This window comes from Meleagris gallopavo, chromosome 14 (assembly GCF_905368555.1).
Source record: "Meleagris gallopavo chromosome 14, MGAL_WU_HG_1.1, whole genome shotgun sequence".
Taxonomy (NCBI): Eukaryota; Metazoa; Chordata; class Aves; order Galliformes; family Phasianidae; genus Meleagris; species Meleagris gallopavo.
In genome coordinates this window covers 14,305,184-14,448,664 of record NC_139417.1, presented here as the reverse complement: position 1 = coordinate 14,448,664, position 143,481 = coordinate 14,305,184, and the positions used below count along the sequence as shown (strand labels likewise).

The following is a 143,481-nucleotide window of genomic DNA, read 5'->3' as shown; positions in this document are numbered from 1 at the left end:
ATGAAATTACACAGCTGTTGGCATTTCTGAGTCCTTAGCACATCTGTGCAACACACCGTGGAAGCATTTCAAAGAAACAATCTGCCATTTTGGGGCTGTGACTCTGCCTCAATGCCTCATTGTGCCATGGAAAGGCGACAACCAACGCATTGTACGGGCAAGCATTTCTCAGTGCACTGGGATCCCGGGTAAGCTGGGCCCCCACTAAAGAGCTGTTGTCTTTTGCCTGCCACCACACCAGTGTTACACATCTCACACATCTGCAGCAGCCTACTCGCTTCCCATTCACAAATTCCTCCGCTGAATAACACCAAAGAGTTAAGGCTCTGTCAAAAGGTTGCCTTATGGGAAGGGAAACTGGAGAAAAAATGGCTTTCAATGCAATGCGAATATAGACAATACTGTTTTGTAACTGCGCCGTTTGATGTACAATGACAGGAATTAATCATTTTGCTTAACAGAATTACTCTTTGTTATGTAAACTTCGTAAAGTCAGTCTCATATGACCTCTTTCAATTAGGAACAAATTGTTTAAAACTGTCGTAGTTCTGAAGGCGCGGGATTCGTAACAGCAATCTTAGGGATTGGTTGTCGTTCCACCCTGGAGTACTCACAGCTGTGGAGTTCGACACCAAATGGAGACCGAAATGTGCAGAATTGCTTTTTTTTTTTTTTTTTTCCAACTGAGCGAGCAATTCCTCTGCACTCATTCTGATCTGGGGCGAACATTTGTTTCCCATTTCATTTCCTTCAGCTCTGAGCAAGCGGGATTTGTTTTTATAGGTTTCTCATCACCTCGGGCTGCAAGCACCTCAGTGGTGAGAACTGATGTGTTACCCAAAGCCCCTTAGAGACAAGGAACCATTTTCCATCTACCCAGAGAGAACCAAGTCCAAAAGACATTCAGAGGGAAAACTTTGGTGGTTTAAAATCACTGCTTCACCAAAAATATAACATCTAATGATTGATAGTGAGTGGAGATCCCTTGTATACCAAACTGCCATGCAAGGTGCTCAGGCTTTGCTGTATTGGCTGAATTCACCTTCTGCAGCTCAGTAGCTGCCCAAGTTCTTCTCCTCAAGGAGGAAAACTCATTGCACACCTCTGAACCACACCAACAGGACCACTTTTTGTCCTCTCAGTGCTGCATTAGGCTAATGGCCAGCCCCGATCATTCTTGCTGATAAAAGTGCTGGCTGTCGGTTTTTCCCATACATAATGGAACATTTACACTCAGGTCTTTGCATTTTCAAAGGGTGGCTGCACAGCTTTTAGTTAAGAGGCCCAATCAGAAGATACGTAGCTTGGCTTTGAAGCCATCGGGCAAACTTTGATCTCATTTCCCACCCTGCCCTGCCCAGCAGCACTGGCCACAATAAGTAAAATGAATCTGCCTTGGCCAAATGAGAAAGCGAACGGTCTCACATGCACCAGCTTTCAAGCTGAGCTGAGCCATTAAGTCCATCTCTCCCTGACATCAAACATGGTCAAAGCTTGCCAAAGGACACTGCTGCAGCGTCCGCCACCTGGGCTTGTCCTCATAGGCACTGCTCTGAGATGCAGGTCACCATCAGGATTCCAGTATGGCTGTAGGGCTCATTGTTTATTATCACCACTTTATAAAATGAAGAAGCTACCAGGTCTGCAAAGGCTGGAGCAACATCCTTCCTAAGCAGTATCCCAGAGCTGATCGTGGAATTAAACTCCATACTAGGTTTCTCTCTACACCTTCCAAGGGGCAGCAGAACATAATCCCCACACTCAAACTCCTGTGTTCTGTGAGGAAAGATGGAGCCAAAGCAGCTGGAGTAGGTGCATAGAGTTGTCCATGGAGCCTGTGGCATAGCTCATAGCTGGCATTCCCCATCCTCCCTTCCCATGTAGAATGGCTTCACAGGATGGAGACCACACCAACCTCGTGCTCTGTGATAAACCACACTGGAAAACAGATCCACAAACAGTGTATTGAGCAAGGCAAGCTGCAAGTGTCTGCTGGAGCTAATAATAGTGCCTTCCTCCAATAAGCTCATCAGCTTCTGGGGCAGTGAAATAATCTCTGGCATATTCCTCTTGATTGCTGTGGCTGTATCTGGTGTTTCTATCAAGGCATTTCTAATAGCTAATATTCATTGTGATATTTCAAAATGGGATTTCCTCCCACTCTGTGCAAAATAGCCCTAATTCAGCCCCAGGAAATAAAAACTATGGCAGCTATCTGCACTGTTAAGCAGGAGATAATTTTTCTCATCTGGTTGTGCCAGTCTTTTCCATCATTTCATCAATTCTTTGTTCCCAAGGACTGGGGATGTGTCTGCCTGTGATAGCCCCTGCAGTACCATGGGTGCATCCTTGCAAGCAAAGGGCTTCGATTTTGATCTCCTCAGTCCAAGGGAATCAGCCTCACAGTAGGTAAACCAGGAGCAATCTCATGGGAGAACGAGTCTTCAACCCATAAGACCAAGCTACCTTGAAAGGTAAGTAGCATTGAAAGGTAGACAAAAAGATTCACACTCTACAAACACATTCCTCGATCTCCAGTGTCTTTTCTCAATCCTCTTCTGGTCTATTTATTTGACACTGTATTTATGTAACCAACTATACTTTTTTTGTCAAGTATCAGCTCAACATAGAAAGTACCATGCTAACTTCTGCTCAGCATCAGTGTCCTACCACCATCAGTAGGTGACAGCAGCTGCAATCCAACACAGTCTTCATAAGAAGCAGTTGAAGAAGGTAATCATAGTATCACTGAGGTTGGAAAACATCACTAAGACCATCTTATCCAACCATCAACCCATCGGCACCATGCTCAGATGGTAACACCCAAAACCTTATATGTTTAAAAGAAGGATATTTTCTGTGATCAGCCTTTGTTTTCCTAGAGTTTCACTTGATTCCACTACCTCCTCAAACAACAGCAATAAAGCTCAAAGAAAGGACATCAAACTCTGTTAGCAGTGTTTGCAGTTACTAACCTAAAGGACAGAACAGGTCCATTGTGACGTATGGCAGTATTGTGAATTTCCTTCACCTGCAGCATGTTTCGATGCCAGTAGCAGAAACTGTGGGTGCTCCCCATCCCCAGAAGGCTTCCAGTGGATGGACGGATGTTTATGGGTAGAGGCTGCGGCGGCTGCAGGCCTGTTTCAGTAACGAGCTCCATTCCTATGGGGATTTATTTTCACTAAGAATTCTTCATAACTCGTATTTATTTGCTCAGGGTCAGTCAGATGTCTGCCTTTCAGCTTGAACTATCTTTAGCTTCCAAAATATTTTGCATTTCAGGGAAGTGTTTGAGCCGCTTTGCTGAGAAGAAATAACGCAGAGCGCCGGGGTGCAGACGCGGCGCCGTGGCTGTGTGCAGGCACCCTGGGCAGCTCCTGGGTGGTGCATTCATGCTGGAAACTGTCCTGTTTTCTTCTCTTCTTATCTGTGTAAGGAGATCTACAACCTGTCCTGAAGGGGCTGCATGAGGCTGATGGAAATGGGAGGATGCACCCTGCAGTGCGCGGTCACAGTGCACGGTGCCCAGCTTGGCTCAGCTCAGTGCTGCTGCTGCACTGGGGGCTTGGGAGCAATTTTAATTAAAGAAGCATTTCCGTCCCACACACCAGAAAGGAATGTGAGTAAATGAACTCTTGGAAAACCTGGAGAATTGCCTCGTTTTTTACTGCTGTCACCAAGAGAGCTGTAGCCTACTGTAGGGAACCTGCATTAGCAGAGAGGTTGGACTGAGATCTCCAGAGGTCCCTTCCAACCCCTGCAGTTCTGTGGTTCTGTGGTCCAGTTACCTGTAACACCTGTCACGTAATTTGGATCCTGGTCCTTCCCAGGTTTTTCCAGTAAGAATCAATGCATGCACTATTAGTATGATCACTAACATGTTAATCTCACTTTGAAAATGCAAGTGAGATTGATTTGCCTTCTAACAGGAAGGAAAATAGGTAAAAACTATGGGATATTTTGGAAAATGTTCTGCATAGAGGTGCAGGCATGCCAGATGGCATTACTGGTAGGAAGAGCCCTTCGAAACGAGTGAGATGGAGAGATTTAGTGGAGACAGGGATCTATACAGAGAAAGGTTGACCTTGGAGAAGAGAAGGCTCCAGGGAGACCTGAGCATGGTCTTTTAGTATCTAAGAGGGGCTATAGGAAAGAAGGAGACAGACTTTTTAGCAGGGTCTGCTCTGACAGAACAAGGGGAAATGGTTCCAAACCCAAAGAGGGGAGATTTAGATTGGATATAAGGAAAAAGTTTTTTAGAGTAAGGGCATTGAGGCACTCAGAGAGGCGGTGGATGCCCCATCCCTGGAGACATCCAAGGTCAGCCTGGATGGGCTCTGAGCACCTAATAGAGCTGTGGGTGTCCCTGTGTATTGCAGGGGGGTTGGACCAAACGGCCTTTAATGGACCCTTCCAACTCCAACAATTGTCTGATTCTATGATAAGTATGCCTCAGGATGGGGGTTAATCAGTGAGCGGTCCTTCGGAGACCACCGCATATGGGGACAAACCAGGGCACACCTGCACAGCTCCACACAGTACTTAGCAGAGCTGGCAGGATTGACATCCATGCAATAAGCCTTTAATCAAAGCCCCACTTTGCTGTGCATCCCCAGAACAGTGAGGGTGCAAAGTGGGTTGCAGGATGAGCTGGTGTGGCATATAGTGACTAATGAGATTGTGCTCCCCTAATCTCACAGCAAATCAGATTTCCATGCTGAGTGCATTTATGGAGGGCCAGGAGTGAGGGTGGCAGCTCCTCGTGACCCATTGGTGGGCACCATCCCTGCATCGCACGGCTGTAACTGTATGGCCAAGTTGCATGGCTTTGCAACTGCATTTGGAGAGTCTGAGCCCAACTCCTCATTTAAGACAAAGCTACAAGTACCAGAGAGGCTTTTGAACTTGGGAACAATAGGAGCTATTTTCAATGGGTGAATAATGTTGAAAATCTGTCCCTTAACGTCAGCTCGTAGAATCATCATTTTTCCCAGTAAGTAATATAAAAGTTTAATTTTTTTCTCAATGGATTTCAATGCAACATTTACTTGGAGACTGTTTATTCCTCATCCAAGAATAGCAGGGAAACAAGCTGGAAGAGAACAAGATGATCTTTATCATTTCAAATAGAAGGATTCCAATATTTCTTCTCACCGTCTCACTGTAGTTCTGTACGTTTATATGCATCCCATGAAAACAGCTTTAGGAAATCACTTATTTCCATTTTTCACATCACATTCCTTAAATGAGAAGAAAGAAAAAGAAACACACAAAGATACTGCTGCTGTTGGCATATGAAAATAAATAGAAGCTGTTTTCTGTGTAAAAATTAAGCATGCCTCAAGTAATGCACTCCAGGAGTGTGTATGGATTCTTAAAGGAGAAGAAATATTCACATGGATTCTTTTCCATGACAGTGATTTCTAAATGTTCATCTGTGGCATCTTGCAGCAGATCTGTATTTTGACTTGCATTATGTTTTGACACTACTGAAAAAAAACTTTCTGAATAGACACATTTTAGAAATCCAGTTTGGAATGGAAACTAATTCTGAAATATTGGAAATTCTCAGATTTCAAAGTAGGTCTCTCTGTTACCCAGTGGAAGTATCTCTTCTTAATCAAAAGAATACATAGCATCATTCTTCATAGCCTGGCAGCAGTGTGCTGGGCAAATAATTAATCCTGTATTGTGTTTCTGGCAGCAGAGCCCTCTCCTGCAACACTTCTTGTGCAGTAGTTTATCCCTGCATGAACCAGGAGTGCAGAATGCTAAAATAAGGTTCTGATTCAGGCTTATTACAAGGACTGTGATTTTATTGCCATGAAAGCAGCTGTGCACAACAATTAAAAAATAGCAGTTTATCTAGTCCTGTGTTTCATTGTGTGTTTTTTATTGCTATAATCCGGAGATACCCTCCTTGTCATGACAGGCTTTGTGCTTGTGGTATTTGCTTTTTTGCTGTAGACTTTTAAGCATCTGTTCTCCATTATTGACCCTCTGAAACACGGCTTGCCACTGTAGCACAGGCGAAAGCATTGAGGATGGCCACAAAATCCCTGCTTTTGTTTAGAGCAAAGTTGCCAGATAAGATTGTTTAAGCTGAGACAAAAAAAAAAAAAAAAAGCCAACAGCAAAAAATAACAGTCTCTGGGTCACTGGTGTTGGTGTTTTGGCCCACTTCCCCTTATTAGATAGTTTTGGCCACAGGGCTTCGTCTGATCTTACAGCTGTAGCCCAGCAATGACTTCATCCTCCTCTTGCAGCCGTTCTTCTGTGGTTAGAGATGATCTTCTGACAGCACGTCTGACCCCAAGGGGTGGGCACAGCTAAATTAATGGTCATCTGCAAGGTTTGTTTCTACACCAACATCCGTTGACATTCTATAGGTACAGCAGGAGCACCGTTGTGCTGCAGCGTGCCACCGTGCTCATGAAAAAAGGTAAGAGCTGGTAAGGGGAACAGCAGTGAGGAAGCCAGCAATGTCCTTCTGCATGTTGAGGAGGCTGGAAATCCTACTGAGTTAAAGCAAAAGCCGACACGCTGGCAAGCAGAGAGAAGTTCCCTCAAGTTTCAAACTTGAGCAAAGCTGAGCAAATGAGGCTGACTCTCACTGCAAGTTCAAGAACATGGAAATTTGTAATGTGTGTTTTGATATGTCCTGGGAAAATCCATGACCTTTCGAGTCCCTTTTTATCCAAATCAAACTTCAGAGCACAGTCCTGGCAGATTTCTCGGAACTGTGATGTTTAGTGTTTCTACAGATATCCCAAGTGATGCTCTGAGAGGAATGAAAATATCTTCAGATTACCTCCTACTTACAGAGGGATGGAAGTGAGCAGTAACCACGGGTGTTCATTGCATGGAAAGCTGTCAGAGCAATCAGTTTGTATGTCTATACTGTCTAAGTCCCAAAGAAATATTTCTGTGATATTCCAGTGATGCTCATTTCTTGGAAAACAAAATGTTTCACGGTCATTTGTAGTCTTTTCACAGCATTTTGGGGGTAGGAAATTCAGCTATTTCTCAGAGCTGACCGTAGCCCTGCTCCAGCAGCAGGCAGCACGCTGGGTGCTGGGCACTCCACAGCAGACTCCATCCCTGCCCAGGTTTCTTCCCAGGGCCAAGCACTGCCCAGATCACGTTCTTCCTGTAGAGCAAGCCAGGCTGCCCGGCAGATAAGATGAGATTTGCAGTGCAGACAGCTGTGGATGAGTTTTTCTCAAGGACACCAGGACAGCAAGTTATACTTCAGCAGCTGAGTTCCTCATGGTACGTGCAGAGCACAATGAACTTCTCATTTCTCTCTCTTTGTAAAAATTCAGCATTGTTTTCCCTCCCAAGCTAGGGCCTGTTTAAACTCCCTGAGAAATACTTCCTGCAACATTTACTGCGAAACAGAGCAGATTTGGTTAAAAGACTCCAAAAAAGGCATTTTTAACATGGGCAATCCTTTCTGCACTGCATCAGGAACAGTTTATTTCACCCCTAAATGGGCAAGCATTATGTTTTGGATGCACCTAATTCCACCTATGACCAAGATAAGGTCATTTCAGCTTGCTCTAATACAATGTAGGCATTTAAAGTATTCCATTGTCAACACATAGTCTTTAACAGCTTTGCAAACACCCTGCAAACAGGTCACCACTGAAATTTCTGTCTTACAGAGGTTAAGCAGAAATGCACATATATATATATGTAAGCATGGCTCAGCATCTTTCTTATTGGTGGAAATCATTCCTGGTGGTTTCTGGAGTGTTCAAAGGATGAAGATGAGCCTATACTACACATTTCCTCTACTTTGTGTTGGATGAGACTTTGCTTAGCTTCTCAATTCATCATCAGCAAGGGTAGTTAGTATGAGTTTTTTCACAAAGCAGGGAAAGAGAGAACCATGATTTAAAGAAGGCATTGAGATGAAACACACTCATAAGGAGCTGTCTTGGGAAAGGCAGCACCTGTGTGTTTCCTTCAGAATCACATTGGTTGGCTGACAAGAGGACATCATAGGAGGAGCTTCCTTTCAAGACAACACATGCTATCAGCTCTTTCTCTTTCCTATCCCAGGTGAACTTTTTGCATACAATTTCTAAATAGAATGACTGGTTGGACCTCTCTAACTTGTTCACTTTCCCATAGTAGAAAGCACATGGTCTTACTTCTGGAGTGGTCAGCAGCCTGTGTGAAAGTCCATTCTTTTCATCAAAGCACTTAAGCTCATGCTTAAAACTGAGAAAACACTTAAGTGCTTTGATCAAAAGGGAAGATCCACCAAAGTGGGACCAGAGGGAGGCTACAGTTAATTGATTTCCTTTGAGAACATCCTATATTCTCCTCAAAGGGCTAATTCTGTAGTTTTTGTATTCATCTCAAAAGCTGTTCCAAAACTGCAGCAAGCTTGATAGGGTTGGCATTTCTTAGAAGCTATTTATTCACCCATGACCAAAGTATTAAGACTCACTCTCTGCAGTAAATATGCACAAGTGGACATACACTGGGAAACTCTTTGTCTTGTCCTCTGTTCTGCTGCTGAAGGAAGACACATGGTTTCAATGATGTCTTTGTTATCTGATCAAGCATCCAGTCCAATTTGCAATTTTAATGAAAATCAGACACCTGCACTGCAACTGATCTCCACTCCCAGGATTAACAACAACGAGGAAAAGAAGCATTCCCCTTATTGGAAGAACTGAAGCCACCTGTATCCCATTACCAAAGCCCAGGCTGTGATTTCAGATGTTACTCAGAAGAAAGGAACCCTTTATCCCTCTCTGGACAGTGATCTCCTCAGATGGAGAACCAAGCTGAAACAACGAGCTGGTGGTAACATTAGCTCAGATGCAGAAGCACAAGCTCTTGCTGCACCAGATCTCTGCAGGCTTCAGAGACAGCCCAAAAGTACTGCATGGCCACACAGCCTTCCCTTTCATAAACAGCATTTATTCAAAATGTTACCAGAGCATGAAATTTTGGTGTTGATTCAAGTTTTTTTTTCTTTTTTTTTATAAATTTGCATAGAGTCATTTTCAATCTGCTCAAACCTCATCCAGTGATGGGCTGAGTGCCTGGCTGCAGGCTGAGTGGTGCCTGGCAGGGAATGGGACTGGGCACTGCGCATGGGGCCTTCCAGCTGTCAGTGGAAAAGAGCCTCAATACACACATGGCACCCATTTGCAAAGCAAAGTTCTGACTGAAATGGGGGAAAAGTAGGAAAAATTGGAAATAATTTACCAGAGTGTATGAGAGAGGCATTTTCTACTCCAAAATGCAAAGAAACACACTTCTTCAGTGTTTTAGCCAGTGTTTACTGAAATACTTTCTAAAATGTTTCCTGATTTCTCCTCTTGCCTGAAGCCCTTTTTCCCTGTCAGCTGGGCTGGTGTTTGCTGATGTTCTTCATGGACAGGGAAGGAGGAGAAGGATAAGAGAAGGCAGGGAAGAAATAACCATACTAACGAGCATCTTCAATGCACTGATAACTTTCAAAGACTTAACCCAAATCAAGAACTTCTCATTAAATTGGCAATTTCTTTACAGTTTTCCAATATTGAAATAAACTTGTATCGGTGGAAACTCCTCATTAGTGGACATGCTCAGGGAGCTCTCAGCACACCAAGAAAAGCTTCAGGTGCCAGAGATCTTGGGGTCCTCCTCTACTCAGTAGAGTCTTATCTCTTGCATCATTTCTCCTGTCGTTGTAGCAGGAGCTCCCCCTTTTGCCATGCACAAAGTAAGTCAGGCAGCTCTGCTGACAGATCACCAAAGCATTGCATGTGCTACTGATTTGAGCTGTTTATGTGCATGGGCTGGTGTACCAGAGACAGGCAAGGATTCATTTTATAGCAAGACCATTTTCTATTCAAACAAATTGGGCTCTGCTTTTCTAAACAGGATTTTTCATCCCCTTTTGCAAAGAAAAATGTATATTTCAAATGACATGTAGCCAGCCCAAATGTTCTTGAGCACACTATGTGCCCATACAATAAAGCTTTCTCCCTGGGATGTTTCTCTTTCTGTACAGTGTAGGGACAGCTTCCTCACCGCTGTCCATGGGATCACCTCCTGCCATGAGACCCCTGAGCTGCTGCTGGGCAGAGGGCGTGCACACTCATTTCTAACATAGTTCAGGGCTTATGTGAATGGAAGGAAAAATCTCCTTTTGGTTCCAGCAGGCTTGAGCTGGACAATTCTGTCACACACCTGCAGGGCATTTGGTTGCATTCAGTTGCATTTATCTTGCTGGGAGAAGTTCTGCAACAAAAACAATTCCTTGAGGGCCTGTTTGATACACCTTCCATGTTACATCCTCGGTGCTTATCTCTCTCACTGTTTATCCTCCTGTCTTACAAACACCAAGTCTGGCAAAGTCATAAAACAGCCAAGACAAATCTTTAAGCTCCATGCTTGGGTTCACGTTCAGTCTCAGATCTCTTCTCCAAGTCTGTGTCTTGTGATCTAGGAGCACTTGAAGAAGGGTGATCAGAAACATGCAACATTACTGCTGTCCCAGTCACGGGGATAACATTACCGGGCAACTAAGAGACCATATTTGCAAAAGCAAAGAATCACAGAATATCCCAAGTTGGTTGGGTTCTATTCCTTATGCTAAATGAGCTGTCTCCTAAAGCTCAGAGCTGTGAGCACCCATGGGCACATCTGCACTGCACAGTGGCCCTAAGGGGGTCCCAAAGGGTGCAGCTGCTTTGCCAGCAAGGAGCCAGTCTGGTGCAGCTGTGCTTCCCAGCCCTGAAGGCTCAGTGCTGGGAGCCCCCTAAGGACTGTTGCCCACAGTGCGCCACCCAATTCAGTCACCCACTCCTCACTGATTTTTGTGCCCAAAGAGTAACTACATTCACAGCAGACCACCACAGTCCAAAACCCAACAACAGCTCTGCCTCCATCCAAGCTTAATAATAGCTGTGGTAGAACAGTCGTGAGGAAAAATTTAAAGCTTTGTTTTCATCTCCCTCTCTTGATTTTCTCTCTCTCTCTCTCTTTTTTTTTTTTTCCAAGCAGGCAAACATCTGCAGCACACTTTCAGATAACCATAGCAATGACATGAGGACATTGGCAGGCACGCTCTGTGCTCATCAGATGCTCTCTGTGATTCAGCAGTCCCGCGCTCAGGGCCCAAGCAGGAGGGACCCTTCAATGGAGACCCTGCCCCAGGGTCAGGGGTAGAGCTTTCACTGGAGCAGAACGGGGAGAACGGGGCTCTCAGTGGAGTTTCGATGGAAATCACAGGTGTTTCTTCCCTGCCTCCTCCCTGCAAGAGGCCCCTCTGTGTTCTGCTATGGTTTGTTTTTCTGGCAACCAGTGTGCTCTATTTTTCTTGCCTGTGTTTTTATGAGTGATGTTTGGTTTCTGCTAGAACAACAGAAAACAGCACATGGCTGGGGGAACTTTTTTTTTTCTTTTCTTCCTTTAAGAACGATGTAAAGAGTGATTTGAAAGCCTTGATTGCAACGAAACTGTTCGGAAGGATTGATGGAGGCTTCGGACCAGCTGGGGGTCACAGGTCAAATGGTTTAACCCCCAGAAGGGCGAGAAATGAGATTAGCAGCCCTAGAAAAGCCATGAAAGGGAATGTGGTGTGTGCCCTCCGTGGTACAGGAGGGCAGCAGAGATGTGTGGTGGCAATGGGCTGAGCCCTCAGAGCAGCTGTGAGAGAAGGGCTGGCAACGCCTCCCAGCTTTGCTTGTGCCCAAGTGGGGCCCGGATGTGTCTGAAGACAAAGAAGGGAACCACAGCTGGCCGAAGTGAGAGAATGGAAAGAAACATCCACATGCTCAGACCAGCGGGAGAATAAATATCCCAGCTTTTAAGAGGAAAAGGATTTTTCATTTGGTGTGGACTAAGGTGTTTTAAGATACCAGATATTGTGTTCAAAAGCAGAATTGATTGCTGTTCAGAGCAGGCTGTAGGCAAACATCAAGCGTGAAGTAACAGCAGGTGTTTCATAAATCTTTAGAGCAGTAGCTTTAAAAGAGATCTGTCTTTTACTCTGAAGATGAGATATTGATATTGCTAATATGCATTATCCACACACCTCTGTCCAACCAGTGAAGGATTTTGGCTGTGTGCTGGTAGAAAAAATCAGTGGCATATGTTGTGCATAAAGCACAAGCATGACTTGTTCTCAATGAATCACCCAGGGGTTGGAAGGGACCTCTGGAGATCATCTCAAGGCTACTCTTGACACGGGGAGGTCTGAAATCATCATTCAGAAAGCTCAGTTAGACCAAGGCAGAGCCTCTCCTCCTGTTTTACTCTTCTCCCTACCGAGGACATTGCAGGCATGCAATGCTCACAGCAGCAATTGCTCTGAGAACCCTATGAGCCCTGCAAGGACGGGAGGCAATGGGAACTCTCAGCTTTCATGGGTAACCCTACCTGTGAGACAGCATGCAGGGGAGGAGGGCAATGGAAAGTCTGGAAACAGAATATGGAAAGGAAAAATGCAAGGCCTCCATGTTACATGAGATCATTGCTGCGAAGTGCATAACACTGTAAGCAAAACCAGTGCTTATTTGCAGCAACAAGCAATCTTTCTTTGCCTGTACATACAGTTTGTAAAGGATTAATAGACTGGCTACTTCAAATCATGCAGAATGGGCAAACCCTGTTCCTGTGGTCTGTGAGAATGAAGAAAATATGTCAGACACCTCCCGACCTGAGAAATGTGTTTGCATGGTGACCACAGCATTGACACAGTTGAGAGGCATTGCATTGGGTTCCTCAAAGGAAGTAAAACAGTCTAAGCTGCTTTAAAAAAAAAAATAATCTCTATACAAATGTGATTTATTTAAAGCTAGAGGTGAGAAGATTATCTTCTGAGCCTGCCAAACTGGCTGCAAACGTCCTGAAAAGCAGACTGCATTATTATCATTTTGTGTTACACTACTTTTAAAAGAACGAAGAAGGGCTTTGGAAGCAAAAGGATGAAAACAAGTTTTCTCTTTAAATTTATTTCTCAGATTATGTGTAATTCTATTCTATCTACACACAGTGTAGATAATAGAGGTGTCAGCTATGGGATATTGCAACATCCAGGATGTAATTTATATCTCTGCCCACATCTTCACTCTCAAACATGCAGTACCTCCTATTCTTTGCTATTGCTGGACTTCGGCAGGGCTCCAGCACTTCAGAGGTCACTGAGCCCTTGAGTGGCCAATTTGTCAATAGCTGCTTTTGCCCTATTTACTCAGGTATTATTCAGTTTCGTGCCAATAAAACAAGCTGGTACATGCTGGTTCTGTTCCACGTATTGTTTATTCTCTGGTAGTTTGACCTTACAGTTCATCTTTGAAACATATTCAACCAGTGCTCCTAGAAGCTGCTGTGATGCTGAATAGAGGAGAGCAGGGATAGAGTGGGGTGGAGTGGGATGGGATGGGATGGGATGGGATGGGATGGGATGGGATGGGATGGGATGGGGTGGGGTGGGATGGGATGGGATGGGGTGGGGTGGGAATAGGATAGGATAGGATAGGATAGGATAGGATAGGATAGGATAGGATAGGATAGGATAGGATAGGATAGGAAAGGAAAGGAACTAATGCTTTTGCTTTTCTAGTTGGAGGAAGACAAATTTAATATTTCTCTTAAACTTGAAAGTACTCATTTTTTCCCTCACTTAACATTTAAAGATCACAGGTCTTATCCCACAGAGAACACCTGCCCTTTGCTCATGCCAGTCATGTCCAAGTCCATGAAAACAATAGAAGCCCAACCCAGCAGATCACAGCTGCAGCTTGACCCTTCTGCCTTCATGGCAGCATGACTCTATGGAAGTCCATCCTAAGATGTTCCATCAACTCCAACCTGCTGGTTTGAAAATGTCTGCACCACGGAGGCCTCCAAGGACCAATCACTTTCCAACAGACATTTTACAAGCCTAATTTTCAGAGGACGGCTGTTCAAAGCTTTCTGAAAACCAAGACCTTTAGAAGTTTCTTTAGCTGGACATTCAATAGCTAAGGCATCCAAATCCCTAGCTATTTCTGAACATCTTGGCACACACTGCTGAGCATAGGAAATGGGTGAGATTAACGACTTCAGCACACACATCAAGCAGGATATGAAGGGCTTCTCGTGCTATGTGCATAATATGTCCCTTTTGCCAGTGTCAATCAGATTTTAAAGCACAAAAAGACACTGTGCCCGCTGGGAGAGCAAACATTTCACTTCTGCGGATCAAAACTTAAAGGAAATATCCTCTTTCTTCCTGTCTACCTACCTTTACGTGAGCTGGAGAATACAATTACCCGACGTGAAAAATAAAACAGTAAATTTACAAGCTAAAAATCAGAGGGGATTGCTTCCTCTAATTGCCCTTATGTGGAGGTTTGGGCTTTTTTGGTTGTATTTTATGCCCAAGAGAAGATCAAGGTTTTCTGAAGTGCATTCTACTGCACAGGACATTTCTTATCAGCCTTGAACTGTGAGAGCTGTGATAGGAAATGTGCCATTCATTCAGTGCTGCTGCTGGGGATTTTAGGCATATCTTGAGCATGTTATCACACGTTTTGTATTGTCTACTCTGCCTTGAGAAAGAAATGCTCTAATCAGGGCCAACATTTTCTCTTTTTGGAAACCACCTGTTTGTTTCCCTGACTTTTGCCTTGCACTGATTAAACACTTTCCTGTTGAAACAGTAACTACAGGGCCACAATAGCAGAAAAAAAAAAAAAGAAGAAAAGGAAAAAAAGAGACTTTGAAACTCCGTATCAGCTTCCCAGTTTCCTGCTTTCTTTCACAGAGAACAGCATTATTTTGAATGGGCAAGGATCACACGAGGCAGGACTGGGAGAAGAAATTTTGTCACTTGGTTCAATAAAGGCCATTTCTTAGTCCTGTCCTGCGTGCAGATACAAGAGGCATCAAGTTCTTTGGAACTAAAATAGAATCATTAAGGTTGGAAAAAAACCACTAAGATCACCGAGTCCAACCATTACCCCAACACCACCATGCCCAGTAACCACATCCCTCAGTGCCACAGTCCTCCCACAGCACCCCTGGGAAAGGTTCCCTTATGGAAGAGCTGAAGGAGGCTTCTTCTGTGACCAAAGCCATTCACGTTGGAAGGACTGAGGCCAAAAAATTTAAATTTGATACCACCCAGGAACTGCAGGGAATTTACAGATCACTAACTGAAACGAAAATATGTCTGAAATTTTTTCCATCTCTGCGTGGGAGAGGTTTCCCTCACGCCATCCACACAGCCCGTTTCGATCTGTTCATTCTGATAAACTCCAACTTTCCAAATACTTTGAAGTTTGTTTCCCAGGAATGGGATATTTTTTACTGTATGATAACTAAAAGGCAAAGGGATATTTTTAATAGGAAGGAGAACCCAGTCGTTAGAAATGTACACACACAATCCACGGCAGCGGTACGCATGTAAAAGTAGCATTTATCTAATCACACTGATATCAGCTTAGTGTGACATTGCCGCTCAGAAAGGGAGAAAAATCACACTAGTGTTAATATTGCAATAAGATAAAGAGGTTTTGTCCATGTAATTGTGTCAATTCAATTAACTTCTAACACTTATACTTCTAAGCTACCCTGCTTTATAATTGTCCTCACCCTAAAAGCATTTTTTTTTAAACTTTTTGCTTCAATAAAATCTAGTGGAGGTAAATCAGAACTGCTCTTCTTTTCGTCTAAACTGAAAAACACATGGATCTCAAGCTGTTTCTGTGAATACCCAAGAAGAAAGAATGCCATTCTTAGCATTCTATCCATATGGGAAATTAGATATTCTGTGCACGCCAAAATATTCCCTGCTTATCAGGAAACAACAACAACAACAATAATAATAATAATAATAATAAAATAGTCTAGAAGTTATTTCAATTTCAGAAAACTCATAGAAAATCTCAAACTGCAGAAGGCAAATGCTTAAATCTCTTGGTCAAGTATGAATTAATAACCAAGTTGAGCACCTAAGGAAGCAGTGCATTGCATTTGAGGATGCTGCATGATTCTCCTCTCAGCTGCAGTGCTCTGATAAAAGAGCCTGCTGTGTAGGGCTGCATGAACCTTATGAGCATTTGAGGCAGTGGTACACAGAGAAAAGTCTGGATATAGAAAATCACCCTAGAAAGAAAATGACAGTGCCAGCAGTCTTCCCCAGGTTGTCATTCAACTCAGTGAGGAAGTCCAGTGGACATGGTGAGGTGCACTCCCAAAACTGGAGGTCCTCCTGGACCCCAGCACTGCTGCAGTTTGGATCTTCTCTTTCATCAGTGTTCTTTAAAAGACAGTTTAGAATGAGAACATTTTGAGTGTGACCAAACATTAAGTATATTGAAAGGAACAATTTAAATGATCCATTATTCCTCTTTCTGCTTCAGACAGTGTTGAAAAATAACTAAAAACAAAGCAAAATGTACTGGCTAAAAACTTATTAGCTGGCAGTTTCACCTCATACAATAACTCGCCTGAAACTATTTGTCAAATTCCACTTAAATCTGCTGAAATAGTTCCCTAAACTTTGCCTAGAACAATGACCAGGTGGATGCCAAGCAGGAAGACATGGCTGATTGATAGATGCAAACATACAGGTGGCCATCCAGGGAAGATTTAAGATCTGTCCTCTGGTGCAGCTGTTTTCATAGCTTAGACACAACTCTCGTTCGTTGCATATTGTCTTATCCGTCAGACAGAATTAAAGGCGTGAGGAGGACCCAAAGATTGGCTCAAACCTAAGCCTCCCTCATCCATCTTAGTCATCTTACAGGCTTATAGCAAGAGGTTGTTCTTACAAGCATACATTTAAGTCTTTCCTCTGTCACACCAGAGCTTTAACTTACTGCGATCCAGTCTCTTTGGACAAGACGACAATGTGATGACAAGCAAGCCTCTACCATCAGTCTTTGTGAAAGCAGCATGAAGATAACTTCTGTGGTGTTTTGTGAAACTCAACACTCCTGAAGGGCACATTTGAGTAGCACTAAAAAAGGGGATGAAAGTTCAGTTCAGTGAGAGTGACACAACCTGTTAAACTTGTGGGACATTTTCATCTCATTGGCTCCTACCATACCAGGCCTGTCTCCAGGCCTCCAGGAGGAAGATGTAGTATTGGATATTTTGCCTGTAGACTGACAGCAAATCGGCCATTAAAAATCAAACATGTAATGCTTGCATATTCTATATTTACCTAATCTAATGTTTTGCATATTCTATATTTACCTTGTAGAAATTCTATATGTATGTATGCAGAAAAAAAATATTGACAACATTTCCGAAATTCTTACCAAAGTTTGTGAGATATTCAAGAGACAGTTCTATTCATAGCAAGTAAAAAAGAAAAGGCATGCATGTCCTATGGCAAAGCATAAGCGGCTTTTTTGTGACTTCTTACATTCCTAACCAAAAGAGACACGTGCTTTGTAGTGACTCAATCACCAAATTATCAACAGTTTCTGAACGTACCGCACCCAAGTGATGAGTAGAGGCTGTTGTTGGGTGGGTAACTGCTGCGAAGTCTAAGCTCACCAGCAATGAATGTCACAGTAAAACAATCCCTTTGATCCAATGTTCAAGCTCGACCCCTAGTATCATTGCTATGATTAGTTTTGAAGGGGACAAAACAAACAATATTGCAACAAGAGATGGAGAACTTCGTAGAAAAAGAGAGCCTTAGAAAGAGAGGTTCAAATATCCTCAGTCTAACCCACCTAGTTAAAAATTACTGGAGTTTTCTGGGAATTCCTGGCCTTTGAAACAGCAAGAAAAGAATCAGTTCCTTCTTCCATTTCTACACTCAGTTCATTCCAATGGATCTGTCTCCATACACCATGACTTCTTTTAACTGTGGCTTCCAGGTGTAACCTTTGGTGCTTAATGTTTTTTCTATCTGTGTGCATTAGAAACAGTTTTAGAACATCTGCACTCTTTTGCAAATATATGGAGTATAATTCAGGACAAATCACCAGTGATTAGGGATGAGTCATTGCAGAGAGTTTGGTTTGGTGGAGCTACCCAGTTTTCTCTGTCAAAGACTACAATGTGGCTATAGCTGAGTATATGCATCATAAATCTAAACCTGAACTGGATATCCCATTTCTTTTTAAAATTGTGTATAGGTTACTTTAGGCAAAAAGGTTACTTTATTGCTGCACATTCCAATTTCTTCTGCAATTCTTGGTGCTATTGGTCCAATTAGTCAATGTGTCCAAGATATGTGCAGGAGGTATCGATTCATTCTAGCACCTGCCCTGCCTTTTGCATAAGGAAATAGTGTTTAAATGCCAAAGTCACATGGCTGGATTTCCAAAAGCACTTGACTATGTGGATAACTTTGTTCCTACTGATATGCTGATGCTATCAGAACACAAACCTGCAGGTCTAGCAGGGGTGATTCCTCAAGAAGGATTTTGCTTTTAACGTTACAAAACTCACAGGTTCTGAAAAATACAGAAGGGCCATGTTCAGTCCTGCCATCCCCTCAGGTGGATCCAACCCTCCACCCTTTTCCTCTGACTGCAGAGGGAGTGGAGAGGACCAGGTCCCTAATTTTATGTGGGAGCTCAGGCTGACCGTGTGTTCAAGGGGAGCGTGGCATGTTATGGACTTGCAAGATGTGTATACCATTCTGCCAAGAAAAATCCTCATCAACGACAGTATCACATCCTGCTGTTTTTACAGCTGACAATTTTTTTCTTCCTAAAATGGAAGCAAACCTTTGCAAATTCATCCCGAGTGTAACTATACTGAAGCCAAGTTCAGTATCAATAAATCAGTGCCTTCATCAGGAAAGCAATTGCGTGGCTGTTTTTATCTGCTATTATCTGTAAGTTTAATTGGAGTACAAAAAGAAAGTAAATTTTTAATGACAGCTGCATTCCCCATCCCAGCCTGTTGTATGACCTTCAGATATTGAAAGCAAATGAATAATTGAAAACAAAGCTTCGATCATGCAACTTGTAGGTGTCTTTGAAGCTTGCCTAAGAGACCTCAAAGGACTCCTTGCTGCCACCAGAAAGCAAATACTTCAACCAATTCTGATTTTAACCATTTCTCCTTTGAAATTAATTTTTTTTCTGCACTTCTCTGGCATGGCAAAATATTCTGAACAGGAGCTCAATTTTGCTTTTTCTTTCTCTGAGGGTTAACAAATTGTTGCAGATTTATACTGCACTAAGAATGAATTGCCTTTATGTATGTGGGAACTTCATAGAATCATAGAATGGTTAAGGTTGGGAAAAAACACAAAGGACATCTAGTTTGACCCCGACCCACCCCCACCATGCCCATTGACCACATCCTCCAGTGCCACATCTCCACAGCCCTTGAACATCTCCAGGGACAGTGACTCCACCTCCTCCCTGGGGTAACCTATGTCGATTTTGATACCGCTAGAATCAATCCTAATTCCATGTAGAAATACTGAATTTTGTTCCAGAAGAAGGAGAATTGGGGTTTCTCTTCTCATGAAGAAATGAAAGGGACAGTGTCAGAAGTTCTGAATTACCCCAGCTGGTTTAGCTGATGTTCTCTGTATTTCCCCCCATCCATTTCATGCTATCCAGAGGGCAAAGATGTGGTGACAACCAGAAAACTGATAACTGCACATACAAACCAAGCTCACTGAAGCCTTGATGCAGTGCAAGGTCAACGACGTGGCCATACTGTTGCTCAAAGCTCTCTTCCCTTGCTTTGCCTCAGCCTCGTGCCCCATGCAGAGGGCACGCAGCTGCTCCTCAGCTGCTGCTGCCACATCACTGCCAGTGGTGGGGCCAAGCAGGGGCAAAATGCTGCACACAGCAGGGGTTGTAGAAACCCCCGAGATTTCCTCAGCTGGAATTAAAAACATTCCCTGAACTCCCTTTTGCTTTTGTTTTGTCTTACAAGAGCAGAGAGCAACTTTTAGCAAAGTCTGCATATTCTACTTTATGTCTGCTGTCAAATAGGATTTCAGTGTCAGAGAGAAAGTCAGTCTTCTGAAAAAACAAATGCTAATTACTCATTTCCCAGTGTGGCACAAGACAAGCTAACATACCCATATTTGCAGCAGATTGGTGCACATTCAGTGGTGATAATCACATGTAACTCTTTGCTCTCACTTTAACAAAAGCAAAAGCATTATGGAATTCATCATTGTCCTTGGCAAAGCAGTATGGGAAGCATACGAAGCAAATAGGTGTTTTCTTCTTTAAAGTTTAGTATTTATTTAAAATGAATACTAAATGAAGCAAACTACTGATATTCCAGTTATCAGAGTGCAGAAAATTCTCCTTTTTATCCACCTGGATCTCTTTATGGAAGAAAACAATCTTTGCATCACTCGCAACCTCGAGCAGCATTTATCCAAAGAAGAAAATGCCACTGGTGAGATGTGGCTGACCAACAGCCTTGAAATGAGTGGAGCTGAGTGCTGCAGCCCTAAAGCATCTCTGAAAACCTCAAACTGGAGCCATAACCAGATGCCTCCACCCCAGCCAGGGGGAAGCATCCAGCACACATTTCTCCCCTTAACCTGGTTTTCATTTTGTATGTGCAGTTTACCTTCAAGAAATTAATCTTTTATATATGAATTGGTTTCCTTAGAAGCCTGGCTATCATAAAAGGCTCCAGACACTGCCAGGAATGAGATTACAATGAATATTGATATTTGTCATGATTTGTCTGTCTCTGCTGTTTTATTTTATGTTTTAAGCTCGAATAATGCAGGCCGTGCATATTAAGCACCTGTGGCTCATACACGCACAGGCACACCAGGAGAAAAAAGGGCAAGCGCTGTTTTAGAAGTGCCCCTTGCACATGTGCATGCATACCAGAGCCATGGGAGCAGTCCTTCCCATCTGTTCAGCGGGAAATGACTCTCTCCTCTGTCAGATTCTGCAGAAATTTGGAATTCCTGATTTCGAGTGCAACCAGAAAGCACCCTCCCTGTTTCAAGACAAGAGCCTGGCTTGGATAAAACACTGCAAAACCACACATTGTGGTTAAAGCTGGAGCAGGGGGCAGCCAGCAGTGCTGCAGGAATGGGGGGCTGCCCACACCCCATCCCTGAGGAGCATCCCATTGCAATGGGGCACAGCTCGCACAGCTCTTTCTGCTCACCAGCTGTGCCCTCTATCCTCCAACACTTCCATAATGGGGCAAAACACAGCAAGACAACACTTTTGCCCTCACTAAGAGTCAATCATGCCTCCGTGACAAAGGTAAAAGGGTTATTTTTGAAGAGCAGGTGTGTGCAATGCTACCACATACACCTCCTCCCAGCTCCTAACCCTCACCCTCCACTGTGCCTTGTGTGTGTTGGGCACTCATGGTTGCTCTGCTGTAATTTCTCTTGATTTTCTAAAGCATTAATGAAGTAATCAAAACAAATGCCCCTCCTTGGCTGTCCTTTCAGCATGTCTGGAGCTATGTAAATAGTTTGATGTGGCTGCTGGAGAATGGGAATGGTGTAAAACTGTAAACACCGTGCCATGTGGCTTAAACACAGTTTCACGATCAATCACCATCAAATTAAAAGCAGGAATTACTATTAACATTGAAGCGAAGTACAGATAACAAATGTGAGTACTTACGACTTCTAGGTCATGCCTGAGCAAGGAAATGATGCTAAGAGCTATAACTGGTTCTCTTTCAAAGGATTCCTGACCTTAAAATATTTTTGGAAGGAAAGATTCCTATAGCTTATCCCCAAAGAGTGACAGAAGACAGAGAGCTGAAAGCACACACGCTGGGAGCTGTCTTTCCCCGTTCTCTCCGATGCATTGAGGCTGGATCAAAGCAAGGACAAGGAAGGCATTGGGGGGGCACAGCTGAAGGCAGCAAAGCACAATCCTTTGAGTACTGAAAGCTGTCTTGCAGTGTGCTGAGCATAACCCCAGCTGCATACCTGCTCTTGGTGCCTCGGTGAGGCCAAGGGAGGACTCTGCAGCTGACCCCACCCCAACGAAGGGTGTTGGTGTTCTGTGTTGTATCGGCACAGTGATTGCATTAGGGATTTTCTGGGAAATCTCCTTCCCAGCAATTAGCAGGTCCCTCACCCACCCTCCCCCATTTAGGAGGGGCTTTGGGGTGGGAGGGCTGCAGGATGAAAGCTGGTACTAATTTAATCCTCTTTTGCCTCTGACTCACATCTCAATACCCTGAGGGCAGTGGCACCACCGGACCCTGACTTATTTTATTAAAATACAAGATTTTTTTTTCTTCTCGAATAAAAATACCAGTTAGTGTCTTTGGACATCCACCTTGGCAAACCAGGCCTCTTCTGGAAGGAAGTGAAGCAGACAGAGCTGTGGGGCTCAATGGATGTTTTGCAAGCACTGAGGGTTTGAGTTTTGTTTTTCAGTTGTTTCAATGAATCCGGACAAAATGAGGATCAAAATTCACGGAAAAAGATGGCTTTTCATATAGTTCTTCTAAAGGGAGAGGTTTGCCCACAGATTGCTCAGGTGCTTTTGCCACCAAAAACCTCCTAGAAACAGAACAAAAAGGATTGCAGTGCTAATGGTTGGTGTGAAAAGCTGCTGCCTGTTTGACTATGGAAATGCATATATAATATATATAATAAATGAGATATGACAAGAAAGAGCTCATGAGTGCCTTGTATGTCCTCGTATCTCCACCCCTCATATGTCACAGAGGCATATTCTCAGAATGGTCGCAGGCTCCTTGAAACCCTTGCACCCTCTTCTTGTCCACAATTACCTCAGCAGAATGGCTCCTTTTATGTCTACTACATTCATAGATCATAGGATCATAGAATCATTAAGGTTGGAAAAGATCTCTAAGATCATCAAGTCCAACTGTCCACCTACCACCAGTATTGCCCACTATTCATTGTCCAGTACTGCCCAATACTCATTATAATCTCATGAAGTTAACTCCATGTCCCTACATTCAGCCATGCTTTGACAAGAGCACTACAGACCCATTGCATGTCAAGAAATTACACATCTGACTTTCACAGTCCCATTTCAACAAGGTCTTTGATTGCTCCATCAAACTTGAAAAAATTACATATGTAAAAGAAACAACATCACTTTTGTCTCATCTTTAAAAGAAAAACGCACCCCATATGCGTTGCTCCAGGCAAAGGGCCGGTGTGAGGAGCTCATGGGTTAGTTTATCTGAGCAGAGCTTTACAGCTCTTCCTCCTGGCTGTGCTGAGGAGCCCCAGAGAGGGCTCTGGGCACAACGTGGGGCTCAGGCAGATGCCCCCAGGGCTTTCAAGCGTGAATGTGGTTTGAGCTTGAAACCAGGAAAAACAGCCCTCCGTGCCCTGGATCCCAGGCTGATGAAACTTGGTGTTTCCTTTCATTTACACAAGGATAGCAAATAGCTCCAGGGTGAGAGCACAACAGGGCAAGAATGCCTGCGTGGTGCCCCTGTGTGGGGACAGGGCCACCTCTGGCTGCCCACCAGCATTGATATGTGGCTCAGGACCTGCAGGGAGGGTGGGTTTTAAGTAATAAATGAATAAATAAGGAGTAAAACCAACATTGCCATGGGCCACAAGGTAAAAAAAACCTCAACGCCGAAGCATTATGAAATCCAGGCAGAATATGGGAACGCTTCCTTCTGTGTGTTTGCATTACAAACAGCACCCAAAAAAAGTTCACACCTGTGCTGGGAACCCTGCCTAAAAAAAGCCCGGCCAAGTATTTGAAACAAACACATTTCAGACTTTTCTAACCCCGAGGCATTTTCACAGGGGTTGCCAAGGCTCTGAGCTGGAGCACGGAAAGCAGAGCAAACAGAGCAGCCCTCGACCGAGCCTCTGCCTGCTGCACCCCCCGTCCATTGGGATGCTGCTCCCAAATCCACAGAGAGAACTCAGCATCCCCTGGACGAAGGGGAGAGCTCTGCATTCAGCATCGCAAAGAGGGAACGGAGCAACACTACACGGCAGTGCCATAAAACATAAAATCACACTTGAAACGGAGAGTGCGAGTGAAGCGAGCAGGCTGTGTGCGGGGAGAGAATCTGCTCCCTTTCTCGGCGGGGTTTGACAGCATCTTAGTAACTCCATGTCACCAAAATATTGATAGGGTTTCCAACCTCGCTGGGCCCGCGCGCTGCATGGAGACCATTTGTATCAACAAACAAACCAACCCCTCTCTCACTTGCTGTTTCACTAAGCGCATCTTCCCGAAAGGTAATCCCTCAGTTATTTATAGGGCAATTTACAGCACTACAGCCCGCGTGCCCTTGCTGCGTCCCGTGGGTTGGATGCTGGCAGCCCACCTTGCAGGAGCGCAGGCTCAGCGGGTGACAGCTGCTCAGCAGGAGCCAGACAAGGGCAGCGAGCGGCCCCAGGCCGAGGGCTGGGCTCTCTGTGTGGTCCTAAGCACGCTGGCTCAACCCAGATCCATGCCGTGTGCAGGAAGCCCTCCGAGGTGGCTTGCTGAGAAGACAAACCTCCCCGCTGCCGGCCTGCGAGGAACTGGAGCGCGCTGAAAGCTGCTCTGTGCACTGCAGGATGCCCTGCCTGCCAGATGTGGGGTCTGGAATCTGAGTCCTGCTGTTCCTTCCTCAGATGTGCCTGGTGTGCAAGGCGGCGTCTTCAGCAGAGAAATCTTGGTTGCTCAGAGAGGTGGTGGGTGCCTCACCCTTGGAGACACCCAAGGTCAGGCTGGATGGGGCTCTGAGCACCTGATGGAGCTGTGGGTGTCCCTGTGCATTGGAAGAGATCTCATTGGACGGATCTCTTCCAACTCAAAGGACTCTACGATTCTAAATCTGAGGTTCAAATCTGTCCCTGTGATACAAAGGTTGGCTGAGCTGTTAGGGATGGATAAGTTCCACTCATCCAGTTTGGGTTTATCCACATCAGACCTACTCCCCCATAGGTGAGAAAACATCAATTCTTTTACTTGGTTTGAGCTTCTTAACACAGGGCACCAGGTTCCCTGGGTTAAATGCAACCTCAAATTGCAGCTTTTGGATTTAAGGACATAGAATCTGTTCTCCAGTAGCCACTAAAGTGCTCAGAAAATCTCTTTCAAAAGCTCCTTTATGCAAAAGGAAGAGTTTTAGCTGCTGCAGTCATTCCAGGCTGGTAGGAGAGGAAGGCAGCATTCTCCCTCCTTTCTCCCAGCACATCCCAGAAGGCAGTGAAAGATGGACATAAGCAAGGTCTTCAGGAGCCCTGTCCTTGGGTTTTATCTTTTGGGCAATACAGGAGATTTGCAACAAAGTTTTAGGGATAATCATATTTCAAGGGAAAAAGTAAATATTCCGAAAGCTACAAAAGCAGGGGGAAAGGCAGATCCTGAGCCGGGGTGAGCCAAGAATGTTTGCTCAGAGGATGGCTTGCACCAGGCAAAGAGCTGCCCCATGAGCTGAGGGCGAGCAGAGTAAAGTGAGCACTCTCCTTTTCCATCATGTCAGGGCAGAGGTGATGATGCCCTTTTCACCCCCAGTTCCCAGTTTTTCTGGGTGAGGAGACAAAGCCTTGCTAGAATTTCACAGCAACCAGACATTTTCTCTCTTGAGCATCCAAAATCTGAATTCCTTAAAGGAAAGGCACTCAGTACAGGGATTAAAGGCAATGCTGATGTGACCACTGTGAACTTCATCCCAGTGACCTGGCCTATCCTGGATGGTGCCCTGAGTGATTGATATACAGACTTCTCCATAGCTAAGCAACATGGGCCAGCATGGGTCCAGCTCTGCATCTGCACCAATAACCGCATTCCCAGCTCAAGGCAGCTCCCCTGGACCCAACATCTGCTCTTTCTCTCTCTCTACAAAATGAAATGTGAATGCATGACTTCGACTGCTGCACCCTTTCCCTCTCTGGAGTCTCAACAATTCTGCTAGTGTCTGGGCTCCTAAGGGAATAAACAGAGAGGGGAGAAAGAGCCAAAACACCAGGGGAAATGAGAGAGGAGATGGGGAGCTGCCAAAAAGGCCTCCCTCCTGCTTGTTCAGACAAAGCTTGCCTCCCAGCCAGAAGTGGCAGAAAAATGCTGCCCTATAAAAGCAGGCAGGGAGCAAGAAAAGGAACAGATGCCACTGGCTGCTGGACACTGAGTCTACATGCCAGAGGAGCAGGCTGGTTCTCCTGGAATGGCAGCAGGCAGTGTTGGGTGCAGGGCTGGTAGAGTGCCTGGCACCCCACAAGGAATGGGGAAAGGAGGAGCAGTGAGCGGTACCCAACCCTCTGTCTTCTGAAAGCAGCCCTCCTGGCATTAAAGTTGAGAGGGAGCTTTAATAAACAGTCTTTTTTAAAAAGCTTCTGTCTCCATCTTTTCTGGATTAAATTCTGCCGTCTGTCTCCGATCTAAATGTTAGGTCGGATCAGCTACGACGTGTCTGCAGAGCCCCAAGTGGGGCTGAGGGTACTGCCTGGGTTTGAAAACCCTGCAAGGTCCGTAGCTCTCAAAGCAACACCCAGCAGAGCTGCTGATGGACACCCTTCTCCTTGCTGTGGGCTCACAGCTGAGCTGGGATGCGGTGAAGCATTTGATGATGGCCCAGAGATCTGGGGAAGGGTGGCAGAGAGGACGAGGCTTACAGCTGTGAGTCAGGAGACCTTGATGGAGCTACCAGTTCATGGCTCTGGATGGCTTGTGTCCTTTCTCAGTTTATTGCTGACAAGATGATAAAGCCTTTTGCAACATCAATCATCTTGAAAACAATAAAACCCATAAAACAGACCAAACATCTTGCTTCCAAACACATCAACATAAGTGGCTTAGATCTGTATCAGCCATAAGTGCAGCTCTACTGTGATAAAGTAGGCTCTGTCAGCCCAGTACTCTTAGCAACGTCTACTTTAATGGGCTGGAGTTTATTTTCCTGGGCTGCCCCACACAGCCACTGCTGAAGGACATTGAGAGGACCTGATGGAACTCGGAGAACACACAGACAATCCTTTGCAGCTTTAAAACTGATTTAGTGTTAGCACGTACATAAGGCTCCTGGATGGTTTTAATTCAGAGATGTTGCTCAGACGGTTGTGCTGAGGATGTCCAGAAGATAGTTTTATTTGAGTAATTAAAACACAGAGACAATCCACCCCAACCAGCAGAGCAACTCTGCTTTGGAAAAAGTCAGCTAAATATTACTTGGTCTTGGTGGTTATAGACCATTTTGGTAGCATCCCAATACTCAAACCCCTAACAAAGCCAACTCCAAGAGCACAGTTTTCCTTCCAGTTGTTATTAAACAAGGCTCCGAATATTAGCCTCCCATCCCCCCCCCTTTTTTTTTCTCTTTTCCTTCTGCACTTTTTTTCCAATAATTTTTACATAGGAATGTGAAATTCAACTTCTGCAAATACTCATGCCTGTGACATTGTGGCCTCAAAGTTTTATGTTGCTGCTAGTGAAACCTGAATGTCTGAGTTTCAGAAAAGTGGATACAAAGGGCATGGTCATTGCCTGGGCAAATTCATGTACCAATCCCAATCAATATTTATGATGTTTTGTGGCATTCAGCCGTTCTGGATGCTTCTAAAATCCATACCTCTAAGAATATTTTCTCTTGTTTTTTAAAAACAGTTGGGTATTTCTACTTTACTGATAGGAGTTTAGTTGATTCTGAAAGAGAAAACCTGTAGTGAGTGAAGAACAGCCACGTTTTCCTCTCTCAGCTTCAGGCACCTGAAATATAATTTCCAAAGATGCTTCTCCCATCAGGATAAATTGTGTTTACTTTCTCTAGTGAATGCAACAATACAACCAGTTTAAGCACACCTTGAATATGGTGTATGCCATGGCTACCATGCTGCCAGGGCAGTCCTCTTGTGATACATCAAGACACTGGTTCAAATCCCTAAAATTTGAAGTGAAAAAGACTTCTAGGAGGCTAATAAAACAGATGCTGTTGGAAAAGTAAGGGTGCCTCTGGACAGTACCACCTCAATCCACGCCTTGCTGGGTGATCAAGGTTGGTCTCAAACACTTGGCACAATATAGAGGTGCCCACCAAGGGATGCTGGTAGGAGCATGGTCCTCAGTCAAGCACCTGAAGGCATTTGGGAGTCATCAACACTTTTTTGGGTCATGATTGGAGTCTTTTTCATGTCATCTGTTACTGACATTCTTCCTAATCCCTCCATTTCACAAGGCGTACTAATTGACTGAAAATTCAGTCCAAAACCCATCAGAGCCCTTTTGCAGTCTCCTCTGTGGGAAGTGATAAACTTGCGTTTGCAAAACCGAACACAAATGGCTTCAGTCTGACCTGATGTAGCTCTTCTGGGATCAGTCTCACTTGGCCAAAGAAAAGACAAATATTCGCTCTGCACACAAAACAAGGCAAAGCTGCAAAAAGTTGTTCGACAGCTTTTTGTCATACAGAGGCACTTTTGGAGTTGTCAGGACATGAAAGAAAGCACTATTAAATAATATTTAACTTGAGTATTATGTCACATGAAGTAAACATCATCTGTTGCCCTGATGGTTTGCTTCGGGTTGGAAAACAACAGCCACTGCCAAGGCACCCAGGCAACTTTGTAAAACAGGCTCCTGCCCAATGCTCTGAGCAGAGATTTTCTGGCTTCATGCTGCATTCCTGGCCAGTGGGAATGAGCTTGCACCCTCCCCATAAGATATTCAGTCATCCTTCCTCTGCATTTCCATCTCAGCCTAAGCTAGGACTATCAGCAGCATGGGCAAGATGTCTATTGGCTTCCTCTGTGGGTGAGGAGATGTGAGCCGGGCTTCCAGCGATGGGACAAACTCAAATGGTCATTCAGGTGGAGACCTCAGACCTACAGCTGTGGGAAACCTGGTGCCAAGTGAGAAAAGGTAGAGCAGAGATTCTAGCTGAGCTGAAGGTTGGGTTTATTCAGTGTTACTAGTGGATTCAAAAACCCACCCTGGAAACGGCATTGCTTAAGATAGAGAAAAAATGATGCAGGAGGGAGGTCAAAGACAGAAGGTGACAAACAATTTTCTTGGTAAAAATCCAGCAAAGTGCTGCTGAAAGGACTCCAACTGCAGAACTTTCGCACTCAAGGACTCGCCTTGAGACATGCCCAATTCCCTAGAGATGATCACAGTGCCCGGGAAATTCCCACTGACTGAGGAAGCTGTCAAAGAGTCTGAGCTGAGCCTGAGACAATGGGGTTGGCTGGGGAATTGTTGTGATTTTCACAGTGCTAAATTTGATAGATTACCAAGATTTATTCCGTTTGTTTTTTTAAGGAAAATGCTTTATGGAACCCAAAAATATTTTGCTAACAAAAATAAAAAAGCCACTTACAGAAGGCTTTGTTAGCCACTACACAGACAAATGTTACTAAGCACAGTGTTTAAATGGGGATTAGAGACACGGACATTAACTACCAAGAAGGAATTCAACCTCTAGCATGGGAAGTCTTGAAGTTGTTGATTGCCAAGAATCAAAATGCTGCCGAGGTGGAACGAGGACACTCTCCCCTTGTCCTTTTCCTCTTCAATCTGCAACAGTCTCAAACACAAGGCAAAGCTAAATTCAATCTGACCCAGAGGAATGGCCCTAACATACGTGTAGGCACCTGCCGTGTCCAGGACTCCATTTGGAGGTCAGACTGTGAACATCTCCTGGAGATATCTGGGCTTTTGCCTTTGGATTAACTATGAGGGCCTGGTGGTGGTTTACAAATAAATGCCTAAAAGATAAACACATGAAGCTTTTATAGGAAAAGATGTTCTTATAGAAAGTGAAGGAAAAGCAAATGTGAGCTAATCAGGGCAAAGGCTGAACAAACCAGTGTTCACAGCCAAAAAAGCCCTAAATTCATTGCCATAAAAGATAAAAATTGAATGAGTAATGACAGCATAGCTCTATAACAGCAGGAGGAAAGCTGGATAAAAATGCAGCGATCTTTTCACCAAACAAATGTCTTCTACAGGAGGAAAAAGGGGAAAATGTAAGAAACACAATTATCCTTCAACTGCTTGGCCAGTTTTCTCTTGGTGTCCTGTATAATAAATGCAGTTTAACACTTTGGGAATGCAAAGGGGGAACTGTACACAGAACCTGACAAACACATGATGCACATTACTAATGGAAGCTCAAGACTTCCCAGCAGACATGCTGCAGATATGGGCCACGACGCCTCAAATGAGGAGAGGGGAAAGCAGAAGGACAAGCAGAGGAAGATATCAGCAAAGCAAGGGAACAAAACAAAATCCATTCAGTCATGCCTGGCCATTCTCCTTAGTGCATTGGTGCTGGGCCAGGGAGATTTTCTAGGAAATAATGCTTTTAGAGAAGGAGAGAAGTGAGTAGCTTCTCCCTGTTCATGCATATGCACAATCTCTTCTGAAAGCTAAGTGATTTTCCCAGGGTTAATTTATGGAGCTCTTCTTGATGGTTACAGTTGTCAGACACTTTCCATCACAAGACACTGGATTTTCAGTTGCTGTTGCCAAAATTCAGCCAGTGGGACTGAAGTTTTCCAAGCTATCTTCTGCCTCTGTCTACATTTTTGGGGGAAAAACATCATTTGAAAAACGTCGGGTGTTTCACAGAATGACCTCATGGAAAACGGGGCTGTTTTGTCTGCGTTAAAGAAAAAAAGAAAAAAAGAATCCTCGCTGTTTCATAGAGAAACACTAACATATCTGTACAATAGACTGAAAACCTAAGCTATGCCAAAGGAGAGGGGAGTCTGCAAGTTCAAAGCCACAAGAAGAAAGGCATCACTGCTGGGGAGCCGGGCGGTGGCCAAGGGCATATGCACACAGCTCCAGGCAGAGGTCTACCACTGGACAGAGCTGCTGCAGAGGAAACCCCACACTCCCTGGGGACCTCATGCCCCAAACCCTTGCTAGACAGAGCAATTGATGCTTGACCTGAGCAGAGGTTTTTTTGCAAATACAATGTGGTCGTGCCTGGAAAGCACTGCGGAGGTATTTTCAGGCAGGCTCGTTCGAGACGCAGCTGTGATTACGTCAGTCATTAATTTGTGGTAGGAACAAGTATCCCATAACTCAAGACCAAGAGAGATTTCTAGTGCTTTGACGCTAGAGATTAAACAGAAATAAACACACAAGTATCAGTGAAAGTGACTGCAAAATACCAGAAGAGGTAAGTGGTTGGGAACAGATAAAGATCAGCTGTGTTAGCCTATAACATGGGTTTAACTGTGGGGGGAGAAAGGAGTATGGAGAACAAGACAAATCGACAAGTTCTTTACTGTTTATTCTTAAAGGAGGTATTTAAACGAATAAAGAACATTTTCAGAGAGGGAGGTGCGGGCAGGAGCATAAGCATACCCATGTGTAGTCCATTAAGCTGCACGTGCTGCATTTCAGAGCTGCCTTTCTTGAAAAATGATTCTGAGATGCCCCATTGCAGCATGTGTTGTCAAATTGTCATTGCCCAAAGCACTAAGAGAGAGAACAATGTTTTTACTACACTCAGTATCTGCCTCTGACGCACACATGTACCAGTAATGAAATCCTACAGCTTTAAATAAAGAAGTATTTTAAAAAGCCCTGTAAACAGCATCGGATACATTCTTCTGAATGCTGATAGCCTGTTTGGGAACAATTGTACACAAGGTCTGCCATGCACTCCAAAGGAGATTGAATCCTATGCAAAGCAATGCCAAAGCCCATATTTGCTTCTTGGGACCCCATTACTCAAGATGACGAATCTCAGTCCCTTCTGCAGGATCCCTAGGACCATTACAGCACTGCCCTGGTGCCTGTGGCCAGTGGGATTTGCTAACCCTGAGACCCTCTTTGCTTTTCACCCACCCACCAGAGCTTTGCCTTTCCATGATCAGAACTGTCCTTAAGAATGTCACAATTGCTGTGACACCCAGTGTGGGTGCAGAGCTCTTGGAAGCAATGTCTCCACAAGCTGAATACCACACTGAAGATCCCACACCATTGTTTGCTACCAATAACAGAGCAAAGAAAACCATCGTTTTTACGTCAGTGAGTAATTAAATAAAATAATGTAAATACACCTTTTCACCTTGAAGCAAAAGGAATGTTTCAGAAAAAAAAACACCCACCTCTCCTCCCTAACCTCTGAAAAACTTCTTTTAAAAGCTTTAACAGAAAAGTTAGAAACCCAGCAAGTTCAGCCTCACTTCACAGAGACCTCCTAAAATCGTAATTTGGTAATGAAGGTTTGCTTTCCTTCCATCCTTCAGCTACACCTTTGCAGTTCATTATATGTAACGTGACAATAACAGATGCTGAGGCACCAGCGTGGGCAGGGGTCAGGTCTATTCTATGTCTGCAGGACAACACGTCCTTGCTGAAGGACATCCCTGGCACCCAGCACACTGCCTTTGTTAAGAGCACAGTCACCTAGAAGATGATGACCATGCTTCAAAAACTCTCCAAAGTTACCCAAAGAAACTGAACGTGCAAAGGCTTGAGGAGTTTATCTGAACAGTATGGGAATATTCACACAGCTGAACTTCTGAAGGTTAAAGAAATGCTAAGAAGTGTCTGTTTGATAGGAAAGAGATCCATTGTTCGCATCAAAACAGGCTCCATGTCCTGAGAGCTCAGAAGGGAACAGGCTGGAGAGAGGACAGGGATGATTCCCTGGACTATTTTTAAAGAGTATTTTAAAAATTAAGGCCAGCCTATGGGGAAAAAAAAGGGGGGTGGGGGGAACCACATTTATAAAAAAGGTTTTGTTCTATCTGTTCAAGTGAAGATATTTATGGTGTCTGCTGTGTCATTCCAGATTTGTCACGGGCCATTGAATACCCACCTGGATATTGCATCATTTAACTACTGGAATGCGTAAGCTTTTCTGCTGCTGGTGAAAGAACAACTATGAGCTGCACAGAGCATAAGTGCTCTGCTGTACTTTAACAAATAAATCAGAAAGCGGAGCAGATAATACAACTGTGTTCAGCTGTGGTAAACTGACAGCTATGTGTATTTATTTTTTTTAACTGATCGTGACAAGAATGTGAGTAAGGGCTGTATATATTATTTCTGGCTGTCCCTTGAGTTTGTTAATCTTCTCTGGGTGGCAGCAGCTTTTTGGAAGAGGTCCTTTTTCAAGCCAGACTCTATGCAAACACCATCAGAAAGCAGTCCCTGCCCTGGCAGTCTCACATTGGGTAGACTCAAGGTAGGGACAAAGAAAAGCAATTCTTGCTTCAAAATTGTGCCCAAAGTTTTGTGCATCTGGGGGTAGGAAGCCATTGCTTTGCCCAGTTGGCTCCAACCTGTCAACATCTGGAACCAAATTCTGAATGTAGGCCTCTAACTCTGCTTTTGTGCATGAAAGTGGCACAAAATTGAAGGCGTTGATATCAAACCAAAATTGAATGGGCTGATGACATCCACAACGCACACACAGCCCCAGGAAACAGTGCCAGCTGATGGGAGGGGAGCCAAATTGAGAGGGGTTAAAATATTTATATTTTATTCCAGTCCTCGGCAAGAACAGTGGGAAGAAACCTAAGTCCTCTTCAAAATCCAACTGGAGCTTCAGAGCGTCATTAGGAAAATTAAGAGGCTCTAGCAGGGGATGTTGGCCAAGCCTTCGGCCATGGCGCACGTCATCTCACAGGGTCCCCAGGGGCTGCGGATATTGGGAATGTCAGAAAGGTCAGGAAATCTGGCAGATCTCTGCCCAAATGACATCAACTTCGGAAGGGCTTTGTAGGACCCACGATCCTGCTGGAGGAAAAGCAAAAGTCTGCAGACCAGCAATGGCAGGGAAGGAGGAAATCTCTGCAGGAGGGTTTTCTGGTTGCAATACAAGCTATCCAAGTAGGAGGATCATCCTTCCCAAGAGCAGCAGAGCCTTTCTTTTGTCATGCAGAGGGATCAGACTCTAAATCTACCACATTTCCCTTATATGCCTCGTGCCAGGACTCCCAACCCTCCTTCCCTGATACCAGCAGTCTGGAGCACACAGGGAAGGAAACCAAGCAAGATCGAGTTCCCTTGCGCAATTTCAAAGAACAATTTCAAAGCTGCTCTCCCTCCCCAAGCCCTGACAAGGCAAGTGCTCACAGTTTGCTGCAAACCACACAAGTGTGAAAAAAATCATGCTGTACCAAGTCACATGAATGGAAAATCTCCATTCAGGTCAAATTTATTCCAAATAAGTCCATCCTCAAGACACACTCCAGGTTTAGAAGAAAGCAGGACCTGTATGGTTAGCTCTGCAGGGCTGAACTTTGGGCAGGGGAAAATTCTTTTCCTGATCATTTCCCATCCCTGATGGGAAGCATGAAATCAGGGACAGCAGTGGGAAGAAGAGAGAGAAAGTTTGATGGGGTTGGTTTTGGGATGCTGCTGTGCTCAGGAGAACCCCTCCAGTGTCACCAATGCCAAAGCTGCAGCTCCATCAGAGCGAGGAGCACCAAGGTCTTCCTTCAGAAGCAGACACATGCAGGGAAAGCCTCAGTGAAATGAGTGCAAGGCAAACAGCAGGCAAACAAATAAAGTTACAAAACAGAGAAAAGTGGTGTATCCAAAAGTTGCGTCTAAGCAAAACTACTGTCCCACTACTGCTTTGCACTCTTAGATGATATTACCTCACCTTTTCCAGCAAGCATTAGATCCCACAGGGTGCTTAAAATTGGTTAATCTTTTGGTTTGAATACAGCTGACATAAGTGCAGAGAAAGTGGAAGCTGGAAGTGAGAACATTAACACTGAGACCCTTTGCAAAGCAACCTGTTCTGATTGCTAAATTTCATCGCAGAGCAACAGGTAACAGCCAGGCTGATATTCACTTTGCTTCTTTCCCAGAGCAAGATCTGACTAGTAACAGCTGCCTACTTTATGGCTGTCTCTTTTTATTACTTTATTCCCCACCGACTCACCCCCCAAAAAGGGAGAAAAAAGAATAGCTAAAATTTATGGCTAGGAGAAACTGATTACTGTTGGCAGTTAACTGAAGGGATCAATTGTTCCATACGGCAAAAGCCAAAGAACTCAGGGCTCTATTCACAAAAAAAGACTGATGTGTTAAAGGGCATGGAAATGCCACTTTTATTGTGTGGTGGAGAATTTTCACATTTGAATCCAAATTCCATCAGAAAGCATGGTATGCAAGAGACCAAGCTCCAAAGGCTGCCCAGACAGCATGTGCGAGCAGAGAGCAAGTGTGCAGGGAAAGCATAATACCCTCAGCACAAAGGTTCTGTGTTCGTGTCCTCCCGGCACAATGTCAGGCTTTCACAGGCAGGGAATTATGTGCAAAATGTCTGGAAGTCAGCACCAAACGTGCTCTGAAAGGGGCAAAGGCAGCACAATGTTCTCCCCTTCTCTGCCTCAGCTTGGGCTGCTGGACCTGTTGCTGTTGGTCGTTGAGAAACTTTGGTGGAAGTCATGATAATGCTTGTTTTAGGAGAGGGGAAAAAAAAAAGACCTCGTGTTTCTGATGGTGCTCAGCATGGCAAGAAGACGAGGTTGGGGGTGCATGGCTGGGTGAGCACAGATGTCAGCTATGTCAAGTCAGAAGTCACCAGAGGTAGGACACAGAGAAACATGAGACCCTTGGCTCAAGGACAGGCATGCAGGATGTTTATGTATTTGTACAGTGGGGCATGTTGATAGAGCAGTTAAGCACGATGGATCCAAAGCCTTATTTTTGGACATGCATCAAAGACGGCTCTTGATAGGGAAGTGGGGCTGGAGGCAAGGTGCAGCCCAACACTGCTGGCAGCAGCACCTGTCTCTTCCATCATCCTGATCCCAAAGACAGGATACCACATTGAAAACTCCAAAAGATGTCTCCTGCTCAATGCTGAGGACAGCTGTTAATTGCCAGAAGGTTTAGTACCTTCAGGTCGACAGCTGGACTGCAGCAAGAGAGCCAGACAGGAATTTTGCTTTGCAGTTTTTCAAGCTGATTATGGGAATTGGGCCCAAATTTAATAAACTTCCAGTGACAGCTCGGAACCTCACTCTCCAAAAGGCCTTGGAAATTGCAACCCTTGCTCAATCAAGTTCAAAAAAAAAAAAAGTTTTCAGAACAGCCAAGTACAAATTCTGCTAAAGTTCACTCCAGCATCAAGGTTCCACAGATTTTGTCTCAGGATCCTCTATCTGTATATCCTCTCTCAAGATACTCAGGACACACAAACGCTTAGTAGCTTAGGACAAGGTGAGTGGCTAAATTTGAGCAAACCTTCACAAATTAAAGTGGGAAAAATTGGGAATAGGGAATGAATTGAATCTGTGCTAGTGCAGATTTGGGGCCCGGTGTTGGCAGAGCAGCTCCCATCTGGGCTCACACTGGAGAAGATGCAGCGTCGATGGCTCTGGCTGGCTGACAGCACAGATGTACTGCAGCTTAGTGCGTGACTAATTTTAACAAGCTGCTCGCATGGTTACAAAAGGCAGCTTTTTACTTTCAACCACCTGGTTGTGACAAACATTCTCTGCAAATCGCACATATGTTGTAAAGCTGGGCTCAGGGGATGTACAGTGGAGGAAGAAGACGGGGTCCCAGCGATGGAGGCAGGAGCTGGAGGCCAGAGACGTCTCACCAAGTTGGTATTTGCAAGAGGAGTCAATGGGCTGCAAAGAAGACAATGCCTACAGGAAGAGATAAAACTTCTGAAAGACAACTAAAGCACTGGGACAGGTCTCCTGATAGATGTGAAGAGTTCTCCAGACCGGGACAGGAGCAAAGAAATCCACAGTGCAATGACATAAGCCTTACAGCAGCTCTTCTCTCCATCAGGTCTATTTGCTCATCTCTATTAAATGGCAGGAGAGACAGCTCAAGAGAGAGAAACCCTATAACGACACATGGGTTTGACTATTTGGAAGAGAATATCTTGAATAGCTTTCACGAAAGGTTTCCATTTAAAATAGCTCCTTCTGTGTTAAATCCAGCAGAGGAGGACAAAGTTAGCAAGATGTGGTGCACTCAGGGATAATCCTAGATTTGTTCAGTTTCAGGCTGGCTGCCAGCAGCACAGTGCTAGTGGGTTCCCTAGGCCAGGTTGCTCTTTTTCTGTGAGATCCAGAGCTCAGGCTGCTCCAAGGAACCTCAGCATGCAGCAACGATCCTCACAGCCTCCTTCCCTCACCCCATAGTAATATTCCAGGAGGAAGAAACTGAATGAATTCGTGTTAGAAATGGATATAAACTAATTCAAGCATCATGATTAACCATGAAAGAACAAAAGAGTTCTTAGCCTTCATCTCTTGATATCTTCACTGGTAGGCCATTTTGGAATTGCTGGGCTCATTGCCAGGGAGGCTGGGAAAATCCCATGATTCATGAAATGTAGAGTTCCAGTTGCTGATCTTGTGATACCCTCTGCCCTTTAGAGTAATCCAGTCATTCACATAAGTTTCTTATGTTTTCCTGAGCCTGGCACAATAAGGGAGCTCAAGTGCAAGAGAATACAAGAGTGTAATGTCAAACTGGTAGGGCAATGCCATGACTTAACTGCTTCATAGGATTCTTTTTGCAAGTGGGGATGGCAAGTGACTACTGAAAAGCAGGTCTTTGATCAGGAATGAGAAAAGAACACCAAGCGCTGCAAGAAACTATTGGATTGAAATCATGTTTTTTCAAACCCTTTAGGAGGATGAAGCTGGTTCTTCTCACTGCAGTGAGAATTAAGTTAGTTAGGGCAAAAAGGGGTGGAGAAGTGGGACAGGCCTGGAAGTCTGTGGCCCCTTTCTCCTGTTAAAACATACCCTGGCTCACAGGGTTGTGCCAAAGCAATTTTAAAACTTCAGAATAAACTAAAAAGTAAAACAATGCAAGAGTTTATGTGTCAGATGAGCCGAAATGCCGTCTCTCCTCCCCAAAAGTGTTCCATATTTTTACTGTGCTATTACCAAAATGGGTCTCCACTGACTTATTACATAAGGCTGATAGTCAGAAGGAGATCGTTACAAAATTCTGCACGCAGCCTCAGTCCGTCAGGAGTTTCAATAGTTTGTAAAATGCTCACTTTCAGCTGCCTACACAAAACACGAGCTCTTCCCAGCCGTGGGACAGCAGAGAGGAATGAGAAAGATTTGAAAAGACAGAGATTAAGGAACAAACAATAATTTATGTCTTCCAGAAAATGCAAGTCAAACCTTGCCTGCTCTGGCTCTTCAGCACTCCTGATGGGAACGGGATATGTGTTTAGCATATCTCCAAGGTATTCTCATATGAACATGACAACCGGGTGCCTACTGCGAGGACAGCTATAACAAATCACCCGCATTCTTTTCAAGCCAACACTGCAATTGTTCTTCTCGCTGGATCATCTGGCTTCAGTGTGGGCTCCCTTCAATTCCTAACATGGAAAGTATTTCCAATAGTTGACAGATGTCTTTCCTCACTTTACACTCCTTTCTTACCCAGTTGTGTTAGCCTTACAGGAAATACTGAGTTAATTGGAAAGATTAAGAAAGGTCTCCTAGAGCTACTAGGGGAGAAAGTGGGAGCAGACAGAAGGCAGTAAAGGGAGAATTATTCCTTTAACATTTGATTTTACTATTAAACTTGAAATATGAACAATCAGAGGAAGGAAGGACTCTAAAATTATGTTGAACGTTTGCTATCACTCAGCACAAGGTAAAGTGATCCCTCTCAAACAGGGAAATGTATTTTAAACCAGCAGTTTAATTCTTGCCCAAGTACAGAAGACATTTTCCAAGAAGCAAACATTTGCTAACAGTCACTAGGAATACAATCTGATCATGCTGTGCAATAATACAACATACAGCTCAGTTCCTTGGCTAAATATATTTCTGACCATTTCTGACCATCATACTCAGAAAGAAAATTGCAATTGGAGAGAGAGGGGGGAAAATGAACACCTCTGTGCTGCAGAGACTGGGTGCAAAATCCCTACATGCGGAAAGTACACCAAAGGAAAAAGCTTTTTGTGAGCAATGCAGAGCATACAACACTCAGCTCCTTAGGTCTAGCAAAAGAGGATGATCAGACAGGCTGGAGTATGGATATACACACAGATAATAAATTAGCAGCAGAAGTTTTGTGTTTAAACTTAGATGGGGAATCACAGACAATTAGCAAAGACACGGTAATTCAAGGAACAAGCTGGTGACAGTAACTGCAGGGCTCTAGAATGTCCTGGCAGGAAATAGCTCCATTGAGGTGTGAGTCTCTGAGCCGCTACCACCATTACAGCTGGTGGGGATAATTCGGCATAATTTTCTAGATCAGTATTATTTGTGTCATGCCAGTCAGCATTTATCCTGCAGGTCAAAACTCAGTGCTCATTTAAAAGACATTTCAAAGCATTACCTTCTCAGGCATCTGGAAGTGCTTAGGCACATGAACCTGTTTGCTATTTATGCTGCTTAACTGTTCCCATGTTGGAGTGTGGTGGAAAGCTGGGTGATAGAAAGAAAACAGAGAATTGCAAGATTAGGACTCTTTTCCCAAGGCAATGGGATGTTAAAAATGCACTCGTGGCTCTTTGATTTCTCCCTAAATTCCATTGTGAGAATCCTGGGAAGCAAGTTACAAAGCCAGGGCAAGGAAAATGAAGACCAAAGTTTCAGACAAGGAGGTGCTCTGGTGGCATTGGGACAAAAGCTGGAGGACAGGGAGTCTGAAAGAAACAAGACCTTAACAAAGGATTCCTCAGCTGAGGACACTGAATAGACAAGATCCAGTGAGGATTTTCTTCTGCCAGAAGCTATAAAGTCCGAAGAAAGCCCACAGAAATTGCCATGGAAGGCTGCAAGTACAATTCATTCATATTACTGGGCTGCCAAAAGTAATCATAGGCATGTATGCCATAGCAAAGCCACCCACGGTGTATCCTGGGTAATTCTGACAAAATTCAGTACAGTTTAGTGTTAATAGGCCATACATCCACATGTGGTGGCTGGCAAAGGAAATAAGCTGAATTATAGCAAAAGGCAATCTGTGATGTGGAAAATTTCCCAAACAACCATGCCTTGCACAAGCAATCAAAAGATGGAAATGCTCATATCATTGCAGGGGGTTGAAAGGAAGCCATGAGATACCATTAGAGCAGAAGGGACAGGGGAAACCTTAGCTGAATGTATAGGCATAGTGAACAACTTCTGTAGATCTCCGCCATGGAGAGCAACACGGAGGTGAGCACGGCCATGCCACCCTACTGGAGGACACAGTAGGAGTGAGAGAAACCAAGTAAACACTGAGGCAAGGCAAAGAGCCAGTGACCTTAAAAGGAAACAAAAAGGAGGAAATGAAGGGCTTTCTATTATTTGAAGAAAAGTGATCAAGAGTTTACCTTTTCCTTCTCCCATGACTGAAGAAGCACTGGAGCAAGGTCATTCCAGCGGACACCAAAAAGCAATCTCTTGCAATCCCGTCACTGAGATGTGGAGGCCATGACCTCCATCTAAACTACATCTCCTTTAGGTAGAGAAATATCGCCAGATTCCCCTCCCACCACAAAGCAAGATGAGACATCATGGTTGGGACAAGGACGGGCTGCAAGCCAGCACCGTGGGCCCAGCAGACAGAGCACGGTGTAACTGCGCCCCAGTGACCCGCAGCTGAGCTGGAGGACTGGCACCTGCCAGCTCCCTCAGCCAGCAAATTCCTCAGCCAGCAACAGGAAAACAAACAAACAAAACAAGGACTTGCCCAAACAGCAGCTGGGGGCAGGAGTCCTAGCTTGTCTGATGTATCAATACATTGTGCTTTGGAACTGCATGAGGTTTATCTGCTCTGAGAAGAACCCACACAAATATTCTGAGCATCTGCTTCCCCTTGGCTTTGGAGGTTCTTAGGACTTGTCTCTCAGCACATGGCATGTGTCTGTGGCCTGCCCTGCTCTACAGGCTACAACATCCGTATGGGTTCTCCAGCCAACGTGTCCACCACCCCTCATCCAGACCTGTCCAGCCTGTGAATGGATGCAGGGTACAGCCATGGCTGACGGAATCTTGTGCCATCCTGAGCTCTGCCTCATGAAGCCAGGACCCATAAATCTGCAGGCTATAGCTCCATCACCTTCTTGTCAGTGTTATGGTACAAGGCTTTCTTCCAAAGGAAGCAGAGCCACTGAAAATTCTGCCAGGAGGGTTTTTCATTCAAATGACTCTTAAAAAAAAAAAAAAAAAAAAAAAAAAAAAAAAAAAAAAACACCTTCAATTTTTATCCCTAAACAAATGTCAAAATTCAGATTTCTAACACGAAGGTCTCTTTTCTTGTTTTATTCCCCTTGAGCACTCCACAGGATATTCACTCACCTCCCCAAGCCTCCCTTGTTTTACAAATGGTTTCAAGAATCAGGTGCATAAGCGGCACTAATGTCTCAGAGGCAAATCTCAAAACACCCCCCAGAGTTTCAGTTGGGCACAACACATCTCCCAGCACACTCCTTGGCCATCTGATAGGCATCATCTGCAAGATGGGCACATCGCCAGGTGGGCATCACCCAATCCTATGTGACCATCACTCACAGTTGTGCCACTGCCTGGACCAGATTTCAGCCAGAAGGACCTCTATCTCCTTCCTGCTCTGTTCTCCCATCCATTCACACACATAATACCAACTTTCAGGCCTTGTTTTGCCACTTCTTCACATTTTTCTTCACCAACTCAGTTCTTTTTCTGCTGGTCTGCCAAGGCAATGCTCAAATCTCAGTTCTACTTTGAATCCCACCTTGTAATTATCATTGTAACCTAATTCTTCTGCAAGAGAAAGGAATGCCCTTTGGTCTTTAAATCAGCTCAGGTTCCTGACCTGAATTTAAATACATTCAGCTGAAAGCCATTAGCAATTATTCAATTGCCTTTGCTGTAAAATGGCTTAAATTACTCAACTTTAGTCTGCTATTTGAAGAAAAATATCAATTAAACCTTCAGTTTTAGAGTACTCCCATTTATATGTTGGAGGTATTTTGATTCTTCGTGTTTTCCATTGGCACCAGGCAGAGCCTTATTGAAAGTACAACTTTCCCATCAGTGAGTCACATTCCAAGCCCAGAACTGCACGTATCCCTGACACAAGTCCTTCAGCCGAGCCTTATCTCACATAGACTCTCTCCCTTCTCCTCATGCAGGAGTTGGGTGCCTGAAGAGGTTTGTGCACCCAAACAGCCTGCTGGGCTGCTTGATGTGCTGACATGAGGTCCCCAATTGCATGGGTAATCTGTGCCAGACCTTTCCAACCAGAAGGATGGAAGCAAGCCATCAATCTTCATCCTTCAGCCCTTATCGCATCAGACGTGGCTTTCTGAGTACTTCCATTCCTGCTGCTGCCTTTCAGCAGGGAGGAGGTGCAATTTCCCTCCCTTCTGCTGTGGATTTAGCTAATCTTTCTTAGGGCCTAGGATGTTGAAATGTTTGTGGCCACATAAATGCTCTGGCTGTACAGCACACCCCTCCAGCACCTACTGCAAGAAGAGGTGGCTGCAGTTCTCCACGCAGTTTAAAGTCAGGAATTCAGAATTCCTAAGCTGCATTTCACCTCTATACTCAATAGGAACAGATATCAAAATTTGCCGAAAGAGGGAGCATTCCTTAAGCTCTTAGAGGCAGATGTTACCAACAGCTCCAACCCAAAACCTGTTCGTTTTTGCAATGAAGGGAGCTGACAAAAGCTCACAGCCAGACATCATCCTGGCTGTGTGCTCCAGGCTGCTAATACTGCAGGGCACCGTGTCACAGCCCCATTGGCATCCAAGCAAGCAGAGCGGGTGATACCACTGTTGAGGAAATCCTGGCTCCCAGCAGCAAGCTGGCTTCAGACACAGCTTCCAAGCAGCACTGATGGAAAATGAGCACTGTTCAGAGAGGGGGAAGGGAGGTCTCTATGGCCCGAGCCTCTCCCTCTCCATCCACACTATTTTCTTAACAGCGCTCTCCAGGTCTGAAAATCCCTGCTGCAGAGGAGGCCAGTGTGAAATCCCAGCACCACAGCGGTGGTTTGGCAGCTTTATGGTGTTTTACATCACTTTTTCAAAGATCACCATAGCTATAAACTTTGTAGTTTTCCTAAACCCCCAGAATCCATTTAATCAAAACAGGCAGGCGGCTGCACCAGGGCATTATGCAAGTGCATGGCTGCTTCTCCTTCTGCTGCTGGAGCAGGAATTTGCTGACAAGTCAAGATTAAATTTTCAGTTCCTCCTGCTCTCCCCAGTCATTATGTGTTGTTAAGAAGAAAATTCAAGTTAATTAATTCGATCTCAGGAGATGAAAATGCATGCAGGATTTCTCTAACACGGTGCAGCTATGGGAGGGAGATGCTGAACGTTTACTGTGAGGCAGAAAGCAGCTCAAGTTCTTTAAAACTCCCTTCTCGTTTCACACTGCAAGGCACAAGGTGTTAGCACAGGGTAGACTTATTGCAAATCATTGCAGCTAAAATCAATTTTTCAGCCCCCAAAAATAACTGCAGTACCCAAACCCTTGATTTCTATGTACTTTTCATAGCACATTTTGTTTTCTTCCTAGGAACCGCACGTGTTCATGGCTGATAGCTTGGCACCAGGACAAGGGGCCACATCTTTGCTCCTTCCAACACAGAAACTGGTAGGTAGGCAATACAGCCCTATAAAACACAATTAATCTTTCCACTAAACAACATCTCCCAAAGCGAAAACCAGGCCTTATTTAAAGGAATGGGACTGCTTTATGTTAACCACCCATTTCAAACCTTAAAATAAAATATTTGCTCTTGCATAAATAGTTGGGAAGGTAAAAGTGTCATAACACTGGGTGTTTGTTATTAGAGCCGGAGCTTGCCTCCTGCCTGCAACAGAATGTCATAACAAAGCCTGCATTGGGATCGCTGCGTTTACTCCTCACTGCAGTGTTTAAAAGTCAAAGACAATCCTGAGCTATAAACAGATTGCACGATAGCTTGCAAAGGGTCCTGTCAAAGCTTCTTCTAGCACATCATGCACACAGTATCATCTCAGGTGGTGCAAAGCTTGCAGATGATGCTGGGTCTGAAGGATTCTGGGGATGCTGCAATGCAACATGCTGCTCCCCAAAACCTGCTCCAAAATACCACCCTGAACGAAGAGCAGCTCTTGAGTTTGCTGCAGAACAGCACACTCCAAAATCCACTTTTTGCAAAGAGTGTAGTACAAGCTAAACTGAGCTTTCTAACCCATCTGAACCCAGGGGAGGATGGAGGGAGGCTTTTATCACACTTGGCTGAGGATAGCATCTCCCCAGCTGCTCACAGTGCTGGAGGAGCCAGGGCTGAGAGCAGGGCCCACCTGCTGCAGCAGGATGGTTTGGCAGCGTTTCAGCCCTGGAGCCCATCGATCCCACTGCTGGGAGAGCTCTCAGCACTAATATAACTCAGGTGCAGTGCAGAGAGGGGATCTGTGGGGTCTTTGCAGAAGGTCAGGTGGCCCCTGGAGGACTCTGGAGCAAGGACCATCCATCTTCAGCTCACTGACTCCACCCACAGCTCACAGTCCCCAGGCTCATGGTCATCATGACATGTGCTCTGTGGATGGCCCCTTGGATCCTGTGACTTGGCCCACCCTGCTCATTCAAAGCAAAGACATTTAGCCCTGTATAATCAAAGCAAGCAACCCAGCATGGCTTGTAGCATAGTGAGAAGACAGGTAAAGAAAAGATAGCTGGACAGCTGAGAAGTGGAGTGGTGTTCCTTTTCTTATAAAATGTCTTAGGCAAACTATACCTAAAGACCTGCTTTGCTAGCACACATGGGTATTGGCCCCTGTATCATGTGAGGTAAATGCAAGCAGTCCTGGAAAACCACTGCTCTTTTCAGTGAACTCCAAAGGCAGGGAAAGCTGATGTTGCCACACCTTACCACACAACAGTCTGCTTTTAGGGCCGAGTCTGACCGATACACTTCTGCATCTGTGAGCAGCTGAGAATTATCATTCAGCATAAACCAGCATGATTCCTCCAGAACAGCTGTAGAAATACTTAGCCCAAATTAAATAAGCATTACCATAGCAGCTAGGTGCTTATTTACAAATGAAGACCTGGTGGCTGCAGCCAGAACTGCTCACCCCGGTCTCTGCAGAACCCCCCGAGCCTGGCCCAGAAGACTTATAGTCTTTGCATGGGGACAGGACTGGATGATGGATTGGAGGATCAGGGTCACTGGCTGTGTCGCCCTCTATGGGGTCATTCAAGGGGTAGGTGATGGTCTCCAGGTCTCTGAAGGTCAGGGGGTCCTGCCCTAAAGAGCAGAGCCCATGGCAGATGTCACCCTGACATCTGATGGCCTCCTGTAAGCAGCCTGATGGAGAAGCTGCTCCTCCCTCAGCTGAGGCATCTCTGTAACCCACCAGAGACCCTTGCTCCTGGGTGAGAAGATCCCCTTGTGCTTGCACCAAGGACTGGGTGCTCCCCCTAACTTGGGGACCCACCTCTGCCCAACCATGCAGCCACTTTCCCGTGTCCTATCCACTGCAGCACCCTGGATATATGTTTCCAGAAGCTGGTGTCTATCCACATTAAAAAAAAAAAAAAAATCCAAAACCATAGAATCTGTAAGATTGGAAAAGACCACTAAGATCACCTAATCCAAACCCAACCCATCCCCACCATGCCCACTAACCATGTTCCTTGGTGCCACATCCTTGAACACCTCCAGGGACAGTGACTCCACCCCATCCATGAGCAGCCTGCTCCAATGCATTATCACTCTATCTGAGAAGAACTTTTTCCTAATATCCAACCTGAACCTCCCCTGGAAACCCCTTAAATCATCCCATTTCCAGAACCCCCACCCTGTCAGCAATCAACTCAGATCCCCAGAGGCATCTCCTGTGGGCAGTGAGCATCCAGGCTCAGCTGCCACTCCCTGCAGGTCTGGCTGCTGTGTGCAGTGCTGGGGGCCCCAGGGCAGGCACAGGTGGGGCTGGGGGTGCCGGCAGCAGCTCCAGCAGGCAGAGAGCCATCATTGCTATCACACAGCTCCAGATGGAAAAAAGTGCTTGGCCAATCTCCAGTCATCGCTGCTCCAGAGGCAACAACCAACCACGCTTTTGGCAGATACCCTGAGACTGTCCTTCCTCCTAACCAGGGGAAGATGGCCCAGACTCACGTCCCCTCCCAGCCCAGCCTGTCAGTGCCTTCCATTTCTCAATAGAAATTCCTACGCAGTCAGAAGATTTTACCACTTTGTTCTCAGAATATAATAACATTTTCTTTTTTAATTAAATCGCATTCCCCATCTGCCTTGCATGCATGTTTTGGGTTGGCTACTTTTGCCAAACATAAGGTCAGCAGCCACGCTACTAACTTTCTATAAAAGTGGATTAATGCTGTTTTATCTAAAACCAATGTCTGTTTGCAATTTTGACCACACCCAAACTAAGGCTATGTGACTTCACTGTCCCAGATGTCCATCAGGAGCCTTTTAACATTAAGATGCTCATTTAGCAGCATACATTGTCCTGCTTCCTTCGTTAGCGAACTGGAACCTCACAAGAATGATTTATAATATTTCCATAACAATTATGAACTTGCAAAGAGGGGGTTGCTGTGTTTAATTTGAGCTGCACTCACACGAGCAATTCCCATTAAAGCTGCAGAACTGAGTGAATTCAAGGGGACTTGAGAGCAAAAAGCTGCAGCGTGGGTACTAATAAAGAAGCCAGGAAAAGCAAAACCCAACCTGCAGCACACAGGTTTCAAAAGAAAGAAAGTCTGTCCAGTTCATCTGGAAGATGAACCACATGAGCACAGAACTAGCTGGGCTTCTGTGCTGGGTGTGCACTTCTATAGACTTCTTGTCCACATCTCCCAGCCTTTCCCAAGGAGGCCCATCCTCCAGCTCTCTCTATGTATGGAGTTAAAGCACAAAGATGAATAATTCATATGAGCTTTCATCTACATCTTCTTTCCAGCATAGAAAGGACCCCAATGAGCACACACTGGCCAGCACATTACAGGAGTCCAGAAGCTCTATTTAGTTCTCAGGGGAAGGATTTGGGACAACAGCTCACCCATCCACATGAGGTCGGATTGCTTCCCCCTCCCAGTCCCGAAGCTGAAGAAAAGCCTGCACTCAGCTAAAATCTGGACTAAGATCTGCAAGGCCAAATCAAGATAAGCACAAAGCAGAATGCCTGCAAGTATAAACTCATCTTCTTCAAAGCATTTCAGGCCCCAGCTGCAAATTGGTTTATTCCGAGAACAAATTGTTGCTCAACTACTTGGAAGCTGTCTTCACAAAACTTCAAGCTAAGCATCTTTGATTGAAATGAACATAGTATTACTGATAAATAATATCACGTGAGAATCCTGGTGGAGGTCTAAGCCTGATCCAAAAGTGAGATAATTAACTGCAAGGCATATTGTATCACTTGTTACTCTATACCAGCCGCTAAGTTGCCCAAGAGTCCTCCCCATGCTTTGCATAAAGCATCCTTCTGCTGCGCATCTCATAACAAGCTTTCTCCACCAAGCTAAACTCATGCTAAAGAAAGACAAATAATCTCTGGGTTCGGCCAGGAATTTGGGGTGGGTTTTGAGGAAGCCCAGAAATATATTTTTGTTTATTTTGTAGCTGTACCCAAAATATTTTTCCTCACTACTGGAAAAGCAGAAGTGTTAAATGCCTGAAAGCTTCAGAGAAAGCCCATGGAAGGACTGATCTGGAGGGTCTTCTATGTCATAACTGGGAGTTAAAAGCATCCTCTCCTCTCTCATGCATACCCTTCATATGGCCACAAGATTTTCTCTTTCTGCCCCAGTCTACGTTCATCCAGTTCATCCTAACAATTCCACATGCAGAACTGGCTTGAAGGAGAAAAAAAGATATATTTTGTCAACTCCTATCGGCAAGTCAGTGCCCCAGCATAAAACACCTTCTGTATTTATTGGAGCACTTAGGATCCAATAGACAGAATAGGTAGAGTTTCTCCATAGAAGCTGGCATAAAAAAAAACATGAAACCAATTTCTTCACATGGTGCTTCCTACAAAACTCTCTGGTGCAGCAAAGCATCACCTTCCTGAAAATACTTCAGTGCATATTTGGGATATGGGAGACACGAGGGGTCTGCAACCCTCTCCCCTCAAGTCTGTGAGGCCACATCTGGGGAGGAGCCCCCACCTGCACTGGATTACCCTTCTGCACATTGACCTCATCTTGGCTCTCCTGCTCTGCTTTTGAAGTTCCTTTGCAGAATCAAATTTAGCAAGGTCCATACCTGGGCTGAGAAATATATGTCCCGAGGGCACTTCCCCAGCAGAGCTGGCTTTCATTAACCCAGCTTCTCCACTGTCCTTTTTTCACACCCATTAAACAGCACCAAAGGGAGCTGGCAATACATTTTCCTTTGCCCTTCTCCTTTGTGCTCCTCCTTGATGAATGGCGAAAGCAGATGCACAGTTGTCTTTGAAGGCTCTGGCGGATGAGCATGTTGAATCAATGATGGATTGGACCAAATGAATCACAGTGTGGGAGAAAGCGCAAGGCAATGATTTCTAAGTGGCCTTCACATCTTTACACTTCAGAACTCGCTTTAAAAGCCCGTTTTCTTCTTTTTATCTGTTTCCAGTTTCTGCAGTGCCTTTGCATATGTTGAGGGAGGTAGGGGGGAAGGAGGGGAACCTTTACATATAAACAGAAGATTCCACTTCTCCATCAGACAATAATGAAGCATTGTCATTTAGGGAGTTCAAATAGCTGGGAAACCACTTCAAGGCCGTGCAAAACAACTGGGTAGCATCAGAAAGAACAGCATTGGCAAACCCAGCAGCACAGTTTCAAACTCCAATACAGCAAACTAACAGAAAACCACAGCTGGTTCAGTGGCCTACTTCCCCATGCTGGGAGGCAAGAGCTGCTTCAGAAAGCAGTTTTAATGAAACAGCATTTTAGGATATGGTGAACTGCCAGGGATTACCAGATACACAACTACTGGCACTCCAACCCATCCAAAGGTTCCCAGTGCCATCCCAAGCTCAAGTGCTCCCAGCCTGGCTGCTCTCAGGCCCTCCCTGTGACCTAGGACAACTGTTCTCATCAAAAGGATGGGTTTTCCCCACAAATAGGGAATGCCACCGCAGCAGCACAGAGCTGCATCAACACAGTCTCAGCAGAGGCATCCAGAAGGTGCATCCTCAAACTCTCCCAGTACCACTTCTGCTATCGCTCCGTACCCAGGCAGCAATATTTATGAACTGCCATGAAATCAGGAAGAAATGCTTTATCCATGAGCAGTGAAAGAAGGGATGAGCTGAAACACAATTTGCTCAGACCTTTTTTCCAGCACGCCCCCAGGTTTGCAGCGATAAAAGGCTAAAATGTGGCATGAGCCTGGCTGTGGCCAGAAGCTGATAATGCAGACTGAAACACAGAGAGAAATGTGGGAAATTGAGGTGCTGGGGACAAAGGGAAGTCTGTTGCAGTAAGAAAAGCCTGAATCAACAAATTTGCCCTGAATACCACTTTCAACTTAATCCAGACGGAGCTTAAAGATAAAAGAACGAAGCGCTGCTGATTTTCCAGCAGTGAAATGACAGCTGGTGGCTTCGGTGAAGTGTTGGTTAAGCTTTGCAATGATCCTGTAGGCACTCAGGCCCACGAAGGCAATGCAGCCAAGTGCTCACAGGGACGGATTCCTCCTTGCTGTGCAGACCCCTCCAGCATTAGAAGAGAAAGGAAACCTCTTCCATCCCTCCAACCAGAGCACCCTTTGGGATGGGAGCTCCACCCACATCAGGAGGTGAAGGTGATTAATTACCCACACACCAAGGGGGGTTCCTGGAGCAGTCTCACTGACAGTGATCGTTTGGGGCCATATGGCACTTCCACATCCCATTAGTAACGCGCCTGCTGCACCCCGAGCCCAGTTTCATCTTTCATGGGGTCGGGGAACATGAAATACCAAAGCTCTGGCCAAGATCTCCAAGGGCAGGACGCTCAGGGAAATATGTTTCTTGAAAATCAAACTTCTTTTAGCTCTCAATGGCAACAGCATCGTACAGCACTGACTGCGCCCATGGAGACGTCCTATTTCCAAAAAGACCTCATGGGGCTGTGATGCTAGAGACCCAAATCTCCTCAAATTTAGAGACAACATGCTAGCTCACCCATCCCATTTCAGTGTCCAAACATTGCCCCTCAAATGGGTTTTCAGGCACCTGCAAGGCACAGACACGGGTGCTCAGTGGCCATGGACAGTGCGTGACAAAAGCCTCATTTCCTCAGGAAGGTGGCTGTGCTCCAGCAAGAAAACACACACTCAGGCTGGCTGCTCCATGCTGCACAGCCCCCTTGGCAGGCGGCATGGAAAATGCCAGCACTCACAGATATGGTCTCCAAGGAGGACAATTTCCAAAACCCAGAGCAGAGCAGGAGGGGCTGCTCAGCACCCATCTCCCACAGTGCAGCAGCTGGTGGCTCTGACATTGGGGTTGCACCCAGCAGGTGCTCACCTCTAAAGTGCTATGCTATCTTATCCTATCCTTTGCTGCTGTTTTATGGGAGAAAGGGTCCCGCCAGCTAAAAAATAAATAAGTGCAAAGCTAAGCAGAGGGAAGCTTCCAAGTGACGTGATTTCACTTGGTTGTACAGTACCAAGAAGAAGAGAGAGAGAACAGAGAACACAGAGAAGGGAGGGGTTTAATTGTGGGAGGAAGCAGGTGGTAACTTCAGACTCATCCCCAGTGCCCTGGAGCTGGGCATGCCATGGCCAGGAGTGGTCACAGCAGTGGCTGCCACCAGCTCTGGGACCAGAACTGCTCAGAAGATCTCTATCCCTTGCTGTGATGCTCACAATCCCTTGATGGGGGATTCTGGGATTCCCTCCTGCGGTACTTCAGAGCCAAAAAGTGGGAACAGGAGAGAAGGACGGTACCAGGAAGGTACCAAGCTGCAGCCAGTCCCCACCACACACACCTTCCCCAGCCCAGGCACATGCCAGCAGACCTTGCTGCTCTCTATCTAACGTATTCCATATGGAGCACACACCTCCAAAACATTACTTAAAATGGGAATAAATCCTTCATGAGACCTCCACGTGACAGATACCTCCTGATTGAGTTGCCAAGTGAGGAACTTTTATTTTAAGGAAAAAAATCTACAATTAACCTATTGTCACCCCATAGCAGGGGGAAGCAATAAACTGTGTACGTCTGCTTTCCAGCCAAGCCCGAAAGGTTTATCCACCAGCTCTTCTTAGCAAATCTCCCCTGAGAGCTCTTTTGATACCTCACGGATTTGTTAAACATTTATAACATGAAAGTGAGAATATTATATACACTGCCCCAGCATAAATCACGGGTCTGATCCTCTGTGTACAGTGGAAAGGGGAGATGGAAGGAGAAATGGGGTTCTAGGCTGCAAGGTGAATCAGCACAGAGGTTTCTCCATCCCCCCACCAAGCAGCGATGTGCACAAAGGGGCTGTGAGAAGCCGGTGCTCCTCCAGCCCCTCCAGTTTTTCAAGTTTTACACCTGGGGAAAGAAGAATGAACAACCGCTGTTAGACGTCGTCAAGGTGAGAGCACAGGACATTTAAGAAGTGGAAAAACATCTGTTCAGCACAGATAGAAACCAGATGGAGGCGGAGGGGGGTGGAGGACAGAGGAACAGGCGAGAGGAAAAGCAGAAACGCGCTCAGGGAGATGGCTGCAGGAGAGGAGGGCTGCATGGAGATCCTTGTGTCCTTCCCAGGGCAAACAGCTCAGGGACTGCTCTTTCTGCAAAGGACTTGCTGCTGGGACAACGACAGATGTGGGGCTCATTTCCAGGGCCAAAGACACTTCTGGCAAAGGGCACACCAGATACTTTCTGCAGCAAGTGTAGGATTTTAAACAGTAGATTTGGCACTCTTCCCTAATCCTCTTTATCCTCACGTCCACAATCAAGTATTCCTCTTCTGCTTTAATGCAGCTTATTCTGGGGCTTTCAGAGACATCAACAAGGAGCTTTTATGGGTGTAGTAGGGGCAGTAAATGAAAATGATGCATGCCAGAGCGGATGCAGCAAGTAAAACCTAAAAGGGTACAGCAGAAGACCATGGCAAGGGCACACAGATATCTCGGATGATGGGGGGAGTAATTTTGGGCACAGAACAGAAAGTAAGAGCAACCAGAGGGCTGGAAATCCCCCAGGAGCAAACCATCAGGATGCCAGGGAGAAACATCATTGCAACAGCCCTGATAGTGGAGAAAAACATTACCAGGAACACACTAACTGTAGATGTGTCTGCAGTGCCAATAGCCAGGTTCTAAAGATCACCGAAACAAAAGCAAGATGCATAGAAAGTCACTTCCCAACTAATAAACTGATTCCTGCTGTTTTTACATCTGACTTTGCTCTCAGAGCCCATTTTGGCAGGCAGTGTAAATGCAAACAGGGGAAAAAAAAGCAATGTGTTTTCTTTTTAAGCTCAGAAAGACGTCTCCAATAGCTTCAAACACTAGAACTGGTGAGCAATTTCCTCACTACACAGTACTTTCTACAGAAAAAAAAATACATTTGTCAAAACAAACTTTTTTTTTGCAGGAAATGTTTCATTTTGGAGACATTTTGGTCCATTTTTTTAAATGCAGTTGAGGTGTCCCATTTCTGGCAAGTGCCAAAATTGAAGGTCCTTTCTTCTGTTGCTGTTAAAAATCATAGAACGGCTTGGGTTGGGAGGGAATTTAAAGATCACTTAGTTCCAACCCTCTGCCATGGGCTGGCTGCCTCCCACCAGTTCAACTTGCCCAGGGCCCCGTCCATGACCATGAACACCTCCAGGAACGGGGCACCAAAGCTCTTGGCAGCTGTGCCAGTGAAGCCAAGCCGTGCCTGCCAAGGCTGCAAGTAGAAGGAGGATCAAAATCACCACTACCTCCACCCCCAAACAAAACCCAGTGTTTGAATTCGGGTTTTGGACCCCTCACGGCAGGGAGATTGGACTCCATGATCCTTATGGGTCCCTTCCAACTTGAGATATTCTATGTTTCTATTCTGTGAACTAAGAGATCTTTAATTCCATGATTCCAACCCAAACCATTCGGTCACTCTAACTTGGTCACTGTGCAGTCTGAGAATTGTGTTGTTCAAATGTCTCTAGCATATTCACAGTGGAATATTTACTGCTACTTGCATGAAACCTATGGAATTTGAGCTGGCACAGAAACATCCACCGCAATGCTGAATTTGGTAACAATTAACCAGCAGAAACTCCCTGCAAAAGCCTTATTTCTCCTGAAAGAGCAGTCAAACTGAGCAAGGAATTTTGGATTAACACGAAGTGACAATGAGCAATGCCATCACTGTGCCCACCTAACACTTCTGCCCAAGAAAGGCACCACAAAGAATGCAAGGAAAAGCCCAAATGCTGCAATAGCCACGGGGCAAGCGAGCAGCTTGCAGGTTGCTGCAGGCTCCACGCAGCTCTCCCGCCCGCTTCCTCTCCGGCCGGCTCCCAATTTGTCTGCAAACCACAAGTTTAATTGGAGCTGGCAAGCGCTTTGACTTCAAAATGCACGTAACACCTGGAAGGCAGCGCTCAGGTGGAAGGGGGGAGGAAGCAGGATGAAGGCCAAGAGCTTTGTCACGCTCTGGGCTGCCTGCATGGAGCTGCCCGGGGAAGGAGGAATCGGTAGCTGCAGGCACACCATGCATGGCTCTTGCCTTGCAATCTGAACGAGGATTTTTGATCACTTTCAAATGAATTACAAGACCTCTTTAGCAAGAAATTAATAAATAAGTAGACACGCCCTGAAATGGTCGAGACTTAATTCCAAGAACAAGGAGGAGGTGGCGATGAGCCACTGCTGGCCAAGCTCAGAGCAGGGAAATGGCCGAATGACCCAGCAGCTGTGGGAGAGCATGGAGCCAGCTGCCAGCAGGCTGAACTTGTACCTGCGAGCCTGGGGAGCTGCACACCCTATTTGCTGCTTTTTGTGCTAGGAATGACTGTGACCAGGTCTGGCTGAGTCTTCTAAAGACCAGCTTAGGAGGACAGACATATTGCTAGTGGTTTTACCCCTCAGAGATAAGTTCTTGCAATTCTGACCAGTGACAGCTGAAGCAATGAACAGAGCATTTCCCAGCTGAAAATCCACTCCTCTCCTCTCCGAGAGTCTAAGAAACAACCTATACCAGGAAAACGTTGCTACAGTGCAGAAACATTTCTGCAGTGACACTGTTTTACCACACTGCATACACCTGAGAAGAGCACAACTGCCGTATGCCAGTTTCCAATCCTAAATTTCAGCTTTTATTTTCAGATATTACATTGTTGAAAGCCCTACTCATTCCTTCAGAAGGTTTGTTTATCTTTATTTAAACAACATCCAAATAAGGAGCACTCAAACTTTGGAAGTCCTACGGGACAGAAGCGAGTTGGCCATTTCTGCAAGGCTTTCATTCAAAGCATTTAGCAAGTCTTTAATAACAGTCAACAACACATGAGAAATGCTAACAGAGGACAAACATTAAAAAAATAAATGGTTTGCAAGGTGCTCCCGCAACAACCCTGGTAATAAATGCAAATCCTAGAAAAGATTTTGTTCCCTTTGAAGGAAGCAGTAACTTCTGCGTGCTTGCTACAAAGCAATACAAAAGGGATACTGACATCTCCTTGGCCAATTAGACATCAATCAGTGCAATAAGAAATCAAGTCACTGTTTTATTTTAATCCACTCCTACACATTGCATCCCACTTGTGGGTTTTTTTTTTTCCCCTCCTTGCTGCATATATACACGCTTTTATCTGGTTAGTGTTATATTGAGTGGCTTTTTTCTCAACCTGGGCAAATTTTTCTCAGCCAGATTTTGGAAAAAATCCCATCTGGAAAGTATGAGTGATAAGTGGGATTGTGACACTGCAGGATTGCCACGTGAAGGAGTAGACAGCTTTGTTCATTAAAAAAATATTCTCAAGAACTTATGCAAGCAACAGCAAGTGTAACAAAAGCATGCACTGAGCTGTCTCCCATTAACAGTGCAGATCAAATGTGCCAGTACAACTGCTTCTGCTTTGCCTAAATAAATGCCTGGATCAGTCATCAAAGTAGGATTGTTTTCCACAATACACTTCCTTGAGCAACCCAGATAGCCTTTGTGTTGGCCTCAGTAATGATGTAATGGGAAAAAGTTACAGGCATTCTGTCAAAGCCATGCAGATTGCTCAAAATACTATTTCCCAAGGCTCCAGCTTCGCAGGTGCAGACTCAGCAGCCATCAAGACTCGCTATGATTAATGGCTTTTTCCAACGTGTTGCCTTATGCTAATACAGAGAGCTAACTTTTATTAAATTATGGATGATCTGTTAGTGGATTCTGGTCACCTGCAAGCTCACATATGTAAGGAAGCTGTTGAAACTGGTGCAGCATGGCTATCTCAGAAACAAGCCAGCCTAAGCTTTGCGTTACCTCCACATGCAGACCTCCTGTTTACATTGCCTTCTACCCAGCTGTCAGAGGGAGAAAACTACAGAAAACTTAGGAAAACTGTGATGCCAGAGATAAAGGAAACCATTGGTCCATATCCAAACCACTCAAAAATGTACTATAACCCCTCCTAAACACGTCCAAGACCAGACAGAAGTGTATCTGAAGCGTCATGGAACATCTTGCACAATGACACAAGCTCATACAATGCTGTAGCCCAGATAAAGTCACTCAGCGGTTATCAATACTAATAGAAGTGAACAAGGCAACAAACAAAAACAGAAGCCATTTCCCTGCCCCCCAGGGGGGGCTGGCAGCTCTCACTGATCCACCCCTCATGTGGTGGCTTCGGATCACCACAAATGAGCCAAGTACCACCAGGCTCCCCTGTACTTCCAGCACAGCCCCAGAGCTATTCCCTTCTGTCTGAAACAGAGACAAGCTCTAGGGAACAAGAAACCCTCCGAACCACAATCCTAGCGTTTCTAGCAAAAGAGCAACAAAAACATCATGAAAAAAGCACTCACTACCTGCAGAGATTCCCTCAAAGATCCTGTTAAGAATAATACCTTGGAGCAGTATGCACAGTGCCCAGCAGTCAGTAATTGATAGCTTGCAGCTGAGTTTTCTTCCCACAGGTGTAGCCCATTGGGAAAGGCCCTTCCATGAGGCATACCAGCATCCCATAAACCCTATAAATGCTGGAAGAGGAAGCTGTATAGGTAACTTTTGCTTACAGAGGCAGATTGGTAATGGTTCTGCATTTCATCAAAGGGGTCTGATGGACAGCAAAGTAAGTAGGAGACAAGGGTAATGTTTTTCCTTTCTTTCCCCACCGCTTCCTTTGGATGCTGTATCTCTTGTAGGCTATCCTCACAAAGAACTTCTTGTCAGTGCCCTGGCTGATGCTGCTGTATGTTGCCCTGGCTGGGTGAGGAGGCTGTTGGCAAGCTCTTATTTTTGGGTGCTGGTTACACGTCTGCCAAAATGTGGGGGATGATGTGTTTATTGCCTGCAGTAACCAGAACAGAGTCCTTCCATGTGGGGCAGGAGGAGAGTGACTGAGGCTGCTCAAAATGGTATAGAAGCCAAAGAGCAGTAAGGAATCATGATTGAGTTTTACTTCTCTGGAGCAGCACAACTGTGAGACTGAAAGCTCTCCATAGTTTTCTTGAATCTGGGAGACAAATTATAGCATACTGAGATATGTTCTCATTTTGTTGAAAGCTTAGTGAGGTCTGGGAAGGGGCTGGAAGCTCTTCTGCCTCTTCATGCAGTGCTGCCTCCAGATCACAACCTGGTAACTGCTTTAACCTTGTTACTTCTGCATGAGCTCTTGCATTACAATGTGCCCCACTGCAAAGCTGACGGAAAATGCATCTCAAAGGCAGAAGGAATATAATTCTCCTGAGATAGAACAGACACAGTCATCATGCATCCCTGCAGCTTTCCATGGCCGTTCATGTTTGTGGGCTACACCATGTGCCAATACCCAAATACCTACCACTGCATGCAAGGACAAAGCTGTCCAACTGCTGTGATGCTGGTATGAGAGCACTAGGGACTCATTCTGTAAGAAGCTTGAGACAGTTACCATCTACTTGTTCACCCCCCTGTTTCTAATTAGTTATGGCACTGGCATAAAGCAGGGTTTGTGTCTTAAGCCTTCATCTGCTCCTCCTTATTCCCACATGAAGTCATAATCCTTCATGTCATCCCAACTGTGCGCTATGGAAATGATTTAGGATGTCTCACAACAGAGCATAATGACCTCAGGTATTGAATAAATGGAAGGAAAAGAGCTCTTGTGTCACACACAGCTGGTAACGAGCAGAGGGAGATAGGGGAAAGAAACTGGGGAGAAGCTGATGTATCTGTGGAAGAATTTGAAGAACAGTCATGAGATTTTTACACATGGCAGATGTCTAAGATGTTTTGACAGATTCTTCTCGGAGCTTCTAAGTCACAGCAGGGCCCTGCCACATATTTTGTTCTTCATATAATGATGCTGTGCCATTTGTATGGCAGTTTTGCTGCGCTCTTGGGTGGTACCAGCAGGATGAGAAGTGTGGTTAACAGTTGGCTTCAAGGGCCAAGCAGAAATATCAGCCTGCAGTTCAGTCCCTAGCCAAGAATGAGGCACTCGAGAACAAGAAAACAGACTTCTTTTCTAAACAAGGGATCAAAGTGTGATGGACAGACATTAATATCTTCCAGCCACATGAAGCAATGAGGGGTGGCTTGGTAGTAACAGCTTGTGGTAATCATGGGGCAGTGTCTGAGTACCAGAGGTGGGATGCGTGTGACAGAACAGGGACAGAGATAATTGGATCTCACTCTTTGCACCGTCTTCTGCTGAATGCCTGTATCAGTCCCAGACTGGAGAAGAAACTTAACTCAGTGCCTGTGTGAAATGAAACTATGCTAGCTTCTTGGGTGAACTTTAAAGTTAACTAAAGACAATCTGATCTTGATTAAAGATGTTCCTGGAAGACTAGAGTTCAAGCACAAGTCTCTGCTTTTGAGTGGAAGTTGTCACGAGGTCTTGCTATACTTCTTCTGCAGATAGCTTAAAAAAAAAAAAAAGCTTTGACCTGTGAGGCAGCACTGCTCACCAGGCCCTTCCCAGCCTGGCTGTGGTGGACACTCTGCTATCATCTTCCTTCAGCTGTCAAGTGGGATTTCAACCTTTGCCAGCAGGCACCACTTCTGCAACTTACAGCTGAGTTTGCCTTGGAAATATTGCCAGGCAGAGACCACCCATGTTGATGGTGCCTAGTACATAGCTATTAAATAATGCTGATTGCTTCTGAAGGGATGTCCTGTGCTTACTCCATCTGGCTTTTTCTTACTCAGTAACAACCTTCTGATGCTCCTAAATCTTTATTCTCTGAGCAGGGGCAAGTGCCTCCCATGTTAGCTGGATCCCAGCTGCTTTCCTTTCCTTTCATGATTTAATCTCATGCATTCCGCTGGGGCTGCAAGAACCTCCTGCTTCTACATCAGCCTACAGGTGAAAGCAATGAGAAGTTACACCTTGTAATTACAGTTATTATACCAACTAATAGAGCTTTTCATAGCACAAACACTGTCAGCACCCGCCACTGTTGGGAAGCGCTGTGTCTCCAGTCCTGCTCTTGCTGTCAGGCTGGGCACAGATCTGCTGCCCAGAGCTGGGGAGTGAGCCCTGACACTGCCAGCTTGCGTGTAGGGCTAAATTCATCTCTGGGCTTCAGGAAGCTTCTGGATGTGGATCTTGAGCACGAGGGAACAAGATGCTGTGCTAGAAGGCACAGTCTGAGTGGGCTGCCAGCTGCCTTCTGCCTTTTTCCTTTTTTTTTTTTTTTTTTTTTTGCCCATCCTAATGGCAGGCACTGTTCTGCTGCTCACAACCTCCTTTCTCTCCCCCTTCTGTCTCAACGGCAAACTGCTGCTCTGCTTTTCTGAGGCTGATCTTAAAAAGGTGAGAAGCTCTCATAATGCAGTTTTCAAACAAGCCCTTTAGGAAGGAAGGAGAAGGAGTCAGAGGTGGCATACATGTGACAGAACAGGGACAGAGATAATTGGATCTCGCTCTTTGCACCATCTTCTGCTGAATGCCTTTGTCAGTTCCAGACTGGAGAAGAAATTGAACTCGGTGCCTGTGTGAAATGAAACTATGGTAGCTTCTTGGGTGAACTTTAAATTAACTAAAGACAATCTGATCTTGATTAAAGATGTTCCTAGGAGACTAGAGTTCGAGCACGAGTTCTGCTTTTGATAGAAGAAAAAGTTTATATGTCACCAAAGGTAAACCCTTAGGACCCTGAGCCCAAACCCAACTTTTACATCAGCACTGACCTTACACTTCGTGATCTTTTCCTTTAATTCCCCCATCATGTACTGCCTTCTGCTAGGCTGAGCCTGCATTGCCCATAGCAGCAGTGAGGTGTGATGACACCATCAGCCTTTGTTGCTGGGAGCTCCTGGGTCACATGCATACCTGCCACATTCTCCAACCAGACCAGCTCCAAGCAGCAGGGTTGGGACCACAGACAGAGAGTGGCTCTGGATGGGGAGCAGCCATCACCTCATCCCTCCAGGTCTGATGTAACCCATACAGCTCTGGGAGGCTGGTGGAGCTGGTGGCACTACATAGCTATTAGCCACGGCATCAGCTGGTGCTGAGGACCACTGTTAGCTCTGTATCAGTGTGGCTGCACTGAATAATTGCTGTGATGTGCAGGAAGTGGGAGAGAGAACGTACATTCCTAATTACCAGCACAGGGTCGCTCAAGGTGAGTGATCCATGGCTGCATTCCCCATCTGTGCCACAGAAAGGGATGGTGCTTCTGTTCTCACCTCGGTTTGTCTTCTCTGTTTGGATTTCAAGCTCCTCAGGGCTCTGTCTTGCTGCATGTATGTACAGTTCCTTGCTTAATAGAGTCATGATCCAAAGTGAAGCCTGCGGGCACTCCTGTATATTATATCCTTACTAATTTCACAAGAGGTTGCAATCAAATTCCTTTATCAGGCAAAAAGAAAAAGTCCCAGAGAAGAATAAAGAAAGCTATTAAAAACTGAGGAACATTCTACTGAAGTAGAAATAATGGTACTTTGTCCCAAAATGTATAAAATATGTATTGCAATTAAATTCTCTATTGGCAAATTGCTCTACAATTAAAAAACACAGAAGCTTGAGTGAGGCAATTAGAATAATAGTAGTGTTAATTATAGCTTGATGGATTCTGCATGCTGTCAGCAATTACCTTCCAAGTGTGCACTTTCTGAACCGAATCCAAATCCACAAAAAGACACAACAGAATTAGAAATCTCTTCCGTGTTGGCGTGCCTTTGCCACTTTAAAATTTGTTTTCCTAAATACTTTTGTAAGCTATTTAATTAGATTTAATGAGGTTCAAGGCAGAAGCATCCTTCACTCACTACACAACTCCATAGCACGGACTTGGGCTTTGGGGCAAGGCAGGAGCATTGTGAGCGTGCTCATTTCCCATCAAGTGTTGCTGGGGACTGATCCCCAGTGCATGTGCAATGTGATTTAGCATGGATCATAGAATCGTTTGAGTTGGAAGGGACCTTAAAGGCCATCTAGTCCAACTCCTCTGCAGTGAACAGGGACACCTACAGCTCCATCAGGTGCTCAAAGCCCATCCAGCCTCACTGTGGCTGTCTCCAGGTGGACACCATCTCTCTGAGCAATCTGTTTCATCGCCTCATTTTCCCCCCTTCTCCCCCCCATTGTAAATTAACAACAGAACTTCCTAAAGCATCTCCCCTTCTTTCTTACAGCCACCCTTAAGATACTGAAAGGCCATTATCAGGTCACCCCAGTTGGTCAGGGGCAGCAGCTGCTTTCTCTTATTTTGCAGATAGCCTTCAGATAAATGGAAGGACTAAACCCAAGTATTCTTCTATTTCTTCTCCAGTTCTTGGAGGCTGAAACACAACCCTGACCCACTGTGAATCTCTTCTCTTCTTGATGTCCTCCCTCAGATTAACAAAAACCTAATCTATCAGGTTCTATCTCTGCCTTAAAATAATGCCCATTGATTCTTTGGAGGTGTATGGAGGCGTGGCAGCTGTCCTGGCCCCACAGGATCGTCGACACTGCTGAGTGTTACTGGAGAAGGTGGTGGATGGAATGCCTGAGGGTCCTGGTGACCCCAGAGTGGGGTGAGGGAAGCTCTTGCAGAGGCTTAGGTTTTCTATTTGGTGCTGATCTACCATTGGATCATGGAACCCATCTGGATGTGATGCCAGGAGTGCGACCAAAGGTGTTGGATGCTCTATGCTTAGCGCAGGAGCAGCCCCTGAGCAGGCATGGAAGCCCTGACATTAACTTTGCTGGTAATCATCTCGCTGCATCCATTGAATAATTCACATGCCACTGACTGGATGGAGTGCTCCCCTATCTGTGCAGGACTTGCCCCCTCCAATGGTAGAATGCGGGGCTTTCAAACACTGGGTAAATTTGGGCAGCTGCTCGAGTTTAAGGTGAACTGCTCACACTGTGCTCCTGCAATGCTTTGCAGGATACGTCCGTGGGTGATGCTATACCATGGGGAAGGTTACACAGAGGCTGGGGGGACCTCTCGGGCCGGGTCCCTCCTGCGCGCTGCCGGGCGGAGAGCGGCGGGCGCGGCCCCTTTAAGAGGAGCAGAGCAGGGGGGGCGAGGGCCGCCCGCGTTCACACCTGGAGTGGGAAAGGGAGGCGGGCCTTAGCGCTTTTGATTGACGGGCAGCCGGCATCAATGAGGCGCCGAGTGGGGGGGTGATCCTGACCAATAGCGGCGCGCGCGGGCCCGCCCGCCAGCCAATGGGCGGACGCGCGGGGGGCGGCGCGGCTACATGTTGCGGTGCAGCCAACGTGGGCCCGCGGCGAGCGGAGCGGCGGGGCCGGGACGGGGTGCGGGGTCCCGCGGGAGTGCTGAGCGGGCGGCGGGCCGGAACCGGGCGGCGGCGGCAGCCGGGAGAAAGCGCTCGCGGCGGAGGAGGGACCGCGGATCCGTGCCGCGCTGCCTGCGCGGCGGATGCCCTGAGCGCCCCGCGGGGCCGGCGGCCGAGGCGATGGCGCGGGTGGCGGAGCTGCGCTGAGCGCTCGGGGCGCCGCCAGCCGGGACCGCGTTCCGCTCCGCTTCGGACCTTCGCCGGTGCCGGATACAAAATGGCGGTGGTGCCGTCGCGGGGCGGCGGAGGCTCCGCGCTGCCGCTGCTGCTGGCGGTGCTGCTGGGCTCGGCCGCCGCCTGCCCCGACGGCTGCGTCTGCGACGGGGAGCGGCTGCGCTGCGGCGGGCTGGGGCTGCCCGAGGTGCCCCGGGAGCTGCCCCACGGGCTGCGGCACGTGTGAGTATCGCGGGGCGGCTGGCCGCGGGCGGGCGGGTGTTTGAACGGTGTTTTTACCGGCCGAAGGGTCTCCGCTTTCTCCGCGCGGGGGGCGAGGAGAGCGGCGGTGCCGTCCGAAGCGGGGGTCCCGCTGCGCTCCGCCGGAGCCTTATTTGGGCATCTCCGAGGGGCAGCGCCCGGCCCGGCCCCGCCGCGCTGCCCTAATACGGGGCCGGGCTGCCCCGCCGCGGCTCTGAGCGCCCGCTGCGGCACCGCGGGGCGGTTTGGGGTGGTTTTGTGGACAAACGAAGGGTTTGCCAAGTGAGCTGCAAGCTCTGCCTGCGGCTCGCTGCCGCCCTGCTGCCCCTCGGTTCGTCTCTGCTTGTTGAGATCATCGGTGTATCCCTGTGCTGAGTGTTACGGCCGCGGATTCTCTATGAGGTTTTCCTTCAGAGCGTTAGGAAGGATTTAGGTGCATCCTCCGGGTGCTGCTGTGCACTTCAGAGCTGAACCCGGGTGCTGTCAGCGCTGTGCATCCCATGGTTGTGGTGTGATGAACGACGAGCATCTCTGTGCCTGTAGCTGGGCAGAGATCCGTGTCCCTCGCTGGTCGGTAGCCCTGGAATTGAGCATCCAGAAAGGGAGAGGGGGAAAACTGCCTCAGCTCTTTTGCACCAACGTACAGATTAATGGGGAGTATCTGTTACAGCAGTGAGTTATATAGGTTCAGCTCTGCCAGGAGAGAGAGAAGTCACCCAAATATTGCTGCAGACCATCCAGTTTCCTATTAAGAATGATGAGGGGCTGTCAGATTCTCTCTGCATTCCCTTCTTTTGGCTGCAGAAATACTGTGTTTGACCCACAGTTCTCAGGTGTCGCTAAGAGGAGGCTGTGGCTGCCTGCTCACCTGTTGCTCTGCACTCCTGCTCAGCATTGGGCACTGTCCTGTGTGGTTCTTCATCTCAGCATAACGCCAGAATCCCCACGCGCCTTGTAAAAATAGGACAGTGCGTCTTGTTTCACACAGGGAAATGCATTAATAGCGTGGTTTGACCGAATTTATTGTGTTTTTTGGGAGTATGAATGCCCAAGAGTGTCTTTTTCATATGGAACAGATTTTGGAATGTCTTTGAGTTCAGTAAGTTTTATTGGTAAAGTAATTGCTTGTATAAATCTGCTGCCTGGGAGCTGTTGGACTTGTAGCCACTTTAGCAAGATATGGTTTGTCATTTTGTAAGTAGTAAACTAACAGAAGAATTGGCTACGGTGGAATTTTTCTGACAGTGCATAATTCAGAGCTTTTTTTGCCCTTGTCCTTGTTTAATATTAAAACAAACAAACAACACCTAAGAGTTTAAGCTACTGTGAAAATTTCTGCATTTTAGAGTAAGGTTGGTTGTGTTGCTTTTTCATGATTCCCGGACTCATCAGTGCTAATTCTGGGTGTGGAAGCAATGGGACAGGGCTGTGTGCATGCACCCAGGCTGAGCTCTGCTGGTGGCATCACTCATAGGAACCCATATGGAGATCCCATGTTCAGTGGCTTGCATTGGTGTGTCCTCACTTCACTGAGTGCTTTCAAAAATCCCTCCTTAGCAGTTTATCTATTTTTTTTTCCCCCTCTAATTAGTGCCCCGGTGCTCAAGCAGTGCTGGATTGGTTTTCAGTGTGTTGAGATAAAGCTTTTGTTTGGACTGCAGGAAACTCTGCACACTGGGGAGGGTTGTGCACCGCCCTAATCGCTGTGTATTTTGTCAACAGGGCTATCAGTGCCCAGGAAAAGCAGTGGGAGCTTTTGAAACTATTGTTATTTCTTCCTTGGCAGCGGCTCTTGCAGTTGTGATTTTTCTCTTTGGCTTTCAGAGGGCAGAGCTGATGCACAGAAGGGCAGCGTGCTGAGGTCGCTCGCAGCCAATGCAGAATGGCACGGGTTGGGGTTCTTAAGAGGAATAGCACTGCACAGCCAGCTGCAGCACCCTGTGGTGGTGCAGGACCCACACAGCCCTGGTTTGAGCACCCAGCTGACTCAGGGCAGGGTGCAGTGTGTGCACTCTCCTTCTGTTGTGCTGAGCCAGAGCTGGTGTTGTGCATGTGAGTGTAACCACTTAAAATTCAGCTCAAGAAGGGATGAGTTGATCCAAGCTTTGTGGGCTAGAGCAGCCCAGAAGGACTGAATGTGAATGGCTGCAAAACAGAATAAAAGAATGAAATGCTTGCATCTCATATCTCCAGTAACAGCTAAATGAGGAGGGAGTTCCCTGCCCTTGGCTGGTTATGGACATGGGGTGCTGAGTATGGCAGGGTCTCTGCAGGTGCTGCTCTGAGCTGTCCCAGGAAGATGAATTTGGGTATGGTTACATTGCCCTGAGGCTATCTGCCTGGCACTGCTGCTCTCAGCAGAGCACCTGGGTGCTGCTGGGAGTCCTGTGGGTGCCTGGCCGCAGGCATTTGAGCTGGGAGCCTGGGACAGAGCCATGCTGTGTTCAGGAAACCAGGATGCCTGTGCTCAAAATTCCAGATTAACTTAATTTTTTTTATTTTTTTTTTTATTAAACTAGAGCCAGATCTTGTGAGCACAGCAACAGTTAAGGCAGCTTCCTTGGCTGGAGAAGGTACTGGGGGATGAATGTGGAGGTGTTGCAGGAGGAAGGTTTCTGGCAGTTCCAAGCCTGCTGCAATAATGGGATACAGATGAAGCAGCCATTGCTGGGGGCTGATTTTTGGGAGGGGGCTGCCGGGTCAGGGTGATGGCAGAGCCTGTCCTCGCAGCGCCGCACGCTTGCAAAAATCCTCCCTGACTGTGAACATGTGTCTGGGATTCGCTGCCCACCCCCAGCATGCCATGACATTTATTGGCTCCCACTGGAGAACAGCAGCGAGCCTTCATCTGCTGTCTGATCTTCGTGTCTTAATCCTGAGCTGAGCCCCGGCTGGGAGGAGTGATCCCACCCGGACTGGGGTTAGATGTGCACGTGAGATCCGTAGTGCAGATCCGAAGCCCTGCTGCACTGAAGTCTGCAGGACCCCCGCAGCCACCTCCCTATTTCTCTCTCCTTTTGAGAAACTTCTGGCATTTAATCACTTTGAGGCTTTTCCCTCTGCACAGTGACTGCAATTTGAAACGCGAGGGTCTCCTACAAAAGGAGAGTGCTCAATGGGCTGTGTTAATATTCAGTGCCTTTTACAATGCAGCATGAAAAGGGGAGAATGGATGGGCTGGGGGAAAGGGGAGGGAAAGTTCCCAGAGCAGGGGGACAAGAAGCCCAGTAGGCATCAGAGAACTGAACACACAGCAGTTGTTCTCTAGGAAAACCAACCTTTATGGTTTTGTAGCAGCTCAGTATTTTGACTTTGCTTTGCAAACTGCCCTGCAGATGTGTGGGGCTGGAGGGTAACTGAGCCTTGCAGGAGCTCAACCTGAAGTCTGGGGCTGAAGACGTGAGCTATGGGGCTGCTTGCCTTCTCCCATCACTTTAGTTTCCCCTTGTGCAGCCTAGCCCCGTGCCTGCTGGCACAGCCACTCCATTCAGTGCACAGTGGGTGCTTGGAATCTGCAGTGCTGCCTTTGGCTCTTGGCTACTTCCATCCCTCTCAGGGAGGTTGGAGCTTTGCCTTGAGTTCTGCACAGTGCAGTGCTTCCCAGTGGCTCCCACCTCTCAGCACCCAGCTCAGATAAGACCTGCTGCATTGTCCTGCACGTCAAACATCCCTGCCACACCCAAACATCCCAAGCGAGCTGCGGGGCTTTGCACTGATCTTGCTGTCAGACACCTCAGATTGAGTTAGCTCAGCTCATCAGTTTTTAACATCATCATTCTGTGCTGCTAACCTAATCGTGCAGTGTGACTCCTTGTTTTGCAACGTGGAGCTGATGGGATCATGCTGATGAATAGAGCAGAGATAATTTTTTTTTTTTTTCTCCTGCAATGCACTCAGCTGGAGTCAAGGACCAGGATGCTGTTTTGCTAACGCAGAACGCGAAATGCATTTTATTGTTGGAGCTGAGTCATCCATTAATAGTTAACCAAATCCTGCGCTGCAGCTCCAGTCCTTCACCCCCAGCCAGTGCCAGCTTCAGCCCAGGACTACAACGTGTGCAGTACGTTACGCTCCCTCATTATCTTTTCAGCACGTTGTCTCTCCAGCCACAGCTGTGTAATTTTGAGGAGATCTAGAAGCAGGCCCTGCTATTTGGGGGCACCCCTCAGGGTGTGCTGGGACATCGTGGCTAAGCTCAGGAGTCTGCTTTGGTTGTTGGTTGCCTTTTCAGTTTGAGTAGGGGCTGAAATACAGGCAGCCACCTGGTCTGTGGCAGGCTGGGAAATCTGCAGAGATGTAGTCTTAAATGCCTTGCTCTTAAACTCATCCGCTGTGCAAGCTGTTCGCTGAGAGCGTTTCCCTTTCAGTGAAAGTGCCTATTTTTAGATGAATCCTTCCAGATTAGAAAATGCATACCTTGAGTTCAGTGGAAATTTGGCTGTGAAACCCTGAAATGAGATACTGCTCTCCAGACCACCTCCTCCAGTTGGCAGGCTCTTGCTCAGTGCAGAAAAGCAGGACAAGCCCTCAAGTGCATTTGGGCAGTTGCTTCCTCCAGCAGAGAGATGCAAATTGGGCATCACAGTATTTTCACAGTTGCCCAAAGCCTGTGCTTGCTGATGAGTGCCCACCTGGATGGAGCACTCTTGTCTCTATGCTGCAGTGCTTGCTGCCCTAGCATTAGCCATCGGTGCTGGCATCTAAGCAGGCTTTTGCCTGCTTGCAGGACTTGCTGTGCTGATGGGTGGCTTCCCCACGGTGCTTGGGCAGCATTGGTGCAGCAGCGGTCCCTGTGGGTAGGGGAGCTGCTGGTCTGCAAATTGTATTGTGGGTAATAAAATGGCTATCAGAGGAAACTGCCTGGCTGGAGGCCCTGTGAAAAATCACCCCCTAAATGTGTTCCAGTTGTCCAAACATTGCTGCCTGTCCGTCCTCCTCTTTGTGCTTGTGAGCCCGAGGAAGATGGGGAAAGCTTGCTCTGCCTCCTCCAGTGTTACGAGCAGTCCTGAGAAGCTTTGCTTAGTTTTCCAGGGCTTATTTTAAGTGATGCTTTGCTGGGCAACTCCTCAAGAGCTGCAGAAAAGCACTAGCCACTTTCCTGGTGGGTCTTTATGTTAAAATAAATGAACAAAATTAAATCTGGGGCTTCCTCTCATCCCCCTTTTGCCCTGGTCTGACCTTGCCAGGAAGCCTTTGTCGTCTCTGGAACCAGGAGTAGAGTCAGAGCAACACAGGGTAAAATGGAGAGATTTGTCCTTTTGTAGGAGATTTAAGCAAACCATATGATGTTTCACTTTGAAATGTCACAGTACTTTCCACTCTTGCTTTGTTTTTGTGCTGTTCCTCTCTGTGTTGCTCTGTAAACAACTCCATTCCTCCCTACAAGTCTTAAGTAAGAATTCTTGGCTTTCAAACACGTTTTGGGTTTCTTCTGAAGTATGGCACATAAGTGCTGCATTAAACATATACATCTTATTCACGTGTTAGGCCTTTCTTATATGGAAGTGTTTGAGAATTGTTTTTGTTTGACAGAGCTGTAAACTTTGTCCTGCTTCCCACTCTCCAGTCTTTATTATTGAGCAGATCACTGCCCAGAAGTTGTTGAGATTGGTGAACTTAGAGGACTTGGATGACTCTGCATTCATAAGAGCAGAACGAATTCCTTTGCTTTCCTTGTTAGCAGGTTAGGAAATGGCTTATTGATGATCATAATATTGTGGCCAGGCAGATTCAGTTCTCCTGCATGAACGGGAGCAGGAAGCTCCTGGTGTGGGAGGAGATCTGCAGAGCTGAGGCCTCACCCTGCCTCCTTAGTGCTCTTGTCTTCCATGTCATCATTGGTCGGTGGCCTCTTGAACAAGAAGCTGCTTGCTGCCCCTCCAGTCAGTGCGGTCAGCCCCTGGACTTCTGGTAAATGTATTTATCTGTGGGGCTCAGCCCAGCTCCCCAAGGAAGCTACTTGGTTTTTTGATGTCTAATTGAACTGAACCCTTTCCCGGAGTTCTGATTTCATTCATACTGAACTTATCAGTGGAGATGTGTGCTGGTCATTGGGTTGATTTGCTTGGACAAAAAGCTGTATGGATATGGCAGAACGTGTTGGGTTTGTGCTGTCTCCTTCAAATAACCTTCAGATAGCTCTACCTTGTACAATGGTCTCTCTGAGGCAGTGACCAGTGATGGTACCGCCTGTGTTCTGACCTTGCTGGGGCCCGGTGTGGTCGTTCCTCCACGCAGCGCTGCCCAGGCAACCGGGAGCCGCGGTAGGAAGTGTTTCAGCCAAAGCAGCAAGACTTTGTGATGGTCACAGCCACAGCTGGGAACAGTTTTGTCAACTCTCTGCTCCCTGCTTGGAGGAGAGCTTCCAGGAAGAGGACTTTGTGCCTCCAAGCCTGCGAGCATTGAGCAATCACCCTGGGTGCCTGCGTTCTCCCAGCTCGGCAGTACTGCTGCGTGTGCAGATGTGCTGGGCATGCAGTCCTGCTCCTTGGGCTTTACCAGTATCCCTAGGGAAAAGGTAGAGCTGTGCAGTAGCGTGGCATCCCTGGGTGATGCTGGATAACAGCCTGAGCTGTTTACTGCAGTGCTGCTTGCTTCCAGTCTCCTTCCAGCACTTGTGTCTCAAGTGCTAGCACTTTGTGGTCTGCTCTACAAGAGCGTTATGAGCTGTCCTTTTAGCTGGCAGGGGTGCCTGTGACCAACATGATCCTGCATTCATCTGTGTGTCCCCGTGCTCCAGCTCCCGGAATTCTTGTTCTCCTTGGAGTGTGACAGCTTTTCCATAGCACCCCACTGCAAGCCCCAGATGGCATTCCCCTCCTGCAGCACCGGTGCTCCCAGTTAGCTGCTGCTGTGCTCTCAGCCTGGCTCCTTGCTGCTTGCTTCAGCTCTGGCTGCAAGCACTCTGCCAGCTCTCAGGAGAAGTTCTGCAGCTCCCTATGCAGAAATTGTAATGCCAGCATACAGCTTGTTCTGAAGCAGACTGTGTGTGTTGAAGCTGTGCAAGCTTGACATTCAACTTTTTCAAAAGTCAAAATAACAAAAATCTACCTTTGTGGAGGGAGGAGATGGCAGCTACACTTCTGGGGCTGCATGTGCTAATTAAACCACAAGGCTTTCTGTTTGTGAAAGACATGGCTAAAATAAGAGAACAATTCATTGCAGGCTACAGGCCTGCACATTTGGATACAAAATGAGGAAGTTTCCCTGTCCAACAATTTCCGATTACTTCCTCTCTGGTTTCCTCAGCATCCTGACCACCAGTTACAAAACTGCCTGCCTTATTGTGGTATAGTGTCCCTTCTTGCATCTCTGCTTTGCAGCCAACTGGAGAAACTTCTCACAAAACTGTTCTGATGCTGCTGGGTGATAGGCAATTAAAAGAGCACTTGCAGGACCAGAAACCCCTGTTATCCTCACAACTCTTTCTAAGTCAAGCCCTCAGTTATCATTTGTGACCCAGGATTGTCATCCTAGGAGCTACATGAGCAGAAGTGCATGCCTGCCCTACATGTTTGGAGCTGATGAGGTGTTGGGAAGTGGGTGGATCTTGTCTGAGGAGAAGCAGCTCTGCCAGGAGCTTCTCACAGCACAATCATCTCTGCTCCATAAAGGCTGGTCTGGAAGTGAACTTGATCTGGAAGCCTGTTTTATTTATTTGCTTCAACTTCATTCTGATTTGAGGGGAGCACATGGAGGCCACCAGCCTTGTTGGGAGCACAAGCTGTCCTGGCACGGCCACGCTCTCTTGTTGGAAGATTATGTTCTGGGTGATATTTGAAATGCAGCTGCCTTTGAGCAGAAAACCCACACTTCCTTCAGAGTTTTGACTCTTGCATTTTTCAGCTTGGGCAGACTTTAAAGTTTTCTGCAATGTTCAAGGGAACCGTTTGATTTCTCTTTGCCCACATGTCAGCATTCCTGAGCAAAACAGCCTCAAGATTTGTGGGGCAGATTCTTGAAATTCTGGGAATGTTTTGGGCCGGAAGATGTTTCCAGAAACTGCCCAGCCTAACAAAAAAGAGTTGGTAGGACTTGGATGAAGCTTGGGGAAAACGAAAAAGGCATTTTTATCCTTCTTTTTATTATTGTTATTATTTTTTTAAATGAGCATCATTCCAATCAAAACCTCCACTCCTGGGAGCTGTTCTGCTCTGCCACCTTGTTGCTGTCAAACCACGCTGTGCTTATTTGAACAGAACAGATAAGATATGCGTTTTAAAAGTGAGGCTTGTTGCCCTGCACTGATTTCTCACGTGCTTCTTGCCGATGTCATGTAAGGTGAGATCTGAAAAGGGGTTTTGATCCCTAAAGGACATAAGTGATAGAGAAGTACCCGCAAGCCCCGTTTAGACCCCATGAGGATGCTGGCCTAAGCACATCAAGAAGAGATTTGATCACAAGCACCCCCTAGCCCAAGCCTTGCAGCACCAACGTGTTGCTGTCCTGTGTGGTTTTTTTTTTGTTAGCTGTAAACATTTCTGGTGTGCTCAGGGGTTATGGTACTAAGGTTGTCTCTTCAGCATGGTGGTTTGACTGGAACCAAAATTGCAGGTTGATTTTCCCCTTTTGTCTTCCCTCCTTTTCCTGCTGGAATTGAGAACCACTTCAAAGACTCAGATGCGTTGGTGCCAGACGCCATTCAGTTATTGTTAGAAGAATCTGAAATGTAATTGGGAACAAACCTTTATTTGGCCAAGTGTGTCAGGCTGTAGGCTTTTGCTCAAGGAGGAGGTGGGTGCTGAGACTCTTGATTTGGTGTCTGCACACTTGTGGCAGATGAGTGGTCTGGGAATTCTCTTGCATCTGGTAAATGTTGGCAAATTCTGGAAAGTGTATTTTGGAGTGATGTTTTGGTTTTTTTTCTTCTACCTGGGGACACATACTGATGCTTAAACATTATCAGCATACTTGCAGAATTCCTTGCGGTAAGAAAAGGCATCAAATTGGTTTTGGCAGGATAACTTCAGTAGACATGCTCCAGGTCCAGGTTTCTCTGCTTGGCAAATACCAAGTTGTCCTGCTTTCTTTTAAACACTTATCTACTGTGTGGGGTATGGGTTATTGTTTGACATAATCTCTAAAACATTTGTAAAAGCATGGACAAGGGAGATGTCAGCATCCGTTTCAGTTTTATTTGCTATGAGGGCAGATGCTATGCAGGAGGCTTGTCGCCTGGTTTGGTTCTCTTGGCAGAGCCCCCAAGGCTGCAGGGCTCCCAGGAGCCCAGCAGCACTCAGGTGCTTTGCTTGCATGCTCAAGCTGTTTTTCAGGTTACTCTTGTAGCCTAACTTGGAGAAACAGGTCCCCAGAACTCAAAAACATCACAGGGTCTTCAGCTGAGTGATGCTTGCTGGGTTTTTTTACTACTTTTTCTTTGCCTCCCCTACCACGAGCACCAGCCCCGTTGCGTATGGCTGCCCATCTGTTGTTTATTATCTCTGTTACGCTGTGGTTAGTGCTCACACATGATATTTCTTTGGTTTCCGTACAGACTGAGCGAGTCGTCCACCACTGGATCCAAAAAATGTAAACTATTTATAAATGAAAAATACTCTCAAGTTTTAAAGAGCCTTGTTGTCTTCTTTCTCCGGCATGTGCATGTTTGGCTGATCTCGTGTAATCCCACTGATGTGAATCCAGATCTGTAACAATTTATGGATCTGGGGGACTTGGGTAGGAACTTTGTCATGACCTTGTGTTGGTGGGGAGAGAGCATGAGGTGATAGTGATAAACAGGGCTGGAAATTTGACTGCACTGCACTCTGTGCAGATATGAATCCAAAGTCAGATAAAGGTTCCCTCAAAATTCAAGGATTCTTGATTTTGATTTTCCACTTGGGCTCAACTCCATAATAAGCAAATCTTGAAAAGTTGGGACAGAAACTTCTTAATGTGGTATGAAAGGGCTTGAAACAACTAGAGTGCTTTTTTTAATACTCTTAACAATTAAACTCTGTTTTTGTGCTCTGTCTTTCAAGCGTGTACTTACAGTTTTATATTGAACTAATAACCTGTGTTTAGTCTCCCAGGGAAGACAAATAAGACAGGGTTTAGTAACGTATTAAGGGAGGCTGGGGTCAGTTCTTCATGCCTGTTCCCATCTGAGCTGCTAGGCTGGTTTGGAAAGCAAGACAGCTGCTGATACTGAGTGGGCCCAGTAAACAAAGAAAATGGCTTGGTTTTTAGAGAGGACATTTGGAGCACGTTCCATTGGTTGGGACCAACATGGCATGTTGATGGACATGACTTCTCCACATGTGAGCTTTACATGGCCTGCTGTGCACCTGCACACACTGGGCTGTGTGCTGCCTGGGCTGTCCATGGCTGCCCTCCTTTGCCCTGTGGTGTTGGGGTGTTCTGTGCAATCACGGTATCAGCAGATGCAGCAGGGCTGCTCTGTTCTAAGCCAGGAGATAAGAGCTCAAAAAATAGCTGGGATTTACTTCTTTTGATTTTACATGGCAACCCAAGCTAGCTGACCAAAACTGTGCCAGCTTTCTCATTGTTGGTGCATGTAGGCAGCCTTTGCTGTGTCACCTATGCCTTGTGGTGCTGCAGGTGGTATGAAAATCACACAACTGATACGGATATCTTTCTCCATCTGGTCCAACCTCTGCTCCAGCATGGCCTCTTAGAGCAGGATCAGATGCAAGTGTCTCCTAGAGATCACCAAGGAAACCTCACAACCTCTGGACAACCTGCTGCTCTGTCCCCTGCGTGCACAGAAGTACTTCCTGGTGTCCAGATGGAACCTTCTCTGTACCACTTTGCGCCCATTGCCTCTTGTCCTGGCACTGGGCGCCACTGAAAAGAGCCTGGCTCTATCCTCTTGGCACCCTCCTTTCATGCATTTATGGTCATTGATGAGATCCTGTGAGTCTCCTTGTCTGCAGGCTGAGCAGCCCCATCTTCTCAGCCTCTCCTCACATGGAAGGTAAAAATATTGTGGTGTAACCGGTGCATAAAGAAGTAAAGCATGTTGAGAGTAAATTGTGTTGTTTCCAAGTTTTTTCTGGGTGCTATTTGTGTTGATATTGATAATCCTTTATTCTTTAAAACTCATGGGTAGGGATGTAGGGTTTTCCTAATTTTGTATCCTAGCATCTAACCATATTTGCACTCCTGCAGATAGCTTCTGTTGCTTGTCCCCCACAGACCAGCGCTTGCCGGAGGGCGGCTCACAGCCTAGCTAGGCCTGTGGAACAAAGCCTTTAAGGTACTGATTGTATATTAATGAACAGCCAAGCAGGCAGGCTGGTGCCAAAAAGCAGCAAGTGAGAAAGCCAACAATATCAGTGCGAACTTTGCACTCTGGAAAGTGTGAAGTGATGCTGGTGAAAGGAGTTTATTGCACAAGTGGAGCACAGCGGTCCTCTTTGATGCCCGAATTTCTACGCTAGTAAACCAAGAAAGAATAATTGGCCAGCGGTACCCGGTGTGCTCCATGTAACCCATTCTGCACCCACAGACACGCTGCCTGCTGTTGAGTGATGTTTGTGGCATGGTTTTTGAGGTGCTGACTCCTGGCAGCTGGCACTCTGGGTAGTGGTACCTTTTGGAGCACGTGCAGTTGTTCCCACATCTGGCTTGTATCACCCGCAGCGGGTTTTATTACAGGCTGTAATTATCTGTGAGGACCCTACTCTTCAGTCAGGTCTGTCCAGAAGCATTGGGTAAAGCAAGATTCCAGTCTGGAAAAATATCCAAAATGAGCCAGTGTGTGGATCAGTTAATGAAACAGCTGCTGATTGCAATGTGCTTTTCCTGGTATTTGGCTGAAATGGGGTTTCTTGTCTGCTGCCTGTTCATTAGCTAAACTTTTTAATTCTGAGTCTGGCTTTTCTGACCCTGTGCTTTTGGAAGGGGTTTCCAATCCAGAACATTTGAAATATTTAAGATGATTTTGCAAATATATGTGTGTATGTGTATATATGTATATATATATATATATTTTTTTTTATTTGGATCTGGGCCAGTTTTTGCTTGTGCACGATGTATAAAGTGGGTTTGAAAAAATGTTGTTTTCTCTCTCTCCTCCCATTTAAACATTTCAGGAATGTCAAGTCTTGTCAGCCTTGGCTGTGCAGAAAAATCTCTCGAGGAGCTTAGGATGTGTTTTTCATGTGATCTCAAAACCCCGAGGGAAGGTGCAGAGGGAGGGAGAGAGCAGGTAGTTAACAAAAGCTTCCTTTATCCCAAACCGTAATTAGGCATTACCATTAAATAGCAGCAACCACACAAAAAAAACTCCAACAACCTGACTCTTGGGTCTGCAGCACTTGGCCCCTTGGTTCATTCCCAGCTTTCCCTCGCAGTCTTCTGCAATCCAGATAAAACCCAAATTTGTAATGTAAACCTGTTGCAAATATGAGCGGATTGAGGCAAAGGCTTTTATTCGCCAGTTTGCTGCTGCAGCTGCATGTAATAGCAAGCAGTCAGTGTGGAAGGAGTCCTGCTTTCCTGAGGATTTCTGTCTCTAGGGCTGACTGCCTTTTTAATTGACTTTCCTGTTATCTCCACATCATGTTTTGGTATCGCCTTCCTTTCCCCTGTGGCTGTCCTTGGTGTATTTTGGGAGTGCACAGGGCTGTCTGTTTGCTGTATGGATCGACCTGTGCGATCACGAGCTGCCACGCAAACTCTTCTCTGCCTCTTCTGGGGGGAAGTTTGGGGCATTCGGGGGCTGGTGGGGAGCTGCTGGCTATGCCTTGGCCCCATGTAGGGCTGGACTTCAGAGCCCAGCCCTGGAAAGGGAAGGAGGGGGGGGGAAACAGACACCCAAAGAAGGAAAAAGAGGAAATGTTTGTTTAATTCCTTACGTAGTGTAAGGTTCAGAGCAAGCAGATTGTGAAATAGCACGGAGCTGGGAGTTGCTTTGCCCGCAGTTTGCAGATAACATGTGCAGAGCAGGCAGCGGCGGCTGGGTTGGGGGGGATGAGGCTTATTTGTTTGTCTAGTTTGTTTTTAATTTAAATAACCTCTATAATCTCCCTCCCTCCTGATAGTAAGCGATTCCATCTTTCCAAGGGCCTCCCTGTGTTGTTTGGCCTGAAATGCAAGCTGTGCTCACTGTTTACAATGGAGATTCAGTGAGTGTGGATGGGAGGGGGGGGGAGGAGGTTGTGGGGTTTGGGCATGGCTTGAGTGCTGGCACAGCTTTGCCCCCAAAATTTGGTGCTCCCAACTATAGGAAAGGGACAGCACTGTGTCCAGCTTGGCTTTGCACAGCAGGAAAGAGGGGTCAGATTAGGGAGAGAGCAGTACCTTACCTGTGCCCCAAAGGACAGGCGGCCTGAGGTGGTGGGCAGCTGGGGTTTGACGGCATTTTGATGTCCCAGCAGCTTCAGGCTTTGTGTTTTCTTTATTAAAGAGGAATAATAAAAAAAGAAACGGCGACAAAAGAGCCATTTGCAGACTTCTCATAAACATCGCAGGGATTTCTCAGCAAAGTTGAGAGACCGTTGAAGCCAGTCAGGCATACCAGAAACTTTATGAAATAGTTGGATTTGATCAACACTTAATCACTCTCAGGCTGCCTGCCTCGCTCTTGCTTGCCCTCTCCCCTTCCCCACGCTGCTCTGAGCGTTGTGCTGCACTCCGGGGCTTCTCTATACACCCAGTGTAAAATTTAGCAGGCATTTAGTGCACTGCAGCAACCAAGCAACAGGGCTGCGCTGTGCTTCTGAGTCCCATTAGGTACAGGACAACAAATGAAATCCTTTTTTGCCTTCCTCCAGAGTTGTGCAGAGCATCCTGCAGTTTCCCAGAGGCTTTTCTCCTTGGGGTTGGAGGGGCTCTGCCTCTACAGGCTCTCACACATGTTTTGCTGTAGCCAAGTCCTTCCCAGCCTGCCATTGCGCTGCTCTTGCATTACCTTGTGGGCACACGTCCAATTCTGAGCAAAAGAGAAATAGAGATTTTTTTTTATTCCTTTTCTTTGTGTTGAAAGACAGCTTTTTCCCTAGCAGAAGGCTTTAGATAAAGGTAAGAATTTCCAAGTTGTTTAACAAAGTTATTAGTAAATAGGAACGGAACATTTTCAGCAGCAACTACTTTTTTTTTTTTTTTTTTTTTAAAGTTTGCTTATAAGGAGTTTATTGATCTTGCAAATTTATGGATAACAGAAGCCTGGAGGTGTATGACAGTTAATGTGTAACCATTAAATAGACTTATTTGGACACTTTTTATGTGCTCCCATAGCAATTAAAGCTTATAAACCTGCGGAGGGTGTTTTTTATGTAGAGCAAAATGAGAACCTTTATCCCAGAGAAGGTGTTCATGGAAAAGGTGCAGTTTAGGTAATGGTGTTCACATGACTCCACGTAAGCATGGGGCTGCAGAAACCACCCCCAGCCATGAGCCATTCCCGAGGCCAGCTGCGATACGGCCATGAGTTGGCTCCTCTCCCAGCAGCCAATTTGGTGCATTAAAATCAGTGCTGTTCTGTGTGGAGTATTTTATTGCGAGTCTCCTGCGCTGAAGGTTTTGTCCCTGCTCTAGGTTTTTTTGGCTTTTGCCCCGGTTTTATTTCATCTTGGAGCAACTTTGGTGGTTGCGTCAAACTTGCTGAAGAAAATGTTTTCCTGCTGGCTAACCTGGTCAGGCAGTGAGCGTGTCCCATAGCTCCTGGGGAGCTCCGTCCTGGTAAAACGCTTCTTGCAGCAATTACATGGGAACTCAAGCTTTGTGGGAATGGAGGAGAACTTTGATTTCTTTTCCTCGCCTTTTTCTCCCCTAGACAGCACATTTTACGTGAGGCGACGTCTGAGTGAGGTGCTGGGGATTCTGTGGGTGAGATGCACGCCTTATGCTGCAGCACTTTTTGGCTAAAAGAGAGGAATGCTGAGAAGCAGACTCACTCCAGGTCTGTGCAGCAATGTGTTCTCCATGCTGGTGTATATGGGCAGCAGGGGGAAAGGCCGGAGGGCAGCCAGGCTTAGCTTATGTAATTGTGATTGCAGGGCTCCGGGCAAATATTGACACCAGATTTCTTGGCAGATGTGCTGCTCCGGTGTTGCTGGGGGATCACTGCCACTGGTGCAGCCCCCGCTGGGATGGTGGAGGTGGTGGCTCTCTCCCCAAGGTGCTGAGCCTGAGTTGGGCTGCTGCTGTCTGATGTGCTGCAGGGATGGGGGCTCCTTGCTGTGTCTGCTCTGTAGGTCGGGCATGGTTCTGCATGCATGGGATGCATGTCTGCTCTGCTTTTTCACCTCAGGATGGGCTTTACCTCTCCATATCTTTCATAAGTAAAAACCAACTGCTAGCTGCAGGAGGGGAAAATCATAAAATTCTGTTTTCCATCAGCAATTGGCTGCCTGGGCTTTGGACCACGGCAAGGGTGCTTTGCTGAGCATGATAACCTGCTTTGTGTGCCGCCGTCCTCCTGCAGAATGCACTGGAGGATTGTTAACATCAGCCAGATACCTCTGTGCTACGGTCTGTGCTGTAGTCTGGACAAAAGGTTAAATCAGGCAGTTGTTGCTGCAGTGTTATTTCCTATACGACACTCTGGAGAAAGCTCAGTATCACTCAGTTAACTTTTTGCAGAGCCATTTCCTGTACGTTTTGTTAGAGAAAAGCTAAGTTATGTGTTTCCAGTTGCAACAAAGTTATTTTACCCTATAAAATGTGCTATGGTTTGTTTTTACACAATTTTCATTGGTTTGCTGAAGTCTTTGGAGGGGAGAGCCTGTGCATTTGGAAGATTCTGAAAGCTTTTTATTTCATACCTGGCTAGCTGTGACAAATTGAGGAAAATGTGTTTGTTGATGTGGCGTGGTGTAGCAGAGCCAGGAGTGGAATTCTGATTGTATATTGGGGTGTGTGGCTGTGCCCTGCTGGTTGAGGCCCAAGTCCTGCTGCTGGCATTGCCTGACTTTAGGAGAGACCCAGAAGACCGCACCTGGAGGAGAAGCATCTCTGTGGGGTTGCTCACATGGGACAGTTTGCTGCCCTGTTCCTTCAGTGGATCCAACCCCATGTGCTGGGAGGAGCTGATGACGATACAGAACTGTACTTTCTGTACTGCTGTTAAGCTTGTGGCTTTGCAGCTGCAGTAGTGAATTGTGTAGGTGCTTCTCTGTTATGTTTTGTGTAGCCATGTGATGAGCTCTTACCCTCTGGTCTCAGTTGTGTCATATTCATCACTTCTCATGCAGCTGGGTGCCTTAGGTTCTCTACCATGGTTCAGCTCAGGATTTCTTCATCTCTTTTGTGTGTGAAGCTCTGCTCTTTTCCATCCCTCTCTGTCTCAGAGCAAGATTTACCATCAGCTCTAAGAACTCTTTTGGTCATCCTCAGAGAGACAGTACCAATTCCCTTCCCTTATTGTCTCCAGAGATAAATTTACCTGCTCCCAAAAGGGCACGCTTGGAATTCTCGAAGCTGTAGGCACAGCTGTGGCCCTCCCTGCACGGCAACAAACCTTATGAGCACCTTCTGCATTCACGTTGTTCTTTAAATAATCACTTCTTTGAATTGCATGGTTCTTGTGCAGAGCCAGTGTGCCCAGAGCCCTGTGAGCATTCTGGCAGGACGCCCGGCTTGCAAGGACCACTCGGAAGAGCAAAAAAAAAAAAGAGTATTTCTGTTCCTGGCCTAATTGTAGTGTTAGCTTTGCTGTTTTCAATGCGGCCACCCATGTGGAGTTTCATTCTTATAGGACTTTCGACTTTCAGAGCCATCAGTGCAGTTTTGAGATAGCGGCTAGTTTGGGTTGCGCCTGCATGGAAGAGGGAAGGGTTTGGCTTTCTTTCACATCTTGCTGCAGGTCTGATTGTTGGATGAAGGAGTTCCCAGTGCTGGAAGCCGGGTCTGGAGCCCCCATTGGCACGTAAGCACCTTCTGGTGGGCAGAGGTTGGGATGGAAATACAGCGAAATGTACAGTCTTGAGTGCCAAGTGGAACAGCGTGATGCCAGTAATAATGGTTACAAGAAAATGAAATGAGTTTATCCAGATTCCCTTGGAATCCAGCAGTTCTGCAAGAGATTGTGTTGTTAATTGCTTCCTGTAGCAAAATACTAGGGCAGTGTTCCCTTCCCATACCTCTAAACCTCTGCAACACAGAAAGAATAAAAATCTGTAGAAGAGAGAGCTTCTTCCTTGGTTCAACCTCAATAACATCTGCCCTTGCTGTGAATTAGCTGCCATGCTTTTAGCTGCGAAATTGCACAAATCGGAGGCAGTTCACTGAATAATGAATAAGGGCCATCCAGCAAGGTAACATCATCGCCATTTGGAGATGAAGAAACAGCTTCTGATCTGAAGCCGCATCCTGTGCTTGGATCTGGTACTTGGCTGATGGGGGGCAGCTGGGCTCAGGCCTCACAATGGGCATGTGGGGCAAAAGCTCTGGAGTCCTGCTCTGCCCCACTGATGGTGAGGTGACCAAAGGCCGTGCCAGAGCCCCCATTCCCAGCTGGGCTCTATTAGTGCAGGCAGGTCCTGAGATAGCTGGCTGCAGAAGGAGGAGCACGTTTGTGGGAAGGGCTTTCTAAAATTTTGCTGGCTGTAATTTTTGTTCTCTCTCTCTGAGTGTTTGTATAGTCTGAGTTGCGCTAATGAAGAAATCTGGCTTTATAAGTGGGAGAGGTTGGAGAAGAGCACCAATAAAAACGGTAAAGCTCTCAAAGACCTTAAAAACAGTGCTTCTGTGAAAGATATGTCATTATGTGCTGAGGAGGAGTATAATAAAGACTTTTACTAGCACCCTTCCCAACTGTTATAATCTGTTCAGCTGTCCCAGACTTTGCTGATAAAGCCTTTGTCTGCATACCTGACTGTGGGTGTGTTGCTCTCTGCGGCATTGCATATACAGATGTGTCCATGTCTCTTTACTTGAATACTTCCCTACCTGAATTTACAGGTGCACAGTTACGTATGTGCACAACTTATTTGAGGGAGACATTATTCCTTTGTGCCATTCTGCTTTATATAAGAAATGTGAGTTCTGGCGTGTGACAATCGAAGCACCAGATATAAGCACCTTCGGCTTCCTTATGATGCTCTTTGGGCTGAGACTTGGGTACCAGCTTCACTTGCTTCAAAATCCTGATAGGTATCCTGTTGCTGTCCCAACAATAAACACTGATAAAGGAATTGCACAAAAAGATGTGTGAAATTTGTTCTGGTAGATTGCTCTTAGCATCGGGGCTGGCTTTCTAGTGGCAGGGAGTGTGCTGTGAACCACCAGTTTGGAAACTTCAGTGTTGTACCATTGCTTTTGAGATCTGTTGCTTCAGCCTTCTGCTGGCCACAACAACTGTCCTCCAGCAAGTGTTATAGGGTGTGATGCAGGGGGATGTGGGAAGCTCCTGGCTATGTTCGTGTCATGTGGAGAGAAAGCAAGTTTGTCTAGAAAATAGCTCTGCTTAGGACATAAAATATGGAGTAAATTAACTTGAAAGTCTCTTCTAGCTTTTCATTGTCAAGTGAAAGGTAGTTTAATGGTAGATTTATTTGCCTTGTTTTGCAGCAAGTGCATTATATATAGCTTGGCTTCCATTTCTCTTGATCTAGGTGGAAATGGTTTCTTTTAAATGCAGTCTTTCCATCTTGAAGGTCAATTAAAACAGGTTGGAGGTCAGATAAAATAAAGGGACAGAACATTTGCTTCTTGGTGTATCTATTTCTGTAATGTTATCAGTACATGTGGTTTTATTTCTAGCGTCTTGTTCCAGAGCTTCCTCTAAGCCTGAGCAAATTGAGTCAGTTGGATGCAGTACAGCTTCCAATTTGGGGTTAGAAATCCATTAAATTGCTTGGTGCTTTATTGGCAATATAAAAGTGCTTGGAATGAAAGTGCATTATGTTTGGACATTGATTACTCAAAAGGAGAGGGTGAATGCTGGTGTTAACCACACATCTCTAGCTAAGATGGCCAACTCAGAATTTTTTTTCGATTAAAATGTGCATGTTTTGCCCTTAAATTGCTGTTACAAAGAAGAGCTATTTTTAAACTGCAAATAGAGGCTTCAGTATTTTCTTCGCACCTCTGGGGGATTAAAGCTGGCCATGCAACCTGCAGCACTGCCAGCACGGGTCTCTACCAGTACTTCGGGATTGTATACATAATTTCTTTCAGTATGCAAGATTTTTGGCTTCATCCAGCCTCTTCGTTTCAGCTTGTGGGAATGAAAACTGCAGAGAATGTCCTTAATGGCTTGGGCTTCAAGCTGAAAAACTGCATGAGAGGCACAGCAAGGAGCACAGTGCTGCAAGGCCACTTGCAGGTGCGGTCAGAAAGGATTTTACCTCCATGGTAGGAAGCTGCAGAGTTGGCTGAGTGTTACGTGAGACTGGATTGCTGGCACTGGGAGAGAGCTGGGGACTGGACATGGTGATAGACCACTTGTGTTGGTGCTGATGGGTGGTTTGCAGAGCTGGCAGCTTTGACTTTGGGCAGCGTGATGAACTTTGGTAAGGAGCTGCAAAGCAAAATCGCAGCGCACGTGTTTCTGAGATGACTGCACAACAGAAATCACAGCTTTTCTTTGGGATGTGCCTCCCTCCTTGCCCTCGTACCCTTCTTTCTTCTGTACGACTGAGGATGATGATAGGGAGCAATGTTGGAAGGGTGCAGGCTGGCAAGCCCCATTGCTGTGGTAGAAACCTGCCTGCTGTTTTTGCAAGGCTTTTTTTCCCTTCCTCTTTGCCTGACTGGTTTTAACCAGTGCACAAATATTCCTTTGTGCCTCTTCCAAGAGAGTGTGTTTTTTGGGGGGAGATCGGCCCTTCCTGATTAACTATTCACTAGAAGCAGAGTGAGGGAATGAAGCGATGCCGGGGTCCCTTGCTCTCCTGTGCCATGAGCAGTTGACCAGAGTGGGGCACCGTCTCTGCAGTGGCTTTTGGTGGCAGCTGGTGGCACAAGTGGCTGCATGCTGCTGGAGCAATGGGCTCTGCAAAGGAAGGCACTTCAGCAGGTGCCAAAAACTGAGTGTGGGTTTGATGCTCACCCTTCTCCAGCACTGTGGGTGCTGCTCTCAATTTGCAGTGCTCTACCCAGGGACACATTTACTGAATGAGCACTTCTGACAAATAAATTGGGGTGTCAGAGCACTGGAAAAACTTGCAAGCTTGCCAGAAATGCTTACAGACACAACCCCCGTCTTCAGGGATTCTGAGTGGTTTCAGAGCACATTTCCATTCTGTGTTTTAGTAGGAAATGTATCTTAAAATATGGGTTATTGGATATTATTGAATGATTGTTGGCCTCGGATGTTTTCTTAAACCGTGGAAATTTCTGAACAGCATTCAGGGAGTCTGTGAATTATCTCTTTTCCATCTGTGCTCGACCTGTAACCCACAGCTGGATTTTACAGTCATGTGGTGGGAGGTTTGGGCTGCCAGCAGCTGGATGTGACGCTGCTGGTCCTTCCAGCCATCCGAAAAAGCCAAAGGTTTAACATGGTTTATCTGCCGTACTTGTGAAAAATTACACAACTTGTAGGTGAAAATATTAGCTCTGCAGAAGTAGCAATTTTTGAAGCAGTAAATTGCACTTTATGCTGGTCTATCAATGCAGCTCTTGTGTATTATTGTCAGTTAATGGAGGCTTAGCAGTGCCTGTAAGGTAGACGCATACAGTAAATTATAGAGTTGTTAATCCTCAATAAATTGGTTTAGCATGTTGAATACACAGTGGGGAACCTTAATTGAAATGTTAGTGCAGGAGTCATGGCCTTTATTGATTTACCTAAGGAGCAAAGCAGTTGGTTCACATGCGCCCGGTGTACACATGATGCCTGCAGCCCTCGTGCCGGGGATGTGGGGCTCTGCCTTCTGCAGGGCAGGGAACTGCCAGCTCTGCTTTCAGGACACGTCTTTCTCATGAGAATAAGCAGCACTTTAATTAAGTAAAACAATGAACCCCGAACAAACCCTGTGGGTATCTGGGTAGATGAAGGGTGGAGTTTATTTGTGGGTTAAAGACTTCCACATCCTAATTCTCCTTCCAACTGCTTTACCTGCCGCAGGTGGCAAACCAGGATAGCTTTATGGTGAAGTAAATACAGTTGTTTCTGTTCAGATGCTCCAACCCTCTTTGAATTTTATTTTTTTGCTCTAAGGCAATTCTTGCAGCTGATGGCTTGGTACGTTTTGGAGAGAATACATCTCCTTCATGCAGAGCAGCTTAATAGAAACAGCAAATAAAGTGAAAAATTGCTGCAATTAAACACCGCCTGCTCTAACCCTTGCAGCATCCCCTGTTCCTTGCACACAATACTGCCTTTGACTGGGCTGTCTGCTGTGGGGCAGAAGAGCATGCAACCATAATGCAGTTTGGTAGCCTTAGTAACTACAGGCCGTGTGACTGCTGCTATTATTTTTTTTTTTTTCAGAAGCAGAGAGAACTTTGAATACGCTGTCTCGCCTTCCCTCTTGTGATGCCTTGCCCTAACTTCTGCTGGTTTGAGTCTGTGCTGGCTGCAGGGAGGAAAATGCTGTCCTTGTCCCTGCAGCAGCCTAGGATGACATCCGCATCACTTCTTGAGACCTGACTTTTCCCTTTTTTCTTTCTTGGAGGCACAAACTAACAAGAACTGTTGTTCTCGTTGAGGGGATGAGCACAAGGCCATGGTGAAATGAGTATTCTTGCTTCTCTCCTGATGCCTCCAGAGCATGGCAGGCTTGTAGACATCAAGGGCTTCATGTTTACTTTGCAGTATACCTCCATATCAGTGCAGTTTATATAAAGTCAAAAATGACTTTTTAAAAAAGATTCAAACTTTCGGGGTGTTTTAAGGAGACTGTTTAGTTTGGCTTGGAAAATAAAAAAAAAAAAAAAAAAAGGAAAACTCCTTTCATTGTTTTGTTAAGGTTATTAAAATAGGAAGAGATAGCATCTGAGGCATTGTCAAAACACATTTGTATAAACCAAACAAGGCCTGAGATAACCCAACAGTGCCCTTCTTAGAAGAGACAAGTAAGCAGAAGGGAGCTCCTTGTTGTGGGCAGTTCAGAACCCCTGGCTGCAGCTCGGTGTCACCCAGTGCTTTGCCAGGAGATGCTCAGCCCTTGAGAGCTGAGAGCAATGGTGGTGATATGACAGCAGCCCAGCCAACCTCCAGGCACTGGCATCTGTCTGCTCCAGGCACTGGGAGCAGTTGGAAGCGCAGGAAGAAAGGCTGGGGCCCAAGATGTTATTTGAAGTTATTTAAAGAGAGTTCCCTTGTTCTTTAAGCCTTCTCAACCACAAGTTATATTAAACTGTAGGCTGGTACAATGGTTCTCAGTGATGTGGTTTTAATTAGTATTCTTTGCATTAATGATTGCATGCATCTGCTGGAATCGGTGTGGTATTGATTCTTTGGTAATCATGCTACAGGAATTTCCTTTAGACGGCATTGTTAGTCATGACTGGAGTGATTCATGGTGCAGTTTTCTTGGTGTCTGGATGACCTCTCAAAGTTTGTCTTCACTGTCAAATTAGCTCATATTATGGCTTGAGGGTTGCCCTTAAGTTGACTCCCTTCTGCACATAGAACCCCTTATATGAGCGTGTTGTTAACCCAAGCTAATCTTCTGCGGCTGCTAATTTGAGCTGGGGGACAAACAAGGCCTGAGCAAGCAGGCTCACCAGAGTGAGCGCGAGTGCAGGCCCTAAAACAAAGCCTTTGGCCAAGGTGAATTTCTATTTGATGGCCTTGCTTGAGAGGGGTGAAGCGGAGGCTAGAGTGACTGAGGCAAAGGGTTCAAAGACCTTTGGTTTGCTGCCAGTTTAGCAGATGGACTGGAAGGGCATGTGGGACCGACTGTAGTAGGTCGGGTGAGTGGTTCCACAAAGATTCCTGGCAGAGTCCTCTCAAGATAGTGAAGGACTACACACATTTTGGATGTGACAGTTCCTTCTGACTCAGTGTGGATGGCTTCTTGCAACTCCATTTTAAGGAGGCCTCAAATAATCCCATATAGGGGAAGGTGTTGCTGTGCCATGCACTGCTTGGTGGCTGGCGCTGACCACATTTCGCTGCTCTTGGCTCAAAGAAGTGGATTTGGGGCTTGCTGTGTATGTAAGAAAAAAGGACTAAAGCTGCTTCTTTCTGCCCTTACAATTCATACAAGCAACTGAATCCCTGCAGTCTCTGATTGCTTTGTGCATCAGTGTTAAGCCTTGCATGTCACTACTCATGAGGACCCTGCTATCTCTCCAGGAGTGAAAAGCTTGTTTAAAAGAGAAATTCATGCGTGCATTCTTCTGTGCACAGCTGTATACTCGAAGCACAGGCAATGTATTTTTCCTGTTGTTCCCCCAACTCCCAATCCCCAGGCTTATTCAGCTGCTGCCATACTTTTCATACCCAGTGAAGTGTGCATGGGGCCTCCATGCTGGTGCTGGTAAAGCCATCCACAAACATGTGGGAAGAGGATGGTGCCTATTCAGTAAGCTGCAGACTAGGCAACTATCTTTCGACAGATTAGCCAGAGGAATTTCTATTGCAGGGCTCAATTGTTCTGGGCCCTCGGCTCCCTTTTGTGCAGATGCAATGAAAAGTTGTGTTATGACAATGGTTGACAAAACGTTTAATGAAAGCTGCAGTTGGCAGGGGCAGAATTTTGAGCCATCCTCCTTTTCTCCTCTGCCTGTCATCAGAAGGTGCGGAAACGCTTTTGACATAATCTTCCATGCTGACAGATGAATGGGTTCGACGTGCGGGTTGGAAACTTCCACCTCCCTGAGCAGAACTCAGCCATCATCATGGTGAGCAGGGACTGGGAGCCTCATGCCTGCTGATTTCTTTGTCTGGCGAGCCAGCCAGGCACCTTGTTCTCAATACAGAGGTGGTTGACTGCATATTGGCCAGCTTCCCAAAGCAGAACCAAAACCAGTACATGAACTCCCAGTCTACCCAGCACCTTGCTAGGGGTGCAGGATCAGCATCTGTCAGGTCAGAGAGCTGCCTGATTCCTTCTTGCAGGCAAGAAGGCTGGTTTTGTGACAGCATTATTACTTTGAGGAGGTAGTCTAACGGCAGACTCTGTAGTGGGTTATTTAACAAGGCTTTCCTTTCAGCCTCTGCAGTGTTCAGTGATCTACAGAGCCAAATAAAGGCAAACACTGCTTTCTTATTTAAAGATTGGAAGGGATAAATAGACAGAAGAGGGCCCTTCCCATGTTGATTTAACTTCTTTTTAGTTCTTGATCAGGGACAGTGTATACGAGGGGGGAAAACACTATGTTTTTGGATTAACCAATACAAGGAATTATATACTTGATGTATAGAATAGATAAATAATGTGTAGAGCATTTCTTGTACCACTAAGTCAAAATAAAATATCAAACCTCACAAGCCTTGTGCCACCTTCTGTTCAAATGGGAATAAAGGAGCTGACCATTAGACACTCAAGTTGATGGCTGTTTTGCTGTCTTTGCCATCAGCTTTTGACTCTTGTAGGATGCTGTAGGATGCTTCCCTGAAGCATATGATGGGCTTTGGGCTCAGGTTTCCAGGGCTCTTCAGAGAAGACTTCTTAACATACTGGTGAAGAAATACTTGCTCAATGAGAGGCGCTGCTCAGCTGCACAGCTGAGCACTATATTGATCAGACCAAGGGGTTCCATGGGGAGGAATATGGTCTTTGCTATGGCAGAGCAGGAGCATGATGATTTCCAGTGACAGGACAGCAGAACCCTGAGCTTGGCATCTCCATCCACCCACACTGCTGGAATGCTTGGCCGAATCAATGGGGATGTTGCAGCTACACATGATGCCTTGCATTTGAGATCAGTGCTTTGTGATCAGAGAGCGTTGTATGCACCCATGACCTTAAATTTTGAGTTCTCTTCCATATTTGCATTACTGGAGCCCAACCAAGATTGAGGCCTCATTTTGTCAGCCTTGTGCAAACCGAGACAATACCTACCTCAATTTTATTTACAGTCTAAATAGACAAGACAGACAAAGGGTGGCTGTGGAAACAAAAGCTCTGGAGAGGTGATGTGACATGACCCAGTCACACAGCAGGAGATTAAGAGGGCTAGGAATAGACTGAGGTTTCCTGACTCCCAGTCCCAATGATCTATCTATCAGAGCATGTTAATTCTTTCTCCCATTTGCATGCTGTGACTGGCATGCCAAATACTGTCTAGTTAAGAGATCTGAGTTCTGGGAAACTTGTCCTTTGCTTGCTAATGCTTCAGGCGACAAATTCCTGGGCATATTAATGCAGGTTAACATTGGAGTAAACTGTTTATTTTGGTGTATCTATCTATTTTCAAGCTTGATTGTTGTTGTTTTTTGTTTTGTTTTGTTTTGTACTGACGCTATATTTCTAGTTTTCATTTTCCCCACTGATTTCTGAACAGCATATTGCGTGTTTGGTAAGGATTGCTGGAAGTTGGAGTGGGTAGTGTGGGCAGACCTGGAGATTTAGGCATATAAGGTAGGTTTCACCTGTGTTTCTGTAGCGAGCACTGAGAAGTCTCTTGTCGGAGTAGGTGAAATACAGCTGTACTATCTGAAGAGCTAGCTGCTTGACTGATGAGTTTGATGTTCAAACTTCTCAAATGGCAACAATAATCAGAAAGTTGCTTTGCAAGACATTAGTCCACAAAATCCTTTATTCTGCTAAGACTCTTACATTTTTCATTTTGAGCTGTTGAAGGTCACATCAGCGTTGCTCAGTGTTCGGGCATTGGGTAAGCCAGGGATCAGTTCCCTTGATAAGCGTACAGATGATCAGTGTGCCTGCGATCCTCAGTGTTTGGTTAGTGGAGCAGCATCTCAGCTTATTGGAGAGGAATGTTTTCAGGATAAATATGTTACTTTAAAAAAATTGCAGCATAGAAAGCATAGAAATACATTAAAACTGATGGATTCTGGCACAATCATGTCTGTGCCAGCACCGTGTCTGTATTCCCTCTTACAGTATGTCACCAGTGTTTCTGTGCCTGCTTTATTCTTACTGCACTGAGCCTATGGGATATAATGTCCTGCAGGACGTTACCTGTTGTATTTTCTCCTTTTGCCTATACATCAGACAGGGACAAGCTCCAACCTGATTTTGCTGTGTGGTTTAAAAAAAAAAAATAGTAGTAATGTAATCTGTGGGCAAATTGCACTTTAATTCGTAATTGTGCTATGAATATGGACTTGGCTTTCAAACGCACTCTGAGTTTAAACTGCAGTTTGACTTTTATTTAGACAAATGCCTTTGAGTTCATAGTGAAATGGATATCTGCTGTAGGCTGGTATTGATTTAAAGGTCTCTTGAGTGTTTTAAAAGACAGTAGGGGCTTACAGGACAACATATTTTAAAACTAGATGCTTTGTTAGGTTTTGCACTTGTATATAGCTTCAAGTTAGATTCTGCTGAAGAAATCCTGTGCTTGATTCGTAGAGCCTTCTTTCACAGTAGGTATTGGCAGAAATGGAACATTTCAGGCATAGTACAAGGTGCCTTCATGGGCTTCTCTGAAGTGCTGGAAAACAGTGCATGCACAGAGCTACTGAACAGTACCCATGTGGAGGGGAATGTTTTGAACATATCCCATAAATGCATTGCAGGAGAGCAGATGATCAATAATTGCTTTTTATTTCAAAAGAGGCATTTGTAACTTCATCTCTCAAGCCTTAGTGCTTAGAAGCATTGCTGTGGGCCTGAATCTCTGTGTTACTGCGTGGGGCACTTAAGGCAGATCTGGGCCCTTCTCACGGCTGTCCTTGTTGTCTGTTGCCTCACGAGTCCCCCAGTGCAAGGATTGGCACTCAGGGCCTCTGTACATGTGTCCTGTTGGGGCTTCAGACCTGCCTGGGGGCTGTGGGCACAACTTTTACACAAAGCAAATGCACAAACTGGGAAAGGTTGGCCCGTTTTCCAGTCAGACTGGCTTGGTGGTTTGAATAAGCAGCTGGATGTTTGAGGGCTTATCTAAAATCAGACCATGAATCTTTTGGGTCGTGTTCAGAGGTGCAGTAAGAGGGTGTAACCTCCCTGCAGAGGAGACAGGAGGGTTGAGTATTACCCAGGATAATATTGTAGAGAAGGGTGTGGAGCGGGGCGAAATTAAAGCAGGTCCCCTCAATTTCCTCGCAACTCCTTGTGGTTGCTACTGCCTGTCAGTTGGCCTCCTCCCTCTTCAGATTACATACAGTAACATTCCAGCACAGCATACATCATATTAATTGGGCCATTTATTAATTTCCACATCATTAGTCGCTTGGTCCTAATTGATCTGTGCTCTCCCGATGCATCCCCAAGCACAGGCTGGACCTGTGTGCAGTGTGCTGATGCTGCATGTCTCAGTGGGGATTTCACTGTTGTGATGCTGCAGCAGAGCATTGCAAGGGTCTTGTGTGTGGCTTTCAGCATTGCTTTCTTGCCACCTTGTTCCAGCTGTGTTTCCAAACAGGGGTGTGTCCTGCAAAGCAGAGCTTCAGCAGGCTATGTTCAGATAGCAGAACCTATCCCTTGTAAAATGGGATTGTATGATCTAGATTTGGCTGTCTGGAAAGTGATGGGAGTTGCTGAGGAACCAAGCATGTGTTACTGCATGACCAGCATTTAGTGACGTGTTAATGACGTAGTCTGTTAGAAAATGTAAAATAGTGTATGTCAACATAAAATATAAGTGTGCATACTTATGTATGCCTTTTGTTTATATGTGGAACACAACGGCACATAAAAATACCCAGATATCATTATAGCTGTGAAATATTTATGAGAAGCCTTGTTGATTGTTTCAGTTCAGACTTCAATTTGTCAGGAAATATCCTGTTCATCTGTGATGAGTTGTGTGATTGTGAATAACCAGCAGAGGAATACTAATGTAATTAGTAGTAATGTAATATAAAGACAGCACCACATTAATGCAAAAGAGGAGAAAGCTTAAAGCGAGCTAAATAACATTTTGATAGAGAACTAACGTAATTCCTGCATGTATTCAGCAGCCAAGTGCTGCCCTACCATGTTTAAGTGCTCCTATTAAAAAAAAAAAAAAAAAAAGGCAAAAATAACCAAACCCAAACCACTTCCTAGTGTAATCCAGAATAATTAGGATGACACTTCTGCTGAGCACAGTAACTGTATGATGCTGATGCCGCTTTCTTTTATTTTAACAGAAACCTGAGCTACAATAAGTTGACCGAGATTGATCCTTCTGCCTTTGCAGAGCTGTTGAACCTGCAGGAAATGTAAGTATTCTTTCAAAGTTTTAGTTGTATTTTGCAAGGGCAGCTTGTGGGACGGGAGGAAATTGTATATAGTTTCCCAAGACAGTGTCTTCCTTTAGCTAATGTGAATGAGCAGATGTGACTCAGTGTGGAAGTTTTTTTCATATTGTACTTCTGCTGCTTTCTTTGTCTTTAACTAATCAATTAGAAGAACACAACTTCCCAATTAAAACAGCATAGCTGTTATTGGAAATCATTGGAGTTTGCTCCCACTGTTTTGTGCAGTGCTCGGAGGGAACAGTTCAGCTAACACACCTGAACATACACACAAAGCTCCTTGCTGACAGCATAACCCTGAAGCAAGACAGAACAGCCTGGATCGTGATATCTGATGCCAACCTAACCCACATCTCCCAGGAAACAAAGGTGTAGTGTAGTGGATAACAAAGCACTTAACTGTGTCTCCTCCTTTCTTAGACATTTGTATTCCTTTTGGAACCAGGACTAATTCTGTTTGAAGTCTACTAAGTCAGTCTAAAATGGCAGAGCTGTCTTCTGCTTTGGTGGGGGAAGAGAAGGTGCTGGCAAAGGCTGGCTGCAACAGGGCCCCTGGCTGGTGGGAAGAAATCCTGCATGGGTGGCAGGGTATCCTACCTCCTGACCTGCATAAATGCTCAGTTGCTATGCTCGTGGAAGCACTGCGCCTGTCAACTATTTGCAGCAATTCCTGGAGCTCTGATTTGGGTTCTGAAAAACGAAAGTGACTAAAATTTTAAGCGGTGGGTTGAGGTAATGAGCTCTCATTTGAATGTTGAATTGCTGGCATACTTGAGGTTTGGGCTCTGTTTGAAGAGCTACTGATGCCTCATGGGAAACTGAAAAAACATTTCCCTTCAGAAACAATGCTGTGCTCTGTCTGTATCGTTCTTTTTCTCTTGTCCTTTGTCTGTTTTCATTAAGTGTTAGCTTTGGGACTCATGGAGGGGCCAGATTCTGTGATTCTGAAATAGGCAAAGCATTTTGCTGTGGTGGGAATTCTGCCTGGCTAATGCCTCAGGATTGGACTGTGGGGATTAATGCAGTGCATCTCCACCAGCCTGATTGCCCCTGGCACCTCTGCTTACACTGCCAGTAGGGAATTGCTGGGGATATTGACAAAGCAAGGAATGTGCATCAAGAATAAGGGCAGTGCTTGGAGGTCAGCCCTTGATTGCCATAGAGAGCAGGAGGGGAGAGAAAGTGATGCTGGTGAGCAAATACTGACTATGGGATCTGCTTTCTTTAAATGGTGAAAAGCCTTAAATTGCCCTGTGCTTAGAGATCAGAATCACAGCCCTGATCCCATGAGATTTTGGAGTTATCCTAACATGACTGTGGCTTAGCAATTGCTTTTATTTGTGGAAGTGCCTGGAGGTGTTTGACTATTGGGCACATGGGGCTGGGAGATTCATTTGTGTGGCTTCTGGTTTCACAGGTAGGGAACTCCTGCATGCAAAGTCATTCACTGAGGGCTGAATGTGGAAAGAACGTCAAGGATTGAGGGAGGCAAGCAATGCAGCTTTCAGCGTAATAGCGTGGCTAGCAGTGCCTTGTTAGGGGAAAGGGAGAGAGCAAAGAAGCAAGTAGGAAGAAAATTGAGATGGAAAGGAGGCAGAGGTCTGGAGCTCAGCCTGGAAGGCAGGCTCTGGAAAGTGTGAGGGAGAAGCTCTATTAAAAGCCCTATCTACCAATCTTGGTTACTTTTGAATAACAGCTAAACCACAGACCACTGAAATAAACTGCATTTCACAAAGAGAACCACATCTGTACTGCCAGAGCATCTCTTTTTGAGGGTTTTTTTAAACACTTTACAAACATTCATGAAATAAGGATCATGCTGTGGCATGTCTTGAGAGCAAGTCAGTGTTTTGCTGTGCGTGCTGTGCTGGGCAAATCAAGTCACCCTCAGGGAATGAGATTGCCCCAAATGATAGATGCATTGATAAGACCTGAAACCTCCCATGATGCTTTAAACATGGAGCCTGTGGTTCCTGAGCATTAAAGATGGCCTCAAACATGATGTGTCTGTATGTGAATAATTAGTGCCATATATTTTGGAAATCTTCGTTGAAACCCTTAGTTTTATGAAAATGTTGGCAAACCAAGGATTAAACTTCATAGCTTATACTGGGTGTTCTGGTGTGCTTTACTAAGAAAAAGTAGTAGCAGTTGGTATTTCTGATTCTTAGAAGCTCTTTTCCCCTTAAGTTTAATCTCTTGCAGGAGGAGGTTAAAGTGATACAAAACCCCATGATCCCATATATTCAGAACTAAGTATCTGTGTGCTACCTAGGGGCTGCAGTGTTGCGTTACCTCCCTCCTTCAGAACACCTGTACTTTCTCCCATGCCCCGCTGTGGTCCCTCTTAAAGACTCCCCTGATCCCATGCCTTGACAGCAAGTATAGGTAGGAGTGGGATGCTGATGTGGGACAGCCCTCTTGTCCTTTGTGGGGTTTCCTCAGGTCATATGGAATCTATGAGAATGATGGTTACAGGGCTTTCAGGTTTTCCAAGCTCATTTTTTAACAAAGAGGTAGTAACTGTGCTAAGATTCCTCTCCAAACAACTCACCTTTTATTTTCTAAAGTGCCTTTCACTGAAAGCTCTGGAGAGCTGTGCTATTTTTGAGCAGGCTCCATTTCAGCTTGACACCAGCCTGGCAACCGGACCATAAATATTTTATATGGGTGGCCCCCTTCTGCCCTCCCTTGCTGTCCAGGGGCAGCAGGTTTGTGTCCTCAAGGAGAAAGAAGGCTGTTTAAATTTGTTGAGTTTAGTTGTGGGGTTCTTTTTGATTTTTTTTTTTTTTATATTTGCTCATTATATGTGAGGGGAAGGGGAAGAGGAGAGGGAAATCCCAGACAAATAATGAGCTTGGCTGTCTCCACTGCATCAGCAACTGGTGCCTGTGAGCCAAGAGAAAATGAGGTGGGAGAGCTGCTTTCTGACTGTGTTGTTTAACTGAGAAAGACGTGACAGGGCAGTGATAGATGAAGATGACGTTTATGTCAGAGGAGGGTTTGGATGCTTGCTAGATGCTGGTTAGTATTAGATCTGCTTAACCAGCACTAGGGGACGGTGGGCCCAATTCTCTTTCCCCTTCTGTGGCTTTCAAAAAGATGCTCAGCTGGATGTTAATGTAAATGTGTCACAAATACATGCATTTCAATGCTCTTTCCAGCTTGCTTTGCACTGTTGAAAGCTGGAGACTTTGCTATAATACCAGAACAATGAGCTTTTAGTTGCAAAGTAGAGCTCCTTGCTGAATTGCAATGCCTCTGGCTTTCTTCCCTTACATTTTAAGGTATGGGTATAATGTCAGAGGCAGAGCTGCAGCTGAGAAAAGCTTTTATCCCAGCAGTGCCTGGAACTCCTCATGAAATCAAATACGGTGCCTGCTCTCAGAGGAGTCAGGAGGAAGTTCTGCAATGGAGGCATCGCTGCCCTCTCCCACCTGCCAAAAATATTTTTGAAGTGCCAAAAGGAGCAGAATTTAAGATTGCCCCAGCTCACGCTCGGGGTTTGGCACCCCTCAGCTCTACTGTGCATCCCTGCTCCTGCTTTGCAGTTGGATGCATCTGGATGTGATTTTCAGGATTTCCTGGGGAGGAGTGCCTGGGGGGCAAGGCCTGAGAGGATCAGGGTGCTTTTGAGATCCCCCATGGAGGAGAAGGGGGTGCTGCTCAGAGGGCAGAGGCACAGCAGTGAGGCTTTGCTGATTTGTGTGGCAGGGGGGCATGGGGCTTGGCCTGGCGGGGGTTCAGCTTTAATGGCTTCTGTGTGTGGGGGGGTGGGCAGCAAGATGGCTAAGAAGTTAGGTAATTTTCAAGCAGCCAGACAAGCGACTGTTACAGTAATTAATTGACTAATTCACCGTACAAACAAGGGCTCTTTAAACCAAGGAAGAGCCGGTCACATGGCCAGGATCTGTTTTCAGTCAGAAAAACACTTCAAACATTAGGCCATTGAGGGGGACATTTCTGTAACGGCCTTTCCAGGCGTGAGGCCTGTCTGCGATTGTCATTAGCCCCTCAGGGCTGCTGGGGGCTGCTGGAGCAGGTCACCTGTTTCAGTGCCATTTTTGTGCCCAGAGCAGTTTTTTTGTGTGCTCATGGCCAGCTCTGTGAGGCTGCCCTGTGGGATTTCCAGAGCTAGGCCCGATGCAGCCTGAGGGCTGCCATGGCATCTCCATGGCCTGGTGTGATGAGCAGGGGCTGCAAATCTGCCTTGGATAAAGAAGGTATTGTTGGAGCAGTTGTGGCAGCTCTCATTTATTAAGCAGTTGGGATGAAAAGGTGGGACGGTCAGAGAAAGCCCTTCTGTCAAAATGCTGGTGCTTCTGGGAGAGAACACACTCATACAAAGTGCTGTGCCCATCTGATGCATGCCTCCTTGCTAAATGGTTCATTTCTTGTTGCAGGCAACTGAACAACAATGAACTGACTGCCATTCCCTCCCTGGGACCTGCTGCTTCCAACATCCGTGCCCTCCACCTGTGAGTTGCTGCTGCCTCCTTACTTTTGACTTTCTGCTGCAATTTGTGGGGTGGATATAACTGCTGAGTTTCATGCGTGTCACACCCGCTTCTGCTAGCTCTTCAGATTTCATTATCAGTCTTGTTGATTCTTTAATTAAGAAATATCTTCTGTAGTTGAGATTCGGGCTAGATTGTGTGTGATTAAATGTGCTGTTTTAATGCAGCTTGTATGCACAAGGCATAAAGAAGATAATGCTTGCAGACCAATTAGAAATCTGCAAGCCCATGAGCAGATAATTTCTCTGATACTTAATTTTATGGAATGATCCAAAGTAGGCAACCACTTTGTCCATCTGTCAGCACAGCCAAGTCTGTATAAGTGTCTCCAGAGTCCTAAAAGTCATTTTTGTGCCAGTGTGACTGGAACAGACCTGCCCAGGACTTAGCAGTTTTTAACAGATTTGAAGTACCACCTTTTGGCCTGTATGTCAGCAGAAGCCCTGTGAAGAATGGTTATAGATGCAGTTCACACAGAAGTCTGGGTTGTGGTAAGTACAGTGGGCAGTGCTTCCATGCAGCCTGCAGGAATGCCATGATGGGCAGCCATCAATAATTGCAGAATAAGATGCCCCTGGCAGAAAGTCACACTGAAATCTGTCGTTGTTACTGTTGCATTCCTGTTGTTGGAAGATGCAGATTCTCTTTTTTGTCTTTTTGTTTTTATGTGATTGTCCTTATTTTTTTTCCGTTAACATTTCATCCCTTGCCAAACCATTGAAACCTTGTGGTCAGTGATAACTTATGTCAGTAAATTCCACGGGTTAGTTGCATATTGAGTAAGAGGGGGGAAGGGAGGAGGCTGTGTTTTTTGTTTTATTGTCTGCATTTGGCTTTCGACCGTTGTTTCATACTTTGCTATTAAAGGAGTATATACTTCTACCTTATTGTTTTTTTCCCTGGCATTGTTCTGGTTATTTCTTATTTTCTCTTAAAGCCAGAGAGTATTCACATTTTAATCTTTCAGGAAACTCATTCCAGACCCATTTTTATTGCCACTTTCAACTTTATTTTAAATTTTTTTTTTTGAGAGAAAGTGATTGGTGATTGTAGGGCTAGATCTACAGAAGCTTTGAAATTGCTAACTTTAGTAGTTTAGGTGCCTACAGAAGACACCTTGAGTACCCTTGTGCCTCTGCCACCGTAGACCTAGGATTGGGGACACTGCTGAAGGGAATAAAAACATTATGTTATCAGACTTCTCAGTATCTTTTTTTTTGCATGTGTCTGCTTATAATGCGCACTGAGAAGGAATTTTGCTGAGGTATGTGTGATAACTCCCAAGTTCCTGGGAAGGGGAAGTGATTATAGCTAATATGGAATCCAGTGAAGTGCCTGAGCATTTCAAGTGATGGATTCCATTGTGCATAGTCTTACAGCATATAGCTTCAGGCAGGTGTCCCATCCCTTATCTGCAGTGGCTTTGTATCTTCTTGTAATGGAAAGTGCCAGTGTCCATAGCACTGGGTGGGTGACTGATCTTCTCACACCTGAAAGGCTCTGAATTACTCCGAGACAACCTTCATCAGTTGTCTAAAAGTACATTCCTATTACTTAAATCAAGAACAGAATTGAATGAAATGAATTGGCACCGTTCCTGCTCTTCCATTAGGCAGTGTTAAAATATGCAAAGCAAAAGAACTCCCTCACTGTCTTAATTCAGTTTAAGGGCCTGAGCTTAAAAGTAGCATCCATATCTCCCTCCTAGCATGAAGTGGGCTTAGCTTTATTTGAGATGTGATGCCTTTGATCTGGTTCTTGGGTATAGTGTGTTCCTGCAGAGCTTACAAAGAGCTGAAGCACTCCTATGCTATCGTCAGCACTGAATCTAGCGAGTGTCTTTCATTTAAATGGGCAAGTAACCACTCCACCTCCTGAGTGGAGGAGTGGCTTATGTCTCAGTAGTTATCAGACCTGTCAAATATGTCACATGCAGCTGGTGTGAAACCAACTTGTTTGATTTCTCCTCCTGCCACAGTCTCTCCCTGCTTGCATGCCCACATGTGAAGCCCAGATCCGTGATCTGGGCACTGCTGACTGCAGTGCTGTGTGGTAATTCCTCCAAGCAGGATCTCTTGTTTGAGGCACGATCTCCTGACATGAGAGGCCATCTGCCTGCCACTTGAACTGAGCTCACCAGACTGCCACGTAACACACTGTGTAACAGCTCATGCACTGGGATTCAAAAAACTTCAGAAATCTGATTTATGGATGGAAAGCTTGCATATGGTTTGCCATCCAGAATACAGTTTTAGGCCCCCCAAATCAGCTTTTCTTTCTCGTGAAGTCTATAAATGATCTGAGCTTCACAAGCCCCTGTTGTTATTTTTGCTATTAATTTAGCCTTTGGCAAAGAACCAAATTGCTAGAGCTTTGGCTTTTTATTTCTGAAATGAAATAAGTGGTTTGGAAAGGAGTAATAATGAGTGGTGGAAGGCAGTAGATTTACAGCTCCTCTGAAATTTCAGAGTGGTACAGAAGGAAGGGGAAGGTACAAAGCCAAATGATAAAAGGGCGATATTCTAAACAGACCTGCTTAGTATCACTTTCCAGAAATCTGTATTGCTTTCCTCAGCTGCTACACATAAATAACTGTGATAGTGGCATTTGTAATGCTGCTGTCATACCTCTGCAAGAAGGATCTCTTTGTTTAGCTTCTTTGCTACATTTTTTTACCCCTGCATTTCCTTTTAATTTTTATCAAAAGTAAAAATAATCTGAAAGAGGTTTTAAAGTACCTGCTTTAATCGATGTTGCTGACTGATTCGCATCGGAATGATTTGCTGAGGAAGTGAGGCTTTTTCCATCACTGGAAGTCAATCAATTGGAAATCTTCCTAAAAGGTGGTCCTTTAGTTCAACTCCAGGTTAATGGACTTGGTAGGTAAATTGTTGGGTGAAGTTCTTTGGCTTTGTGTGATGTAAGCAATCGGATTGTGCCATCATACTGGTTTCTTCTAGCCCTCAATCAGTGAAGTAATAACTGGGGAGGTTGCCAAACCAAACTCAGGGCGAAGACTCATAATGAAGGCTGTGTACTGAGAAATTGGTTTATGTTTAAGTATATAGTGTTACAGTGTATTCTTACTGCTAAAGAAAAATAAATAGATTTCCTTTTTTTTTCAGTGTTTATAAATGTGTGAAGTGTGTTTACCTCACAAACCTCTGAAGTAGGTTTTGTGTATTGCATGTGGTTAAGTATTTCCAAAGGGCTGTGAATGTATCATAAAAGCAATGGTTGTGTATTTGTCGCTCAAAACAGTCCTGGTGAATGGGTTCCTTCATTTCCAGCTCTTCCTAAATTGAAGGAGAGAGTTTCTATCCTTTTGATGCTGGGAGAAAGGAAAATGCCATATTGCCAAACTGAAGTTTACTATAATGGTTGTTTCAATGAGCTTGATCACTTCTTGCTCCTTGCCGTGGGGCTTCCCGTATCTGTCTCCATCACCCCACGTTTACTTGACCTTATGTGCACGTGTACCAAGAACTGATATATAAGCAAACATGTGGGAATCGGTTGGAAAGAACATTCTCAAAGCTTATTGCAGATCTTTGGATATTTCAGACTGCAGATGGATGCAAGAGAAACATATGTATCAAACATGGTATGCCTTAATTTACTGCCATGAAGTTTGATTCAGTTTAATTATTCCTTGAAGAGCCAGTTTGCCTTGCACGTTGAAAATAGTGCCAAAGTTGTTCATCTGAACGAGAGCAAACATAAGGGACTTGATAAGGCTTTTAATAGAACAGAAGGGGAAAATAATCTATGGATGGGTTACCAAATAAAGACAGACATTAAATGCAAACATCTGCTAGTGCAAACAAAAGCCAGGAAATTCAGCTGGGAGGGGGAGAGACTGTGAATCTGGATTCATTCCGAAATTACATCGGAGTAGCTGAGGGGAGAATCTTGCCTGAAATTCCCACAGTGTTTGTAATTTAGCTACAGTTCCTAGACTTGGACGTTTGGGAGTTGATGGCAGGATGTTTTCACTGACATGCTTTTGGCTGAGGATTTCCCTTCCCAGTGTTCTGCTGCAACTCAAGTGTGTTAACTCTGTAGGCTCTTCAGAAGACTCTTTTCTTGACCTGTGATATGGTTTGGTAGGGAAAGGGAGGTTGGAAGTAACCATTTCTTTGCAGCCAAACTGAGTCTGCATATATCCAACTTCCTGACCAACTTGAGTGGAGAGTCACTTAGCCTTACTGGCATGGAAGACGAGAGGAGGAGCAGAGCTGCAATGAGCTCTGCGTAGATCTGCTACTGTAGGTATTCTCCAAACACCTGTAGAGATGCAAAGTCAGTTGTGGTGTCTGGCTGCACTTCAGCTCCTGCTTCACCTACCTACCTCTAACTGGCTGAGCGTGAATGTGTCCTGGAGAGCTTTGGGGATGGCTGCACAGGGTGGTAGGAGGATCCTCATCCTCTGCTGTGGTCCCAAGGTGGCAAGCCTGATTCAGTTGGCAGCCAGTGATGTGGACTCTGCAGCTGTGGAGCTCTGTGGAGAGCCTGCTAACCAGACCTCCAGAGCAAGCGTGGTAAGCAGAGCACTTGAGGCCATATCCTTAGCTGGTTAGGAATTAAGGAAGTTAACAGATTAAACACTTAAAAATAACTTTCGTTTCTTTCACTGTAAGTCTTTTAAGCCCCCAACCACTTAGGAACAAAAGGGATAGTGACCCACGGCAGTCTGCTGTATATTAGCAACAGCCAGTGCTGCTTGAGACGCATTGGCCCCATGATCTTGCTGTGAATAAGCACAGATAACAAGGAAGTCAGAACAAGGATTTTTTGAAGCAAAAGAGCGTGAAATAGGATTAGCTGATTCACAGAGGATGCTGCACTCTGTGCGTGTTTACTGGGGAAAGGGAAATCAATAGGACCACTCTGCTGCCAAACTGAGCATAAAAGTCCCTTGAAGAAAATCAATCTTCTTTACAGGCTCATTAATGTAAAGATCAATTCACATTAAACTGTAATTAAACAGAGAGGGCTAATAGGAGAAGAGTAGGTGATCTACTGTGCCATAGGCAAAATATATCATGTGAAATTTGTAAACTAACTACATGGAGAACTGAGGATTGGGAGTGAAAGGGAATGTGCAAGGTCTCTCTGAAAGGACGATGATGAGTTCAGATGCCCACTGGAGCAGTAAGGCAGTGAAGGAGGGCTCTGCATTGTGTTCCATCTGGGTGTCAGGGTGGAGAGGGGTCAAAGACTGCAGCCAGTAATTCTGCATCAGGAGCAATGTTTCCATTTGAATTGCATAGTTGTTAAGATTTTTCTTTTCTCCTCTGCAGTGTTGAGAATTCCACCGTACTCCTGGTTAAAATAGATGGCTAACATGAGTCTTGTATGTCTAACTTTAGCTTTAACTTTTATTCCGTCTTGTCAGACCTTTGTACCCGATTAGCTGGCTGGAGATCACTAACGTGACAGAACTGGGATCATGCAGTTGATCTTCTGAAAATGTTGCCGTGTGCTTTCTTAGGAGAATGCTTTGGGAAGTAACTGTTACTTCAGTGCTAATTTCCACTGCTTCTCTTCTGTTATCCAGTGAGATTTGCAAAGCCTCTTTGTAAAGATCTGTGTGGTCCATGAGATTTTTTGAAGCGCAGTTGTGCTTTTATCCGGGACAAACATGTCCTGCTCTGTTAGCTTCAACTGTTGATCAGAGCCAAAAATTATGTAGCCAGTGTGCCCTCATTTCCACAAGCTTTTGACCAGGAGCTGAGGTGTTGATGTGCAACTCTAGTTCTTTGATTTACAAATTAAGATGGGGGGGATAGATTGAGTATCAGAACTGCTGCTTTGCTTTAATTCTTGACTGTGTGGTAGCTGCTCTGGGACCCATAGAGAAAAAAAAACAACATGAAATTGCCACAGTAGAACTGTTTACAGAATACAGCTCAAGTCTGAGCTGAGCTGGTCTATACATGAAATGTGAGTTCACTTGCATGTTCCTGACTAGGTCAGAGTGTAAGCCTCTGTGTAAGTGATGTTGAAAGTTGGCAGGTTCAATCTTAAGGAAACTGGGACTAAGTGAACACACCAGTAGGTTTGAAGCCTTAGAGGGCTGTGGTGGCCTGCGATCCTGCTGTACTAGTGGCTGCACAAATGAAACAACTGCCTCGATCCCTGGGAGAACTAGTGTGCAAGTCATCTTTGCTGGAGTGAAAAAAAAATATTAGAAATGAGGAGAATACTCTTAATTTCATCTTTGTCACAGCAAATAGTTTTGTACTCCTAAGCACAAGATGTAGGTGACTCGGCTGCAGCCGTGTGAGGGATCTGTTGAAGTCGTTGGGCTCTGCCTGTGTGCAGGACTTCTCTGGCAGCTCAGCAAGCCAACTACCTGTCCTCATTCATGGGACTTGCACAAAGAGGGCTTTCCCTAGTGAGAGAGGCAAAGAGGTGCATGCAGATGTAGATCCATCAGCATGAGCAGATTTACCATCTGTCGTGCTTGCTTCGGTTCACACTTGTGTCTACAGGGACCAGTTCTCCAGTGTTTATTTAGGCAATTCTTCTCATAGGTTGGAGGAAGATTCTTCCTGAGGATTTTGTCTGTGCTACAGGCTGTGCTGCTCAGCTTCTATTTTAGAACATGAATATATTGATGTGGAAAAGTGACTAGAAAGAATGCTGACAGCCAGGATGTTCAGTATGCAAGCAACGTGCAGGCATAAGATATTCTCATACTCACCTCTTAGGTTTGCTTTGCTCAGAGTTCGTGGCAAGGCTCTCGTGTGTAAAGTCTGCTTGTTTTTGAGGCCAAAGACTGCAAGAATCTTTCCCAATGGAGGAAATTCTCATTAATCATGTGCTCACGTGCACCAGGAGAGATGCTGTTTTAACTTCTCGTTTGGGCTGTTGGAAGTGTTCTAAATCGTTTGCATGTTCTCCTCGAGCTTTCAGATGCAGTGTGAACGTACGGAATCAGCAAAGGCTCCAACATTATCTCAGGGAAGTGAGTAATCATTTCTTCTAGAAAAGGTGTAGAAATTAAGTACTTGATCCTCAGACTCAACAAAAGAGTGTCAGAAAGCAATCTGGGCACATGCTGAGCAATGTAAAAAGTAGCCAGAGGGAAAAGATAGTGAAAGCTGGTGGCAGTTCTTGGAATACCAGTCACTCCTTGAGGCTACTTTAGTATATCTTTATTAGTGAGCATAACTCTTTATGTGCAGCCATGGCAACTTCTCCTGCAGAGAGGGAATTGCTGTGAGCTTGTCTAGGTCTGCTCTGATGTCTGTGTGCTGATAGCTGGCTGTGCTAGCTGAGTGCTCCTTCTGGAGAAAGGAGAAGACGCAAGCTATCTGTTGGAACAGAACGTGAGATTAAGAGTTGAAATACTGGACCAATATCTTTCTTGTGTGCGTGTGTGGTGTTCCGTGTATTCATGACAACCTAAGTCCAAGTAAGATTGGGTGGTCTTGCTTCCTGCTGGCCAAAGAGTGGGCATTGCCCTAGAGCTGATGGAACTAATGAGCACAAAGCATCTTGTGGCGTTGTCTGAGGGCAGGTGTGTGCCATGCACAATGCTTAAGGTGGTTTCCAACTTCTGTCCCTCTGCAAATCAAGCTTAGATTAGTTATTAAGGTTATTTGTGACCGTGATCTTTTGTTAAGGTCACTATGAAAAATAGCCTCATATTTGAACCTTAGAATAGCCCAAACTTGCTACTATTAATATCTGTGGTAGATAGGCTGTCTCATTTAACGGCATATGGTAAATAAAGCACATGCCTCCAGAGGCAGTTCCTTTGTTAGTCTTCACAGGCTGAACAGATTTCAGTCATAAATAACTTGCTGAGATAAGAGTTTTTTAGCATGTTGATCTTTTCTGCCTGAAAAGAAATGCTGGAAACTGCAAGTTGTTGGTTCAGGGATGAGTAAAAGCAAAGTTGCACGTGCAATAAAAGCAGATAAAATTATTTATTCATGTAGATTCCTTTGTCCATTTTTTTTTTCCCCAAAAGTTTGAAACTGATGCGGCTTTTTGACAAAATTGCACAGTGTCACAGTGTTTCTACCTTTCCCAGTTTGTCCTCTGTATCACTCTTTATGTGTCTGGTCATTGGACGTGGTTCTCAGATCAGTGATGCTTGTTCAGAGCATGATCTCCTCCCTGGCATACCACCCCCTTCCCAGAAGTTGCCACAAATAGATGCCTAGTGAGGAGTAAGAGGAGGGGTCAAGCTGTGTTTTGTTGTTGTTATTTTATTGAAGTGTGGTGCCATAAATGCTTTCAAAATCTGTTTTGTTTACCTTCAAGTGTCCTGGAAGGCTTGAGAACAGGCAATGTCTTTTAGTTCCTTTGCGTATAACAAGGCTAAAACTATGTCAGCAAAGGTGTTAAAAATGAATGTGGTTCAAAGCTCAGTGAGTAAAAGCATCAGTTTTGGCATTTACCTTCTGCTCTGTTTGATGCTTAGCACTTCCATCATTGCTTCCACTGGCACCATTAGGAATAGTGCGTAATTCAGAGTAAAGAAACGCTTGAGCAAACAGCATTCACTGAAATGTAGACTTGCCATGTGTAGATTGGAAAAGATTAGCAAAGAATCTCTAGAAAGCTAACTTTTAGCTGAATAAAAGCTGATTACATGTTGGGTTTTATGGTGTTTTAAACCTATATTTAAATTCCCAAATAATTGCAGAGATGAACAACAGTGATCTTGTTAGAAGTTATGATCTTGGTGTTGAAAAAAGAGCTGTGCTGTGAGGGTAGGCAAAGAGATTAAGGTAAATGGGGAAATGATCGGTCGTACCTTTAGATGAAATGGTTTCCTAGGAAGCCCTTTTCCCTTCCAAGTGTGCATGATTCTCACTTGGTAATAGGAATTCCCTGTGAATATTGATCAGAAGTAAGTGGTTGGGTGAGTACATGTTCTGCCTGTCTCAAACCATTTAACATTCAATTGCACATTAGGGAAAATAGAAAAAGCAAATGGAGAAAAAGAGATGAGTTGATGGCAACAGAAGGACTCTCTAAGTGGCTTATTGTTGTTAGATTGAAAATACCATCTTCTTCCATCCTGTCTGTACTGCTGGTCATGCTCCATGAAGGCAATTGCTAAATGGGAAGGAGGGAGGAGGGCTGATAGGTATCAACAACCAGGGAGAAGGGTCAAGACTTCCTCTAAGATTTAGGAGCCGTGGAAAAAAACAGACTACAGAGGCCTTACTGAAGTGCTTTGCCCACAGATTTTGTTTTTGGGACAACCTTCTTCCTTTTCAAAATGTGAGAAACTGAAGAACTAAACGGTCCAATTAAAGAGGTTTGAAGAACTTAGTAAGAGGTGGCAAATGCTTTTGACTTTGACCAGTGATTTTACAGCGTCTGCTCTGGGGAAGCTTGAACAGACAGTGTTCAAGCTGTAGTGAACATCAGATAGTGAACATCAGCCTGGGTTAGTGCAATGGCAGTCGTGCTTCAGAGATTAAATCTTCTGTTCCCTGCATCTTGAGACCTTGTTCTGCAGTTTCTTGAAGCCATTCTGGACATGCTTTATTATTAACAAGGTGCCTAAACTCTTTAAGAAGAGCTGTTTTTGTTATGAACTTGACCATTGCTTTTCCACGTAGGAACTATTCATTCTTGTAGGCTGAAGAGTCTCAGCTGAGTGCAGCTCCCCAGTGCAGCCTGCCCAAAGGCTATCCGTGCTCTGGTGACCTTGCTGACAAGAGAGATAAGCCCTTTCAACAGAGCACGAGCATGTGTCATGTTGAAACAGACTAACCAGCCAGCCTATCTGTATCTCCCAAGTGCTAACAGGAGCTCGCTTGTCCAATCAAAAACACTTGTTTCTTTACCTGCTGCCTTCTCTCAGGGTCTGCTGCAAGTACCATTAGACTTGGAGAGTTTCATGGTCTGAGGAGTAGATACTCAAGTATATTGTCCTTCATTTACCTGCTTCAGTGTCAAGGTTTTAGAACTGTGCTCCTATCAGAGATGGGAAAAGCCAGTGGCATATTCTGGCAATGCTCAGGCACACACAGTGTGTGCTATCAGGGAGTCTGCTTGTAATTACATTTGGATTAATGTCCCAGCACCACGGGCAGAATCATTACATTTGGTTTGCGCTTAAATTGCTTTTCCACTTGTGTATTTTCCCCTCCTCGCTCCTGTGGAGAGACAAAAGCAAAACAAAGCCACCCACAAAACACATGCACTCTCTAGGCTGTGGTGGATCTTCTTTGCTTTGATCATGTATTACACAAAGAGAAACTAAAATCAGCATCAGGATTTAAGGATAAAAGTGCCTGCATGCCTTGTGATCCTGGACCCTATTGACTTTCACATGAAAACTCTAACCATGTTAATTAGAAGCACAAAACTTGCTTGCAGTGACAATGAAAAGAGGATGCTGTCTGCCTGGGAGTGGGGCAGGGTAGCCACCCTGTCCGCAGCTCTGGGTGAGTTACATTGGCACCTTGTTGTGATTCTGCCTCTTCTTGTCACAAATCCCCTTCATCTTTGAGGGCAGCATTGAGGATGTGGGGTGAGGCAGCAGCCCTTCTGCTGGGTGCTGTATAAGTGTGGGCTGGTGGAGAGCAGGACCTCAACAGAGCAGCATATAGGTGAGGTGATGCCAGGCTTTCTCATGCATTCAATTTCTGATAGAAAATTGAATTTGGCTGGTAGATATCAGCAGCAAGAAAAAAGCCCTTGAGGTAAAAATGCACGAGGAAAAGCAACTATTGGAGCAAGAGACAAAAGCATACCAAAGACATAAGGTGTATAGCATAAAAACACTGACCTCTCTCATCTTCTAGCAACTGCAACTGAATGACCCCTTTCAGATGCTGATTGAGCCCCTTCAAAGAGGCTGTGCTGTGCCCATGACCCCATCCAGATAGGCAGTGCAGAGCCATGTGTATTCTGGCAGTCTGTTTGGAGGACTGCCTTATATGACTCTCTTCCTTCTATTCCCACAGGACAATTCTGTTCCTTCTTAGCAGAATTCTGCACTCAGCAGAGCCTCTCCTCTCCTTTGCAGCCTTTCTCAGTGCTTCCTTCAGCCAGAGGTCAGGGGATACGAGAAGACAGAGTGATGAGCAGTAGAGTGCAGTGAGAGCTGGAGGTTTACAGACTAGCACAGCTGTGAGTTTTCACAAACTGCTTGTTTCCAAACCAGCCTTGATAATGCCCAGTGGTTCAGAGATGTTTGCCCTCCGTTATGCTAGAGAACAGGCCAAGATGCAGTGTATGCTGAGCAGCCCCTACTGAGGGTCCCCTGCGCCAATCTTAGAGGGTGCATCATCCTTAAAGATGGATGTGTCAGTCACGCAGTAGCTCTGAAGATCAATGCCAAAGTGTTCTGAGGAGAAGGTATGCTCAGAGAGGAAAGGTTGTGCTGTGGTATTGAGTTCATAAAAGGTCAAGAAAGCTCCTTACAGAGGGGTTGTGACAGGCAATGAAAGATGCTTTACTCAGCTTTTTTAAGGGATCTGTTCTCTTTGTGAATGCAACATTTAAAAAGCTTCTCTGCAGTATTATCTTCGCTCTGCATCAAGTATAACCAGAAGAGAGTGGAAAGATTCCAGTGCTTTTGGAACCACCGTATTTGCTGATGGGGGACTGTGCCCATAACAGGGATTGTCTTGTCTTTAGAAATCTTAATTTGCTTTGATATCATAACCGGTTGTGTAATCTGATGAGTAGATAAGGCAGCCCCTGTTTTAAAGATGACTGACTTCAGGTCCTGCCTGTCCTACACATTTTACTCTACTAATGGTTTGAGTGCTGAAAGCTTAGGAAGTTGCGCATTGCAAAAACTATCCAAAATCATATGGTGGCAAGTCAAAGTCTTGTGAGAATCCGTGTAGATCAAGGAGGAAGAAAGTTTCTTTAAAATTACATCACTTACCTCAGTGGGTCTGACACACAGCATACAGTTCTCTAACAAGTCAGAAAGTTTACATAAACATTGCCAGTTCAAAAACATCCTGAGAGAATGCGTTGTTCTGAACATGGCTTTTTGGTTACGTTAGAAGAAAGGTTTTGCTTCATGTGGACAGTGCTGAACCCAAGAGGAGCCCTTAATGAACGTTCCAGGTTCAGCTTTCAGACAGCATGCTTAGCCTCTCTCCAGACCTAACCCATGTGGCTGCCTCATGAGCCATGAGAATGTACCTGGGGGAAGAAAACCTGCTTGCATTTGGGTACCCAGGTCCTGAGGATGCTCTGAGCCTGTACTTGACCTGCACCAGTCTGTCAGGATGAGAGGCAGATGAGCTTGCTGCTGTGGGCAGCCACAAAGTAACCTTTAATGGAATGAGAAGTTAGCCCTTGGAGTCGTGCTAGTCTCACATGAATACTTCTGTTGACTGCAGTGAAACTATTAGCGTGAGTAACAGTTTGCTTGTGGGAATAAGGAGTTCATAACCCAGGCCTTTGTAATGTTACTAGATTGCAGTCGGCTGCTGCTCCTGAATACGAGGGGCTGAATAAGCAAATCCCATCTCCCAGCCTGCTGATTCTGAGCACCCATGACCTGCAGGAGAGATGCAGGCTTACCATTTCATTAAAGGATGCAAGTCGAAGCACTGGTTTTAATGTCCGTGTGTGTCTGGACCCTTGTATAGCCATGGGTGCTTTTCTTGGTGCTTGTCCATCCTAAAGCACCAACACAGGCTGAGAGCATTGCTGTGCCTTATAAAGGCCTCATTCTGAAGGAGAAGTAGGGAGATGGAAGATCCTGACATCCAGACAGAGCATATGAGCCTTTAAGGGAAGGTCGGGATACCTGTAAAAGTTGTGCTGTTTTTCCCCTTTCTTTGTGGCTGCTTGGCCTGCTGCTGTTCTGCTCTTGTGCAGGCAGCCAGCACCTGAACAAACAGAGCTGGTTCTGTGGCAGCCTGGGTCCCTGCCAGGATTCCTCAGGAAAGGAGTGATTCAGAGCATCTGAGAAAAGTGGGGGCTGCTGCAGGCATCTTTGCTTCCTGCCCAAAGGATAACCCATGCAGTTCTACTTTGAAAAGAAAGTGGGGCTGCTCCCTTAAGCAAATAGAGCATGTGTTAGGCTGTATAGAAATGTACATTCTTGTAATGGTACTAAATCTTGAGCCTTGCAGATGATGCTGGCAAGGCTGAGATGACAGTGCAATGTCAGACAGCCTTCTCAGAGCAGTTGAGAAGCCTGAAGGCTGACATGCTTTGGGCAGTTCAGACGTGCAGGGGAAGGCCTCATGCACAGACTTCTAGCTTGTCACCTGTGTGTTCCTTCTATGCTCTGTTGCGTGGATGGTCTCACTGTAGCAAGGTAGATATTTCACAAGTTCTGGTACAGCAGAGGAACTTTCATGGAATAAAAGACTTCCAAAAAGCACAATGTTTTCTAGGAGTAAAATGTTAGGATTATGCGATTGCATTGGTAAAGTATAAAAATTGAGTCAAAGCTGGTGTCCAGGGGCCACAATAACATTCCCCTCTTATCCTTGCTTCCATCGTAAGAGTCACTTGGGCAGGTATTCAATTATGGATTGTAATGATGGTCCAGGAATAAGCAAACATCTCTGCTGTTGCCATAAATCCAGATGTGTCTTCCAGTTTATCAAATCCTCCTCATCCTCTTTCTGTCATAGGGGTTGCTCAGGCATTGCCTTCTACTATGGTGCTATGCCTTTTAGTTTTTCTGCATGTAATGAGTGATGGGGTAAAACCAGATGGCAGATAATTTAAGGTGTTAAGAGACCCATGCCTTAAATCTTTATCATTTCCACAAGTATCAGTGTGAGCAGGAGGGCAGGTAACTCCAGGCCTGAGTTAGTTATGGCATGTGTGACCCATCTTGTCTTACTGTGGCTTTGATCTCCCTTCTGGCCATGCCCTGTCTGACACTGAGCCTGGCATGTCCTGCAGTAGCACACCTGTATCTTTCTGGCTCCGCCACTGGTTTGTTGTTTAATACTTTCCCCGTATGGAAGTATTAACCAAACCCTGGGCTTCTCAACCTCATGTTTTCAGTCTTGTGATCTTTCTCATATGCTGACTTTGAAAATGTGCTCAGACATTAATAGAACCCTACCCGAGGTGCGGAGCCTCTTTTGAAGCTTGGTTTTTGATGCCTGTAACAGGTGTCAGTTTTAATAGGTTTACTGTATTAAGACTTTCTTTCTTTCAGCGAGCCCCGCCAGCTCTGTAAGCTGACACTGCACAGAGGCTGAGCATGTGCCTGCTCCCTGTGTCACTTCACACCCGCATTTGTGCCGTAAGTCAAGCTTAGTATAAAGCAGGAGGTTTTGTGCTGCTGTATTTAAATCGGTCGGAGCAGAGCTGCTCACACATTCCCATCTGAGGGGCTGCTTGCTTTGATTTTCTGCTGTCAGCTTTCTAATGGGCAGCGTGGCTCTGACAACAGAGGAACGTGTTTGCACTGCTCTCTGCATCGATCTCACAGGAGTAGAAGCCACAGTTTAAGTTAAACTGATCAGTGTACTCCAAGGGAAGGGGTTGCTGTAAGGAGGAAGGCAAATTCTTCTCCTATTAGAGAGAGTGAAAAATGTTTCACAGCCTGTTTATCAAATAAATATTCACAAAGAAGCTCCGAACTTGGAAACCCACTGGGATTAAAGTGTAACTTTACCTCTAAAATACATGCTGGGATTCCTGGAAGCGCTGTGAGCTTTTGACTTCGTGCCACCTGTTGTTTTCCTGCCACCCCCTTTGGCTCCCTCCCGACCCAGAGCAAACCCAAACATGCTTTACTGCGCTGGACCACTCTGCTTGTTTCTGTACCTCGGAGCAGCCTGGAGAAGCGCAGAGCAATCGTTTGCTTCCTGATGTGCTCCACGTGGGCTCAGTTCAGCGAATGGCTGGCTGAGGTGAATCCAAATCTGTAATCCCCAGGGCTCTATTGGAGAGCTGTGCGGGGCTGCAGCATCTTGGGGTGCTGGCAGGGTAAGTGGTGCTGCTTGGGGGGTTGGTGCCCCCTGCACTCACTTTTCTGTTTGCAGCTGGAACTAGCGCTGCATACAGTGCTAAAGCCATCCAGCACTGACTTCGGGTTACCTTCATACAGCGCTGACAGCTGCTTCAGCTGCAAGTGGGATGTCTCCAGGAGCGAGGGTGGAATACAACTATTATTGGAGCTGTCCTCATCCGTGAGCAAACCCAGATGGGTTCCTCAGTCCCTAGCATTTATTTTTCATTTGAGCTACTTTTACTCCAGATCCTTTCTCAGTCAGGGCAGCTTGCAGCATCTTAGTCTGCCAGTGCATTCCTGTACAGATGGATAACCCAGTGGCAGAGAGGGGTTAAGTAACTTGTCCAAGGCAGATGAGTCGGTGCCAGAGCTTCGAATAGAAACTAAGAGCCTTGGCTCCTACTCCTGGCTCTCATTGCTCAATCTCTCTTTGAAGCCTTGTCATCTTATACTCTGAAGCTAATGCTGGCTAAAGAGAAGCAGGGAAATTTGTTTCCAGGCTGTGATACCTAAGAAGAAGGGGAGTGGGGAGAGGAAAAGACACCTGGAGGCAAATTGGTTGTGGAAGCAGTAGTAATTTCTGCTTTAAAGCCTGGTTCAGCAGTTGGTACTAAAATCTGATCTGCTACCTTTGAAGCCATGGAAGTGTAAACTAAGGAGCTAGTCGGTACAGACCTAGCCCTTTTCCAGTCGGAGAGAGGCAATCATAGCTTTGTTACTTATCTTTTTTTCTATAAAATACCCTCATGGTGGGATTGGAAACAAGGAAGACAAACTGAAGGAAACCAAGTAGTAACAAGAAGGGTTAAATCACCTTTTAGCTCTTCCTGAAAGAACAAAAAATGTAATCAAGCTAGTACAAGGTTTGGCTGATGTTGCATTCGTATCACATCCTTTGTATAGGAAAAGTCAGTGGGGCTGGTTTTGTTTGAAGAGAGTGCAGTCCTTTGCAGCAAACTGTCTGACATTCCCCAGCTGGGCTGGCTGGGATGCTGCTTGGAGCTGAGCATTCTGTTTGGAGCCAGCCCATGTTTGAAGGAGATGGAGAGAGGCAGAGAACGAAGGCTGGTTTATTCCTGCCTGAAATAATGCATCCATCTCATCTGCCAGCTGTAGCATGAGAAAAGCAAGATGCAAATGGACAGAAGGCACCTGGAAACTGCAAACATGGCTCAACGAATACAGTTCTTTTCTGCCTTCCTGACTCTGTCCTTTGGGAAGGGCTGAGAGCTCTGGCAGGCAGACTGGATATATGTTGAGTAACTAAAGCATAGAAATATTAATACTCCAAAAAAATAACATTGGCTTCTGAAGAGCATTTCATGTCCAAACTCACTCAGTGCTCTCACTCCCTTACAGACTTAGCTGCCCTGTGCTGGAATTGTCAGGTAATTTATAGATTCTTCATGTTCATTTGTACAAGCCTTCATTTCCTGTTAATTTACAGCCAGATTCAACTCAGCCATCACAGCCCAGATGAGATCAGAGTTGAACTCGCAGCCGCTGCTTCAGCAGAACTCCAGAGAGCATGCTTGGGGTTTGCTTTCACTTAGGTCTGCTCTGAGGTACTTCCCTGAACCAGGTCACACGTGCTTATTTATTGCACTTCTTATTTTGGGTAGGAAAAAAGATTGAAATTTTTGAACTTGCCCATGTTGCTTATTGAGGCCTTGCAACATAAACTAGTCCTGATGGAAATCTGCCTTACCCACGTGTTTGGCTTATGGAGGTCACAAAAATGTGGATCTAGTGAGTTTTCCTGTATTTTAATCATACTACTAACAAATTCACTGGAGCTCTGTTCCACTATGTGCTACGGATGTGAAAATTCAGTCCTCCTTCCTCGCTGTAAAGGAATACAGTCATTTGGATAGTAGCCACATCATTGCCTTTTCTACAGCTGGTGTGCCCGTAACCCATGCACTAACCATTTGGGGACATAAGTTATGACTTCTCTTTGATTTTCCTGGGGCCTTTTTGCACCATATTAGCAGAGCATCGCTGTAGCCGTGTAAAATTTGTCCTTAACGACTTTGCAGCCTGCACTGCATTAACTAAGGGGCATTTCAACCTTTTAATCAAAGCAGCGTTTCTGTGAGTTTCTGGGGAGTGAATCCATTGCCATGTGCTGTGGGTATTTCCTTCTCTTAGCAAAGGGGCTTGTGTTAGCACATGGGACAGCCTGAGCAGGGCTGAGGCGGGAGGAGAGCGGCTCCCCAGTGCATCGAAGGCTCTGCCAGGTTCACAAGGCAGGGGTGGATTTTGGGCAGCTGATGCTTGGCCAGGAAAGCTGAGCCATCCCGGTTTGCATTCAGGAGTGCTTTCACTGGCGGCTTTCTCTGCTGGCTGTGCAGCAGGGAGGCAGCCTGATCAAGCCATGGTACTTGTCAGAACCCACTCTGCTATCTCTTATTATTCAGCAAGTTCTCAAGTGTCTGGGGAGCATCTCTGTTTGGAGTGCCTCGCTCTCAGCCTTGCCAGGAATATCAGTGACTGGTCTAAATTCACATCAGGCATGCGCTCTGCTTCTTCTGACTAATGCAGCATGTATTTTTTTTTAATTGGTTACTGTTCTCTTCACTGATTCAGACCGGAAAGGAACCAGAGGAAAGGAGAGGGGATTTTTTTGCTAGGCCTTGTTGAGTCCAGATGAAGTCTAGAGGTATTGAACTGTTTGGTGGCTGTGGAAATCCCAAGGACAGCTTGCAGTACTTTCTCTAAGGAAAAGCATTAAATGAAGTCATTCAATCAGTGCTGCTGATGAGGCAGCAAACGCAGGTGGCTGTTACAGGGTCTGCTTCCATAGTCAGTGCCTGGGCTGAGCACGAGGTGCTGCAGTCACCCTGATGGTGCACTGGGTCAAAGGTAGTGAAAGATGAGGAAATGTTTGCAAGAACAAGCCTTCGTACAGTGTTTAGTTCAGTGCTGAGTGTTTTCAGAAGGGTCCTTAAGAATTAGGGAAGCAGTATTTCATAACTTTTCCTGAGATTCTTTATGTGTTTCCTCTGCAGACAGCTCTGAAAAACTCATTCTTTGTGTGAAGTACTGGCAGTAACAGAGAAAGTTATTCCAAACGTATGTTCCCTGCTCTTTTTAATTGTAGGAACAACATGGGGGTTAGGGAAGTTATCTCTGGTGTGGATTTCTCCTGTAATAGGCATTGAAGATGTGCTTCCAACTGCTGTGTATGAGCTCAGTGGCCAACCTACCGGCCTGCTGCAGCTCCAGATATTCTTATTTATCCAAGAGAACTAAATTGTCTCCATTTCTCCTCCTGACCATTTCAGGCATCACAACAGGATACGCAGCATTGAAGCAAGTCAACTGAAGCCCTACGTTGCCCTGGAAACATTGGACCTGAGTTTCAATGACATCACGGAAATCCGAAACGGCTGCTTTCCACAGGGACTTCACATAAAGGAGCTGTGAGTTTCTCTTGTTGGGAACGGCTTTTGTTGAGTTACCACAGCACAGAAAAGGGCCTCAAACCTCTTCTTTTAAAAGAAGGGAAAGGAATGACACAGAAAGCATGGGGTTATTTGTAAGTTTTTTAAGTGTGAAAGAGAATTGGATTGTTCCCGCTGATGTTATTTACTGGGCTTTTTGGTTTTGTTTTCTGATATACCTGTAAAAAACACAGAATACTAATTGTGTTGCATAGGGGTCTCGCAGCAAAGGAAAGTTACAGCGTATCCATCAGGTGTGGGTGTCTTTCTGCTGAAGACCTAGAAGCCAGAGCCACTGAGCAGAGCAGTATCTTCCCTAGTGTCCTGCTGCTTCCCACGTCAGCCCATTTGTATCTGGAAGAGTGGAGGGAAGAAGGATTATTTTGTCATTACAGTTAAAGTGGCTATTGAATGTTAAGAACAGAAATCTCTCCTTAGTTATTTGATGTAAGCAGGGGGTGAAGCAGATTAATGCTCTCCCTACAGAGCTTTTTCCCTGTTCTAAAAAGCAGCTTTAGGTACTTTCGAAAAGCTGCATACAGATCTGTCTGCATTAAAGTTTGCACAGACGTTTCTGCCCTGGTTGTAAGAAGATAGAAGATAGAGCTCTTTTAACCTGTAGGAACAGCCTCTGTGGCCAAGAGGAGGTCCAAGAAAGAAAGAGCCCTGGGGCAGATGCTGAGGGAAGAAGCTTAAGAGACGGGGAATGGATGGAGTCATCTTGTAATGCAATATTTTCTAGTTTCTGTCTTCTGCTCCAAACTTTCTGAAGTAGGAGGGTATAGAGGATGTCTTGGAGATTGCACGGCACATCTCCACCTTTGTTGTATAGCTCTGGGAAAGGCACTGTGTTTCTTGCGCAGCCAGAAATCCAAACCACCTCTGTAATTCCACCAGCCTGTCTGGAGAGCAACTAAATGCTGATAAAAGGAGATTTCTAACAGAACTGTTCATTTTTCTGCTGTGATTTATTGCAGCTACCTGGGGAGCAACAGAATCAGCACCCTGGAGCCTGGTGCTTTTGATAGTCTGTCACGGTCCCTGCTAACACTTCGTCTGAGTAAAAACAGGATCACTCAGCTTCCTGTCAAGGCATTCAGGCTGCCCAGGCTGACACAACTGTGAGTAGAAATGCGTGCTTTAATTAAGCTCGGCCCTTCATTATGGAGACAAAATGTCCCTGGGGAAAAGTGCACCAAATCTCACCCTTCCTCACTTGCTGTCTGTAAAACTTAGAACGTACTCTCAGTAGTCCTCTGCCAGCACCTAGTAAAATGTTGGGAGAGAGTCCTTTTTTTCCTCTAACTCCTGACTTCTCAGGCCATTCTTTTGATCAAGTGAGAAGGGATGGATGTTGCAGCGAGCAGCAGCATCTTGTGCAGTGATAGCATAAAACAAATCCGTTCCCTTGAAAACTGCTGGTGCCTGTGAGGTTTGGAAGACGTGTTTGTTGCGAGTGATAGATCTCAGCCACCACGTTAGGTTTTCAAGACCACACAGGTATCTTTATGTGGCAATAAAAAAGCAATGACGGAAGGTTGTTAAACTGTGCGGTGGTATTTGGGCAGAGAAAATAACACTCTAGATGAGTTAACACACACATCGTTATTGTCCTGCCTGCAGTCTGCATGGCAGGAGCTGCATTGGAGACACATGGACATCTGCAGCTATAAATATGCTTTATGGTGAATAGCAGCTCTAATGGGTGAACTTTTCCCATTTGCTTTTTCTGCTGGAGGAATGGTCCCAGCTTGAGGCCTTGTGCAGGTTTTCCATGACATTTGATAGGTGAAAGTTCAGCTTCTGCCTATTAACAAAAACTTCACAAAGGCTGTTGGAACTCACACCTCTACACGGCAACCTTTTGACTGAGAGCCAGATCTTTAGGATGTGCCTAACGAATGGATGTGCATTTGTGCTTGCATATGTGTAGGATTCACTGTCAGTTTGGGATTGTGTAGCACAGCCGCATCTTAAGAGTCTGTTGCCTCTCAGTTGGAAGTTGCTGTCCGTTAGCAGAGAGCTTGCAATACGCTGTGTTTGTACTGTGTGCAAAAGTGTAATAAACCAAAGGTCAACTCAGTTTGTGTTTTCGCCGAAATTCAGAGTGATTGGTTTTCTTAGACTCTTAAGACAGTCTCACAGCTGGCTGTTTATTCTATAGATAAACAGGAATGAATAGCAATTTATACAGACTGAAAGTGTTGTAGAATCTGTTGCGTACAGTTCTTTTTCTGGCCAAGCATAGTTCAGTAATAGTCTAGGAAGTATAGTCAGGCAGCAGTCATCACGACTGAAAACTTCCTCGTCACTTGACTTTAATTACTCTCTACTTCAGTGCAAATTCAGCGTTGTTATTTTAATGCAGTTAAAAAATATGCTTTAAGTTCCCATTTTCCTCATTTTTCCAAAATAATTTCTGATGTTGTAACCTTCATTGTTTTGTTCAAGACAAACACCAAATAGGGAAGCCCCGCTTGGATCAATCTTTCAAGTTCAAAAAGGTGTTTCATTTGAGAAGCTTTGTCTTCAATGCATTGTGTCAGTGAAGTTCTTTACTTGTTATGGTACTAGAATTTCAGCTGGCATGTCTGGCAGTCCACAGTGCTATTCCACATGGGTTGGTGAAGAGTGCTGTGGCGATGTTCGTATCATTATTCTGGAGATAAAGAAAGTGTTCCCAAGAGTTAGAGTCTTCTCCTCACTCAATGGAGAAAAAGAAGTTTAATGAAGCAAGTTGAAGATTTTTGTATAGGCAGAATACTAAGACTGCCTTATTATTGGAAACAAGTTGTTCCAGTCTTTATTAATTTCTTCTAACAGGAAAAAAAAAAAAAAAGGGATTTTTTTTTAGGGGAACTGAGAGCTTTCTTTTCTAACTTTGCCATAAAACTTCCACTTGGGCTTCATACAGCACCCATTTGTTTCGGAGCACGTTTTTACGGGGCCGTTAAAAAGTCCTGCAAAACCCTGGATTGTAAGGAAGAAAATGCTGATGTTTCATTGTGTTTGCTCAAATGGTGTGAAAATTGGTGAAAAGGATAAATGGCTTAAAAGATATTCAGAGAAAAGAGGGTTGAAGAGGAATTGCAGCCCTGTCTCTGTTATTTCTCCATAGTGAAAGTCTGTCCCAGGGTGAGTTTGTTTAACAGATGACACCCAGCTGACTTCCCAGGCTAGCTCTGGGATTGAAAGTTTCCGGTGCGCTTTGCTCTCTCCTGGGAACTGTTGATGGAGGAGTTGTTGGCATTGCTGTCCCCATTGTATGCTGCACAGATGATTCTGTGAGAAAGGACTGGGATTTAATATACTTGTACGGCTTTGGCAATTTTAGGGAGCTGAACCGGAATCGCATCCGCCTGATTGAAGGCCTGACGTTCCAGGGACTGGACAGCCTGGAAGTCCTGAAACTCCAGCGCAACAACATCAGCAAACTGACTGATGGAGCTTTCTGGGGGCTGGCCAAGATGCAAGTTCTGTAAGTTGGAAAGCTACATTCTTTTCTCTCAAACAGCCCAGACTTCACCTGTTAACGTGTTCTTCTACTTAGCGGAGACCTGTGGGCAGTGGTGCATGTCTTCATGTTTCTTTCTGTGTCCTGCACACACAGATCTCTGCAATGCTTCTGCAGCCTTTGTTTGACCGACTATCAACTCATTGCTCTGCTATGTTTTCAATAAAAAATCCTGTCTTTCAAGCTGTGGCAGTATTCCTTTGTAAGTTTACCAATTTGAACATTCAGTAAGTTCTCAATTGGGCTTTAAATAAAAGTTCATCTGGCTCCTGTACATTTCTTTCAACTGATACATGGAAACTATGTGTTGCAGACCTGATTATTCTGCCTCTGGGGAAACCTAGAAACTAAGCTGGTTTAATCTCAGTGATGCGTTCTTTCCATAGGACAGAGCAAATAGAACAGTCATCGCAGAGAAATGCTCAAAACTTGCAATGTGATTGGCTTTCAAGTGTGTTTGCAAAGTCACAAGTGATCAAGGCAGTATGTTTCTGGAAGCTGCTGTCACACAACTGAGACTCTGCAAATACAAACTTGAATGGGATGCTTAGCCCAATTTACATGCAGTGGAGCGTACCTCTGCAGTCACACCTCGTTCTGAGCTTTAAGCCCTCAGAACATACCGGCTTGGCAGCTTGTGGTTGTGTGCTGGTGGCAGAGAGTGTTCTGCCTTTGTACTGAGAGGCTGTTTGGGGCTGCATATGGTAGAGGGCTTTGGGCTAAGTGAAGACCTTACACCTTTCCCTTGTGTTGCCCTTGAATTTCTATCCCTCGCTTGGACAAGAAGTGCTTACGCTTGGGTGTATCCACATAGGTTTGTAGAAATGTGTGCAGGCATAGCTAAAATATCAGTACTTTTTGAAGATTCTTCATTTTCTGAAATTCTTCAGCATTTGATCAGTGCTGCACATCTGTCAATTCCTTCCAATATTTCTCCACAGGCACCTGGATTATAACAGCCTGACAGAAGTAAACAGCGGCTCGCTCTATGGCCTTTCATCTCTCCACCAGCTTCACCTCAGTAACAACTCTATATCCCGCATCAACCCTGACGGCTGGAGCTTCTGTCAGAAGCTGCATGAGCTGTGAGTTGTTTCCCATTGTGGTTGTTTAGTCAGAATTTAATGCTAATGTAATGCTGGCAGGCAAGGGAAGTAAGGACTCCACAGCTTCCACTGTATAAACATGTAGAAATGCAGAAATGGCCTTGTTATTCATGATGTTATGACCTTCACAGCACCTGTTTAAAATACCTCTGCACCAGAAACGAAGGTTAGAATTGACTGAAAGAATGCAGTGCTGAAAAACACGAAGAGTTTGTGACCTGTGGCTTAGCAGCGCTTTTTATCTAGATAGTTAGGAGACATATGCTGCTTGTTGTGTGACTGTACAGCCTGAAGGAAGTTTTGCTTTGTCCTCTGTATTTACAAAGAACAGTCTTGTTTTTAGCTAGCACAGATTTGGGTCTTTAAAGGCAGTTCTCCTTCTTTCTCCTATTTACACTTCACCCTTTCTGTCAGATTCAGTTGTTAAGAGGTAAATGCATTGGCTTTGCTCTCCTGAGATTTCCAGCTGTGAACGTGGTCTCTTTGATAAACGAAAGAAACCCTTGCTGTTGTGGAAAGCCCCACAAAGGGTGTCTTTGGGGTCTGTGGCACTGCTTAATGCCTTTTTGAAGAAACACACATGGATGCTTGCAGTACTTACAGAAGTAGCTGTCATCCCCTCGGTGGGACTGTGGATAGATTCACTTTTTTCTCTGGAGGACTTGACACATGTGGTTAGTGGAACTGTAATTCATTCTACTTGAAGCTTGAAAATCTCTTGTTAAATATTGTTAAGGATTCTCCTCCACCAAAGAGCACAGAGCTTGCTGTTTTCAGTGGCTTGCTCAGGACTGAGACTAGAGGTCTCTATCTGCCTATCCAGCTGTGAGTTCCTCATCTGTTGGATTTGGATTCAAAGTTAACTGGTCCTGACACATGTGGTTCCACTAAGTTTAGAAGCTCTTGAATAAATATTGTTGCACATTGACCAACTATGATATTTTGTTAAACCCAAATTATTCATTCAGATGCGGATTTTTCTTTTGGCACAGGGCAATATTTTTGTTGTTAGTTGAATACATATGTGATTGTTTAATTAACTAATTTTTCAAACTGTTGTGAAATTGTCCATGCCTGAAGGGTTCTTTTGCTTGGCCTGGTGCTGTACACAGCTACAGTTCCTTCACGTGCAGATCAGCAACTGATATTTTACTAGGTTAAGGTAGCAACAGTGCAGAAGTTTTCAAGGCAATGGATCAGAAACAGCACTGTGCTCTGCCCATGACCTGCTTAAATCTGAAGCATCAGAAAAGAGGAGCCTACATTTTTAAGGCACTCGGCTGGATCTCTGGAACAAGCAAATTCGGATCACTACACTGCCATAGAAATGGAGCTCTGGGAGCTCTCTTCTCTCAGAGAGCCAATATCCAGCGGCTGTGTTGAAGCTCTATTTCAACATGAGTTCCAGTGGGATGGGTAAGTCCCATCTGCATCTTGCAGAGCTTACATCAGAGCTCCTTTAGGGAGAAATATGCTTGTCTCTTCTACCTCACATTGTCTTTGCAAACCCTTCAGGTTTAGCTGAGAAGTTGCACATGGTGCTGGATCATTATGTGTCCAGTATGGATTGGGATCTCCTGCAGAGAGTGGTGACCTGTTCTGGCTTAGAGGCTTTTTCAGTAACCATGGAACCCACCATGCAGGATGGCCTCACTTGCTCTGGTACAGAATGGAGCAGGTTTGGGAAAGGCCTTGTGGAGGTGGTAGGAGGCACTGAGGCATGCTCAGCCCAGCAGGCAGGATTGCACTAGTGTGAGGCCAGAGATGACAGTGTTAGCTGAGATTGGAAAGGCGATTATGTGGGTGTTAGCACACAGCTCTGCAAAATATTACAGGCTGTTGCAGGTGTTGCCTTTAGGGTAAGGCTGCTGCAGAGAGCCATCAGATACTCATAACTGAAACTCCCACAGCAAAAGAGTACTTGTAGGAGAGGTCTGCTCTGAAATTGAAGAGTGAGGAAAGGAAGCGGCAGATACACCTAAGCTGTCTCCATGTGCTTCTTTGAATGTGTATCTTACGTTCTTATTAAAAGATCCTTGTTCCCCTATTGCTAAATCTGCTGGGTTTCAGTTTTCAGCAAATAATTCCCTGGTTACACAGGGAATTAATTTCAAAGTCCTTGACTGCAATAAAAGAGAGTTGGCCAGACCTCTGCTTACATGTGGTGAGGGAAGAAGAGATCATCTGAAGCATGAGTTGTCTGTCCTTCAGCTGTTAGGAAAAAACGTGACTTTAAGACTCTGGTTTCACGTAAAACCTACCAAGAAAGGAGAGCACTTGACTTCTTGTGTTGTGGGTGTGAGATAGGGCTGATTGCATTCACCAGTCAGGTGCTAAGGCATCAATGGAAAAATCCACTGTGGGAACATACGATTTCATCAGATGTAAATGATGAATTGGCTTCTGGGTCTTTTTCTTCAGAAAGATGAAGAAGTCTCACTTCTTACCTATCGTTCCATCAGTGGGAATGACATGAGTTAAATATCCTGGTCCAGAACTGGCTGACAGCAGGAGCTGCAGCTGTACACCATGTTTCTGGTTAACTGCTTTGTGCATCTCTGCAGCATGCTGCTTTTTGAGCCGTTCTCCCACTTCTGTGCCAGGCCAAAAGGGCCATGTGGGCAGACCATTTCCATTTGTTCGTTCCAGTGATTTCCCACCGGCAGGGAGATGAGAAAGGGCAGCAGTGCCCGGTGACTTCTCTCAACCCAGATCATCCAAACCACCAAGGAGGGAAGTGCACTTTCTTACAAATCAGCCTTTCCCACTGGAGGAAGCAGAGGCCTTATGTGTTGAAGGAGGCCACCAGCAGGTGCGTTCTCTCCTGAAATCTTCCATCTGGTTGCAGCCATTGAGAGACCCTGCCGCCTGCTGCTGCCCATCCGTCTTGAGGTGACGTCAGGAGGAACGGATGGGAACATGCTTTCACCAGTTGCTGCAGGAACCCTTCTGTGTAGAATCAAAAGGAAATATTTTCTTCCTCAGCCAGGTTTAGAATTACTTTTGAACGCTTTTTTTTTTTTTTTTTTAAAGCCAAATTCTTTAATCGCAGGTGAGGACATAATTTTGACCAGATGCCAGTTCTTCATAACTAACACTACAACTTCTTTAGGAATGTTGTCCCATACCTTCTTCAAACTCATTAATCTTCACTGAATTTTTTCCAAAGCTTGCCCTCTGCCTGCTCACACAGCTAAGAAATAGACAGCTCATTGGCTAAATAAATGACACTCTCAATGCTTCAGAACTTGTGCCCTTTTTTGACTTAGGTTTTGGCATTTCAGTGATTTTTTTGCAAGCCTTAGACACATTTTTGAAGCAGGTTCATTAACAAGAAGGACTGGAAAAGGAATCTGGAGGCTTGGAACTCAACGTGATGGGTTTTTTTCGCCTGTACAGGCGATTTCAGTGCTTGTACAAAGCAGCACTCCACTTTTTTTGAGGTTAGCAGTCCAAAGCCTCACAGTTTCCAGAGGGACTTGTGCTCCCAAGGCTCCCATTTTCTAAAATTCTATGCAGTCGCACTTTGTAGAGAGAGAAGCTTGGGAAAGTGTGAGTAGCAGGATGCATCTGAATGCAGAAAGAAAGAATAAAACCAATGGGGAAACAAGCAAAAAAAACCCAAAACAACAGCTCTCCAACATTAGTCACTTGTAAGTGGAGATGATTTCACAGAGACTCTGTGCTCCTTGACAGAAGGGAGCGGGAGGGAAGGCAGCTGGTCTGCAGCAGATACCTCCTTCCTGTGCATGAAAGGAAGCATTCACTTGCTTCGTGGTGAAATGCTTTTGGCTCTAGACTGGGGTGGAGCAGGCTGTGGAGACACCCACACTCAGGTGCCTGGGGCTTGCTGTGCACAAGTGCAGAACGATAAGGCACCTCCTGAATATGGAGTCTGGAACTACCAAATCTTACTGTTCGGCATCACTCTCCACCTCATAAGGTGTAAGTAAAGGGGAGTGCTTTGTCCTCAGAAGATCTCCAAATAGAGTGAGGACTGAAAACAGTCAGGACTGATAGCTCTTGCTGATATCCAAGTGTTATAGAATGTTGAAACCTTTCCTGAACATTTGGGGGCTGAGGAGGTGTGATGCTCCCAGGCCCTAACTTGGAGACACAGTGGAGAAAGAGTAGCTTCTTCCCCACATAACTGACAGCATCTGTGTTGGGTTGTTGCTCTGATTCATTTCTGGAGGAGTCTCTCTCATGCTCAAAAGACTTCCCCACAGATGGGTGCCAAATGCCTGCTGCCCCATGGTATCATTTGGGAATATTTGCAGGCTGCAGTGCTATTTCCTAATCAAGCTGTTATGTATCCACCCAGTATACACTGCCTCTTGTGAGATTGTTGTGGGATGGGAGGCAGGCACTGGCTGGTGCAGAGGAGTTTGGAACAGACTGGTTGGATGACAAGGGCTGTTGTTTTTCTCCTCAGAATACTCTCTTACAACAACCTCACCAGGCTGGACGAGGGAAGCTTGGCAGACCTCGGAGGACTGCATGTACTACGGCTGAGCCACAATTCCATCAATCATATTGCAGAAGGTGCCTTCAAGGGACTCAAAAACCTGCGTGTTCTGTAAGTTGCTCCTAGCTTGTCAGATAACACAACACCTACCTTCCCTCCTCAGGTTGTGTTCTGACAAAGTGTTCTCCTTTGCAGTTTCTCTGGGCTTCTGCATCCTCAGCTGCAGACTCCCCTGCGTGCTGCACTCTTGTGTTTATCCCATTAGTCAAGTTCAGTGAACTCACAGTTTTCAGTGTAGTTAGGAGAATTGCAACTGGATTGGTCAGTGTTACAGAGTGCTTTCAGAGTAGAGGGCCCCAAAATAAAGTTAAAGGAACATGGGACAGGATCCTGAATGCAGCTCAGCTAAGCAAAAATTCCTAAGGTTCACCTAACAGCAGAATTCTCTTGCTATCATACTAACTTTAATTGAAGTTCTTAGAAAAGGACTGTTTCTGTTGGCTCACACTATGCTCAGAATCTGTGAAGAAAAATTCCTTCCAGTGACAATGTTGAAAATTTGAATATCACCTGTAAGTATGCTGTTAAGTATTTTTGCTGCTACATCTTCTTGGTAAAGATGGATTTGAGAAGGAAAAAGCAATGGCAAAACAAATCCAGAGGTTGGGATCTGCTTATACTTCTGGATACCAGGAGTTTAACACCCAGGAGTGTAGGGCTCAACCGTGGTAGCAGGAAGCTGCTGAGGGTACAGATACAGAGCTGAGCCTCCAGGCCACTTGTGTTCAGCAGGCTGACTTCATTCTTTGATACTTCATTCCTCCAGCAATCCAGTCTGGTTTGAGTAATTAAAAGGAAACGGGAACAGAGATCTCTTGCCTCTTTACAGTACTTTCTTCATCTCTCTCCTTTATTGAAATTCACGGTGGAGGAAGTGACAGGAAAGTGAGTTTGGGTTTTGTTTGATTTTTGTCTTTTTTTTTTTTTTTTTTTAAACTTAAACGAAAGCTTTTCAGCCACTGGGCATTTAGAAAGGGGCTTCTTTGAGGCAGCTGTCAGGACCGGAACTAAAGGTTTCCAAAGAGAAATGGAGGGAAGGGGAGCTGGCCTTCTCTTTGCTCTGCAGTGAATGTGGAGCCTCTTTTATGTTTAGGGCCGAGGGGGGAGGAGGAGAGGGAGTGTGTGAGTGAGCTCTAATTTAATAAAGAGAAAGGCCTATTGGGTCCTGCACCTGGTGAAAAAGACCCGAGCATGCTTTAATTATGGCCCATTGTTGGGGAGCCTTTGGTGGGTGTGAAACTGCTGAAATGTGGAGCTATTCAAATAGAGGTCAGGCCCAGAGACCTTGCAGCACAATGATTAACAAGGCTGCTAGCATTCAAGCTCAGCCAGCCAGAAAGAATAGGAAATTGGCAACAGGGGCTGGGAGAGGAGTTGGAATACAAAGAGAGCAGGGCCAAAGTACCCCACTCTTTCTTTTTTTTTTTTCTTTATTTTCACCCATTTGTTGAGAAGGGTTTTTTCCTCCTTTCTAACTCTAAACCTTTGAGTTGTCTCTGGATGAACAAGCAATACCGTTTTCTTTTTTCTTTTTCAAGGAAACACAATGTGTGGCAGTCAATTAATAAAAGTGCATGTCAGAGGGTTCCTGTGGGCCGTTCCCACCGGGCTGTCTTTGCCATGGGAAAAGGTTTGCTGATCCAAAGACCAGAAGCCAGTGGTGGATCTGAACAGGAGAAGGGATTTGCCTTTAAAAACCAGACAAACAGAACAGCTGGCATTGGCTTGGCAAGCAGAGGGAAACTGTAGAAACTATAGCTCCAGGAGGAGCTATTTGCCCCGTCCCACTTAGATAGCACGGAAACTGTCAGCACATCAAAGCATCTCTCCTGCAACTGTCTGTACCCCACTGAGGTGTTGGGTTTTTATCCATCCCTTTGGCACTGGTGTACCCACAGATCACTCTGACATCCGCTGTAGTGCTGGCGGAGGGCGGCGTTCCCCAGGGATGGGGTTCAGCTCTCACGCTGAAAGCAGCTGAGAAAGAGGAATTGTGGCTTTGGGCCATCTCCTTCCACGTTGTTAATTCACACACCAAAGCTGAGAAGGACTGCAGCCAGCTTAGGTACTGCACACAGCAATCACAGCCCCATCCCGTGTGAATATTCAAACTGTGGAATTATTATTATTGTTCCCTCATACATTATTGTGTGCCTGTGCCTTACAGCCCAAGAGTTAGGCTGTGATGCCTGTGCCTGGCATTTGAAAGAATGCAGAGGGCTTTGTTTCAGAAACGTTTTTCTTTCTTGGTTTTGATATATTTAAACAGATTGATCTGATAATAGTCTTCAAAAGGTGCGAAAAGAGTACCTGAGGGTTCAAGGGGTTATCTGGATGATTTAGTTGGCTTTGTTGTTGGTTTTTGCTAGGTTTTAAATCGGAGTGATGTAACAAAACCAACAGAGCCTATTTATTTTTTCTTTCTTTTTACTTAACATTAGAAATGATAAATTTCTGTCTGTGTTGCTGGGTATTCAGTGCTAGCTGGAATTAAAGCGCAGGAGGGAAGGATTTTTAAACAGACTGTTTGAACAGCTTTTGTGGATCTTTCTGTTTGTTCTGTCTGCTTGTTTTTCTTCAGACCCCTTTGACGCTCATAATTGATGGCGAATTTGAAAGCCAAAAGAAGCTAACTCTGGAAAAGGAATTCTAACTTTTCTTTTTTAATGGTTATACAGAGTTTGGCTTGCACAATGATGATAGTGCTTTCCTTTGTTGAACTTTCAAGTTCATTGCCAGAAAAAAATGCAGCTTTGTAGAAAATACACCATCGTCTTCCTAAGATAAAGCTGTAGACAAACTCACGTAGACATAGAAACAGCCCAAGTTATCTGAAGTCATGATAGCAGCATTTAAGGACAGCTGTTAAACCCTGGTTGTTCAGATTTAATGTCCTGGTGGAATTTAAATTGAAAGAGAAAGGGGAGCAGTACTTTCCTTTGCCTTCAGTGGGCACCATCCAAATGCAGTGAAATTTCACCATCAGAGACATAGGGGGGGACTCCCTGCCTCATCTTACCTACCAGTTCCCCTTGGTTCTTTCATTTTACTTTTGGGACTGTATGTTTTTTTGTTTGTTTGTTTTGTTTGGATAAACAAAATTAGAACAGGACTACACCCTACGTGTTTAAAAAGTAGCTAGTGGCTCAGTACTGGGGGGTTCAGCCAGGAGAAAAACACTTCAGTGTTAAAAAGTGATTAGTGTGGCTTTGCTCCAGGACTTAACCAGTTTTGATAACTGCTATGACAAAGTGGGAAGCTCTTTGTTTGCCATTCTCAGACTTTCTTATGTTTGTTTTTAGTGATGACCCTAGGACTTAGACACCGATTATGAGCTTTCTCTTGTCCTCTCCCCAGGGAACTGGACCACAATGACATCTCAGGCACAATAGAGGACACCAACGGAGCCTTTACAGGCCTAGAAAATCTGAGCAAGCTGTGAGTATCCCTGGTTTGAAGTTCTGCAAAACAGTTGTGCTGTGTGCGCTGGGGGGTGGATCTCTCTCCTCTCTGATGCTGTTTCCCTTCCCTCAGAACAAGATAGAAATCCACAGAACATCTGAGGCAAAGTAGTTCTGCAGATAGGAGGCAATTCTGGGCTTTTGAAAGCACACATCATTGCTTACTGTGTGTCATATACCATAGTTCAGAAACTGGAGAGAGCAACTTCGGTTGTTTTCAGCTCTAAGATTTAGCACAGCTATTCTTTGCTTCTAAAATCAAACAGCAACCAAAGCCCCCTTGCAATCTTCAGCAAACCACCGATTGATGGAGTGAATAACAATAAACAGAGAAAAATCATACCATTTCCTGTTACAGCAGAGGATTGAGGCAGGATTCATTTCTGTGGGATACTCTGTCTGAAAGTGATCTTTTGGGCTTGCTTCCATGTGCAGCGACAATAAAAGGCACCATGGGGCATAGGCTCTTAAAGAGATAAAAAGAAACCTAAGGCAAGCATGCGCCTTGCAAATGTTTATTGCTTGCTTGGCCTTCACAAGTATTTTCACATTGCTCTGTCTGTGCTTGTTCGTATTCCATTTGAAATCAGTTATATAAATCAGCCCTGTCAGGGAAGCCTCTGATGGCTTGTGACAAACCAAGAGTCTTTCTAATCATTACCTCTTGCCTTTGTTTAAGTTCTCAGCACCCTCCCATCACGCTGTCTCTGATGCTGGGATGGCACAGCTAGAGGTGCAGTAAAAGTACCTCGATGGATAGCAGATGGCCAGAATGAACCCTGGCAGGCGGTATATTGTCGTGTTCTCATTAGAGGCTCCTGGGGGAGTGGGAAGAGCCGTGCAGGACTGGTGGGGCCGTAATGCTTAGATGGAGGAGAAAAAATTCAAGTCACAGACATAGATGGCGATGGATCGTTGTTGAGAGGAGTCGCTGGGTCGAGGGAGAGGGGAAACAGGTTGCAGCTACAAGTAAAGTGAGGCAGAAGGAAGAAATGGATTTGAGGGCAGGCAGGGGAGCAGAACATGTGTGGGAGGGAGAGAAACCAGTAGGAATTTCTGTGTGTGAGTGGGGAAATCTTCCCTCAAGTTGCTTAAAAACAAAAAAAAAGCAGAGGTGGCAGATGTGGTGGTGGGAGAGTCCTTGGCTGATGTTATTGGAGTTCTCAGATTTATCTGACGAAAACAGTGAGCACATGGCACATGGTCAGAGGGGCAGTGGGAGCTGAGGCTTTGTCCAGAGGGACTTGCAGGCTGCAGTGCTGTGAGTCTGAAAGGAGTGCTGCTCTGACAGGAGAGGGGAGAGGTCGCTTCCTGCTGGGACGTCACCACGGGGCATCGCTCCCATGTGGCCACTGTCATGGGAATACAGAGTAGTACTCCTGCATACCTGAGTGTGTCAGAAGCGTTGGGTGCAAATGGCAGAAGAAAAGTGAAACAGCCAGAGGGGAGAGCACCAGGGGAAAGAGTTCAGAAGGATTGACTCAGTGACCAGGAGGAATGAGCGCTGGTGAGCTGCGGGGGTCAGGCAGAGGCCAGGAGGAGCAGGATGGAGCAAAGAGCCTGCAGGGCTTTGTGGGCTGTGTGCTTGGAGCTCTGTGCAGAGTCCTACTGCTGCTGGTGGGGCAGCCCAGCCTGTTCATAGTAAAGTTCTTTACCATGAGAGTGGTGAGGTGCTGGATAGGTGAGGTGCTCAGAGAGGTTGTGGATGCCCAGTCCCTGGAGGTGTTCAAGGCCAGGTTGGATGGGGCTCTGGGCAGCCTCGTCTGGCATTTAATGGGGAGGTTGGTGGCTCTGCATGTGGCGGGGGGGTTGGAGATTCATAATGCTTGAAGTCCCTTCCAACCCTGGCCATTCTGTGATTCTGTGACCTGACGTTGGTCATTGGGCACAGACAGCAGCTCCAAAAGGTGGCTGGTTTTGTCTGCTGTTTTGTATGTGGCAGGAGCTTGTGCAAGTGTAAAGAAGGCTGAGTTTGCAGCAAACTCCATAGCCTGGCACAGCACACAGACCAGGCTGGTCTCTGGCAGACAGAAGAGGTTTGGTTACACAACAGCAAACCTGCCACAGGGCAGCTGGTTGTACCTTTGCTGGGATCGTTTCTTGACAGTCAGACTGTAAGGCCAGAAAAAGCCCTCTGAGTATGAGGTTATTTCATTGTAGAGCATTCTGGGCACACCAGGGAACATGCACTTTTAAAGCAGTGTGCTCAGGTCCACTTGAGCTCATCAGCACTTAAATCCCAAACTTGTAATTTCATCTAAGTCTGAAGTGAGTGTTATTCTTGCTAGCAGGGTTTTTTTTCTTAAATAAAGTAAAACAGCAGCCTCTACAGAGCACATCTCACTGCCTGATTTAAGGCCTGTATTTAAACCGTCAATAGGCTTTAAATGCATTAGCATACAAAAAATAAATGGGCACTTCAGAGGAGACCTTCCAATGAATTAATAATCACCTCGGCTCTGTGGAGATTGCCTTAAAAGCTGCTCCCCTTTGATCTGGCACAGATTAGCCTCTGAAAGGATTTAACGGGGAGAGGGTTGTTCGCTGAAATGAAGGTGTTAAACTGAGAGGTGGGAGGCCAGTTACTTTAGCCTTCCCTGAATTATATATGAAGCTGTCCGGGATGGAGAGCACAGGCCTAAATTAAAATGTTTCTTCAAGAAAGGGAGTCGAGAAGCACCGAAGCATGAAAAGCATCAGTGGAATCGCTGGGGAGCAACCGGTTCTCCTAATTATTCAAGCTGCTCAATGTAACCGGTTTTTTTGATGGCTCACTCAGTGACTGAGGTCTTCCTGCAGGTGCAAAACTGGCTGGAGGAGAAAATGCTGCTTTCTAATGAATTGCGTGCCTGGCTCCTAATTACACTTATGCAATCAGTGGGAGAGCGGTCGCGCCCAGCTCTGCTCACAGCAGCACGACTGGGGACTGCAGCAGGCAGACAAGCAGCAGGGCTGCATGCCACGGCCCTTGGAAGGGGCTGCTGGGTCACAGAAGTGGCTGTTTGAGATCTGAAAGGCAGAAATGAGCTTTCTGGGGGCATGGTGTTATTGCCAGTATGGTATGGATTTCTTGCAAACATAACCATAAAGTTGTTTGCAAGTGGCTTATAAATGTGGGTATTCAGAACACCAGGCTTCCTGCTTACCTCTGCACAGATAGAGATGTGTTGAGAGAATCATCATCTTCAGCTTTCAAAGCTGGGGCCCTGGGCAGCCTGGTCTAATACCAGATATGGAGGTTGGTGGCCCTGTCTGTGGCAGGGGGTTGGAACTTGGTGATCCTTGGGGTCCGTTCCAACCCAGGCCATTCTATGATTCTGGGATTCCAGATCTACTAGAAACAGTAAACACAAATCTCCAGTTATCAAATCCAAGCTCAGCATAGCACTCATTTAGGATTATGGCTCCAGAACTTACTGCGTATGGATGTAGCCATATGGCCAAAGTTTGCATACAGTAAATTATTTACTGTATTAATCATTCTAATGGAGTTTCCAAAGCCTTCATTAATACAAGATACCTTTTACCAAATTATGGTGCTCATGATTGCACACATCTTTTGGTGCCTGGGTATTTTAGCCAGAACACAGAGCAGTTCTATGCTCTAGGACTTCTGATGTGCTGATCTTGGATCTTGATTTGGTAGCAAGCAGTGCCAAGATCGTAGTGTTATTAGCATGTGTGTTGCACCCTATGTTTGAAAGAAAGTTCTTGAAGGAACAGTCAAAAGCAGCACCTGATGTGCCAGTCTGTGTACTGGATCTGTTAGTAATGACTTGCATTGGAAGCCACGTCAAGCAGGAGGTGATAAACAGATGCACCTGGCAGATGAACCTCACACAGAGAGAGCTTGGGGAAGGAAGGAATTTCCTAATTGATGATACTGGCTGATGTTTCTGTAAAACAGTCGAGGATATCATCCATTTTGTATGAACCCTGACCAGTCCTGGTCAATATTTATGGAAGACTCTGAACACCAGCTGGGCTGCGAGCACTCAGCTGGCTCTTGCCTACTGATGATCCCCCTCTTGCTGGTGGGCAGGAATGGTCTGTGGCCACAGATACAGGCAAGCGTGCTCCTTGTTTTGCTCTCTCTGCGCAATACCTTTTCTCTCTTTCCCTTTGGCCCCTGAAATTACTGCTCTGCAGTCAGTTACTGTATTATTCTGCTCTGCTGTTGTATTTACAAGAGGCCAAGGAGGGAGGTCAGCACTCACTTTGATTGGGTGCTGCATGCACACAGCCCGGAGACAGCCCCAGCCCTTGTGTGTGGATGACCAGGCAGGCCAAGCAGCAGGGGAGAGATTGCCACTCTTTTACTATGCAGGAAGAAGTCAGAAATGAAAAGTGTTTCAGGAAGAGACCAAAGTCTTGTTAAACTGTCTTGCACTTAATCCTGACCAAAGCCAGCCTTCAAAGAATAGAGGGGACCTTCTGTTACTCAGCAAGCTGGTTTCCAGGCACTGGAGCAAACCTGCCTCTTTACGTGATATGGCACATTCCCTTTTGTGCTGTCATCACTATTAAATTCAAACACAGATAAAAGGATTTAATTTCAGGAGTGGGAAAGCGAATGTATTTCAGCCCTCTTAATCTCCATGCAGTTCAGATTTCCCGGGACTTGCACTGAGCGCGTATATCAGATAAAGCCACGCTAATTGTGTTCCTTCTTCTTCTGCCTCCCTCTCCCCATTTTCTTTCTGTTTATCTGGCACTGGATGTTTGGAAACTGCAGAACTCTGTTTGGAAACAAGATCAAGTCGGTGGCCAAGAAAGCATTCTCAGGGTTGGAGGCCCTGGAGCACCTGTGAGTAACCCACCATGCCTCGTAGTTTGGGAAGGGGGGTCTGCCAAAAGTTGCTGCCTGAGAGATCTGCTAGCAATTTAATAGTGTCTTTGTAAACTGAGAAGCCAGTCCATTTGTGGGGGCCACCTGCTTCCTTCTCATTATAAGTCTGCCTCAACTTTGGCCTTTTTTTGTGCCAGAACAAAGTTATAGAACATATGGCAAATCTGCATGCTCTTAATTTTTTGGTTTGTTCTTGGATAAATAGGCCTTCACTTGCATACTGCTATTTTGCAGGCTGTTGGCAATGAAAATGTGCTATTTCAGATGGAGCTCGCACTCTTCCTCCCTTGTCCTGACTTCTTCCTAAATCTAGGCAGTGACACATGTTCCAAATGACTGCTCATGATACAGCATTGCACATCCCCATTCAGCACAACTGCCTTAGAGCGATTTGCAAGAAGCAGATTTTGGCTGCCACTATGTAATTTTTTTTCTGTGATCCAAAGCTGATGACTCCAGCAGTGACTCATGAATAGCTTCCTTTCTGAATTAAGACACGTTAAAGTATCTGTGACTTTGCTGTCGGTGTTTCATTGACTGCTGATCGTTAAGAAATGTTGTGAGCACTGAGAATGTAGTGACTGCCTGACTCAGGGGTACCTTCCCTGCTAAAGGGTCCCTTATCAATGCTGCATGGAGATTTCCTCTGCAAGCAGAGCTGGCACTGGTCTGTCTTGCACTTGACTTATTAAATGCAAGCCTGAAATCTGAGACTGCTCTTTTCAGAAGACAACTGAATTTTTTCAGTTAGCAATAGTTGAGAGGGAAGCTGTTAAGAATACGTTCTTTTGGAAACTTTGCTGAGTATCCTCTCAAAGTGACTTTGCGAGATGCCGTTCAGTGCAAGCATTAGCTTTCTGCACATTGTTGATCTGGCCTGGGAAACGACATTTCTGACTATCTTTGGTTATTGGGAGGGCTGAGGAGTTTCTGAGACTGAGAAAGTGTAGTGAGAAAGTGGGGTAGGGACCGACTCAGTCATTTATTCCGGAATGTTTTGTTCATTTACTATTGCTTGGTGTTACCTGTTTGATAGGAATGTGCTTTGAAACCTATTTCCACGAGCTGCAAGTGTCTTCACCAGGAGCTAAAATCTCACTTGCTTATTAGAGGCAGCACTTGGGTATGGAGAGATTTTGTCACAGCCATAATATCCTGTTGTTCACATTGCCTTGGTTGTGTTCTGCAGGAACCTTGGAGATAACGCCATCCGCTCCATCCAAGCAGATGCTTTTGCTAAGATGAAGAGCCTGCGGCAGCTGTAAGTAACTGGGCTGCACGCACCATGATGGAGCAAGGATCTTTCTTGCCCTGGACGTGAGGAGTAGCACGTTGTTTCCAATGGGGTGTTATTCACATTACTGTCCATTTATTTCCTCCTCCCTGCTGTCCTCCTCTGTAGGGTATTTTTACACACGAGTAGCTGTCGCAGGAACATCTTGAATTTAATAGTGAGTGAAATTAGATCATCAGAACAGGTTATTCCAGCAGGTTCGCATCTGTGTAATGATTCATCTCCACTCAGGAAGTCCAGCCCAGGTCCTGTTAGCCGTCTCTCCTTCTCACACTGTCACAGATTTAATTCCCAGTTGCCCATCTGCTCCTCTGCAGTACCTATGTTTAGGGTTCACGTACTGTACTGACATTTCAGCGATAGCCCCATTTGAACTGAATCCACTTGTCATCGAGCCTTCTGGTGTAAAAATACAGATGCGTCATCAGAGCTGCCGCTTGTGCTCCAAGCTGGGGCTCTGCCCTGTTATCAGACACTGTTTCCAGTCTTGCCTGGTTTCCTTTTCTCCTCCATAAATATTTAATCCACTCTCACCACTCTGGAGTAGTGCAGTCTGTGGAAGAAGGAATCACTTAGTTGGTACTCAGGCAAGTTCAGGGTCTTCTTCCTGACTTTGAAAATGGGAACCAGACAACTGATGCTAGCAGTGACATGAGTACAGTGACTGCAGGGTCAGTAAGATCAGGTTGCATGCCCACTGTCTCTTTAACCACTTTATCTATCTGCTACGCTGGCTCTTGAAACAAAACAGAGGAGAAAGACTGATCTGGTGTTATTAAAAAAAAAAAAATAATCCTGAGTCTCCACTTCTGTTTGCACCCATAGCTCTTTTCTTAACAGAAGGTGCTGAGTTACTGTTAGAATGCTGATAAGTGCTGCTGGGGACCACTCTGAAAACTGAATAATAAGGCACCAGGGAGTGTCTCTGGAATACAGGAAGGGGTTGTTTTGTGTGGAGATGAAATGCCACCTAAACGTGTGACATAGGTAGTGCTTTGAGGACAACCCCGCAGTCCTTTTCTTCCTTCCACTCCTGCTGAAGGGAAAGGAGGAATGTGACTAACATGAAAGGGCTGTGAGCTTTGCAGCCCTCCCTCCATGCAGAACTCACAGTGGGCTGTGTTGGTTTTGTTTCCCTGCAGCCACATCAACAGCGACAGCTTCCTCTGTGACTGCCAGCTGAAATGGCTGCCCCCGTGGTTAGTGGAGAAAGAGCTGCAGTCCTTCGTGGTGGCCACCTGCGCCCATCCCGAGTCGCTAAAGAGCAAAAGCATTTTTGCTGTCCTGCCAGAAAGTTTCGTGTGTGGTAAGTCTTGCTTGTGTGTTTTGAGGTTGTATGAAGGGCAGAACTCACTTGGGAAACATTTTCTTTGACTACTAGCATGTTATTATGAGAGGGTTTCTGTTTTGTTTTGTTATTCAATGGGATCAAAGGAAGCCCAAGCCTGCATTTGGAAAATTTGTCATTGGCTACAATTTATTTCCCACCACAACCGCACAGCGCATTGCCTGCATCGCGTGAGTCCTGCACAGGGCTCCATGGCTATTAAATCAAAAGGGACTAATGCTCATTCCAGCTCCAAATGGGGCTGCACAGCTGCACAGTTCCCTTGGCTTGCTATTACCAAGACTGCAGCTATAAAGTTATTCATCTTGCAGCATTCTGAGCTCGCTCTGTGGCTTTGTGTTCTTTGCTTATCTTTTCTCCTTCTTGCAAACAAGAACAAGGGGTTTAAAAAAAAAAAAAAAAAAAAAAAAAAAAGGAGAACCTCCCCATCATAGCTCCTTTTATTGGACCATTTAGGCATTAGACAGGAACCAATTGGCTAACACCTGAATTATTATCATTTTTCATCTAAGTAGCATCTACTGGTGTTCTCCTATTCACTCTCTGCAGTTGACTCTGCACCTGAGCTGCAGGTTGCAAAGAATCTTTAGTGAACGCCTGGCATGCACACATGTCTGCAGCTTCCCTAGTAAAGAAATATAAATGATCAAAGGAGACTGAAGTGATGCTCATGCATCCAGATTTTGGGCAACACCACCATCCCACCACCACCTAGGACCCTTCACTGCTAATGCAGTGCTGGAGTTTAAGTCATAAATTCAGGATTGTTTCCTTTGTGCATGGGCTGTGCAGGGAAGGATAGTTTCTTTAGACTAGTGTATTTCTGAGGTTCAGCTACATGGGTGAAAAGAGCTGGGCATCCTCTGGTTTCACATCTCTAAGTGACTATCTCATTCAGATTAACAGAAGGAACCCGAGAAACAAGAACCTCAGCTGGAGGTGTGTGGTATGTGTGCATTATCCCAAAGGTGGGCACTTTCCAAGAGCAAGCTGCTTTTCTGGTGTATACAGCAGAGGATGTAAAGACGGAAGTGTAATAGTGTCTTTCATTAACATGCTGCTCATTTCTAGTTGCACCTCTTTGCTTGTTCCAGTCTGCCCCTATACTCCAGAACTAACAGGGCTTTCTGTTTCCTCTCAGATGATTTCCCCAAGCCTCAGATCATCATCCAGCCAGAGACCACAGTGGCCGTCCTTGGGAAGGACATCCGTTTCACGTGCTCTGCTGCCAGCAGCAGCAGCTCCCCCATGATGTTTGCGTGGAAGAAAGACAACGAAGTGCTGCATAATGCTGAGATTGAGAACTTTGCCCACGTGCGGGCGAAGGATGGTGAGGTGATGGAGTACACCACCATTCTGCACCTCCGCCACGTCACCTTTGCCCACGAGGGCCGATACCAGTGTATCATCACCAACCACTTTGGCTCTACCTACTCCAACAAGGCTCGACTCACTGTTAATGGTGAGTAGAAAGCTGAATTCTCCTTCCCTCCCTCAGCAATTTTCTGGGGCCAGCTGTAAACCTGTAAACTCCTGAGGGTTTTGCAGGAGAAGTTCGTAACCTCTTCACACCATCTGCTTGCCTCTCAGGGGATGCTGAGAAATGCCATGTGAGGAGCACATGCCAGGCCTGTGATGGCTGCCATCCAGCCAGGCACTGCTTTAATGGCTTTATTCGCTTGTCTTTGGCTGTTCCAGTGGGTCTTTGCCCATGGGAGTAAAAAAGTATAGAAAGAAAAGAGAGTGTAGTGATTGAAAGCAGGAGGGATAATGGGTTTTGTTTCCAACTTAATCACAGAAGAGAATTAGCTTTGATTCCAGCTCTAATGATCCTGAGTGGGGTGTCCTGGACAGGTATGTGCTGTGGAGATAAAAGATATGTAAAAGGTAGATAAAAAAAAGCATCTTGTCATCTGTTGCCTATAGATAGTAATCATGTCCATGTCCTGCCTAGGAAGGAAGGCACTTAGAAGTGCCTGGAAAATTGTGTTTTCTCCATGGAATTGCTCATCCTTCTTTCAATTTTTTCTTTATCAGTGTTGCCCTCATTTATCAAAACTCCCCACGACATCACCAGCCGGACAGGGACAACGGCACGGCTGGAGTGTGCAGCTGAAGGACACCCCACCCCACAAATTGCCTGGCAGAAAGATGGGGGCACAGACTTCCCTGCAGCCCGGGAACGCCGCATGCACGTCATGCCTGATGATGATGTCTTCTTCATTACGGATGTGAAGATAGAAGATATGGGTGTCTACAGCTGCACAGCACAGAACTCTGCAGGATCTGTGCTTGCAAATGCCACCCTGACTGTACTGGGTAAGATGCCTGAGAGTCCCTGAAAGACTAACTGGTCTAGAAGCAGGAACTGGAAGGGATTGTTCTTTAGCAGTTGCAGAAATGTGACAAAGAGGCCATGCTCTGCGTTCTTGTTCATTCTTCTGCTAGGGAAAAAAAGCCTGCTAATTAAAAAAAAGGAGCTTCGAGTCACATTTCCTCTGTTCCAGGGAGCCCCTGTAGCCATGCTATTTCCTACCTAGGAAATTGACTTCAAAAGGAAATTGTGCTCTCTTTCTCTGACCTTGCCAGATTATTCACGTGTGTCAGCCATTGCCCCCAAAGCCTAGGCTTTTTCTTTGTTGGGAGCACTACCACCACCAAGTTAAGAGACTGCTTTGGTCATGATTTTTAGATCTGTTTGGTGCACAGCTGCCATACTCATAGGCACATGGCCACATACTGCACTGCCAAGTGTTTGTAGAAAATGAGTTATGTTCAATACTGTTAAAAGAAAAACGTTGTCATGGTATCTCCACGAATTAATTTCTGCTTTATCCCCCTGCAGAGACACCATCTTTGATTCACCCACTGGAAGACCACGTAGTGTCTGTAGGTGAGACTGTGGCTCTTCAGTGCAAAGCCACGGGGAGCCCACCTCCCCGCATTACCTGGCTGAAAGGCGACCAGCCCCTGATTGTGACAGAAAGGCATCACTTCACCTCTGGCAACCAGCTCCTCATCGTTAGGAATGTTGTCTTGGAAGATGCTGGGAAATACACTTGTGAAATGTCCAACACCCTGGGGACAGAGCGTGCGCACAGCCACGTGAGCATCTTGCAGTCTCTTGGCTGTAGAAAGGACCGTACCACTGTGGGGATCATCACCATTGCTGTGGTGTGTAGCATCGTGCTGACTTCGCTGGTCTGGGTCTGCATCATCTACCAAACCAGAAAGAAGAGCGAGGAGTACAGTGTGACCAACACAGGTACCTCTAGTATCCTGCTGAGGCTTTTCCTAACCTGTTGTGTTATCAGACTTCCCTCTGGGGCCAAATCAGCGTGTCAGGTAGCCACAGTCTTACTGGAAAAGCAGTTGGCTTTTCTCAGTGGTTCTCTTGGCTGCAGCAGCTGGAACCACCCTTTGCCTGCATGTTTACAGCTGCATTTCTGTCCTTGGCTGGCTCTTCAGAAAGGTCTTTTCCAAGTAGAAGTAGTTTCAATTATTGTTTTGCAACTTTAATTTTCCATGACTGTAAATGATAACTAACTCTCGAGATAGTCAGCATGATGCCCACGATGCTTAGATCCTGTCTTCACTTCTTGAGTATCTGTATTTTCAAAGACTGTGTGTTCTGAACATAGAAAAATGAGCCTCTAAAGCCGGAAACCCTTTTTCCATATTGCCCGTAAGAGCTGTTGTAACCATACTGATGAGGGTCATCCCTCTCTTCCTGGGGGAAGAAGGAGTGCTTATTGCTTTCTGCCAGTCTTGAAAGGGGATAATAAGGTGTTGAAACAACCTTGCAGGGATGAAACTCTCTTGCCATCAGCTTTAAACAGTCTCCATACAGAAGTAAGGCAAAACCACTTTAAGGCTTCCCTCTTCTCAGATTTGTGGTCTTCCTGTATTACTGTTAGATTTAGATATAGCATGAGGTGGACTTAAGTAGGAAATGCTGGATGCCATATCACCAGTGCCATGTCTAAGTGGGATTTTTGTCTCCCTTTCATTCAGTCCTGGTTGTACTTGAGTTTCACTTGGTATTTACATGGCAAGGGAAAGTAAAACTGCCTGATACGAGATGGAGAAAGCCAAGGGTAGCTAAATGACTTGGACTTTGCCTGCTGAAGTGAATCAGAATCCCTGCCCTCCAGAAGCCTGCTCTTCATGGCTCTGGGAGACAGAGGACATGAATCAAATGAGGTGCTGGATTTCAGGTGATAAGCTTTTATGTGCTCTGAAGAGACAGTTCCACTTTGTCCTGGCAATGCTAAACATCCAGAATGGTTTATCAGCATTAAATCTCACAGCTTCAGGCTTTGAAAAAATCAGGAGTGGGGCTTCTGAGGGGCATTAGGATATTCTAGGCAGCTGAATTCTAATTCACTGCTCTTACAGAAAATACCGTGTATATATAGATCTGGTCCTCAGTCCCTCTTGAAAATGTGATTTGAGATGCAATACAAACAGAAGAAGAAGAAGCCCTTATGTTTTCCTAGGAATTCATATTTCCTTTCTCCCATTGCTCTAGATGAGACTATTGTGCCTCCAGACGTGCCGAGCTACTTGTCCTCCCAAGGGACTCTTTCTGACCGGCAGGAAGTGGTCGTCAGAGGAGATAACCAACAGCCTAATGGACACATAGACAGCAATGGTGAGAACCAGGTCATTTCTTCTGTAGTACTGCATCTGAACAGGATGCAAGGATGGAAAAAATATAAAGTATTTCTGTGCTTGTTACGAGTTATCTGATAGATCTTTGCCATCTTGTAATCTCCAGCCTCTGCATTTATGGAGAAGGAGGACTCTCTCTCACTTTACAAAGCTACCCTCCCCCTGTTATAGCTGAGTTAATTAAGCAGACAGCTTCAAAACTGCTCAGTCAGGCCATAACGAGTATTTTTTTTGCTAATTTTGGATTAGTTCTTTGGCACTGGAGTTACCATAGTTAAGCTTTACTAGAAAGTACATTAGCATTGCCTGTGCCTTCAGGCTTAGAAATTAAATGCTGGGGTTTTACAGTATTTAAACACAGCACATTAAGAAAGAAAAGTAAGTGTTCTGAACTAAGATTCTCCTAAGATTACACATCACTTATAATTTTAAGCTAATGTTTAACAGAATCTATTATCTTCATTGCTGTTTTTCCCTTTTGCAGCTTTTATGGGTAGAAATATGACTAACAAGTCATTCAGCTGAGGGCAGATGGTTGTAATCTGTAGCCAGATGGTTCGTTTGTTACAGGTATGTGTCAGACTGATGCTGGAAGGTGTCCAGATGTTGAAGCTCCCACTGTAGGTTGCAGACAACCAAAGCTGTGCATTGGCTATAATAAAGACACTTGGAAAACTGAAGACACGGCTGATGGAATGCTTGTTCCAGATAAGACAGGTACAAAACTCATTAATCTAGAAAGGTATTTCATGTTTGTACAGATCAGAAAGCCCTCTGAGTCAGACAGCAGTGAGACGAGAAATTGTTACCTTCAGAAAAAGAGGCCAGAATGTTTCTCAGGTGTGAGCACAATAAATCTACTTTCTCCTGCGTGCTTTGATCCTCTCTCGAAGTTGGATAGTTTGAATTCAAGGACCCATCAGAAGGAGGAGGACTGAAGCTTATGCTGGCCATTGCTCACGGCTGGCTGAGGGGTGTTTTGATTTGAGCTGTTCCTAAAATGAAGAGAGCCCTTCCAAACTGAAGGTGTTAAAATTTTTTCATGGCCTTTAAAGGCACTGTCATCTTCAAAGCTCAGCTTTTCTTTTTTAATTTGAATTTTCAGAATTTTACTGTTGTTTTGGGCACTGCACCTGCTGCTTCTCTTTGCCAATTTCTTGGGTGTTACACTTTTCTATTTTTAGGATAAATTCTCTCTCCAGGAGAAACAGTAAAGCAGAATAATGAAAAGCTGTCAAGTGCACTCAGGAAACTAACTTTCAAAACTCAGAACCTCCTTTCATCTTGCTGCTTTGAATTCTGCTGTTCCCACTAACAGCAATAAAGTATCCTGAGATAACAATACGATTTGACAGTGATCCCTATAAAGCAGCAGCACAAAAATAAGAAAGGCAAATTGGTATTTTAAAGCGGTTATAGGAAAGTTCCAGTTTCTATTTCTGCCCTGACTAGAAAGTCTGGAAAAGGAAATAAGTGTGTAGTTGATTTTTAAAAATGAAATCAAACCTCCTTTGGAGTTAGAAAAAAAAAAATAAAACCCAGCTATTTATTGGAACTACCTTTAGTGACAGGACAGCTGCTGAGTTGTGACAAGCACAAGTTTTTGCTAGCCCTGAATGTAAACCAAAAAATGTGCATGTTATCTACCAAGCGAGCTTCCCACTCTCCCAAGTGCTTTGTGTGTCTCAGTGCTGACAAATTCCAGCACTCAATCTGCATTTGTTGCTGTTTTCTCTTCCTCCTGGAAAGGCTATGGCCTGCCTGTTGTGTGCACAGACTGCAGCGGCAGCACAGACAGCATGAACATCCACATCTATCCCGGCGAGTCGGAGTACTACGCCGAGGGCCTTCAGACTCTGGATGGTTCCTACCACAATGCACTGAGCAGCAAGGAACGGAGCAGGAAGAGGGGTGCAGGCACCACCAGCCTTCTTCATCCGCAGCAGTGCAACGGGATTGCCAGCAAGAGGGTGGAAGCTGATGGGACCCTGTACCCCAGCAACCACGACAGAATAACAGCTGTGAGCACAGCCAGCCCTCTGCTTGCAGACCAACATGGTACGCCGTTCCCCATTTGCTTTTTTAACTTGGCTCAAGGGCATGAATGACAGCAGCAGGGTTGGTTTTGTGCATACTGCTGGCAGGCTGAGCATCAGCTAACCACTCTGCCTTGCTTTTCTGCAGGCTCTTCGCAATCAGGAGCAAAGCCTTCAGAGCTTAACAACCTGAACTTGGTGAGAGCTTCACTGGCAGGAGGGTCACTAAAGCAACTGAACGTGCTTCCTGAAATTCCCCCAACACTACTGGATCTGCAGAGCGAAGCAGAAGCAAAACAGGCCCTCCTGGCCAATGGCTTCACACCCAAGTCGTGCGACTCCAGTCATGCGTTTAAACCCTCGAGCAGATCAACAGACTGAGAGGACAGACTGCCATATGCAAAGTAACAAAAATGCTATTATTATTATTATTTTTTGCACAGAGTATATAGGCTACTTACTTCTACCTCAAATCTTGAACTGATGACCTGTCAAAGGCAAAAAAACAGCTGAGGTATGAGAAACAAGCTTGTATGGGGAACAAACTCCTGTTCGAGCGTCATCTGTTTGTACATAGTTTAAAACTTCCCTGTGAAGTATGAAGCATTCAAAAGTTGACTTGCATATGAAGCACATAAATGCAAGAGTTATTGTGTAAAGAGAAAAGTATTTGATACAATTGTACATAAGAGTTTTCATATATAAATATATATATAAATATATATATATATATATATATCTTTTACAGAGGCTATTTTAATCTTTAGTGCATGGAAAACTGAGTGAAATTTTACAATTTTGGCAATACTGTTTTCAGTATCAGGTTGCTGTTAAACTTTGTGAGAGAAATAATTCTGGTGCCTTAAATGCATAAACAGAAGTTTAAAAAGCCAGACTGTTCCAAAGGGATTGTCCTCTTTCCAGTGGAAGTCCCTTTAAATCAAGTATCAATTGGGTTACTTAGCACAAATTCTTTCCCCTCTGAAATTTATTGCACTTAACACATTTAAACAGAGATCTGCAACTGTTTGAAATGAAGCTTACAGGAATAAAGAAAACAAGCAGTGAGAAATTACATAGCAACCTGATTTTTTTCCTGTTTGTGGAAGAACTTAAATTCCATTATTTTTCACAACTGCATAAGAATTTGTATTTTACCCATGACACATTCGAGTGGACCACACAAGTGGCACTAAATAATTCAGCAACAGTGCAGAGCCCCAGAACAACCAGACCAAATGGATATCATGACTAGCGAGCAGTCATTCCCAAAATAAATAATTCATGCAGTAAACCGTGGGGTGGTCTCATGCGTGGCACCACTCAAAAGCTTCACAGCAGAAGGCACTCTGTGCCCAAATATGCTGGTACAGCACTCATCACTGACAGCCAAACTGCAGACACTGCCCCCGAATGGTGCATACAGTGCTGCAGCCTGTCCTGTGCACGAGGAGCAGAGTCACCTCTGCCACTTTAACACATTTGCTAACCAAGCAGTACATGTCTATCCTGGAGGGGGGTTCAAAACCATGGAGCTGTTGTGACAACAGAAATTCAGTCCTGCTCTGACAGCTGTACCCTTAATTCATCTGATACTTTGACTTTCTTCCTGCAGTACAATATTCCACTTGCTTGTTCAACACCATCGCCCTGATTTGCAGCCAGACTCTCGGTGAAAATATCCGCTTCCAGTTAATTATGCTGCCTCGTGTAGCAAGTTCAGAAATGTTCTCCTTTAGGAGAGAAACTGTGGTTGAAAGTACACGTTAAAATGGAAATGTCCTAAATATTTTTATGTGGTCTTTTAAGTTCATCCATGAACGAGGGGGGAAAAAAATGCTCATTTTGGTGAAACAGATCTTTGTCACTTGTAACTTCAGTACGAAGCTTTCTATTCATAGAAAGGCTGCTCTCTGTTGGTGTTGGTACCTGTGGATGGAGGACTCCCTTCCAGTTATTTATAATTTGAGTTCTGCTAATATAAGGTTGCTAACTCTGGTGATGACTACTTTGGGGAAAGGTTTATTAGGGGGGTTTGTTACTTTTTTCCTTAGGAGCAACACAAGTGCCAGTTCCACTGCAGCAGAATCGAGTGGAAATCTTGCTAAGACTGTGGCTCATAACATGCAGAAACGCTGCAGTTTGGGTTCAGATCCATTACTTTTGTATCTGTCTGAGACCTACCACACCTGTGGGATTTTAATAAAGTTGCATGCTGCCCTGCAATGGCAACGTGCCCATTTATTTTAATGTTGGTCAAGTCCCACCTTACCTTGAGAAGCCAACATCTCCTGTAAGGAAGGATCTGCGTCTTCTGCATCGCAGCTGAAGGCGAGCTTTGCTGTAAACAAGCCAACTGAGCCCGACCTTAATGAAGCAAAGCATAATTTAGCCAGGTACCTGTCTGTATCAGTTTCTGACTGTTGACACGTTTGCACTTTGAGACAGGTGGCTAATTACGTTGAGTGCCAAGTCTGTTCCAAGCAAAGGAAATGGATGTTAGAAAATCATAAACCAAGCATGTGTGAGCATATGTTTCCCTTTCCTCAAGGGAAAGGTATGCTTCAAAACCAACTCAGTGAGGACGGGGGGACTGGGAACACAGGAATGACTTAACTGACGACTCATTTTGCTGGCAGAAATGTCATCACCATTGCAGAGACAAAGCATAGTTGCCACATTAACATTTGAAAATGATGTTTCTGAATAAAGATAACTGCCTAACGTTCTGACTTCCACTAAATATGTGAATTTGCTGCTTCTAAGAGGCAATGTGAAAGAGGAAGTATTACTTTTGTGTACAAAGTTATTTATTTATTAGAAAATTTGGTACAATGTTGTACATTGAAAAACATGTAAGATATTAAAGTGTCTAACAAATGCATTGAAGTGTCTTTAATAAAGGTTCATTTATAATATTACAGCTTTTTTGTTGAGTGAGCTTTTGGGAGTTTCAGTTAAAAACTAAATAAAATTCTGATCCATTGCTTTACTCTTTTCTGACTTTCTCTGATGAAGGTACAAAATCACTGCCAGAACATCCATTTGTGAAGTCAGACCCACAAATGTAACCTCAGATACCGTTGAGCAGTGGGAGACTTTGGCAGTCTGACCTGGGGATGGGGTGGAAGTTGGGGGCTGTACTAAAAGATACAATGAAGAACTCATTTGAAACACAATTCTAATACATGGACTGCTGAAGTGCCTGGCAGTACTGTTATCTTGGCACTGAAAGCAGAGCAGATGGGGTGTATGTGTAAGCATGTAAGAAAAATGGGGCCAGGATAGCACCAGATTCAGCTGCAGTTGTGAACAACTTTGGCTTTCTCAAACCCAAACCCCACCCTGTCTAGAAATCACGGAGGCAACTTTGTGATTGAGATAAGCGTGAATTCCCACTTAAACTAAATTCAATTTCTGTATATTAAAAAATATTATTCAATTGCTAATTTGAAGTACAGCACAGCTTTTCTGAGAGTATCAGATAATTCCCTTAACACATGTAGGAGTTACAGTATTTTAAAATGGGAAAGAAATACCC

The 143,481-nt window shown here is 45.4% G+C and overlaps 1 protein-coding gene across 4 annotated transcripts; it reads left to right on the top strand.

Annotated features, from left to right (window-relative positions):
• The first annotated feature begins 61,498 nt into the window (after positions 1–61,498).
• On the top strand, positions 61,499–142,863 carry LRIG1 (leucine rich repeats and immunoglobulin like domains 1). 4 transcript variants are annotated; one of them, XM_085236190.1, is made up of 19 exons: positions 61,499–62,040; positions 90,125–90,196; positions 94,636–94,710; positions 112,972–113,109; positions 114,108–114,251; positions 116,465–116,608; positions 117,586–117,729; positions 122,186–122,329; positions 125,636–125,716; positions 130,475–130,546; positions 131,778–131,849; positions 133,025–133,188; positions 134,372–134,692; positions 135,268–135,549; positions 136,076–136,495; positions 137,762–137,884; positions 138,457–138,621; positions 139,654–139,962; positions 140,089–142,863. In XM_085236190.1, exons 1-19 carry the CDS (start codon positions 61,514–61,516, stop codon positions 140,319–140,321), a joined length of 3,630 nt encoding a protein of 1,209 aa, XP_085092316.1. In that variant the 5' UTR covers positions 61,499–61,513; the 3' UTR covers positions 140,322–142,863. The 4 variants fall into 4 exon arrangements, with proteins under 4 accessions (XP_085092316.1, XP_085092314.1, XP_085092315.1 ...); XM_085236188.1 differs by having other exon boundaries at positions 61,500–62,040; positions 138,475–138,621; XM_085236189.1 differs by lacking the exon at positions 61,499–62,040 and adding an exon at positions 78,828–78,892.
• Positions 142,864–143,481: the final 618 nt, after the last annotated feature.

Coding starts and splice junctions, on each gene's coding strand:
- LRIG1 (XM_085236190.1), top strand. CDS start 61,514: ATGGGCGGACGCGCGGGGGGCGGCGCGGCTACATGTTGCGGTGCAGCC. Junction 113,110..114,107: donor GGACTTCACATAAAGGAGCT/GTGAGTTTCTCT, acceptor GATTTATTGCAG/CTACCTGGGGAGCAACAGAA. Junction 117,730..122,185: donor TGTCAGAAGCTGCATGAGCT/GTGAGTTGTTTC, acceptor TTTTCTCCTCAG/AATACTCTCTTACAACAACC.